Genomic DNA, 144,179 nt, shown 5'->3' on the forward strand with positions numbered 1-144,179 from the left:
GCCTAACACATAGTAAGGTACTCAACGATTTGAGTAAATTACAAGTGAGTTACGTGACAGTAAGTAGACTCTTGATCTTTAAATGCAAGTTTTCTGGAAGATATCAATGGAAAATATAGTTGAAAAAACCATGTGGGCAAGATTATAAAAGACATAAAGTAAGGGAATGACTGTAAACATTTTTCCTACAGACAGTGGAGAATTTATGACTCTTTGGAGAAATTATTTGAGGGTGCTTTTAAAAGAATAAGCATTATGCTGGGATAATTCAAAGGAGAGAATCTGGTGATGGATATTTAGGAGATTATCACAACATTCCATAAATGAGCACATGTTAATTCTGTCTTAAGAGAAAGGGGTCATTTTACACAGTACATGCCAGCTTATATTGGATTATAAATGAACAGATGCCACGGTGTTACCTGGTTAGGTCTTCATGTCACTTTTATGTTATATCCAGTTAAGCTAAAATGCATATTAAAAACACCTAATATTTCTGGATATAAAAATTATAAACTTAATTCTAATTTATTAGTTATTTACCATTTTGTTCTTATAACTGGACATGGGAAAAGAGTGAACACTTTTGCCAGGTTAAAGGGAATTACAAAATGTTTAATTAAATCTAAGCATTGCAGTTAATAATTTTGTGGCTAACTCGGGATGCAGTAGTTAATGTGATTTAATTTGTTGGCATTAAAGTCCTAATTAAGGAGAGGAGTATGCCTTTTATAATATACTAAATGAATTTTCTCTGGTGTGGTCCATGTGGTACATGGCTTCTGTAGAAAGTTTTATAATACAGTCATGGGGAGAGGGAAAGCCTATACAGTTTTAACAACAATTATTAAAGCACACAGGTTTTTTGGCCAAAAAGCTATTGTAAATAGTTATAAATTTTCTTACTTAGGTTAGTTTAAAGTTAAGTGGAAATAAATAGATACTTTGAAGCAGTTTTGCAAACATATTAATAAGTTTGATTGGTAGTATTAAATGAAAACTTATAAAAATTACTGAATATATCTTTTATGCTGAATTCTCTGGACTAAGAAGATAACATTTTTACAGCAAATTGTGCTTTAAAACATATAAGGTGGGAAAAATGACCAATAATTTGAGTTATACTAAAAATATCTATCAAAGTCTACTTGGAATTATAATTATTAATGCACATGTCAAGTTCTTGAAAATAGGGATTTTTGTCTTATTTACCTTTTGTAGTTCCAATAGTAATTTTTATATTTTAATTTATTAATTATTTAATAATTTTAAATGAATTTATATTGGAAATTGTTTAGATCAAAGTTATAGTAGCTAAATAAACATGTATTGATCATTTTATTTTGGAGTAAAATTTATCAAAAAGACCTTAGAGTTCATGCTTTTTAGGCCCTGTATAAGAAATCCTTCCCAGTTCATAAAATCACCTGAGGTTTAGCTTCTTGGGCTTTAAAATTTTGCTTGTCGTATCTGGATATTTAATCTACCTGGGGCTTATTTTCATATATGATGTGAGTTAATGATAAGAAAATCTTATTTTTTTTGTATAGTGAGTCAAATTTCCCAAAATAATTTATTAAACATTGTATTATCCCAGCATAATGCTTATTCTTTTAAAAGCACCCTCAAATAATTTCTCCAAAGAGTCATAAATTCTCCACTGTCTGTAGGAAAAATGTTTACAGTCATTCCCTTACTTTATGTCTTTTATAATCTTGCCCACATGGTTTTTTCAACTATATTTTCCATTGATATCTTCCAGAAAACTTGCATTTAAAGATCAAGAGTCTACTTACTGTCACGTAACTCACTTGTAATTTACTCAAATCGTTGAGTACCTTACTATGTGTTAGGTACCACTTTAGCACCTTTGTCCATCTAGGATATATCATATGGCATCCTCCGGTGATTCTAGTTATTAAAAGTCTATGTGTCCTTCATGTCCCAGAACAGATCCCATCTTACCATGATACCTTTCTTGGCTTCTTAAATTTAGTCATCTCTACTTGTGCCAATAATCTATATTCTGTACCATTACTCTCCAGCTGTTACTTTGCCCTAATTTTCTTGGTAGCATTTATATAGCCCCAGAATGCAACTATAAACCAGGGACTGTGTCTGTTTGGTTTACTCCTTTATCCCCAGTGTTTAAAACAGTGACTGAAATAGGCACTCAATACTTATTTCTTTTTTCTTTTAAATTTCATATTTGTTTCAGGTGCACAGCATAGTGGTTATGTATAAATTATGTAATTTATGAAGTGACCCTCATGATAATTCTGGTACCCACTTGGCATCATATGTAGTTATTACAGTATTATCGACTGTATCCCCTAAGCTGTACTTTACATCCCCGTGACTATTCTGTAACTTCTTACTGCCTTTACTTTTGTCCCCCATCTTCCCACGCTCCTCCCATCTGGCAACTCTGTTCACTGGCAACTCACAGTTTGTTCACTGTATCTGTGAGTCTGTTTATTTCATTCTTTAGATTCCACAGGTAAGTGAAATTGTATGGTATTTATCTTATCTTCTAGGTCCATCCATGTTGAAAAGACATATGCAACCTTATGTTCATTGTAACTTTTTTGTTGTTGTTTTTTTTAAATAGTCAAGGTATGAAGCAACCCAAGTGCCCATCAATAAACAATTGGATAAAGAAGGTTTGGTATATATATATATACAATGGCATATTTATCAGCTATAAAAAGATTGAAATCTTATTATTTGTGACAACATCAATACTTATTTCTTATATGAATAATATATTTACAGCTAACTTTGAAGAGATATTAACCTAGGTACTACTAGCTGTTATATTAAGTGGTTTAAATATATGATATCTAATCATAGCAAGAATCCCTTGTTATAGAGAGAAGTGACCGGTTTGTTAGTGGCAGAGATAGGATTTGACCTTAGGCAGTTTGATTTCAGAGACTACACTATTAATCATCATATCAAATTACCAGACTCTGAGAAATGTCTTTCAGTATTAAAAGTAAAACATTACTTTCTTTTCTTTGGGATTTTGGTATTCTTCATTCTTTTAAATAAAGGACCAAATGCAATGACATTGATTTTTACCCTGGCTGAGAGCTCACAATTTTGTTTGTTTTCCAATCATTAATTTTATCAGTGCCTTGGAATACATGTCTTCTCTAACATGCTATCAGAAATAGAATTTTTCCCCCAGGAAAATAATGTGGCGAATTAAAAACGTATAATTTGCCTTTAGAATCTTGAATCTGCTCATCTTGTATTTGCCTTATTTGTGAACTGCATTACATTCGCTGTCCTCTGGGAAACTACAGGCTTTGATTTTTTCTGCTCAGTGTTTTTATAGTATGTTCATACTTACTGCACTTAATTTTGTGCTTTGTGAACACTTTTCCTATTTTACAAGGTAATTTTAATTACAATTATATATAACATTAGTGTTACTTTCAATTCTACATATAAACTCCAGTTTAGTTTTCAGAAAACAATGCAAAAGAATATATATTACTTGGGCTGTATTCAGAAACTGACAGTATAATATGGTCATAAAATTCTGTGCTAATGTTTTGCTGCTCTTTCACTGAGGGACTGAATATACAAATGGATCATAGCCAGACCATTCATAAAGTCGAATTCTGCCCCTCAACCTACAGCAAGCAGTCCAAGGAGGCTGAACCCAGCCTCAGAAGGCATTGGCCCAAACAGCCATGACTTGATCAATAATTGACAGCTTCACTAATTTTTGCCCCTGTTTTCAACTTAGGACCAACCAGAAAAAGCCAAATATGTACCCGTAACCAATCATATAGGATGCCCTGCTTCCAGTTAGACCATTTACAGCTTCTCCATGGCAACAGCCTCCAATCTGAAAACACTTAAAGTCTTTCCTCTTTTTTTTTCTTCCTGTATAAAGCTTTCCCATTCATCTGCCTGCCTTTGAGTCTGTGCCAAACAAAAGGGTTGATGTCTAACTCCCTTGCTATATAGCTAGCTCTAAATAAACAGCTTTTATTCATTCTCATTTGGATAGTCTTTGTGCATTTTCACAGTTCCTTTATTAGTACAGTGGTAATTGGAATGTATTTTAATTCCTAGATTATATATTCCTAATGTATTAAAATGTAGACTTTCACTTATTTATAAATGGTATGTATGAACACCCAGTTTTGTTCTGTTTTCAATCCTCACCTGAGGATATTTTTTTCTATTGCTTTTCAGAGAGAGTGGAAGGGAAGAGGAGAGAGAGAAAGAGAGAGAGACACACACAGCAATTGGCTGACTTGCACATGCACCCTGACCAGGCCTGGGAGCGAGCCTGCAACTGAGGTACACGCCCTTGACCAGAATCAAACCCGAGACCCTCCAGTCTGCAGGCTGACGCTCTAACCACTGCTCAGGTGGACACCCAGCGTGGAGAGTTCAGGTTGGAGGGCGTGGCGGTCAAGAACCCAGCCCACCCCTGGGCCAGCCTAGGCGTGCACATCAGCAGCCTCGCCCAGGTCTCCATCCAGGGGCCGCCGCCCCTGAAGCCTCCCGTCTGAGAAACCTTGCTCCACTCTGACTCCGCGCTTTCTCCCTCCTCCCACTCCCCCTCGCACTCCTCTGGCCACCTGGGTCTATAGAAGGCAGGCGTTTTGCTGCTGATTTGTTCTCCAGGACCCTCAGCCCTGAGACGGTTCCCCCCTGCCCTGCATATCCTAAGAGCGACCCTCTCCCAGGCCCGTTCCCTGGGGAAAGGGAGCATTGGCGAGCCCGCTTTCCTCTGTCTCTGCCTCCTGGCTGCACCAGGGCAGTGTTAGGAGCTCAACTGTGGCCCTGGACTATTCACATGTTGAAGCCCTAAACCCCAGTGCCTCTGAATATAACTCTTTGGGAATACGGACTTTAAAGAAGCAGTTAAGGTTCAGTGAAGTTGTGGAGTGGGTCCGAATCCATTATCACCGGTGTCCTTATAAAAGAGGTATTTAGAACAGAGACACACAGGGAGAAGGTGCTCACCTACAAGACTAAGAGTGAGGCCCAGAATACACATGTTTTCACCTCTACTTCAAAAAATTCTACTGTGGATATATAGATAAATTTTAGACACTCATCAGTATAACAATTAATTAATTAATTGTCATGACTCTAAGAGGAAAGTTCTTCATGTATAGTGATAAAACTATCAAATTAAATAACAATTTTTAAACTATCATTAATATGAATTTTTATTTTATTTCTCAGTGCTTAATGATAGCTTATCAATATTTGCAAAATATTCAGTGGCAAATAGTTATTCTAAAACTCTTAATTAGTAGATAAAAAAGAACACATTAAATTATATATAGCATAAGCTGAGCTCTTTTTGCATTGGAAAAGATGAATATATTAATTATGTACCTAGTGTAACATACTCTAATACTTAATTTAGGGCAGTGCCTCTCAAAATTTCTCAGCAATTTTTAAATTCTTAAAAGTTATTGAGAACCTTATGTAAGTTCTATCTATATTTATGATAGCAATTTAAATGGAGAATTTTTAGAATACTTATTTCTTAATTCATTTAAGGATTGATTATATATAATATGTAAAAAATAAATACAAATATATTTCATGAATTGTTCATAAAATATTTTATACATTTAAAGAACTATAAAAATAACTTATTATCCAAAGCAAAAAGTAAAAAGGAAGACAAGTGGCTTTGCTTTATCATTTTGAAAATCTCTGTTGTGTTTGGTTTAACAGAAGGGAACTTATTCAGTCTCTTGTAATATCATCCATAATGTGATCTGGAATACTCAAAAAGCAGGAAAAATACAAACTTGTATTATTATTGTTATTATTAAGAAAATAGTTTTCACCTCAGTGATCATTTCCTGGGCTGTAGAAAATCACGAAGCAGACTTTTAAAGTTACCTATTAGTTTGCTATAATAATTTATTGTACCATTTGATAGCTACAGAAGCATTCTCCAGTTTTTCCTCAGTGTCAGACCTTTGGGGATATAAAAATTTTGATTAGTATTACCTGCTGAGAATTTGCCAGCTCAAACAAATTGACAAAGACTGTCAGTACACTCAGAATACAGAATTCCTCCACAAGTTATATGCATAGTAATTGGGTCTTTATGTGCACAAATATATTTCTAGCTATGCTATAGAAAGATATAGGATGAAATATTGATGAGAACATATAAGTTCATCTGGAAATTCCTTTGTAATCATCTCCTTTCTCCACTAATTCTCTATTACAAGCTCTTTTTATAGTTCTATCATTAATTTATTTCCCAAACTTGGTATATTAATATTATGATAATGACTTTATTTTGACAGTTTCTGTGGACTTTACCCTTTTCACAGTCTAGCAAACACAAAGATTGTAAATGACTAGATATGTAACACCAGCCTATTACTTACCCTTCTGAAATTAGTGGTCCTATCTCAAATGAGGCAATAATTCTTCCCCATACCTTACATAGTTATTAAATATATTAGTATATACAAAAATATAATGTAAACTGTAAGGTTACAGATATAAACTATAAATATTTCAATAAAAGAGAACACAATGCTATTCCTTAGTTGTATGTAAATTCAAGTCACATACCTGGATCCATGAATAGATGATGCCTAGATCATTAATTATTAGTGTAAGAATGTGATTCTTGGTTGAGAGTTGAAACATAGCTTCTGGGTAGTTGTGTGGTTTCTCCAGTTACCAATGATATTAGAAAGCACAGTTTAACCATAGATCCTTATACATTTATTTAGTGGTTTCTAGAAAATACAATTAGTTATGAAAACATTTGGGAGATTTTAATTTTGTTATAGTAGCCTAACTTATGATAGCTGATAAGCAGGGGATGTGTGTGTGTGTGTATGTGTGTGTGTATGTAAAATGATGAATTACCTAACATCATGTTGAAACATGCTCTATTTCCACAACCCCTAGCCATTCTAAAAATATAGTAACCTTTCAAAATGTAATATAATTTTAATTTTTTTGCATCAAGCTTATGGATTTAGTGCATTTCTCCCTATTTATCATTAAAGAACACTTTGGACTGTGCCTACAATGGCAAGTAAAAGTTAATTGCTTTACAGGAGCAGCAAGGACCTGCATTCTGTCACTCAACTGATATCAGTGACCAAGTGAAATGAGATAGTTTCATGGTGAATTCAAAAGAAAAGCTCTTAAATGTTTTCCACAGGAATCTTAGTGTGCCCTTGTCAGTATAATATAGCTGATTTAGTGACAACCTAATTTCCCAGTAAGTATTTGCTTTAGCCATACCAGCTGCTAGGCTCTACCACTGGCTACAGCTTTGATATTAAATAGAGATAGTCATTTTTATAAAGAAGTAAATTGCTTTATTTATTACTGATGTTGCTTGTTTCATTTATTGAAACACTTTGTCACAGCTGGAGAATGCAGCTGCTTTCTTTTCCCCTATTTTACAATGAAAAAACCATAAGAGAAATACATTAGAGAGCAAAATAGTTTATTTAGTATTTAAAATAGGCTGCCAGCAAGTTAGAAATATATAATTTTCAGAAAATGAATATGTAATTTAAAACAAAACATATTGATAATGATAAATTATTCTAATTGTGTTGTATTATTATGAAACTTTTCTTAGTTAAGACAAACAAAATACCCATATTTTAAACTTTAAAGAAAAGTGAAGCTTGTGAAATTTGGAATCCTTTGTGTAATTATCTACAAAAGATGATCAGATGTAAAATTTTTATAAATATATTTAATTATATCAGAGTCTGGCACATGTTAGCAAAGGGAAACTTGAAAACACAAAGTGTAATTGTTCCTGAATATGATGAACCAGCTTAGAACATTAAAACATTATCTAAACTGCACTTCTGATGTTGATAAAAAACTAAACTTATATACTCTTAGTTGTTTTCTAAAGTCAAGTATGTTTGGACTGATGGTTCAAGCTCAGAGGGAATTCATGTGCACAAAAGGGAATGTATATAAAACCCTCTTGATCATGACTGAATGATAAAACCCTGCGTATAAAATACCTGCACTGGAAAATCTCATTAAATATCTTAATATAGCAGTTGATTAGGACCTGGTAGAAAATTTTCATCTAAAATTACCAAATGGTATACTATAAAATAATTAAAAAATAAGCAGAGTAAAAATAAAAGAGTAACTTCCCTTTCTATCCACGACAAAGTAATGAGCTGGATTAGCTCCCTCTCCTTATGCAAAAACAAAATCCAAAGGCAATCAAAAATACATGAAATAATTGTTTTCTGACATTGGACAAAATGCAGTATAAATCTGTGATACTTTAAGAAAAACAAACAAGGTGAGTCCTGTGAATTTTCCCAAATTATTACCTGGAAACCCTTTTCTCACTGCAGGGCGAGAAGAGTTTCTGAGGGTAGGTGAGATTTTTCACCTTCTCATGTTTTTATACAGTATAGAATATAGAACATCTATCTGCATAAGACTCAATAGCGAAGTATTTCTGGCCTTCAGAGAAACATTAAGGCATTGTTCTAAATTATGAGGTTGAATGTATTTGATATGATTGAAAACTATCCATGAATTATATGCCTTAATTCATTAGTTTTAGGGGAAAAATTGACAGAGCGGTGAATTCAACTTAAGCCTGTCAACACATTGTACAGCAAAGTAACTTATTTAGAATAGATAATTGTAAACCAGGCTTTAAACTGAGCAATCTATGACCTTGGGTCAGTCTATTAACTTTTCTAGATCTCAGTTTTCTCATCTGTTAAATGAAATTGCTAAGCAAGATCAGTAGTTGGTAATAATTAAAAATAATAAGAAAAATTATTGAGCATATCTCAATAATTCTTCACATCTGTCTGAAATAAGAATTTTTAGTACTGCATTTTACAGTGAGAATAAGTAACCTGTCCAAGGTAAAATAGCTAGTACATGGCAGAGAATGAATATACAGGCAGGTATATTTGTTTCCCAGCTCTGTGTTATGATTCACCAGATTATATGCTTAGATATGAATTAACCAAAACCCATGTATTTGGACATGAACCTCATAATAGGAGGAATACGCAGTAGTAGATGGTTAATGTAAATAATAAAAAAGGAAGATTGATGTAATTATACCAAATATTTACAAAACCAAATTCTAAAAACATAAAGATGCAGTCTGATATCTTGGGCCAAAATATTTTGCAGTCTGATAAACTTTAGTTATGCTAATACTTCTTTGAACATTAGGAACAAGCTCTGGTTTTAGTATAATTGATTTAGGCAACTGGATTAACTTAAACTCCTATTGTAAAGAATTTATATGTATATATGCATAACCCATGGACACAGACAATAGTGCAGTGAAGACCTGGGGGAGGGGTAGGAGCAGAGCGGAGGGATCAATGGGGGAAGAATGGGGGGGCATCTAATACTTTCAACAATAAAGATAAATTATAAAAAAGAAAACCATGTTTTAATTTTTTCTATTTAAGATTAAAGCACAATGCACATCCTTATTCAAAATCCATCTAATTCATGTGTTATAATTTGTACAAATCATCCACTGAAAGTATATAATTCTATGAATTCTGAGCAATAATATATCTGTGGATTCACTACCATAATTAAGAAAAAGACTACATCCAACATGCCAAGAAAGATTCCTTATGCACCTTTGTAACCCATCCCTTCATCTGTCCCTGGCTGCAGACAATCAGTGATCTGCCCCTTATCACTATATGTGTTTCAATTTTCTTTTTTTTTTTTACTTTTTAAGTTTATCTTTATTGTTGAGATAAATTTATTACAGGTATCCCATTTCCCCCACCAATTGATCCCCTCCATTTCCCTCCCACCCCCTTCCCAGGCCTTCACCCTGTTATTAACTGTGTCCATGGGTTATGCATATAACTTCTTTGGTTAATCTCTTCCCACCCTCCACCCCTCTTCCCTCTGAAATATGATCATCTGTTGCATGCGTCAATGTCTCTGGATCTATTTAGTTCATCAGATTCTTTTGTTCATTAGCTTCTTCTTAAAGAAGACCTTTCAACTTTTCCTGTAGTGCTGGTCTGGTGGTGACGAACTCCTTTAGCTTTTCCCTGTCTGAGAAGCTCTTTATCTGACCTTCAATTCTAAATGATAGCTTTGCTGGGTAGAGCAATCTTAGTTGTAGTTCCATGTTTTTCATCACTTTGAATATTTCTTGCCACTCCCTTCTGGCCTGCAAAGTTTCTGTTGAGAAATCAGCTGACAGTCCTATGGGTGCTCCCTTGTAGGTAACTAATTGCTTTTCTCTTGCTGCTTTTAAGATTCTCTCTTTGTCTTTAACCTTTGGCGTTTTAATTTTGATGTGTCTTGCTGTGGGCCTCTTTGGGTTCCTGTTCTTTGGGACCCTTTGTGCTTCCTGGACTTGTAAGTCTATTTCTTTCCCCCGGGTAGGGGAAGTTTTCTGTCTTTTTTTTCCAAATAGGTTTTCAATTCCTTGGTCTCTTTCTTCCCCTTCTGGCATCCCAATAATACGAATATTGGGCCTCTTGAAGTTGTCCCAGAGGCTCCTTACACTATTTTCATATTTCTGGATTCTTTTTTTCTTTTTGTTCTTCTGGTTGGGTGTTTTATGTTTCCTCATGTTCCAAATTGCTGATTTGATTCTCAGTGTCCTCTACTCTACTGTTGATTCCCTGTAAATTATTCTTCATTTCAGTTCCTGTAGCCTTCATTCCAAATTGGTACTTTATTATGTTATCGATTATTTCCCTAACAGTCTGCTTAAACATCCTTATAACTATTATTCTGAACTCTGTATCTGTTAGCTTGCTTGGATCTATTTCATTTAGTTCCTCTTCTAGAGATTTCTTCTGTTCTTTGTGACATGTTTCTTTGCCTCCACATTTTGGCTGTTTCCAGGTGTTTGTTTCTATGTATTAAATAGAGCTGCTCTGTCTCCTGGAATTTGTAGAGTGGCTTTGTGTAGTAGGTGTCCTGTAGGGTCCAGTGGCTCAGCCTCCCCAGTCACCAGAGCTGGGCCTTCTAGGTGCTCCCCTGTGTGGGCTATGTGCACTGTCCTGTTGTAGTTGAGCCTTGGTTGCTGTTGGCAGCCCTGGGAGGAACTGACCCCCAGGCCAATCAGCTGTGAGGACCAGCTGCAACTACAGCCAAAGAGCTGCTGTGCTGGAGACACCCCTATGGAGCAGGATTTACTTCAGTGGGGCTTTTGTGTTCACCAAGTGCTCCCCTTGAGTGTCACTCGTGGATGTGGTAGGGTTGTAATCCAGCGTGGTCGAGTCTGGGCACCAGGTGCACTGTCTCTGGGGCCTCCCAGGAGGTGCAAAGTCAGCCTCTGCCAGTGCCTTGCCCAGGGCCACCCAGCATGAGCTACACAGAAAACCACAGTTGGCTGCTACTTATGCTGGGCTTGGCAGTGCCCAGGAGAGGCCAAGCTATGAGCCAATGCAGCTGCCGCTAGTGCCAGGCCTGGGGCTGCTTACAAGCCCTATGGGGCCCGCTGCTGCTTGTTTGAGAGATTTTAGGAAAGTCCTAAGCATGAGGCTCGAGAGGCCACTTGCACAGAAAAGCCCCTGGAAATGGCCTGGATGAGCCTGCAGGTGGGGAGGGCGGGGCCTCCGGGAATCACGGGGCGGGGCCAAAGGTGTGAGTCAGGTGCTGGTGATTCAAACATGGCGCCTGCCCGCCGGCTGTGTGTGGGGAGGACTCGCCAAAGGAGCCATGGCCTCTGCCAGCCCTTCTGCCCGGGAGGAAGCCGCCCTCCAGCTCTCGCCCGGATCTCAGGCAGGTTAGTTCCCTCCCGAGTGTCCCAGGTCCCTTCAAGCTGCTGCCCGGCGCTGGGCTCAGAGGGAGCGTCCGAGTGAGTCCGTGCCGGGCCCTTTAGAGGAGCTGCTGGGGCTCCCGCAGCCTCCGCGACCCTCAGCGACAGTCCCCGCTGGTTTCACAGCCCGGAGTTGTGGGGACGTCTCTTCCCAGCCTGGAGCCCTGGGCTGGGGGCCTGCTGTGGGGCCGGGACCCCTCCCTCTCTGCCGCTGAGATTCCCTCCCGGGTTTAACCCGCGGCACCGGGTGTGGGCCCGCGGCCGCGTCTCCGGGATCCAGCCCCGACCCGCCCGCGTCTCCGCCCCGCCTCCCGGTCTCGGTGCTTCCTCAGCTCCCTGGCTGTGGGGCTTCTGTGCAGCCGGATCTCAGGAGGCTCTGAATGACGGTGGTTCTGTGTTTTAGTTGTGATTTTGATGTGGTTGCGAGAGGCGGCAGGTGCAGCTGTTACCTACGCCGCTATCTTGTTTCTCCCCTCAATTTTCTGGAATTTTATATAAGTGGAATCATGTAATATATAGTTTTTTATGTCTGTTTCATTTCAGAGAGGATTATTATTTTTAGATTCATGTATGTTGTTACATGTATCAGCAGTTAACTTTCTTTTAGTTGTAGAGTTGTATGCCATTGTGTATGTATACCATCGTTTTTAATCTGTTTACTTGCTGAGTGTCTTATCATGTGCTTATTGACCATCCATGATTTTTTTTTTGCATAGTGTTAAAATATTTTGCCTACTTCTAATGAACTATTTTCATATAATACATGACAAAGAATTTATCTATTTTCTTCCAGAACTTTTATAGTTTTAACTTTTACGTTTAGATCTATGATCCATTTAGAGTAAATTTTTGTGTATTACGAGAGGTAAGAATTGATGTTCATTCTTTTTTTTTTACCACGTGGATATGCGTAGGGAATAAATTTAAGTATAAATTTTGTGATACTAATTCATCCCCCCCCCCCATTGTCCCAACATTGTCAGCTGGCTTCATCCAGTATCTTACTACTATTAAACCACGGTGGTGGAAAATGTAGCTCCAAATAAAGAAGTTCCCATTTTTTCATTTTTTTTTTTTATGTCCTTTATCCCTGAATGATGCTACAGTGGCTGGTCCCCACCTACAGGAAGATATTCTCCCAAAACGCATTTCATCTTGTATTTGAATTATTTTTTCTTCGTTTTTGTTCTGTATGTTTATAAAACTACGTGGTGAGTGGTAGAAGGTGGTTCTTTCTCACTCACAGGCCGTTTCATCTCTAATCAAGTTAGTCAGTGAAGTTTCTCAGCACTACTTTTTTTAAAAAAAATATATCTTTATTGATTTCAGAGAGAGGAAAGGAGAGGAGAGAGAGACATAGAAACATCAGTCACTGATCGAGCGCACAACCCGGGCCTGTGCCCCCATCGCCTGGATCCTAGGTCGAGGCTCAACGGCTGAGCCACGCCCCGCCGGGCCTCAGCACTACTTTAAGCACTATGACAAAGCTGTTTCAGAAATGGAAATTTCTAGTTGACCATCATTTAATTCATTGCTTGTATTCATTTATGGTTATTTTAGGAGATTGTCACTATTGCTTAGTTTCAGCATATGTTTAGGTTTTCTTTAAGTAAAATTTCATTGAATATTTTGATATTTTCATGGGAGAAGGCAAGCACAGTGTTTATCTGTTTCATGCTGACCAAAGTCCTCCTGAAAATAGTTTTGCACTGGACTGCCAGTCATTTCTCATCACTGTCATTTTTGAAAAACTTTGCACCTATGGGTTACATGATTTTGTATGATCTTTGAGATTAAATAATTTATGAGATTATTATGAATTGACTAAATTACTAATTGAATAACTTCATTATCATTGCAATGTAAACATTCTACTATATAATCACATCTTTTTTCTCTGGAGCTTCCTGTCATAACCTCACTGACTAATTTTGTTAAAGGAAATGCAATATGGTAAAGCAAAATTTTCTCAGATGCTTCAGCTTTTAGCACAGGCTACTATCAAGACAATTTTAGATAAAAAAGAAGATACTACATTCCTTAAAATTCATGAGTCAGCACTGGGGCTGATAGTGATGATGACTGACACTCTTTTCTGTTTGGTTCACCTTTTTGGATTTTTTAAACAAGATCCTTAGATTCCAGGGGCAAACATGCTGCAATTGGATCTATATCTCAAAGTAACCTGTTAACTGATTTTGAAAAATTTCTTTTATCACTGTACTAGCTATCCATCTTGTTAAATTTTCCTCTTTACTTTTTATTGTTATCTATTTTCATGTTAAAATATTTACATAAAGGTTTTAATAACTTTACAGGCCAATGATTTATTTAGTGATGGTATTTTATCCACAAAGGTATTGTGTCTGAAAAGGGTTTTTCAGTCACAAGGGTCATTTTATGCATATCTAATATTTTATACAAAGTAATTATTTACTTCTATATGGTGCTTTATCCATATTTGGGTCTTGTTGTTTGGGAGATATAAGATGATGAAATTTTATCTTCCTGTGGGAAAAACTGATTTCTTATATATGGTATAAATACCTTATTTAAATATCCAAATATACATTTAACAGTGAACCAATCATTTTTATAGCTGTGTCATAGAATCCAGCTTCAGTTTCATCTCAGTTTGCTAAAAATTTTGGTAAAAATACCTCTAAAAACTTAACATAAAAATTCGAGTTAATTTTCTGGTTGTAATGGAGGGCTGGCTGGTGTACTAGTTACACTTTTTGTGTCTTTACCCTCATGGCACATGGGTAATACTAGCACTCAACATCTTCTCATATCAAAATGCTTATCAAAAACATTTACCAAACCCTTGTCTTACCCAGGCCTCTATTTTACTTTCTTTTGCTCTTAATTTTTCCTCAGTATTATATAAATCATAACACACTATGTTATGCTTTAAAAATCTTTTTATTTTCTAAGGGAAGTAAGCATAAAAGTTTTAGGTATAAAAGTTTCACCGTTCTTCCTGGTGAGGTGGTAACGAAGATTTGGTAGTACTGCTGTTACTTCGAGAAAACACCTTTGACAGAGCTGAAGTTACCTTTGCCAGCATTTTAGATCCTTGTTTGGAAGTACTGCCCCTGGGAGTTTCTGTGAATAAAGCAAAAAAGGAATATGGATATTAGACATTTTAATACTATAGTCATACTACAGCATTGATTATTTAGAATTTAGAAACTGACATTTATAAGATGCTTTATGGGCTTAAAAAGCATTCACAAAGATTTTTTATTTTTCTGTGAAGGAAACAAGAAGAATGATATCTCTATTTTTACACACTAAATATTGATGAGGTCAAATACCTGCCTAAGGTCACATGAGTAGAAAATGGCCAAGGTGGGATTAGGGTCCAGCTTTCTCACTCTCATGGCCTCATTATACCTACTGAACTCTGGTGCTTCTTTAGTCAGTGTGCAAAGAATGCCTTTCTTTTTCTAGCAGAAAACACTCTGAAAAAGCCTGATGAGCTAAACTCACATGGGAAACTAGCTTTTAGTTGTATGCAGTGAGGGTGTCTATTTCAGAGTGGTCAAGTGAAAGCAGAAGTGCATTAAAACTGCTGTAATTTCTCACCTGTTTGGAGGAAATTTTTAGTTGGATAACCTAGTGAATTTTTTTTGTCATGTGAGATAGAGACTGTACAGATAATGAAAACATATGCATTTGAATTCTTTTTTCTGCACCATTTATTTAGCACATGAGCTCTTTGACAATATATTTTAACAAAAGGATATGATAGAACATGAAAACACGCATATAGCAAGAGTCTAGTCGAAGTTTTAAAAAGTATGAATTCCTGCCCAGCCAGGAGTGGCTCAGTGGTTGAGCGTCGACCTAGGATCCAGGCGATCGGGGTTCGACTCCCGGTCAGGGCCCATGCCCGGGTTGCGGGCTCGATCCCCAGGCAGGGGCGTGCAGGAGGCAGCCCATCAATGACTCTCATCATTGATGTTTCTATCTTTCTCTCTCCCTCTCCCTTCCTCTCTCTGAAATCAATAAAGATATATATATTTTAAAAAGTATGAATTCTTGGATCACACACCATCAATAAGATGGAAACCTCTAAGGGTGGGGGCAGACATTGATATTTAAAAATAAATTCCCACATAGCTCTAATGTGCGAGAATTAGAGTTGAGAATCTCTAATCTAAAAGCGGGGCCGATGCTACCACATGTCTGAGATGAATAAATATACTTAAATTCTACTGAGAACATCTATCTTTCCATTTGTTTCTAGCATATCTACTGTTACTTCATGGAAATTTTTGTAATCACAGCTTTAAAATTTTTGTTTGAAAATTTCAAAATCTTGGCTACATTGGAGGTTGAGATCTCTTGTCCTTTCCCTTAAAAGTTGTAGACATTATCTTAGCTATTTAATGAAGAGATATGAAAAAATTCTTGATAGTTGAGGATCTCAGATATTCAGATTTAAATTATTTGAGATTTTATTGTATATATTATATAAAACTAAGAATGTATATGTTCAGCCTTGACCTGTCCATTGAACTCCAGACTTAAATATCTTATTGCTTATGTGACACCTCAACTTGAATATCTAATGGGTACCTCAATCTCAATATAACCAAAACAGTATTTTTGTGCCCCTCCCCTTAGTCACTCTCATAGTCTCCCCTATTTTACTAACTGCCTCCTCCTCCTATAAGCCTGTTTTAGGCTCTTGGAAACACAGCTATGATCTTCATGAAGCTTACATTCTAGAGGGAAGTAGTGAAAAAAAATCAATTGACAGATAATAATAAGTTCCAGGGAGAAAAACAAGCAGATAAGTGGAGAGGGTAGTGCCATGGTGGAAATGGGGTGACAATTTCAAAAAATTTAGTCAAATGCCTCACTGAGGTGACGTTTGAGTAGAGATCTGAAGGTGAGGACTGAGCAATGCAGATACAGGAGGAAGAGCACTGCACGAGGATCAGCAAGTGCAAAGGCCCTGAGTACTTGGGATGTTTAAGGAGCAGCGAGGTCAGTGAGGCTGGAGCAGAGTGTGCCAGAAAGAGAATCAGAGGGAGTGATTCAAGAAGTAATAGGGGACTTAGGGTAATGTCCAAATGATGTAGGGTTTTGCAGGCCATTGCAATTTCTTTGGTTTTTGTCCCAGATGAGATGTGAAGTACTTATTATCTGAAATTATCTTGTTTATGTTCTTACCCTTTGATGCCCTGCTCCAAGTTACAATATAAATTCTATGACAGCAAGAACTTTGTCAGGTTGTTCATACATGGGGTGTAACACAAAGGAGGTGCTCAGTAAATCTTTAAATGAATGAATAAGTAAATGATTGAATTGGACTTCTGCAATGCTACTGAAAGATATAAGAATTAAGCATGATCACTGCAACAAAGGAGGAAAAAACAAAACAAACTGAATTTATGGGTCTGCACTGCATCTACCTTTGACTGAAAGTGACCTTGGGCAAGTCATTTCCTCACCCTGCACTTGAGTTTCCTCATATGAACAAAGAAGGACATTGTATTAAGTGTTTCTGACTGACTCTAACAGCCTATGATTTCATAATAAACGTATCATATTAGGGATTATTGGGATACCTCCTGGTTATGGTGTGTTCATAGTATTCTGGCATACTTACTGCCATACTATGAACCACCTTAATGAAAGTGATTTTCACTTCCACTTTCTATGAGAGAATATACTTTCCATGAGAGAATATACTTCTCAACTAACTCCTTGAGTGGGTTGTATGTTTGAAATAGCCATGGTAAACCTGTGGTTTGAGTTTCAAGGCCACTTAACAGTAAACACAGCACTCTGTCTCTTGTACATGCTGTCACTGTTAGAAATATATATATACATGCATACACACACATATACACATATATATATTTGTTAATTCTCACTCAAGGATATTTTTTCCATTGATTTTCAGAGAGAGTGGAAGGGTTGTGTGTGGCGGGGAGAGAGAGAGAGAAACACCGATGTGACAGAGACACATTGATTGGTTGCCTCCCTCGTGTGCCCCAACCGGGGCTGGAGATCGAACCTGCAACCCAGGTACGTGCCCTTGACTGGAAATCGAATCCGAGACCCTTTGGTGTGTGGGCTGATGCCATGCCAGCCAGGGCTGTTAGAACTATATTGATCCCCTGAGGATTCAGCAAACGGAGGGCCAAATCATCCTCACACACGTTCTGAGGAGTTGGTACTAAGAGATTAAAAAAAAAGTGAGGTCCATGCTGGCCAGATTTTAATGTCAGCAGACACATGTAGCTCTGAAAGCCCCCACCCCCCTTTTTCTGGTACATTTTTTAAGGGCTAAGCCAAAGGAAGCATAACCTCTCAAAAAATTGTTAAATCCTAGTATCATGGTTTCTGGCTCAGATGGAAACTATGGTATAATATACCCTTATTTTGTGGATATGTTTCCAAGGGGTATAGTAAATATAAATTCATGATATGCCATATTCTTCATCAAAATCATTAATAAAATTTAATAGCAATTCAGACAAGATAAATTAATTGGCTTATTTTAACACCCGAGTGATGTATTACTGTATCATATTTCCAAAAGTAGTTAAAGCTCACAGAAAAAACCAAAACAAAACAGTATCAACTTTAGATTTGATAACGAAAATATTTATCAAAGCAGTAAACAAAGTCCTATTTGTAATACTTTCTAATTTAAGTTAAATAAAATAAATCTAACCTTCTAATACTTTAGCATGTGTGCCTGGGGTACAATCTTGGGTCTCACTAAAAGAAAAAGCATTTCATGAATGAAGGAATTACTAGTTAAGCAAAAGAGCAATATGTCAGTCATTCTTCATATTGAAGTAAACTTGAAATACTATATCACTGAGTTTGATAAATATGATTTCTAAATTGACATTTTTTTCCACTTTAAAAATTTTGGTTAAATACACATAACATAAAATTTAACATTTTAACCTATTTTAGGTGTACAGTTTCGTGCTTGAATGCATTCACGTTGTTATACAAGCACCACCATCATCTATCTCCAGGACTTTCTCAGGTCCCCCAACTGATACTCTGTACCCACTAATTACTGACACACCATTTCCCTCTCTTCATCCCCTGGAACCACTATTCTACTTTCTGACTACTCTAAGTATCTCATATAAATGAAATCATGTAATATTTGCCTTTTTGTGACTTATTTCACTTAGCATGTCTTCAAAGTTCATACATATGGTAGCATGTCTCAGAATTTCCTTCCTTTCCAAAGGCTAAATAATATTCTATTGAATGTGGATACCACATTTTATTTACCCGTTCACCCACCAATAGAGTGGCTTCTGTGATTTGTATTGTGTATAATGCTGCTGAGTACAAATATCTCTGAGTCCCTGTTTTCAGTTCTTTTGGGTGTATATCCAGAAGTGGACTTGCTGGATCATATGGTGACTCTACATTTAATTTTTTGAGAAAGTGTCATACTGTTTTTCACAGAGATTGCACCATTTTAAATTCCCAACTACAATGTACAAGAGTTTCAATTTCTACACATTCTTGATGACACTTGTTATTTTCTGATGTTTAAAAATAATAGCTATTCTACTAGATGTGAATAATGTCTCACTGTGGTCTTGATTTGCATTTCCCTAACGATTAGTGATATTGAGCATCTTTTCATGTGCTTATTTCCACTTATATATCTTCCCTGAAGAAATAGCTATTTAAGTCCTTTGTCCAATTTTTAATCATGTTGTTCTTGTTTTTGGTAGTCATGAGTTGTAGGAGTGCTTTATATATTCTGGATATATCAGATATATGATTTGCAAATATTTTCTTTCATTCTATGGTTTGACTTTTCACCCTGTCCTTTGAAGTACAAAATCTTTTAATTTTGGTGAAGTCCAATTCATTTAATTTCTTTTGTTGCTTGTACTTTTAGTGTTATATCCAATAAATTATTGCCAAATCCGGTTGTGCACGATTATCTAGTTTCCCAGCACCATTTGTTAAAAAGACTGTTCTTCCCCCATTAAATGGTCTTGACATGCTTATAAAATATCATTTGACCACATATGAAGGGTTTGTTTTTGGACTTTCTATTCCATTCCACTGAAGAGAAACATAGTTGTAGGTTTTCTATATATGGCTTTTATTATTTTGAGGTAATTTCCTTCTATTCCTTATATCTAAAGGGAGTCTATTATAGACAATATATAATTGGATCCTCCTTCAAAAAGATTTGTCAATCTCCTTTAATTGCAGTGTTTAACCCATTTACAAATAAAATAATTACTGGTAGGAAAGCAATTACTTTTGACATTTTTAAATTTTTTCTGTGTGTCTTACAGCTTTTTGATCCCTCCTTTTTTTCTACTGCTGTCTTCCTTTGTGTTAGCTGATGTTTTGTAGACACATTTTGATCCACTTTTCATTTCCTCTTATTCATATTTTATATTTTCTTTGTTTTTACCACATAGATTACATATAATCTCCTAAAGTTCTGACAATGTATCTTAAAGTGACACCAATTTAACTTCAATACAAAAATCATTCCTTTATAGATTAACCTCCATCTCCTTTATATTATTGATGTCCCAAATTATGTCTTTATGTATTTTATACCCATCTGAATAGATTTAGAATTATTTTTATGTGTTTGTCTTTTATATCCTATAGAAAATAAAAAGTAGAGCTGTGAACCAAAATTATGATAATACTGGTTTTTTGTATTTGTTCACGTATTTACCTTTACTAGGGAACTTTGCGTTTTCATATGATTTGAGTTACTGTTTAGCATTTTTTAGCTTCAACTTGAAAGACTTCCGTCATTTCTTGTAGGCCATGTCTAGTGCTAATGAATTTCATCAGCCCCCTCCTTTTTTACTAGAATGTCTTGATTTCTCTTTTCTTTTTTGATTTTTTTCATGCACTGTGGCACCCATCAACTGCCTTCTGTGGTTTCCAGGCTCAGATGCAAACTATGCCACGACTCCCAATCTGAGCTTCTATTCAGGCGAGACAGAAAACATTCCCTCAGAAAGTCTACAGATAGTCCAGAATATTGCAGACAAGTTAAAATGGACTCTTTCCATCCCAAGGGAAGGAACTGGGAATTGATCTATTTCTACCTAACTGTGCCACGTCATGTTACAGGGGGGGTTGAGAAAGGGCAAGTGAAAATCTGTGGAATTTCCTACCATTTTGGATATGGCTTTTACTTGATTTCTGCTTACATTTGACTGCTTTCCAGACCTCCTATGAAGTTGCTGTATCAGTCTCCAGTTGTTTATTTTTTGTTTGCCTGAGCAAACAAAGGCCTGCAGGTTCCTGGTCTTTCATCTTTTTCTAAATTGACTTTTACTTGGTATTTTCCATGCCCTTGTCTTCATCATTGATATAAACAGTAGAGAGGTGCTTGTATGACTAATTATGTGTTTAAATAACCATTATTCAGGAATAAAAGGCAATAATGGTCCAGGAAGCAATGTCCCCAAATAGTGTTAGTGTCAGTGTCAAAAAGAAACAATTCCCACATGCTGTGTGGGAAAAAATTGTAACCAGGTATACTTCCCTCCTTATACCCATTGCTTTTCCCCCAGTGCTAGGTCTTCCAGCTTACGCGTATTCTTATAAGCTTAAGAGCAGTTTTAGATAAATTTTAACCGTTTAAATATAGTTATTAATTAGTTGTCAAGTCTACAGTGCTGTCTGTCCTCTATCAATGCCACACAGCACAGGCTCCGCTCCTGCAGTCACCCAAGTGGAAAGGGGAGCCTTTGGGAGCATCCGCAGTAGAGAGCCACAGGAGGCAAGGATAAGGAATGAGGGGAGGTCTAGGACTGAATAATTGCCCAGTCATAGTTTTACCAGGGAACCCACTCTTCCGACACACATGACACACATTTCTTTCGCCTCAGATTTCCATGCGTTTGTACTGCTTTAATTTCATGTACCTGCCAGATGGAATCAGATCTTCTTGGTTGTATGAAGATGCGCTCATAATCCTGTGTATGAGGTGATGTGTCGGTTCAGTAATATTTCTTTCTTCTTTCTGAAAAAGTGAAAACCAGGTATTACTGCACTCTTATGTACAATATGAGAAAGAGTTTTAGAGATTGTTTAAAAAATGGATGAACCCTATAATCCTAATTAAAATATATATTTCCAATATAATTCTTTGGAATTGGCTCAGTGAAAATGACCTATATGATAATACAGGAGCTTGAATGGATTTTAAAGACAAACCTAGCACAATGTTTGAAGACCATAGTTTTCCATTTCTGTACTTTACTAATATTTTTAATCATACTTTACTGAGTTCAAAAATAAAAGGAATAGGTATAACTCTGGTCAATTCAGAAGCTTACCAGGTCAGTCATTATAAGCAGTGCTCTTATGTATTTGTTGAGAAGTCATATGTAATTTCATGGCCCTACCTTTTATGAAAACACCTTTATTTTGATGTTTGGACTACTATATAATTTAGGGCTGGTGTTCCCTTATTGATTTTCTGTCTCAGTGATCTATCCATTGCTGTAAGCGGTGCTACAATTCCCTACTATTATTGTACTGCTCTCAGTTTCTTCCTTTAGTTCCATTAATATTTTGGCACTCCTACTATATTAAGTGCATATGTATTTATACATGTTGTAGTCTCTTGTTCAGTTGCTCCCTTTAGCATTATGTAGTGCTATGCTTTGTCTTTTATTACAGTCTTTGTTTTAATGTCTACTTTGTCTGACATGATTATATCTATACACTTTTTTGTTTTCATTTGCACAGAATGCTTTTTCCATCCTTTTACATTCAGTCTTTGTGTGTCCTTACTTCTCTAGTGAATCCCTTGTAAGCAGCATATAGATGAGTCTTGCTTTTTTTTTTTAATCCATTCAACCACTCTGTCTTTTGATTGGTATATTTAGTCCATTTACATTTAAAGAAGTTATTGATAAGTATTATTTATTGTCATTTTGTTACTTGTTTTCCAGCTGCTTTTGCAGTTACTTTGTTTCTTTCTCTCTTCCTTTGTGGGTTGATGACTTTGTTTAGTGCTCTATTTAAATTCCTTTCTCATTTTCTTTTGTGTTTACTATAGTTTTTTTTTGTGTGTGTGTGTGGTTACTCTGAGGTTCACATATAACATCATAAATATATAACAGTCTAGTTTAAGTTGTTAGCAACTTAAATTTAAACACATCCCAAAGCTATACATTATTACTCCTCTCGTTTTATTTTTTCACGACAACTTTTACTTTTTTTTTTTACTTTATACTTCCTTATTGGATTTCCCTTGTATGTAATAAGTTATTTTTCCCTTTCTGCTTTTAAGATTCTCTCTTTATCTTTATTTTTTACCATTATAATTATATTGTGTCTTGATGTGGCTCTCCTTGTGTTCATCTTATTTAGAGCTCTCTGTGCTTCCTGGACCTGGATGTCTATTTCCTTTCCCAAATTAGGGAAATTTTTAGCCTTTATTTCCTCAAATAATTTTCAATTCAAACCTAGACAATCTAAATTTGTATGGATATTTTTACTTCCTCCTACCATGGCCCACCTTCTGGTCACATCCTACCTGCATAAGGCTTCTGTACACAGAATATTGAATGGGTATTTACTAGCTAAGATACAAAAGGTCTGGGATCTGTTAAGTAATAGATATAAATAATTAGCTTTCATTTCTCTTACATGGTTTCCATTTTATGTTCTCCTCAGGCTTCTAACTAATCTAGGTCTCTCTGCTGTCTGTGTTCCCTCCATTGAGTTTTATGGCTTAACCTGTTAATTATTTCTCTCATCATATAAATATTACCAGGCTTAGGAAAAGACTGGAACCATTTTAGTATTCTTCTCTGACCAATTAAGGTATATTTTGGACAGAATTTCTGAAGATCTCTACTTTTTCAATACATATCTGGTCACTGACCGTCATGTTTCTCACTCACCGTATCCTGTGGCTCATTTTCTCCAAAGGAGTCTATTACAGCCAGGACTGTCGAGTAGGTGGATATGCCAAGCTCAGCAACAGGATGTTTAACTTCTCTCTCCTTAGGTTCTAGTATATGATTTGAAGTTGCTTTAGTGCTTTCAATATTTGCCTTTGTGGCTTCTTTCGCTTGATCTTCAAGTTGTTCTTCTAAGTAGTCCTCTTGTATGTCCTCTCTTAGGACAATTTCGTAATCGCCAGATGTTTGTTCTTCTTCCCTGTTATTTTCTAAATTATTTTCAATATCATGAGCTACTAATCGGATGAGAAGATCTTGTTTGTTCTGGACATCTTTTAAAAGCTCCACCTTGGTGATATCAGGCTTTCTTAGATTTTGAAATGAATTTCTGCAAACAGCCTGAAAGTAAAGTTACAATGAATGTTAAAAACAAATGTCTCAATCACTTTTCCTATGGTTCTATTGTAATATAGCTATGTTAATATGATTTATAGCTTCAATTTAAATAATATTGTTTTCAGATGCCACTTACTTGTATGTTAGCAATATTTTAAGAAGAAGAAACAAATGGAAATTATAAGAAATATTTGGTGCCTGGCCGGGTCTGGCTCAGAGGTTGAGCATCCATCTAAGGATCCAGAAGATCATGGTTCGATTCTTGATCAGGGCACATGCCTGGGTTGTGGGCTCAATCCCCAGTCAGGGGCGTGCAGGAGGCAGCCGATCAATGACTCTCTCTCATCATTGATGTTTCTCTCTCTCTCCCTCCCCGCTCTTTCTCTCTCTGAAATCAATAAAGATATATTTTTAAAAAAGAGAAATATTTGGTGTCTATCATTTCCTTTACACTCAGAGACCATATTAATCTAACATAACTTACTTCAAAGTATAGAAGGTCTGTAACCAGTCCTTTTTTCTTAAACTTTATATTTTGCTGCATCATAATTTACTTTTTACCCATTTACTTCTAAAGTTTTGTGACAGAAGTAGATGTCATAATCTGTTTTCTGAAAATTCTAGATAAGGAATCATAGAGTAACCTAATTTTTTTCAATAAAAATCTGGTTATTATCTAATTTTGATTTTTTAGAGATGAATACCAAAACTGGGAACATTTTGGACTTTTGTCCCTATCTTTCCACTCCTGGTCCTTTGGACATATTTGTCAAAAGAATCTTTAAAACATATATCTTCTTTTTTTTCTCACCTCCCTCATCAAATTTTACTTTCCATTTTCAATGTCTAAAGATAGTTCAAAGACATCTATAATTAAATAATAGAGTTTCCCTAGTGTTGAAGCCTTCGACAATGCCCTAAATTGACTTGAGTTAATAATTGTAGACCCCAGCGTATCTTTGTAACACGGTAAGCCCGTTTCCAGAAAATGGTGCCCTAAAAGTACATCTCCTGTGGAAACAAAATAGAGACACTGCCTCCTTAAGAAATTAAAACAATCAATTTTGATTTTGTGTGTTAGTGGAGGGAACCAGTGTTTTAGAAAATCCAAAATCATTCTATATGGCTTTGGAATTTGTTTTGTTACTGTATACGGTTTTAATAATATATATGCCTAGCATGCTGGGAATTTATGGTACCTCGAAATAGAAAATAAAGCCCTGAGGTGGAGACAACAATTGTCTGGGTTCTCTGATCTAATTTACTGTTCTTTTGTCTCTACTCTTCCTCTGTGCTGGAGATAGACAGTCTTGGTACCCAAACTGATACAAGTCACATGTCTTAACAGAGTTCACTATGTCTGCTTCTTTATTTGTTATTTTTATTTTTAGGATGGCTTTTCTTTGCCTTAAGAGGATAGGAGTAACTGTTTGGTTTAAGTATTCTCTTCCTGCTTTCTGTGGTCTATAAACGACTTAGGCAAAGAGAGCTGGTAACTAAGAGTAAGATTTGTGAAAGAAAATTCTACAGATAATCCAAAACTGATTTTGAGTAATGTTACTCCACAGTTTTTTCACACAAATTTTACTCCCAAGAGATTACTTGTATATAAATGAAGACTATCAAGTAACATACTAATACAATGATGAGAACCCATATGGAATAGGAAAGTTTTGAGCCAGAAAGGACAGTCATCTGGTCCAAAAAGTTTAGGACGAAAGAGATGAAATTAGTATCTCAGTCCATGATAAATTCAGTATTTGGGTTAAAAAAAAAAAAAAAGGCACTTATTAGCATATTTACCAACCCTGAGACTGAGTTCAATGGGCTACAGGGCAGTGGAGAAAATTCACTTCCAGTTTATACTCCAGGGAGTATGGTTCTATACATTTTTTGTCATTTTCTAGGCCATGGATTATATACCTAAACATTAGTTAGTCCTTTTATGAATGAGCGCCAGGGGCTTTGATAAAAATAAAAATGTGTCATGGATCAGTGTAATTCCACTGTCCAGACAATCCCTTTGTCCTCAGTGGTATAGTTTTCTTGTAACAAGGACATCATTTTGGCAATTTAAAGTCCCAATTAGTTTAACATATCTGGGGCCTGAATATGGAGCTGCAAGGCAGAGCTAGGTCTATAGTAAGGGTTCATAAAAGCAGCGGCATTAGGGCTGCTGGATCTAGAGAAAGGATAGAAGAAGGCAGAACTGGTACTTCTTTGGAGTATAGGAGAAATTGAAAAAGGCTACTCTAATTAAAGTGGAATCATAAGAAACAAGAATACTCCAAGAGTTCATGGTCTAATGTTTGTTGATAAATGTTGCTAAAAGTAAAAAGATTACTACTGCTGTAAAGCTTTAAGTTTGAGAAATTAAAACTATTTTTGAGTTTTTTTGAAACTTCATATATATCCTAATATTCTATCTGGCCCTTTTGAACACCTTTTGATATCCACAACAAGAACTACAGGAACTATATGAGATTGTGTTTCTCCTGAACCTTCAAATGAAGATTATAATTGTATCCAGCTTGATTTTACTGTTAAGGGTATGTCCCTCTATTCCCATTCTATTTTTTTTTGAAGTCAGTTTAAACTGATTGTTTTAGGAACACGAGCCTTTAGAGGGAGTCACAGATATGGCAAGTCCCAATAAGTCATATGACTTATATGGATGAACCAGTACAACCAATTCTCCTGCTGGGCCAGACGACAGTAGCAGCAGTAGCAGAAAGCATTCTAATCTATCTACCTGAGGAAGAGAGTCAGAGAACAAGCTCGTCTCACGCTTCACCTGCTTTTTCAGGGCTGCTTTTCCACTTACCTCTAAGGGTTTTATATCCAGCCGTCCTGTCCTATTCAATGAGGTACGTCTTTCTTTCTTTACGTTTTCCGCATTGGATGCTTCTGGCGATGAGCCACTTCTCCCGATTATTGATGCTCTTCTCAGTTCTGCGATGCTGTGCCCGGTGTTTTTCAAACACTCCATCTGAAGTTTCTCAAGAGGTTCAGTTTTTACAGAAATTACTGCTAAGTGTTCTGCAACAATGCCTGGATCTATTTTGATTGGTTTATTCCCGATATGTGGGACTATTTTAATAGCCATTTCCTCTTTACTTGAATCTTGACCTGACTCTCCTTTCTGTCTGTCAGGGATCCTTTTAAAAGCGTGTTCTTGTGCCTTTTGAACAATCCTATTAACGTCTAGATCTCCAAAGAGATCGGCATTTGGATCCTTTGACTTCTCTGTATCTATTGGAATGTTTGAAACTCCATTAATGATTAAACTAGCCACTTTTTTGGGGAAGACTCTGTTTTTACCTTTTATATCATGGTAAAGGTCTTTGTGGGTTCCAGATTGTAGCAGCACATTACTATAAATAGAGTCAATAACTTGGGAAATAATTTCTATACTTTCTGGATTTAAAAGCTCTTTTTCAGGTTCAGCAGCAACAAGACTAATGTTACTTTTGGAAATTTCGGCTGTCACAGATTTTGTCAGTTGAGATGCAATTTTATGTAACTCGGGCTTTGATATGTTTTTGGCATCCTTGCTTGAGGCACTTGGCAACCTTACTATTTTGGCCAAGAACAAGGCCAATGCTTCCTCTAAAAATTTGGCTTCTAACATAGAATCTTTTCTGGATGAAGACTTTTCCTGGGACTTAAATTCATCAACAATTTTGACCACTTTTTCCATAATTTTGACAGCTTCCAGAGCTAATTCTGAGCTTGATACGTCTTCCTTTACTTGAGGTTGGAATTCAGAATTGGAAATTTCCTTTACCATTAAAAATCCTATTATATCAGAGAGGACATTGCTCTTTCCCATTAAATCTTTGAATATAGAGGTATGTGAGCCAGAGTGGTTTAAAACCCTGGTATAAACGGAATTGACTACTTTTTCAATAGTTTTCTTGTCAGCTAAAGGTACAGTAGATACTTCCTTGGCTGGTGGTATAAGCTTAATCTTACTTTTTGAGATAAATTCTTGTATTGAATTTAATATTTTTGAGATGATGTTTTTCATTTCATTTTCTAGAGATTTGTTCCTTTCCTTATCTACTTTTGGAAACACAGATAAGAGCTTTGATAAAAATTTGACAGCAACTTCTTCTATTATGTTATAATGCAGCCTGTGAGCATGTGATGGCTGAGGCTGGGGAGCATCGGTCGTGTGGATAACATCTTTAAGAATATTTTCAATGATGCTGTCAACTTCTGCACACTGACTTGGAGTTAGCTCTCCAGAAAAATAGTTCTGCAGCTGATTACCAGCCACTTCCCGCAGAACTAAATCAACTATGGTTTCTGAGAGGATTCTGCACCCACTGGCTACACAGTTTTGTACAATCTCTTGTGATCCAAACTGTGACAAGAGATTGTTATAAATAGAATGGACCACTAATTGAATAATTTCATCATCATTGGGATGTAAGGATTCCACATACTGAATCATCATGTCTTTGTCTTTGGAAATCTCTGTTGTGACTGTACTTAATAACTTCATTTGGAGGAGGTCTAGTTCTGTGAGCCAGTTGCCCTCCGATGTTTCTGCTTTGGTTTTGGATACTATTGAGAAAATTTTAGATAGAAGAGCAGAAATCACATTGTCTAAAAATTCATGAGGCAGCATGATGGTATATGGCGATGATGTCTGGCATTCTTTGCTGGCTGTTTGAGCCACCTTTTGGATCTTTTTAACAACATCCTTAGATTCCAGAGGCAAACATGCTGAAGCTGGAACCGCATCAGAAAGGGCCAAGTTAAGGTGATGTTGAAAAGTTTCATTTATCACTGCACTCGTCAGTCTTCTTGCTAAATCTTCCCCATTGCTCTTTATATTCTTACAGATGGAGTCTTGAGATCTATAATCCTTCAAAATATTGCACACGGAGGAATGAACAACTTTGCTAACCAATGTTGTATTGATTGCTGGTAGTCTCTCCAAGAGAGACATCTTATTTAGAGGGAAGTTTTTAGTCACTTTGTGCATATGTGGCATTTTATCCACTGTTATTTTCTTAATGTCAAATGATGCCTCACCTGTAGTTGATTCTTTATGCTCAAGAGGTCCTTTAGGAACTGATGACACTTTATCTACAGGTGGAAAAAACTGATTTTCTTTATCTGGCCTAAATACCTTAATTTGAGCCTCGGAAAACTCCTTTAACAGCGAATCAATCAGCTTCATAGCTGTGTCATAGAGTTCAGCTTGATTTTGACCGTCGCTTGCATTTTGACATTTATCATGTCTTTGTGTTTCTGGTGAGGTAGAAAAGATCAATATCTTAACCATTTCGATGATAACATCTTCCAAAAATTTAGCTGGAAAAATTCCAGGTTTATGTTCTGGTGTGAACTGAGGACTGTCTGGTTCACTGGGTTCCTTTTTAATCTCCTTCACTTCCACTTTCTCTTTTTCTCTCTCTTGTTTTTTCTCTTTTTCTCTCGCGCTCTCTTTTTTTCCTTCCTTCTCTTTGTCAGGGAGATTTTCATTAATTGAGCGGGATAAATCCTTTACTGAACCAGACGGTGCAAAATCCTTGCTAACCTCTTGAGTTACATGAACCGTATCACTTGGGGGATGTTGGATATTTGAATTATCTCCTGATACCGGAGAAGCACTTGTTGGTAAGATATTTTCATAAATATTTTCAATGATATTTTGAACATACTCATAATTTGAGTATTGTTTCTCATTTATATCTACGAGAGGTGGAATGTCTTTTCTTTCCTCGGTGCTTGGCTTTAGTGTCACTGTTTTCTCCACTGTGGTCCCTGCATTTCTCGCTTTGGGTGTCAAAGATAACTGAAAGGGCTCGCCTTCTTTTTTAAATAACTTTCCTCCTGTTTTGCCAGTCTTCTTTTCATCATTTATTTCAGAATCTGGTTCGACTGTTTCCTCCTTACACTCTGTATCATCAGCAGCTACTGGGATTTGTGCTTGTGCCCCACTGCCTCGCCTCTCTTTATCTTGTGAAGCTGATTTGTGCTTCATCTCAGCTTCGTCATTTTTAAGTGTTACCTTCACATCTGACGTCTGAGTGTCTGTACTTTTCACACCAGTGGCCGGAGAGGTAACTTTTGGCACATTCTCAGTACATTCTTTAGTTGAAATTGCCATTTTATTTTCATTCTCTCTCTTTTTATTTGCCACACCTGCAGCGGACCCTGCTAGCAGGTTAACCATGCCGTATTTCATGGTCCTCATTATAGAGGTAACTTTCTGATCTTGCGTATCGCCTTTTTTAATTAATGTCGTCTCACTTTGGAAACTTTTCTTTCTACTCGCTTCACCTCTGTCTATTTCCAAAGTGTCCAGCACATTTTTCTGGTCTGAGGTTGGAGAAGTGTGTTTATACGATTGTTCTGGAAAAGTAGGTTGGTGTCCTTTTAAGCACGTGTTAATCTGTGCAGGGGTTTTCTGTGGTAGGTGCTGAACCCTTTGGGCGACGTTGTCTGGATTTAGAAATGAAAAGAAGGCAGAAGACCAGTCTCCTGAAAAAAGGGGTTGAATCCTGAAAGCAGAGATTGCCTTCTGTGCTAAAGCAGCGATTGTTTCTATTAGACTGCTACTTTTCTCATCCTTCTGAATTTCAGTGGAGTCATACTTTCCTATGAACTGATCGTACACAAAGTTGGATATCTTATCAACTGTCTCTTTATCAATTGGTGGAAAAGCAAACACTTCTTCAGCATTTGGTAGAACTTTAATGTCACTTTTCCTAAATTCTCCCATCAGAGAGTTGGCAAATTTTAGAGCCAACCTCACAACGTCTGTCTCTGGCATTTCTTTTTTCTTAGAATCTTCAGCAATACTTAGGAGAGAATAAAATTTGCGGACAAGGTCAACAATTACATCTTCTAAAAATCTAGCGGAATACAGAGAAGTCTGAGTCTTTTCTTTAACGGGTTTAGTAAGTACAGAGACATGGTCGGAATGACCAGAAGAGGGTCCTTGGCGATGTAAAAATGGCTTCAGGTGATGATCCATGATTTCCTTCATGATGAAACCAGCTACTTTGTTGAGGAACGAGCCTCCTTTTTTGCCTGCCTCTTTTTTCACTTCCGCTTGAAATTCAGATTTTTTCAAGATATTATTACATATAGAGTCAACCAAATTCTCGATCGCTTCTAACTGTGCACTCTCTGCGTTCTCTTCTGCCGTGGCAAGACGGATCTCGTGTTCAGAAATCTCTGTGAGAATTTCATCAGTCAGCTTTGAGGCCGCAGCCCCGAACTGCTCATCTGGCGAAACGCCCTCCGCTTTTCGCTCCCTTTCAGGGGAGGCCGAAGGGGACATATGCGCTATGAGCTTGGAAATGATGTCTTGTAAGAGGGAGCAGGGCAGCACAGTGACACAGGGTGGGGGGCCGTGGCGCCCCTTCCCGATGACGCTCAGCACGCTCCTGATGATGCTGTCAGCCTGAAGGGAAGCGTAGGAGGAGGCTGCCAGTCCTCCTGACACTAGCGACTGCACCTGATGATCGTAAATTTCCTCCAAGAGCAAATGATATATTTTCCTTCCAAAATGAATAGGGTCGCTTTGTATAGCCATATATACTTGAATCAGAGATTTATATTCACCCAATATTTTTTCATAAACTAGGTTCACTGTTGTTTGAACCATTTCTTTATATTTTTCTGAAGAACACATGTCATTATTGAAGGAATCTGCAACTAAAATCTCTGATGCGGCGAACTCCAGAACAATTGACCTGACTAACGCTGTCACAATGCCAGTAATTTTGACTTTTACTCTATCTGGCTTTTCAGCAGCCAAGACATTATGGGAGAATGCGTAAAGGAGTTTACATAAAAGCTCAGCAATTACTTCCTCCAAAAAGACAGCTGAGTTCACAATGAAAGACAACTCTCTTTGTTTAGGATCTTCTGCTTTCTCTTTATCATTTTGATCTACTGCAGCTGAAAGGGAAGTTTTATCTCCAGATAAAAATGACTGCAGATGATGGTTAAATATTTCTTTTATTATAAAACTTGCTATTTTTGAAGCAGGTATATTACTTATCCCTTTTTTATCTTTTGTAAGAGACTGGTATAGATCTGAATATGAAAGATTGGCACAAATGGAATCAACCATAGACTTGATATTTTTTTCTGAAATCATACTTTGTTTTTCATTGCCATGTTTAGTAATACATATTGCATGCTTTGAAATTATTGACATAATTTCATTTATAAGCTTTATGATGGTATTACTTAAGTTCGATTGGGAAGAATCCGTGCATTCTGTACCGAAGGCCAATGGACTCACCTGAGAGAGAAGCTGAGTGACTATTTTTTCCAAGTGAGTGTGTGATAACATGGTAGTATACATTGTTGATGCCTGTCTTTGGAATCTTGATTTAGTAATGTAACATTGAACTCTCTCTATCAAAACATTAACATTTAGTTTGCCTTGTGGCTTAAAAGAAAGCTTTCCTATAATATTTGGATGAATTTGGAAATCGTAAATTTCGGCCAGGATGATTTCAGTTATCCTCACTGCCAATGTCTTTGTATCATTTAGAAAATCATTGTTAGGCGTTATGTCCATTTCACATTCTTGCAAAACATTGCTGAACACCATGTCAATAATGTTTTTGACTGCATCTCTCCCCACTGGAGGCAAACACAGTCGTTCCTCGGCATTCTCTAGAATACTAACTTGGGCTTTTGCGAATTCCTCTGCTATCAAGCGTATGAGGTTTTCAGCTTTATCCAAAAGTTTACCTTCTGAATCTCTTACTGATTTTGTTTGTACAATGCCTAACGCCCTGTGGAATATTTTGCTTAAAACTCCAGAGATCACATCTTCCAAAAAAGTTGAAGAATAAACACTGGTATGAAACCACTGCCTTCTCTCATTGTCAAGATGTGTGTCTGATGATGAAGGCAATGCCTTTCGATTCAAAAATGGCAGAAGATGTTGTTGACAAATATGTTTAATGATAAAACCTGCTATTCGATCAATAAGAGCATCATCGCTGCTTGTGATATTTTGCTCAACTGATTCTTGAGACTCAGAGTTTTGTAAAATATTCTTGAATACTGAGTCGACAAGATGCTGAGCATCATCTTCTGAATAAACAAACTTGGTTTCTTCTTCATCTTTTGAAAATTGAATTTCATGTTGAGAAATTTTCATTCTAATATCACTGATTATATTTGAAGCAATTTCATTGAAATTCACTCTTGACCTATCTTTTAGAGTTTCTGTGTTTGGAACAGTGTTGGATGCAGAAGAAAAGATCCTAGATAAAAGTACTCTGATCATGTCTTCTAAAAATGTGTATGGCAGCAAGGTGTTGTATGGAGATAAACTCTGACTTGGCTTGGTAGATTTACCGATGTTACTCATAATGTCCTGAACGATATTCTCAGCCGTGGAAATAGAACTGGAAGATGACAAATCCCCAGAAAACAGTGGATGAAGAAGGTAATCTGAAATAGCTGCTACAATTAAATTGGTAATATTTTCCACAAAAATCTCACTGTCTTCAGACTCTTTACCAACCTCAGGGTCTAGCCCATGCTGTTTTAAAACACTGCTATAAACCGAGGTGACCAGTTCATCCACAATGTCCGTATCGACAGAGGGGCGAGACTCCTCTTTGCTGTCACATAGCATGTGAATTTTAGCTTTGTCAAAATGGTTACTTATTGACTTTACTATTTTTTGTGTCATGTTTTCCAGCTCAATTTCAGTGTTATGCTTTGAACTGAAAATCTTTGATAAAAGTCTGGCAACAATTTCCCCTATGAATATATCAGGGTAAATACCTAAGGGTAATGGCATCTTGGGTCTATGGGAGTCTGTGACTTCATTGAGCACCTGTTTAACCATGATTGATATTGCATCCAGGGGAGTGCTTGGACGAGGCAGACCTGCTTCACACAAAAATGGTTGAAGATGATTTTCAATAATCTCTTGGATAATAAAACTGGCTATTCGGTCAACCATAATTGGGCTTCGGCTCACTATACCTTTCTGTATGGAAACAAGAGAGTCAGATGTTTGCATAATATTACTGTAAACAGAGTCCACCATCTTCTGGAGGTTTTTTCCTGCACATAGATGTTGATTATCACATATAGTGAACCAAATTTTATGTTTTGAAATGGCTGATATGACCTTATTTGTTATACAGTTAGACATTTCATTAAAATCTGCACTCACGACATAGTTTTTTCCCAAAGAGGAAGACTTACTAGGTGGAGCAATGAGTTGAGATAAAACTCTTCTGATGATATCTTCTAAAAATGAGTGTGGCAGCCTGGTGCTATAGCCTGTCAAAGACCTGGATTTGGAAGTAAACTTTCTCAGGTTATTTTGTAGTTTCTGCAGAATAAGTTCAGCTTTGAGAGGGCAATATGAATTAGGCATGAGCCTCTCCCTGAAGCAAGATGGGAGTCGGTAGTCTAAAATCTCTAATAAAATGCCGTTAGTTATTTGTGCTGCTATTGAGGTATTGTCACATGCCAGATTACCACCACAGGTCACTTTCAATTTGTATTTCTGTAAAACATCAAAATAAACTGAGTCAACAATCCTACTAACAGTTTCTTTTTGGACTGGTGGAAAACACAGACTTTCTTCAGCATTCCGTAAAACAGTGACATGTGCTTTTTTAAACTCATTCACTACATTGTTGACTAATAATGTATTCATCTTAGTAAGCCAGGCCTCAGTAATGTTTTCATTTTCACCCCACAGTGAAATAGAGAGATTAAAAAACAGTTCTGAAATTATTTCCTCCAAGAATGTGGCCGAATAAACCCCTGTATTCCTGTTTCCCAGATAGAGCTTATTATGGATGGCTACTGTACCCATAGCCTTCGTTTCCTGTCGTTTAAGAGGTGACACAGAAGAGGGATTTACTGAATACTTCTTGCCAAATTTTGCTTGTATTTTGGAGCTAACCACACTGGGATTATTCAGGGATCCTGTCAAAGCATGGCCATCATAGCTCGTGAATCCCACAGAACCTTTAGCATGTCCTAATTCTGCTAATTCTTGCCTTTTTGCTTTTATAAAACTAGGCTGTATTTCTCTTGTTTTATGCTTGCTTGTAGTAGGTGGACTTTGGAGGAGTTGCGTACTCTGACATAGTTTGTCCATCAATGATTTAACCAAGCTGTGGGAAATAATAGTAAGCATAGAGTCTGAAGACAAGAAATCTTGATCCATTTCTGCTAGATTTTCCAAAAGGTCTGACATATAATCTCCTTGAAATTGTTCACAGTCCGTCACTCCCTTACAATAACCAAATTCTTTATCTTCTACACTTTGAAGTATTTTTAAAAGTTGACATTCTTCTGCTGATATTTCATCAGAAAGAGGGCCGTTATCGAGAAAGACATTGCTTGTGCATTTTTCCAGAAGTGTCCTAATAAGCTTTTCACACACGATATTGAGAAGAAGAACTGATTTGGGGGTGAGCCCCAAGTTATTTACAAGTAGGCTATTACTTTGCTGATCATTCGAGGATGATAAAGGTTTTCTTGCTTTTTTATCAGAATCCATAACCTCACCTAGGTGTTCATCGGGTAAAAATAAATCTAAAACAATATTGAAGACTTTATCAACTACTTCTTTGGATTCACGAGTTTTTAGACTGCTAACTAGACTCTTTAACTCAGATGCCAGATAATTTAATTTATTTTTTTGAATGAGATGTTCATTTTGGTGAGTAGATGATTCCCAGTTTCTGCGGCCTGTCTGTCTTTTCATGGTATTTGTTTTGTTGCAAATGGGCACACTATTGGCTCTAATCATGGAAAATGACTTATTTCTTCCACTGCTTTCAATGTGATGAGTTATTCCTATTTCTTTGGACAGTACATGAATCACTCCTATTAAGAGATCCTGAAAGAGATCATTAAAGTCAGCAGCAGCTACTTCTGGGCAGTAAATGTACTTTGTTTTTAAAGAAAACATCTGCTGTAGAGTGGCAGCCTCTATAATGTTACTGTTAAAAAGGATTTTAATAATGATTTCAGAAATACTTAAAGCAAGTTCTCCAATAGAAAGTGACCTGTTTTCAAACACTTGAGATTCAATTGAAATAATCTTGTTAAAGCCTGAATTCTGGCTTTCCTGTGCTTTCTCTCTTTCTCTACCGTCTTGGGTGCTGTCAGAAATGCTTAAAATTAAATGACATATGACACACTCAGTGAGATGTTCACAAAGTTGATAAAGTGAAGAATCGTTGTAGATGCTTCTTAGGCGCTGTTCTGATTCATAGGTTTTCTTTGACAGGGTCGAAACAATAGACATCTTCTCACTGAACACTTAGAAAAGAAAGCACAAGTTTTAGCATGCATTAAGAGAAATATAGAAAATTCAATACATGAGTAATTATTTACATGTGATTTTCACCTTTGGAACACCCCAGTAAAGAGAAAGAAAAATTTAGTCAAGAAAGAAATGTGTCCCCCCACCGATATTTATTTCCCACCTTGTGGAATCTTAATTTTAGCCAGAACATTGAGAAAACAACCCTGAAGAATTCATGTTCTAAGTCAAGTGCCGATATCTCTCTTGCTTAGATGGTTATGGGCTCTAAGAAGTCAGAAATTCTGGGGCAGAAAAATGATTTTCAAATTGCGTTTTACATCTGAGCATGTCTGCAGTGATCTATAGGGACCTCATATAATTATTGAAGAAATATTTTTAGTCAAAACCTTTAATGCTATGCTATGTATTACTTAGGAAACTAAGGAGTTATGTTCCCATAAGAACTTGACTGGAATAAAATTGTGCTAACTCCAGAAATGTAAGGAATACATGACTATGTCAGTAGCACTCTAACCCCTACATTGCAGTTTGCCACAAAAATGGAAGGGCCAAGCCAGCCAGGCTTAGGACTCTAATCTTTCCTCCATTCTACAACATATTTACTGCAAATCATACATCTGGCTGAGATGGCCAGCTTCCTGGAGTGGTGGCCAGAGCAACACTCTTGTTTTTCAGAACTTCCTCGGAACTCATCATCTGCTATTCCCCTGCATGTGGAATCAGACCAGCCTTTTCTTTGGCTGATTGACAAGATTTGCCCATATTTAGGTGAAAGGAGTGAGGAAGGAATATTCCACCTGAAAGAAGGGACATGAGTGAGATCACTGGAAGGCCCTTGGAGATGTCTGAGGATAGAGAATTGATGTGATAGAAGAGCCAGATACCAATGGGATGAGATCATGAATCCCCTTTTTTTAGTTTTGTTTTTCTCTGTTAAGTTCAATTAGGCTATGCTTGGAGAAAGCTTGTTTATGAGCTTGCAGCTGCAGTTATACAGTTGTTCGCTTTGAAAAAAAAGTGCCAGATTTAAGAAAGAAAATGACCTTTTCTTGCAGGTGTCAGGACTGGTAGTATGTGCTCTTGTATTTGAATGTTGGGCAAGTGATATCTCTGGACTGGTAATGTAGCTTACTGGTAACTGGAATTATTGATCCAGTTCAGGGCTATTGCAGTATTATTAGATTTGATTTTATGAAATTGCCAATAGCAAACAGGTTTGGACATACAAAAATGGCTATTACATGTGGCTCAACCTAATATATACTGATAAGCATTCTTAGAAAGAGAGTGAGAATATCATTGTAAGAGTATGTTTAGAGTATTACCCTAAAAGGAATTTAAGGATACTGCAGTGCAAACAAAACCAGATGTTTAACACCACTGCTCTTACAGACTGTGACTAATAACGGCAGCGACGCCAACTACACCTTGAAAAGATGAATCACTAACCTCCAATCAATTACCTGTGGCTTTGGTATAAAGAAGTCATGCACAAGAACTTTAAAAGCTCTTTGGAACTCATACCTCATTCTTAACCCTGCTTTAATATAGTCCCATTTTCTCTCATCTGCAGATACGGGAAACTGAACAACAGGCCCTTTCAGGTTCAAACCATGTGAATGTTTCACTTTTCTTTTTTAGTGTCCTGATACATTAAGAAGTACTAAATACCCCACCTCCAAAGCTATTTTTCCCCCCTAAATTATGCCAACTCTTAAAGTAAGTTATCTCTTGCTTACCTCTAGCTTTGAAGTTCTGGAAATACGTGACCACACATGTGGTTACATGTCTTGCTACCAAATTAATTTCATTTGGACCCAGTTCGTGATCGGCAAAAGTAATGACTTCAAATTCCTTCAGAGCCTTTATCTTTGGGTACCTCTTATTTTCCCATTTTTGCAATAAAGAAAAATCTCCCCTGCTGGCTTCAGAGTTTGTGTTTCCGTCTCCAGGTAGATAGCTGATTCTTTCATCCCACATTCCAAGCAAAGTTTTCTTCTCCTTCTGTCCTCTAGGGTTTTGCTTTGATATGAAAAATGGCTTCATTGTTTCCATGCTTTCATTAATCAGAGGTTGACTGGGAAAACCATAGCTGGACAACACAGTATTGACAATATTTTCTGCCGCTAAACATATTTTGAGTGGAGAAGCAGTTGTCTGAGTTTGGTTAGGCCCACCAGCTGCTTTGAGGGTCCCATAATGAAACACTTTTGGATTTTTACCTTTTCCCATTTCTATGAATGACAGACTTTGCTTTAATGATTCTTCTGTGGATTCATTCACCCTTTTAAACATTTTTTGTAAGACACTGCCTTCAGGAAGGACGCTCTTCCCTTGTATGGCTTGATCAAATAGCCCTTCCCTTGTACCGTAGTCTGGTAACTTGTTTCCAGAGGATGTTGGCATATTTACTGAATCAGGCCTTTCCACTGGCTCTGAGCTTTTAATTGGGTCTTCCACAGAGGCTCTGGTATATGCAGAAACATTTGATGAAGCCTTGTACTTATTTTCCATATCTTCTTCAGGATAAAACACGGAACCAGGAACACTAATCTCTGGAGTATTCCCAAAACGAACTCCCTTTAACTTTGGCTTGGGAATTTTTATATTTGTTGCCAATTCAACCTGATTAACAATGTAGGTATTTTCCACTTCTGGGAACAAACTTTCCATTGGAAGGGTTTGGATCAGAGACTCATTGAAATGAGTGCATTGGTCTATCAGTGTGCCAATGATCTCGCTTGCTACCATGTTCTCATTCAATATGCTGTTTGATGGCTCTACTTGGCTTATTTCTTTGTCTAGCTTGTTCTTAATGATTCCAAGCATGTCACTGATGATATTAACAGCATATGTAAGTAATTCTGAATGGAATGAGTGAACCTGCAGAAAAATATTCTGGACATTTTCCTTGGAAATAACAGCACTTGACTTGGATTCATCGGCCAACTTTTTCAGGGATTGTAATTCTGGTAACATCTTTTTGCTTAATAGTCTCTGCTGCAGAGGAAAAAAGTTTTCTATAGGCATTTTCACTATTTCAGAAAATTCATGTTTAGAGACACGTTTAAACTGTAAGTCTACAAATGACTCTAACATGTTTAAAACCCTTTCTACAATTTCTAGAACAATTTGCTTGGTAGAACCCAAAGAAAGTTGGTCTTTTGTGTTCATGTAATAGATTGGTACAGTGCTGAGGATGTCCTTGGTTGGAAAACTGTATTTACTTTTAGTAGTGTATTCTATTCTACTTGCTAGAGTTTCTTTACTATCTGGGGTGGGCATCTGGGACAAAAAACACAGCTGTAATTTTTCAAATAGCATTTCAACGATTTCCCTTCCAAACATATTGATTTGTGCTTTGGTATCTTCAGCTCTAGTAGAAGCTTCTCTAAAACCTTTATGGAACCTACTTTCACAATCCTCAAGATGTGGCAAATTTAAAAGTGAAAGAGAATATCCTAATTCCTTTGATTTTATTGAAATTACAGTCAAAACATTTTCAGCTATCATCAATAAGTTACATTTTTCACTTTCCATGTCATTTGACTCTGCCTGCCATTTGTCAAACATTTTTTTAAATATGCTGTCTTTAGGGAAAATCTGTTCTAGCTGTGAGGAAACATTTTCCAAGTAAAAACAGGCTTGTGTTTTGGCAAGACACTCTGTACCTATATTCCCCTGTGAATGTTTGAGATTATCCAGGTGTGAGAATTCGATCGGATGAGCCAAATCGTAGTTATTTATAGCATATAATCCTTGTAAAACTGTATTAACTATTTTATTCGCTGCCATGATTTGATCAAATGGTAAAGTGTTCCCATTGACCGTTGCTCTCATCTGCTTCACCTTTTCAAATTCTTTCACAGTTGCTTCCAGGATATTACTTATTATATGCTTGGCGTACATTTTCAGGTCTGAAGTAGGCAGTTTCGTTCCTGGTAAACTTTTGGCATCTCCTGTTGTCAGGATGTGCGGCAGCCCAATGGCAGTCTTGGACTGGCTGTCTTTTGGAGTCTTCTCTCCAGGACTTAACTTGGTCTTGCTTCTGGACTTAGCACCACTAGGTCCGAGGTGCGGTTTTGTTTTAAATTTGGGCAAAGAAGTAGCTTTTGGTTTTGTTTTTAAACTTGTTTTAAAACCTGACTGAAGGCTGCCCTTAGGGTTCACGTTAAAGCTGTGTAGCCTCAGAGGTTGCAACTCATCAGAACATCCTTCAGGAGATGAAGCCTCTTCTAGGTGAAATGAAGCAAAATTTGTGATCTTGTTGAGAACCATTTGGACTAAATCCTTCCCCACTTGTAGTGGTGAATATTGCAGAAAGCTGTTTTCTAATAGAGAGAGGTTTTGATTGCCTGGGTAAGGATAAACCTGAGGTATCACACATCTAGTGGAATTAATTCCTTTTCCAGCTTTAGTTTCTCTGGCCCATGATGGTTTCTTGGGTAAGGTATCACTGTTGTCACAAGCTTCTTTTTTGTTACTTTCGTATAACAGTGTCACAACCACAGCGTACATCTCCCCCAAAACAATTTCCACTATGTCATTTGCTACACTGTCAATATGTGATTGAAAAAAGTTTTCTTGTGTTATGTCTGATGTTTTAATTTTAGAATTAGATACAAAGTAGGAAATTTCATTAAATGGAGGCAAATGGCCTTTGATTTTTATTATTTGTTGATACACTTTATTTAAAACTTCTTTCACTGGACCGAGCAAGGCAGTTTTTTCTTTTTCTTTTGATTTTCCGTTTCTCATAAATATTTCTTCCAAAACAATTCTCTGGCTTTCCTTTTCCAATGGCGTCTGGTTTTGTTCTAATGGATACTGTGAAAACAGAGATAACTCGGTGGTTTTTTCCTGCTCTCTTTGTCCTAACAGTATTTCATTTGGTATAGCTAATTGTGAAAATATGTTGGGATTATCTTTTGAGTAAAAACTAATTTCCTTTACAGATCTTTTGTCATTTAAAATCTTTAAGGTATTGTTGACAATTTCACTCACAATGATGTTTTCTTGGAATGAAATATTATTTGAATATAGGCATGCCTTTTGGATTTCTAGGTCTAAGTCACTTTTAATAAGCTTCAAAATGACACTGGCAATGTCGTCAGCATATTCCTTAAGACTAGCCTGTGATAAATGAATTGTGGATCCCAGGTTTTGTCTGTAACTGGCAAAAGTGGAATCTGTGAGTTCCTGGCTGACAATAGTTTCAGTTGATAATTTCAGGACATTGACATTTGATTCTGTTTGGCTTGATTCATGAAGAATGCTGTCCTCCTGTTTGCAGTTTTCCAGATCCGGGTCAACAAGTGAGTTTTCTTTAGGCTGGAAAGCAAGAGTAATTAACGAATCTATTCTTTTTGTGGCAAAAGATTCTAGCTGATTAAAAATAGTTTTGGTGATGAAGTGAGCATTTTCCTCACATGGGTCTGGAGAAGACTTCTTGGTGTCTTCTTTCTCTACTACAGTTATCTGCCTATCAACAGCATAAGCTGATTTAATATTTCTTGAGGAAGAAAACCACTCTGTTTTTCTTTCACTTTTTGACCCCATGAGAGGAGGCAGTTGGCACTCTGCTTGTGGAAACATATCACAAAAGGTAAGGGGCAATCTTGCAGAAGTAGGATCCTCTGCTTTTATGCCAAGCATGACAGTGGAACTGAGATTATGAAGGACAATATCCACTATATCATTGGATATCAAAATGACATCTGATTTAGGAACTGAAAGTTTTGGAATAACCCTATTTGCACCCTCAATGTACATTTCAGCATTTGCTCCAAAATGTTTACCAGCTCTGCTATATTTCAGAGTGGGCATGGTACATGAGAGATTATTTTGATGCAGTGTTTTTTCATAAATATCACATAAGATGCCTTCAATGATATCGTGTATTTGAAACTGAAGTTCTTTTCGATATTCAGTCTTATTAAACATCTTTTCAATAATGCCTTCTTGCTCACCTGAATTAAACTCTTTGTCAGAATCATTTTTGTCACATTTGCTTTTAGATGATACAATATCTAACACTGTATTAACAACTTGACTTGCAATAGCTTCAGAAACCACAATGTTTTGAGTTAAGAAAGGACTTTCCCTTTCTTTTTCTAACTCATATTTGATTCCTTGTAAAATTTTTCTGGCTACTTCTGTTGCATGTGTATTTAATTTATTTAAAGAGAGTTGGCATGAGTTGGTCTTTTCTGACATAATATGATTCACTGAGAAGCTAGAAAATTGATCATCAGAATATAAACCTTTGGCTGATAATGCTTTGCTTAATATACTCTTATCCTGCTGAACAGGTAAAGGCACTGGAACTGTGAACTTGATTTGGGGACAAAAGAGAGATTTTACTTTGTAAGTAGCAAAAGTTTCTAGATTTGTTAATATTTCCTGTACAATATCTTCAGCTACATTTATTTTGGCCTGTTTGTCAGCACTGAATCTGGACTGAACAGTACATGGATTCTTGTCCAGCACAGTAACAGAGGACTTTTCTCCATAGGCTGGTACATGAAAAGAAACATTTGCTGAAAGGGTGATGGTTTTATACCTATTTTGACTTGCACTTCTCTGTGTCATGGCAGCTGAATAGAGTTTGTGAAATACGGTTGTAACAACATTATCTACCACTATGGTTACATCTGCTTCAGACACTAAAGGACCCGTCATCTTATCTACAAATGGAACAGATGTTGGAGCAATCGGCTCATCAACATTTTGAGGGATGCCACTTAACTGAGAGTGGGAGAGAGAAAGCACATTTAATTGATTGACCAAAGCACTTTGAAAAATTTCTTTCAAAATATGTCTTATAATGGGAACGACTGGAGATTTCTGTGGTTCCTTCAGTTTCACTTGAATTTTGTTTAAGGTCCTTTCTAGAACCCATGGTTTAAGAGAATCTGCCTCTCTGCCTCCTCCCGGTGATGTTCTCTCTCCACTGACTTCTTTCTCTGCAGGTGCAGCGTCGTCTAGAAATGAATCTGATTCTGCTCCTCCAGGAAGAAAGTTTCCATAGGTTGGCCTGTACCGGTAAGTTTCCATGCCTCTTTCTTCAGGTTCAGTTTCATTAAACACATCTGAGGATGCTGCATCTAAAATTAAATTGACTACGTCCGTAAGAATTTGTTTCTCAGGCGATGGGGTCTTTACACTTGTCCTTAAATCTAATGAGTTCTTATTTAACTCTGTCTGAATAGCTTTCAAAATAGTACTCGATACCTTCTTTGCCTGTGGGTACAGAGCAGACTGCAGCAACTCTTCACACGTGTCTCTGGAAACACTGGGACTATCGCACTTCAAGTCCATCTGATTGCCTTTTTTATTTCTGTCACTAGTAGAATCCAGAGTTTCTAAATTTCCATTGGCAAATCCTTCCAGTTTAGCGAAAACCATATTAAGAATATCAGAAGCCATAGCTTTCAGTTTATTTGGATGTGTTTCTTTCGTGCTCCCTGTTCTGGGAGACCCAGGAGCAGTCGTTTTTGCCTCCCTGTTAGCCACGTCTTTATTCCTCTCCTGGACCATGCTGGAAACTATGCTGGAGATGATGTCAGTGCATTTGGCCACTTCCTCAATAATTGACTTAAATGATAGGCTATCAATATCAAGAGACTCTGAGACAGCTTTAATTCCAGAACTTGCAAAACTGGCGTCCGTGTCAACACTGCATAATTTGGCGAGGATATATTCCAAGATTGTTTTGGAAATGAGCTGAATATTAGACTTCAGTTTAGTAGCCATTGGCCGATTCTCACCCATCTTCTCTCCCTTCTGCTTATGACAAGACGGCTGGCCCTCAGGAGGAGCGCCCATGAGCTTATATAACATTTCATACAGCGTTTCCCCGATACTATCTAACACTTGCAATTTGGCGTTCTCTTTGAGATCTTGTCCACTGAAGTCACTATGGAGAGCACGTGGAGCAGCTAGATATTGTTGAAAAGACGTTTTATCCTGCCTGCTTGGCAAAGTGCTTTGTTTTTCAGCACTGTCAGATCCCTGTGAAGCTGAAGGCCCCGGCTTATCGGCAGGGGCTGGATTACTGCTTCTACCTGAATGTCCGCTTGATAACATTTCGCAAATACAGGTCAGTAATGGAGATGCCATCATGTCATCGTTGAGACCTGAGACGAGAGATTCTAATTTACCGGTGTCAGCAAACAGTTCTTTACCTCTAAGGGACCTGGTGTGGCCTGTTTCCTGCAGGTTTGGGTTTTTCTTACCGAGTTCCAGTTCATTCTGGATAGCCTGCAAAACAATGTTCACCACCTTGGTTGCGTAAGCACAAATTTGAGAGTGTAGTGAAGATTGCTCTGCACATGAAGGTCTGAAGCCCATTTGCAATTTTGGATAAATGAGCGACTTCAGCCTTTTAAAAACTGTGTTAATGATGGTATCAGTAATATCATCTACCGGTTTAGGTTCGCTTTCCTCAAACTTTAACAGGGAAGGGTTTTCAGGATCTAAGTTGAGTGACGATAAATATTTCATTTTCTTTTCACTGTCAAACCATATTTTTAATGGTTTTTTATTTGGCGCCTCTCTGACCATAGCGGGGGTATCAGAACTACCTAGAGAAGTTTGATGACCCGATGATGAAATGAAACTTCTGGTGGTATTGGGGATGCAGCCTGCTGCCCTATGAAGTATATTTAATACAGCATCTGTTATCTCTTGAGCCACTGTATTAACTTCGGACACAGAGAACATCTGGTCTATCCATTCTTGAAGCGACAGTCCTTGAGGTTTTCCTGAAACAGGAACTGGAGCTTTCTTGCTAGTTTTGCTGCCTGAGTGACCAGGAGGAACAGAAGATATGTCCTTGAGAACTTCTGTTAAAATACTTTTGATTTCTTTTGATGAAGCCTTTTGTATCTGATGCTTTTGATCTTGGCTGAAAGTCAACACATCTTTACTGAAACAGGTTTTTTTCTTTAGCATTTCTTTATTATTAATACATGGTAACTTGGTCTTTAATCCATCAGAAAATGCAACTTTGCCTCTTAGGGAAGCAGGCCTCGGGGGTGGTGTGCTACTACTTTTGTATTCAAAACTAGTGTATCCTTTTGTAAACCAATGTTCAGGGTCCTGCCCTTGTGATTTTGCCCTTTCATCTTTCAAAGACGAATTGAGCACATTTTCAACAATTTTGTCTATTTCTTCATTTTCATCTTCAGTGTAAAGAACCATGCCAGGAACATTAATAGGTGGTAATGGTTTTCTAGACCCAGGACCACTAGATAATGTAGTGCCAGTTAGTCTGTACTTTTCTTCAGTGTCAGAAGGATTTCTCAGTCTACAGCGTCTACTTTTTTGAGCAACCGCTTTTACTGGCTCCTGATGTAGTTGAGTGAAAATATCATCAAGTAGCTGGAGGAATACTACTGTTTCTTCAGATGCAATGAGTCTCTCATTTTTAAGTTCATTTTGTACGTAGCCTAATATAGTGCTGATTGCTTCTTCTATGTAGCCAACCAAAGGAGACTGGGAAACAATATTTGACATTAAATTTTTTATTTCTTCTTTAACAATTAAATTAGCATCATGTTCAGGAGCACATTTCTTTTTTTCAGTTTTTTTAAGGATCATAGATGTTGGGTCTGTCATATCTTCCTGATAGGAAAGTTTAGTTGCATATTCGAGGTAAGGAAGTTCATCTTGCTTATAAGATGCAAGGGTGATCAGCTTTTCTAAAATGGCATGCACCATATCCTCTGCAATATCACACATGGGTTCCATTGTACAAGGCAGTGAAACTTTTAAAGGTTTTCCACTCAGTGGAGTGAGATATTCTCTAGTGGGTATTAAGCATGGTTTCACTTCAACTGGCCAATCTTCTTGTGAAAACATCTCAACACATGTTTTCTCAACGGCAGACTGTAGCTTCTCAAACATATTTTCCACAATCTCTGAAGCTACTGAGCTGATATCAACATTGGAGAGCAAGTCTCTTTTTTCAGGCTCACTTTGGTCAACAAAAACTTCAGCAGTAACAGAAGAAATGGAGGGAATGGCCTGTGTTAAGTCAGACATTATTTCTTGAAAAATGCTTTCTAAAATCAATTCAGTTTCCCCTTTTAAATGACATTTAAAGTTAACAAAAATTTTCTCTAAATTCTTTATTTCAGCTTTTGCCTTTTGATCAGAAGACTGTAGCTTCTCTAAGGCCTCTGTCTCAGTGGTAGCATCCTTAGATTTTTTTGTGCCTCTTTCAAACGATACTAACAGATGACTATCAGATTTACAACTTCTGAGCTCAGGGTATGCATATATCCTGCAGGTTTTATTATATCTGCATTCAGATGTTATAGGTTGTCCTTTCATGTGATACGTTTTTTCAACAACTGTTCTTTCCACATGGGCAGAAGGTGGTCCTTGCATGTGATACGTTTTTTCGACAACTGTTCTTTCCACATGGGCAGAAGGTGGTCCTTGCATGTGATATGTCTTTCCAACAACTGTTCTTTCCACGTGGGCAGAAGGTGGTCCTTGCATGTGATATGTCTTTCCAACAACTGTTCTTTCCACGTGGGCAGAAGGTGGTCCTTGCATGTGATATGTCTTTCCAACAACTGTTCTTTCCACATGGGCAGAGGGTGGCCCTTGCATGTGATACGTTTTTCCAACAACTGTTCTTTCCACATGGGCAGAGGGTGGTTTTAAAGGTGTAGAAGGTGTAGGTGGTCGCCTTACTGAAACGTCAACTGCAAAAGCACAGGGCTCTCTCTGAAATGTTTTAGTTGTTGCAGATGTGTAGCTTCCATATGTAAACTCTTCGCTGCATGTGCTGCAGAAACTTGAACTCTCTGAAGAGAGGACAGAATCATCAGACACTAGGTATGCATTATTTTGCAACCTTTCTTCATACTTTGTAATGGCTGGGTATAGTATACTGGTCACTGTAGCCACAACCCAGGCCATTATATTTTGAATTATACTATGTAGTTCTTCAGAAGTTACCTGGAAAGGAGGCAAGCAGGAATGAAAAGAAAATCATGTAGCAACTTACTCTATTCTGAGATAGAGGGTAACATTTCTTTTTTTATATCAAGCAATGCATAACTGGATACCATCATGGTTATAAAGAGAATGTGTAAAGAATCTATTTAGAATTTCAGATTAATATCAAGTTGGTTTAGTCTGTACTACCATAAAATATTTTTATATAAGTTTCCACTTGATTCAACATTGGAGAGCAAGTCTCTTTTCTCAGACTCACTTTTCGGGGAGTTCCCTCAGAACTCTCCCCTCCCAAACATTTAATGCTGAGATATATGGCGTTTTTATTAAAAAAAGAAAAAAAGTCACCAAATTGCTGTCTAGAATCATAATATGCAAGTATCTTAGCAAGAAGAAACATAGTGTCTATGACCTGGACTATTTCTAAAAATATACCAGATTATTAATAACAAAGTATTTATCAAAACAGATGTAATTAAAACATTTAGTCACTGTAGAAGCATCTGCCTGGCTAAAATGTAAGGGTGGAAAATATTTCATCTCTCTTCCCCATTCCCTGATGCAGGGATGAGCCTATGATCTGTAAATTACTACAGCTAATTGTTAAGAATTATTTGGTAGAAACCCAAAAGTTAATGCCTTATGGAGATTGAATGTCTTTGTATCAGTGCAAACTGTCTTGGATAGGAAGGCTGAAAAAAGATGATGCAGTGAAGGAACCATTAGCTTAGCTAGAAAATAAGCGCCAAACTAGAACTGAGTCTTTAAGCATCAGGGGGGCTATGAGCAAGGGAGAATTTCTCATTTTGAGCTGGAAATATAAACCAAGGACATTCTTTGGATAACCATTTCCTTAGAGGTCAATGATACTGTTACAGATTAAACTGGACCAAGAGTAGAAACAGAATGCATTTGCACAATTCTATATACCTCTACTTACTGAAAATCTACTTTGGGCTTGCAAAAATCCTATTGCCTGTAATAAACGAGTAGATTGTTTTTTGATTGTTATTACTTTTAAGACATAAAGGCTGTAAATAGGAATTGGCAGCAAAGCTGATATATAGGTGCCATTTTTTTCTGCTCTAATCATTTAATCTTCTAAAGGTATTTTTTCACTTTTTGTACAATTGTACCACATATTTTGGATGACAGCATATGTTGTATAATACTTATCTCATGTAATCACGTCCTAAATAGAATACACTGAGAATAAAATCTAAATTTTAACAGATGAAGTAATTGTTCTTATCCATTACAACACATATAAACTAATACATTCAATATATATCATTTTTCATATAATCAGAGGTAATAAACAACAGACCTACATTGTTATTCTTAGGCAAGGCGAGAGGAAGTATTTCTGACCTTGATATATGAAAAAGAGATATTCCTAAAGTTTTCTATGTAGTGAAAGTTTTTAGTTGCATTCCATTATAATATTATCCTGAGAAATACTCTCTTGAATCAAAGCGTTTGTGTTTGCTATACATTCTTTGAATTGAGCAGGGGTCCACGTGAAAAAGTATGTCAGAATATGTGTTGTCCTCCAACCCCTTTCTCTTTCCTAGCTGGTCTGACTAGACCCAGAGTTGTGACTTACAAACATACACTCCTATCTGTCTGTTCCAAGTCTCAGCTCACTGGTGACCAGGTACCTTCTTATGTGACCTTCTTGAGTGACCAGCTCTCTTCCTATGAAAAAGACTAGGGACAGACCCAAGCATCCAAGCTTACCAGCCAAGTCTGCAAAGCCATATCACTTAGTGGCTTCCCATGACAGAATGGGTTTGTGATATCCGATGCTGTTCTTATAATGGCTAGGTCCCTGAAAACCCCTGCCCCTTCTATCACCATGAGACCCCTTCCTGAAAGGCCAACATTATATTTTGATAAGAACTTTAGACCACTACAAAATCCAAGAATTAACCAAAAGTAAACATCAAAGAAGAAAAAAGAGCAGAGAGAGACTAATAGCAATAGATTACTCATTATTTGATTCACATTTTTTTCTATTATGATGCATTAGAAAGCATTTTGTACATGCTGCTTTATCAATGGATTTTATGATACATACTTTTTTTTCCAAGTAGTTTTGTAGGTTATTCTGTTGTCTGTAAAGTCAAGAAAGGTCATCACTTAGTTATTACTTAAGGTCAAAAGTTTATGGAACTTTTCCCAAAATTTCTAATCATTGGATCAGTTTCTTCTCTTTCTACCTGAGAGTTTTTCTACAGAAATTCAAAAGGAAGAATAAACTTTATTTTTGTCACCCCCCCCCCATTACCTGCCCATTTCCCCTCCTCCTTCTGTGCTGACCCACATGCTTTATTACTCAAGAGCAGTAATAAAATATATATCTTACATAATGCATAAATAGACATCTATCTGAAAACTCTACTGCTGACCAACCTTATCCGTGCCTGGGTCTCTGAGGAAGGGCATAGAATTGGAGGGAGAGGATGGGCTAGTCCTTCCTGTCTTCTAAAAGACATGAGGTGGCAAGGCATCTGACCAGAACTTTCTGATAATTCTTTCCTTACCTCAAATCCCATAGTCCCACCCACATTCTTGTCAGATAGTAGAAAGGGAATACGTGGATGGTCATTTGATAACTATGGTTAAAACCATAGGTTCCTAGCCATAGTCAATGCAATGATATGTAGCCCTTTCTGCGTATGACAACATTCTATCGTGTGTTCTAATTAGAATATCACCACGCACGGATATAAAAACATAGTTTTCTGAATTGTAACAAATAAAATGAACTACTCAATAAAGAAAATTTTAGAGTAACAAAGCAAATAGTTAATAAGATAATATCTAAGACTGTAGTCCTGGTTTACTTTCATGGATTTCAGATGTACATGATATTGATTTTCATGTGGTTCAACATGGGCCCTTCGCTTATCCTCTTGCTTCTTTCTTAAAAGAAAATTGACACTCCTTTTTCACTTTTTCTGTGACTACTTTACATTATGAAATTGTATTTTCTCAAAGCCTAAAATTCAATTCTGATAGACGTTAAGACTGAGAATTATATCCTAAATCTTGGCAGAAAAAGAAAACCTCAGTGGTTTCAGCTCAGAAACTGGGGTTGACAGAAGAGTCCATGCTTAGACTAGTACCTTTTTGCAGCCTGCAACCTGGGGCATCAAAGCTGATGTCAGGGACATAGTCACTATCTTTTCGCCACTTTTATTTTTTTAGAATATGGTTTCTTAGGTTAACCTAAGCACAGTTTTCTTCTTTTAGATATTCTGCAGCCTAACTCTTCCCATATTCATTTTTCTATTCTCTTCACATTTTACTGTAGGCACCAGGTAGAACTCAAAGAGTCCAATGTATTGATCGACACCTGTCCTCAAATCAGCTTTCTGCCCCAAAGGCACACATATAGATCTAAACAGACCAAAGACCTCAGAATAAAATTAACCAAATAACAGAAAACTTCAACAAAGACCACTGAAAGCAACTGTAATAGCCAAATAAAGGGTATCAGTAAAAATGGCAGAGGAAGGAGCTCTGAAAATTTATTACTCCATTAGGGTAAATTGGGAAAATTTTTTTTAAATAATTTCATAGTCAATGTTTTTCATGGTAAATTTTTTCATAGTTTTCAGAACTCTTAAAGTTAACTAAAGGCTTTCAACATCCCAGAATGTGTTTATTTAAAAGAAATGGCTCATCTAGGTAAGAAGAGTGAGCTTTGTGGTATTTCAACTTGGTCTACATCCAACCCCTTTCTCCAGCTCCACAGTGTCCTTGGAAAATTACACCTCACCCCACAGGCACATACTTGTTCCTTGTGGTATCTGCCTAACATCCAGCATTGTGCATTGAACCTAGTAGGTTCTCATTCAATGTTTAATAAATAAATTCCCACTTAAAGTCTTTTGGGTTTGGGCCTACTCTCTACACCATAATGTAGTCTTTGTTCAGGCCACTAACGATTTTAGAACTGGTTCCTAGCTTTCTGCCTTCAATTTTTCTTATATTTGCTGCCAGAGTTATCTGTCATGTAAGCTAATTTGACCACAATATCCCCCCTCCAAACCATGTCAATAAATGACAATTTATTAATGCCACCCAATAAGTACACTTCGAATTTCTGACCATTGTTGGCAGAGCAGCAGATTTGTTGCCTTCTTTACTCGGTCACTCCTTACATCTTCCACCCCACTGATATGAACTTACTCAATATTTAAATGAAATGCTTCATTTTTACAACTCTGGTTACCTCCACTGCTCATATTGGCTTTGTCTTCATTCCCTTGGCTCTAAATTTCCATATAAAGCTTTCTGAATATATATTAACATTAGAAATATTAGAACTAAGCAAAAGCGGAGAGGGAGGTGGATAGTGGAACAGAAGCCGATGATTCCACAGTAAAGACATGAAATCTGAAGTTAAATCAGGGGAAGAAGAATGTGACGTGTGCATGTGTGATGGACAGAATCAGACTAGAAAATACTGGCGGCTGTGCTTTGTTTGTACTCTGACGTGATGTTAGTCTGGGTGAGTGCTGCTAAAATTATTTTATTCCTGTCAATTGGGCAGGGAGTGATGAAGCTTCTCCAGGTCATGCACAGAGTTATTCATCTTAGCTGACCTACAATGTTAATAAAAGAGTATCCAAAGTATTTGTTACGAAATATTCAAGTAACCCTGTAGTTCTATAATCTTAGATGGGGGGGAAATGAAGAGGCAGTAATTAAACTTTATTACAAGCTTCCTCTGAAAATTTTTATAAAGATCCAGGTATTTACATTGTCACTAAATAAAAATTTTTATATTAAAAAACTGGTCATTTTGTACAGACGCTCATCATTCTCCCACCTTGTTCTTTTTTTTTTTCAAAAACTGGACCAGTCAGTTTCCTTCCTTCTGCATCTATTACAGTGCTGTGTATCCTATGAACCCTTAGTAAGTCAGTCAACCTGATGTCCATCAGTCCTAAAGTCAAATCCTTCCTCCAAGGAGTCTTGGTATGAGTAAGTCACTTTTCACCACTTTACACCATTTAACTTTACCCAACCACTTTCATAGACATTTGGAGTTTGTAAAGTATATATCCTAGACTTTATGTGGCATATTGACTTTTTTTTAAAGGTGATAATGTTAGGTCTAACATAATAGTCTCTTTCTTCTAAGGTTGAGAAAACCATATGTAAACACCAGCAGAATAGCTGACCACCAAGCTTGAGGAGTGAAAAATCCCTCATGTCCCTAAAATTCCTTTTCCAAAGGCTTGGAATTTCCATTGTTAGAGGTTATTATTCTGGGTTATACAGCAACTATAATAAATTTAAGAGAGGAATAACTGATTAAGTCATTAATATTTATAGTAACCTCACTTACCATCCTTAGGAAGCCAATAATCTGAAAAGGCCTAAGGAATGGTATGTTTGAAAGGGGAGAGCGGCAAAAGGACAAGTCCATATCCTGAAAAGCCAGCTGAAGAGGTGAGGACATGGTAGGACATGCTTGAAAGTGGCATGAAGGCTCTGAATATAGGGAAAGTGTAGAACCACAATGAGGATGGGGAAATTGAGAAGGAAGAGCATTCACTTTGTTGACTATTTAAGATTAGTGCTGAGAGTTAACAAAAGACAAAATTTTCACTAAATCCAAGAAGAACTACAAGAATGTAGGATCCCACATAATCATTCACTGTTGAATAGAACTTGTGTAATTATTAAAATATTAACTTATAATTACACATTATTTTCCTTAACTACTTACGTATTTAAGAAAGCATCCTGGGCTGCAGCTGGAGCCTGAGGTCCTGTTTATCAGAAAAAGAAAATTATAGTTTGTATCCTTACCCAGCAACTTGTAAAGTTGTAATTAATATTCCCTAGTAGGTGTTTATTCTCTCTTGTCACTGCCTTGTTTGAGTCTGCAGAAACTCTCTGTCATGAAGTGCAAATTCTCTAGCAAGGCATAAAATATACCCTACACTCGGATACTCTTACCTACCTGTCCAGTGTCTTCTCTGGCTAGTCTTTCAGATGTATTCTATGGTTCAAACACATAGAATAACATAATTTCCCAAATGTACCCTATTTTCCATGTTTTCGGAGCCCTTGTTTTGCTCTTTCCTTGGTCAGGAGAACCCTATGTCCTCTTTCAACTTCTCATCTTTTCCGCCTCATTCCACTTGTGGTAAGTCTTCTGGAAAGCCTTCCTCCAAACTTGCCTAAGTAAGTGAACACCCTTCTCTATTTCTCCTAATGTATTCTATATGTTTCTATTATAAAACTCATAATGTTTACTCTTCTGTCTCCCTGGCTATGACATAAATTTACCAGTATATCCTCAGAACTTAACATATATTAAGTATTTGATGATGTTTATTTGTTGAGTACATAATTTTTTTGTTTTTAATCATCACCCAAGGATACTTTTTCCATTGCTTTTTCAAAGAGAGTGGAAGAGAGAGAGAGAGAGAGAGAGAGAGAGAGAGAGAGAGAGAAACATCTGTGTGAGAGAGACACGTTGATTGGTTACCTGCCGCATGCATCCCAACCAGGGCCAGGATAGAGCTTGCAACTGAGGTATGTGCCCTTGGCCGGAACTGAACCGGGGACCCTTCAGTCCACGGAGCCAAACTGGCCAGGGCTTGTTGCATACATAATTCAACTAATATGTTTCCTTAACATTTATTCATTGATTTCTGTCCATCTTTTCACACTCCAGTATTGTCTCACTTTCTTTGTATGTAATCTGGCAAAATTCCATTACTGGGTTTTAACAAATACTCTGGATGCAGATGACATAGGAAGTTTTTGTGTAGAATATCTCTAGGACGCACTAGATTGATGTATGTCAATTATGCAAATACTCAAATGAATAAAAGTTTTAGACAAAAAGAATGTCTTGGTTACAGAAAGTAGTATTAGTAATTAGAGCCAGTTCAAAGTCAAATTTAAATGGTAACACTTGTTTTTTTTCTTCCCATTAAATGAGTGACTAGCAGGTATCCATGATTTGTATAAGAAGTCATACTTAAATCCTGTGAAACTTTTTGAGTTGTTTTGTGTAAATATGTTTTTGTGTGTTCCATTTTGGAAAAGAAGTAACTGGAATAAGAGTACAGAGACCTGTGAAATTAAGTATGAAGACAATACTATCTTAAAAGCAAAATAAATAAAAAACTCCTCTGCAGTTTCTAATTAATATACTGGAGTAAATATTCTAAAACAATTTATAACTACAATTCTGTTTAAAATATTATAATCATCCTTTTAAAAACAGCTAAGCTTTCAAGGAAGTAAGATAAATCCTTGAGAGTAAAAAATTGGGGAGGACACAAATCTGGAGTGGTAAGCAGATGCTGAAGCCAATGCCTGCCCTATAGGCACTGGCCATGCCTGCAAACTTACTAGTGGGTCAGAAGATTTAAAATAAGACATCAGGGTAAATAAGATGGGGAATTAAAACTATGAGTCCCAGTCCCCCAGTAGACTATGAAAACATGTTCAATGTCACTAATTATGAAAGAAATGCAAATCAAAGCAGCAATGAAATATCACCTCACACCTGTTAGAATGGTCATTATCAAAAAGCCAAGAAATAGCCCAGCTGGTGTGGCTCAGCACAATTTATTTCTGAACTGGGAAGATAGTATGTCTCAATTATGTCTATCGTATAAAAGCTTTCCCTGACTACCCTAGGTAGACCAAGGCATCGTCTTCCCTCTACTTGCTGATTTGTATACATTCCTGTTGTCTTTATTGCACTCATCATATTGTGTTGTGGTTACAGGCATGACTATCTCCTCGCTTCACTGTAATAGCCTCAGGTAAGAACCACTAGTTTTCTTCATTCAATATTCAGCACCATACCTGGCATGAATCAGGAGCTCAATAAATGTTAGCTGAAAGAATGAATTGAAAGATTGCCTAATTTGCTCAGTTGCTGTGGTTGATGTTTACCTGATTCACAGATGTAGCTTGACCTCTTGGTTTGTCCTCTGCTCCAAGCAGCATTTGTCTCCTTCTGTATAATCCAAACAACAAAACAAACATTATCAAAGGATTTTCCCCCCCAGGATTTGAACATCGTGTGTGTGTGTGTGTGTGTATGTGTGTGTGTGTGTGTGTGTGATTTAAGATTTTGAGAACTTCCTTTAAATGTCAATTTTTAACATGCATGCAAATTTTGTGCTGGTTGTATTACATCTATAATTTGCAGAATTTAGAATTTCATAGTTGTATCACAGGAGGTCCACAAGACCACTCACACATTTGGTGATTTGTTAAGACTCATGGGACTCAGAATATATTTGTACTCATATCTAAGATTTATTACAAAAAAAGGATACCCTATAGGATAAGTAAGGGGAAAAGACATAGGCTGAGTCTGGAAAAATCCATACATAGTCTTCCTTATGCTCTCTCTCTCCTGTGGGGGGACATGCTTGAGCATGTTCTTTTCTCCAGCAATAAAAAATGCAGAAGTGAGTGCAATGTTTCTGCCCAGGGCAATTCATTAGTAAGTTAGCAGTCAAGATTTTTTATTGAAGGTTGATTATGAAGACACCTCTGTCTTAGTGCATACCAAAATTCCAACCTCCCAAATGGTAATCCAATGTTCAGCAAAAATTACATTCTTTGCAGAGTCTAGGCACAGTGCCCCTCCTATTCAATTAGGAAAAGTTCTAAGTCAGGTAGGGAATGTTAGAGAAGCCAAGTTCCCAAACACTAGCCAAAGGCCAACCCTGCAAGCAGGCCCTTCTAAAAACAATAGTCTCAAGTCTGCTATGTTAACTCTTTTCTGCATAATAGTATTCACTGGTATTCTAAAATTGACTGTCTCTGAAGTGCATTGATTAGTAACTAAAGTAATCACCTCAATGAGACAAAAAGTTTGACTTTTTAAAAAGCTAACAATATAGAAAAGTTTAAGTAGAACCAGAAGACAGACCAGGTTCTGCATAGGGATATAGCTCTCTAGATTTGTCCAAAAATTCAGCGTGCTCAAGAAGGTAAATCCAGAGCAATAGACTTTTTTTTTTCTTTCCAATTCTAAAAGATAAACATAGGCCACCAGAAGTAGATTTTCTGACAGTTGTAGCTTGTATATAACATGGAAACAGGATGAATAATTATATTGATAAAATGCTATTTCTCATAAATTAGGTGTTTGTGGACATTTGACACTCAAATCAATGTGAATGGAAAATTTAATAATACACACATTACCCAACAAAGGTCAATTATAAAATGTAAAAACACTCTTTTTTAAAGGAGTTTTTTGTTTTGTTTTTAGTAAAGGATATAGCCTTAGAAGTTTATTGGACAATATGAGAACTTTAAATGTCAAAGTTGTTAAGAAATATTTTTATGGCTCTTAGCATACTTAATGAAGATATTGACATAGAACATTGAACTTTAAAATGTTTATTTATAATAAAACTACATTACAGAGAAGCATGCCATAATATGCATAACAATAAACATACTACATTTTAGAAGTGATGCATAATGTAGTCTGCCATATACTAGGCATTAGAGGACACAAAAAAGGATGCCACTTCTCACCGTAATCAGATAGAATTCATTTGGAAATAATCTAATAAATTTCCAGTTTATTGAAATTTCTTTCAAACCATGTTACCTCTTTAGCGAAGCTAGACCAGTGTGCTACTAATGGAATGAAGATGTGATTTTCACTCTTATTATAACAAGTTGGCAAGCCATAGAGAAGAAATTGTGTTATATCCGGAAGCTGTACCCTGAATCTTTGCTGGTAACTTTCCAACAGCAGGTAACTGATCACTGGTCAAAAGGGAATTGGGAGAGAGAATATGGCTGTCTCTGAACAATCCATCAGTACTAGTCAAAGCTAACCAAGGAAACCCAATTTGATACCTTCTCTTAAGGCTACAGGTACATTTTGTGAACTACCATGTTGTACTCTAGGAAGACTATCCTAGGGCTATTAAAATGTTATGGCATGATTAATTGCAGGGAATAAAGTTCTGTCACTTTATGAGTCACTTTATGAGTGATTTTTTTAATACCAATGATCATCTTAAAATGGTACCTCATTAATTCTGTTTGAATTTGAGGCAAAAGAAATACTATATTCTTCAACTTTTGTAGATCCCAAATTAGGCTGTGAAGGTCTGGGAAAATTTCTTGTGGGTGATGTTTGAGCAGAAAGAGTATAATCTTGAGCTGAGGGATACACAGCTCCTAGAAAGAAAAAAGAGAAACTTTTAAATAGGACAAGATAATATTGTTGGAACAAGGGTGAATATTAATGAATAGAATTAAACCAGTGTTCTCAGTGCTGAGCTACCACAATCACTGGATTACCACATAGGGGATTGATTTGAGTTAAGGAAGTGTCTAAAAGAATAGCATGACATTTTTTGATGATTACTGACTACACATTTTCAGTGGTTCCCCATCCGTTCCAAGGACAAGTCTCAAATCCTTAACCTCTGATTCGAATTTATTTATGTATTTTTAAATATATCTTTATTGGTTTCAGAGAGAGGAAAGGAGAGGGAGAGACAGATAGAAACATCAGTGATAAGAGAGTCATCATTGATCGGCTGCCTCCTGCACGACCCCTACTGGGGATCCAGCCTGCAACCCGGGACATGTGCCCTGACTGGGAATTAAACCGTGATCTCCTGGATCCTAGGCCAATGCTCAACCGCTGAGCCTTGACCGGGTGGGCTGCATTTATTTAATTTTATGACCACCTTAATCCCTGTTTACTAACTACAAGACCATGGTCAGAAAAACTGTTTCCATTTCATTCAGTCTGCAATGAAAAACCACAAACAACTTGAATAACCAAAGCTGTTTTTTCGGAAGAATGCTTTCACAGCAAATGTATGGTGGATTTAAAAGAGGAGGAAGAGATTGGAGGAAGGGTACTAAAATTGTAAAGGGCGGAGGGAACAAGGGCAGAAGCTGTGGGAATGGAAAAGAGGAGAGGGCAAGGTAAATCGAGAAGATAGATTAGACAGAAAGTGGCAACTTTGGGATGCAGAATACAGTAAAGAGGAGAGTCAAAGATGACTCAGGTTTTGTTCCTGGATGATAATAGAAGGATCAGGAAGATGATTAATTTGATTTTGTATTGAATCTGAGGTGGTCATTGGCCCCTGCATGGAGATGTGGGATATTCTCTGTGTGTATATTTAGGATATGCGTGAGGAAGGAGCTTTTTAGAGGCTTTCAGAAATCTAAAAAGGCACATAAATACTTAGTCAGTGTACATGCTGTTCAAGGGGATGTGGGGAACGATGGCATTGGCCCCCATATGAACATTCCTGGGGACAGATTTCTGTACTGTAACCTACTGAACCATACACAATATGTCAGTAACTTATTCTCCCTGTCACTGTAAACAGTCGCATCAGGAACCCTAACTTCCACACTTTGCAAATTTCAAAAGTCGTACTCATCAAGCAATCACTCAAATATTTGAGCTAATTATAACATCTGTAATTATAAACAATTTTATACCCTGCTTTATTTTCTAAGATAGCCATGATTTTTATAATCAGGTAAAACAAATAGCATGAAAACTATGGTGAAACTATAAATATATATATTTTTAATCCTCACCTGAGGATATTTTTTCCATTGCTTTTTCAGAGAGGATGGAATTGAGAGAAGGAGAGAGAGATACATTGATGTGAGAGACACACATCAACTGGCTGCCTCCCGCACGTACCCTGACTGGGGCCAGGGATGGAGCCTGCAACCGAGGTACATGTCCTTGGCCAGAATCAAACTGGGACCGCTGAGCCAAAAATGGCTAGGGCCATAATTATATTCTTAATAAACAACAAAACAAGTATATTTTTCATTTTCTTACCTTTTTCATTGCAAATGCTTGATTTTTTAGTTATTCCATCTTTCTATGTGGTATAACATTAAAGAGAAAAAACATTTATTAGTACTTGTGAAAAAGATTTTGCCTTCTATCAACCAAATACGGATTTTTTTCCCTCTCCTTTATCTCCTAACTCTCTCATGAAAATTGTTTCAGGGATAATACATCTTACCAACCTCCTAGGATACCTTTCACAAGGATCTCAGATCTAACTCTTTTGAAATTGAGTATGTAGCAATGTACAAGTCTGTTCTTCTTCTAATAGTCCATATTTTGTTTAAAGCATGGAATCCATTCAAAGGTTGGTTTTAAAAGTTTAGAGTCATTCAGTTTGTTTCAGGGAAAGACAATCCAATCCATTCTAATCTAATCTAATGAGAAATTGTTTAGAATAAGAATAAAGTTTATCACCCCAGAATCTCATTTTATTATAAAAAATATTTTACTGTGTGTCTCTGGCCTACTAGACAATGAGTTCTCAAGTGATTGCCTTGTTTATTTTTGTATCCTATGTGACCCTACTTTCTCATTTTCTCTTCCCTTCAGCTTAGCACAGAGCTTGGCCAACAGTAGATGAGCAATAAATATTAGCTGTTATTATCAAATATTTGTTTAGTTTCTGCAAAATTATATAATGAGTTCAGCACAAAGGTGACTCAGCACTTTCAGGGAAAGGGATCAGATCTCATGAATAGAACCCTAATAGTCCTAAACAATCAGTACCATGCTAACAGTGAAAGAGATGGTTCACAGAAGTGAAAGTTTAGGTAAATTAATGATCACCATATAAAAGTTTGAGACATAATTTTATACCTTTTGTTCAGTACCATTTGAGTGACAAACTGGAGTTGCTTCTGAACTTTTGACAACATTCTTTGAACTACTTGGAGATTGATGATTGACATTTGTTGTGCGGTCTAAAAGTAAATGAAAGAAACACTGTCGTTTTTTGAAAACAACTTATTGAAGTATAATTGAAATACAATAAACTGTGCTTATTTAAATGGAATGGTTTTATCCATTTTAAAATGTCTACCACTGTGAAACCATCACTGCAGTCAAAATAACATTTCCAAAACCCTCAAAAGATTTCTCATCCACCTTTGTAATCCGTCTTTCTCCTACCATCCCTCGACACGCCGCTCTGGACCTCTCACACAAGATTAACTTGACTTTTCTAGAATTTTATATGAATGGAATCATATAGTATGTACTCCTATTTTTTGCCTGTTTTTTTTCACTCAACATAATGTCACATGTATTAATAATTTGTTCCTTTTTTTATGAGAAGATTTCCAGTGTATAGATATGTTGAAATTTTTTATCCATTCTCTGTTGTTTGGGTTGTTTACAGTTTGGCCTCTTGCAACTAAACCTTTATGAACATCCATGCATAAGTCTTTGTGTGGACGTATTTTTTTCATTTCTATTGGTTAAATACCTAGTAGCGGGAGTCATGTGGTAGGTGTGTGTTTAACTTTTAAGAAATGCCAAACTGTTTTCCAAAGTGTTTTTACCACTTTACATACCATTTGCCAGGGCATCAGCATTTCACTTCCTCCACAACTTGTCAATACTTAGCATGAAAAAGAAAGGAAATAGTACAGATCAAAGTAAAGATCAAAGAAATAGAAAAACAAGAGAGAAAATGAAACCCACAGATGACTCAGAGAAGTTCACAAAGGGATAAGCCAGACTGATCAGAAAACAGAGAAGACAAAAATTTCTAGTATCAGAAAAATTAGAGATAACACAACAGAGTTTACAGATAATACTAAAAATAATAATAAAGGAATACTATGAAAAATGTATGGCAATAATTTAAAAAATTTATATGCAAGTGACAAATTCCTAGAACACAAACTGCCAAATTTTATTCATGAATAAATAGATAATATGAAGAACCTTATATCTATTAAATTAAATACATAGTTAAAAATATTTCCACAAAAAAAGCTCCAGACTCACATGACTTCACTTCTGAATTATACCAAACATCTAAGCAGAAATTATACTAATTCTACACAAATTCTTCTGAAAAATTGAAGAGTGAATGCCTTACCCAAATCATATTTTGAGACCAGAATCACTGATAGCAAAATCATTGCAAGATATTACAAGGAAAAAAACCCACCTCAGTCAATATTCCCTATGAGCAAAGATATAAAAATTATAAAAATAAAACTGAAAAATTATATATAATAAAGATAAGACGTAATGAATAAATAAGGTTTATCCTAAGAGTGCTGAATGCAAATACTGCAAACCTTTCTATTCATAATCACCAAAACTTGGAAATAACTCAGATTTTCTTCAACTGGTGACTATATAAACAAACTCTTGTGCATAAAGACAATGGAATACTACTCAGCCATAAAAAGGAGTAAACTATTGACACATGCAGTAACTTGAATAAATTTCAAAGGCATTATGCTGAGTGAAGGAAGCCATTATTGAAAGGTCAAATACCTTATGATTCTGTTTATAAGACATTCTCCAAAGGGAAAAAGCCAACTATACTGATGGAGAACACATCAGTGGTAACCTGGGGTTATTAGTGGGAGGGAGGGAGGTGGGACCACAAAAGGAGATTTTTAGAATGCTGGAACTACACTTATGTGATTGTGGTAAAGGTCACACAAATCTATACGTATATTAACATTCATGAAATTGTACAAAAAATTTCCATTTTTCTTTAGGGTAATTTAGAAGCAAAATAAATACCTCATGGTCTTTGTGTGAGAATGAAAAATGCAGAGACAAGACCAGAAGGAGGGACTATGGGGAATTCAGGGCTCTGAACTCAGCTGATGAGTTGCTAGCTGTAAACTGTGGAACACACTGCTCATAAGAGTGTAAAGGTGGTGACAATGTACAGAGTCTGTACTCAGGGTTCAATGATAAAATTGAAACTAAGAAGTTTTCATTATGGTGAATGGGAAAGAGGGGTACTTCTAATAATATGTAGCTTGTGGTGTCACTACTGTATATATCTAAAATTCACAAAAAAGAATGACTCACATGCCACTCTTAGAGTGGAGAGTAGATGGATAAATCCCCGCCTTCCCCATATGTATCAATATTGTGTCAGAATTCAACTTTTAATAGAAAATGTCTCTGAACTATGCTTAAATTTACAGGTCTGATCCCCGGACGGTTGTCACAAATAGACTGGTAACCTGGTGAGGCTGAAAACAATGTTTTCCATCTAGCATCCTTTCCTTCAATGCCACTATGATTTTTTAATATCAGTAAGACCAGTCTGGGCTGCATTAAACACTAGAGTTTTAGAAGTTCATCCTGTGTGAGGTAACTGCTTTAGATACTGAGAATTTAGTTTTGTCTACATTTTAGTAGATGTGGGGCTGTTGTTGTTATCATTGTATGTGTTGTAAGAACTCTTAGGTGTTTTATACAAAAATCTTTGAAATTTAAAAATGGAATCCATACAGTTTAGAGATAAATTACCTCAACCTCAGTGCTTCTGAGAGTGAAATACAGTGTCAGCTAAGGCAACTCTGTCTCTTCCTAGGTTTCTGAATCTTGATGAGACTAATCAAATTATAGACTCAGAGAGGGAAGATTTTGGACTTTAGATTTTAACTGATAAGAACAAAGGGATTTAACTTTCATACTTATTTTCCCCTGAAAATTTAATAGTGGGAAGAGATCAATATTGTTCAATTTTGAACAGCCTTACACTTTTGATAGTGTAATATTGGGAGGATTTTTATGCTGTCATTTGGAGACCAGTGAGCTATAATAGACAACATGAAGTCACACAGTATGAGATAAATAATAAAGTGATATTTCAATAGGTGACTTTGCAGTTAATGTACTTAATTTATGACTTGCTTCAGAGTTTCCTAAAATTATTTTGAACATTATAAAATTATTTGCAACGAACAGTAAATGAAACAGTAAATAAAATGTTAGGTTTCATTTACTGTTCATTTAATAGCAATAGACCTTTGATTTAATTTTTCTAAAATGATATCATGTTAAGTTCAAAACACTAAGTCAGTAACTAGAGATCAAATTCTGGTAAGAATCACTCTAAATCAGTCATTTGACAACAAAGAACAGAGGATTTATCTGCATTTAAGCTAAAGAAGCCATCTACACACAGTCTTTTCCCAAATTACTATTTAGTACTTCTTAACACACTATTCAATTACCAAAAACTCCTTTACTTGATTTCTGGTCACCAACAGTGTAAATTATCTTTATATCATCGGTAATCTTCTTTTTCTTCTTTAGAGAATAAGCTTAAAGAAATGTAATAAAACATTTATTTTTAATAATGGTGATGAAAGAATTACCCAAGATAGACTATGTTTTTATGCCCCAGAGGAATTAATTCATATGCTAATTTTCATGTGGAATGTGGGGAGATATTGGAGAAGATGGAGAGATGTGAAATAGGAAGAAAGACAGTAACTCTTGAAATATTACCCCTTCTGGTTAAATGAGGGACAGAATTTTCTTCTGGAAGACAGGAAAAGCTACACCCAGCTCAACTGTAAAATGTAATTTCCACTTTGTGGGGATGCACACTGACATAGCTACTGGCTGAGACCCACCTGCTCACAGTGACTATTGCCGTTCTTAGATGTGCTCCACAGCCTGGCATAAGCAACCATATCCATGTCCCTTGTTTGTGATAGAGATGATTTTAGTTCCTGTTCCCAACCATTTAGGAGGGCAAAGGATCCTCACAGCATGTGCACCCAATGGGTTTTTATCAGAGATATAAAATGTGAGCTTGATCTGTCTCCCACTGGAGCAGATTCACACGACAGTCCCTTCCTCTTTCATTCTGTGTGTCCCTCTGGAAGCTGTCTACTTTGTGGAGGATGACAACTTTACTATAGAGATACAATTTCATTTCATTTGTGAAACAAATATTCTTATCCTCTGTCACCTTGATAATATAAATTAAATTAATTTATATTCTACTTCTTCAGAAAAGGGGGGTTTGGGGTAACAAATGTTTAAAATAGCTACTTGAAACTCTTTTTCCTACTAAATGAGAAAATTAACAGTTGACGAGTAAGGAATGTATATACTGAGGTGATTTCTTCTCTGAAGCATGACATTGCTGTCATTATCTCAATGAGCTGAATAGACTGAATTATCTCATTCAGCAAACATATTTAGTCTATACTTACATACAGTACTAGGTGCCCTGTGAAACACAAAGGTTACAATACTATGGGTGATTAAGACAGTTGAAAGTATGTAATAAGTATATCAAAAATAACACAAAGTAGCCCTGGCCATGTGGCTCAGTTGGTTGGAGCATGTCCCATATACCAAAAGGTGGTGGGTTCGATTCTGGGTCGAAGCATGTATGGGAGGCAACCTATCAATGTTTCTCTCTCACATTGATTTTCTCTTTGTCTCTCTCCCTCGCTTCCTCTCTCTGGGATAAATAAATAAATAAATACATGAACAGTGAGGTTTAAATACATTAAAAAAAAATGAATGACACAAAGTACTATAGAGATTCAAAGGAGAGGGATGTTCCAATTAGGTTTATTTAGAAAGACTTTATGGAGTTTAATTTACAGTGGAGCTTAAAGAATTGTAGGATTTGGATAGATGGTCAGTGAGCATGTCAGTCCTGGCTGAGAAAGTTGGAAAAGAGAGGCACAGAAGTATGAAAGGTAATTTGTATTTTAGGAATGGTCAATAGTCTTTATTTGATTGGACAGTGCAATGAACTGAGTGCTCACTATGGGCTAGAACTTTTAAACACTTTATAGGAATTATTTAGGAGTATTACCTTTGCTTTCAAATGATGAAACTGTGGCTTAGAGAAGTTAAATTATTTGTCCAAGCTATTTACATGTTTAGAAAATGATAAAGCAGGACTTGGGACTTCAGCAGTTTGGCTCAAGAGTCTATATATATGTTAACATTTAGATCATAGCTACCTTCTTTAAGGAAATATGTGATATGAAGTAAATATGTTAGATTTGGTGTGGACTCTAGATGGTGATCAATGTGATGAATGATTGCCCAAAAAATCTAAGCTTCATTTGAGAGGTAATGGGGATCTTTAAGTTTGGGGGCCAGGAAAAGAAACAATCAGAAGAGAGTTTAAATATCACTAGGTAGCAGTTTAAAAAATGGATTTGAAGTAGGTTAAATTAAGAGCCAATGGAGACTAGTTAGTAATTTCGTAGATTGACACAGGTAAGCACTCACCTAGAAACAGGATTAATGGGACAGAGATAGGATTGATGGGATGCTACAATGATAACTTCATAGAAGATGATCATGTTTTTTTTCTAATACTACATAGTCACAGGTAATTAAAACAAGTCTACATTTTTTTGCATTCTGGCCATGAAATTTTAATTAATATTATTAATTAAATTGATTTGATAAAGTCCCCAATATTTTTATAATATTATAAATAAATGGAATCTGGTAGAGATCAGGGATAGCAAAGTCATGACCTGATGTTCCTTCTTTTTTAGATTTTTAAATTTTTTTATTTTACTGATTTCAGAGAGAGGAAGGGGAAAGGAGAGAGAGACAGAAACATCAATGATGAGATTCATTGATCAGCTGCCTCCTGCATGCCCCCGACGGGGCATCAAGCCCACAACCCAGGCATGTGCCCTGACCCAGAATCGAACCATGACCTCCTGGCTCGTAGGTCGATGCTCAACCCCTGAACAACGGCGGCCGGGTGTTCCTTCTTTAAATTTTCTTTGTTTCCTTCTTTTTTCCTTTCCAGTCTTCTTTGCTCTCCTTCCTTCTCTAACTTCTTCATTCCCTCCCTTCTTCCTTTTGTTTTTCTCTGGTACTATTATTCTCTCTGGCTGGCAATACAGCAGAAAACTATGTTGGTATATAATAGCCATCATCTTACACACAACTTTTTCAAGTTTCAGTAGCAAAGAATACATTATTTTAAGTACAGAGAAATTGGTTGGAATGGCAGTATAGGCAAGCTTGTCCACTGAACCACTTGGTAAGGTTATTTTGTGTGCGTGTGTTTTTACATATATGTCTACTTTCACCATGAACTGTAGTAGGGGAATGCCTAGAACCATGCCTGATGGAGCAAGTAGAGCAAGTGTAAGCAGACAAAGTTTTACAAAATCATTTTCATATAAGTACATAGAAAAGTGCCTTCTACAGAACCACATCAACTATTAATATTCTTACGGTCACAATATGTCCCATCTTGTCCTCTGTAATCAGGTAAATTTTTTCCCATGTCTTCTCTTTTAAGGCCATTTTGTTGCATTTTTTGTAAATGATAAGCCATTTTTCTCTCTAAAAGGGCTTGTTTCTAAAACATTAAAGAAAATGTATTAGTTAACATCAACTTGCTATTTAGAAATGCAAAACAAATATTTATAAGATGGTAGTATATTGGAAATGAACAGTCATTCCTGTTTCGTGACTTGTAAGGTTACTCTGAGTACAAATTCGGAAGAGTAATAAGGGGTAAATTCCCATTTGACCAAACATGAATAATACACATATTTAACACACACATGCAATTTACTTCACTGTACATATTCAGGGAACTAGTCCAGCTTCAGATCAGAAAGGGTCTATTAATCCATAACTGTCCTGGGAAGTTGAGAGAATTTCTAAATCATCTTCATTCGGAGGATTTCTGAGTGACTAAACCACAAGTCCTCAGGTCCACCATAGGTAAACGTAAAATAATACATGAAATGTGATTCCCTTTGTTAATCTATGGATTAACATTGATCTTGGGGGTCTCAGAAAGAATATAATTGCACAGAACAAGAACACCAGAACTCCTCAGATGGTTCCCTAACACATTCAGCAAGAGAATGGATCAGTACATGAATTTGACAAAAACTACCCAAGGCCACAGAAAAGACCACCCTAAAGGATGAGAGAGAATAGCATCCCTCACCTACCTCTCATGTCTATTCTCAACAGCCACTCTGGAAAAATTTTATTCACAGTGCATGGGGTAGAGTATTAAAATGGGAAATAACTAGTCCCAGATTAAACACGGTTCTAGCTCCGTCTAACAAATTTTAAAAACCAAGACCTGTAACAATCAACTCTTTCTAAATAAATTATCTATAGCCAAGGAAAAAGCTAAAAATATAAGAATATAAAAATATTCAGCACCCAAAAAGTAAAATTTATGACATCTGGCATCCAATCAAAGACTACTAAGCATACAAAGACGCAGGAAAATGATCCAGAAGACAAGTAAATCAATCAATCAAAATTGACCCAGAAATGACACAAATGAAAGAATTAAAGAAAAGAACATTAACATAGATAACATAATTGCATTCCATACATTCACAAGGCAAAGAAGAGACATGAAAGTTATAAAAAGAACCAAAATCAATTTTTGAAATGTGTGAGATAGTAATACAATGGATGCATTAAGGACATAGTAGACAATTCAAAAGAAGAGATTAATTAATATCTGTTGAGAAACAGAAACCATCCAAAAGGAAAAGACTAAGAGAAATAAAATTACAAAATAAAAAAAGTACCAGCGAGATGTGGGACAACATCAAGCAGCTTAATATGTCCATAGAGAGGAGGGGCAAAAAAATTATTTGATAATAATGTTTCTTATCACTGCTTCTATTCTACATTATACTGGAGGTTCTAGTCCATGCAATCAGGCAGGAAAAGAAATATAAAGAGAAGAGAATTTGAAGAGGAGAAATAAAACTACCTTTATTTAAAGACAATATAATCATTTGTGTAGAATATCAGTTGGCATCTGGAAAAAAGCTACTAAAATTAATAAGTGATATTTAATAATGCATAATACAAGATGAATATAAAATTGCTCTTCTATATACTAACATCTAATTTGAAAAAAATACAAATTATAATAGTAAAAATTATGAAATATCTAGGGATGACTCTATCAAAAAGATGTGTAAGACTTGTACACAGCAAACTCATAACATAAATAAGAAGAGTTAAGGATACCTAAATAAATGGAGACACATATTTGGTTCATGAATTGGAAAATTCAGTGTTATCAAGAGATCAATTGATCCCAAACTAATCTATCGAGTCAAGACAATGCCAGTCAAAATCTCAGCAAGATTTCTTGGTAGAAATTGACAAGCTTATTCTAAAATTTATATGGATTTGTTAAGGGCTTAGATTTGCCAAAACAACTTTTAAAATGAAGGACAAACTTGAAAGACTAGTACCACTTATTTAAAGAATTATTAAAAATACAATAATCAAGACAGTAAATTATACCAATAAGTCAAAGAGCCAAAAAGAGTTAAAAAATAGACTGGTATGACTTATTTTTGACAAAGATGCAAAGGCAAAAATCTTTTAAAGATTTATGTAATTAATTTAAGCCCATAATTTGGAGTAAAAATATCTACAATGTCAAATCTGAAAGAAAAAGATATAAAAATATTGATAAACACAAATGAATTGAAAGCCTCTTGTATTAAAACATAATTTTAAAAAGAAAATTTAGAATAACTCCATTGGGACTATTAATACTTCAAATAGCTATCATTAACATACCTTAAGCAGCCTGTGGTGTTCCCATGCCTCCCTCCAGGGGTCATGTCTAATGGGCACTCTCAGGGCCAGAATTTATCTATTGTACTGGTTGCTACTAAAATTGGCTAGGACTCAATTGAATGGAAATTGGCATCAGGCAAAAATTATGGGGAAACCTGGGATATTCTGTTGCTCTCCAAAAACAAAGATAATTTCAGGGATATCTGGAAGCAAAAAAAGAAAAAAAAAAAAAAACAGGAAAAAAAAAAGAAAAAAAAGACCAACTTGGAGAGAACTCCCACTGTCAAAAAGTGGTAAAAACAATAAGCTGAGCTTTCCATTCGAGCAGTGAGTTCCTGATAATACTAAAAGGTGCATGTGACAAAAGGAGTTTAAAAGATTATCATACATATTTGAATTTCCAATATTTAAATATTTGTGACATAGCAGTATATATCAATATAACTAAATTATGTAAATCTTACACTTAGTGTAGGCTTGTAAAAAAATAAGCTACCTAAGATGATTATTTATAATTTTAGACTGATATTTATTGACATGGCAAGTTGTCAGTGTTATTTTAAAAAGCAATCTACAAAAGAGCTATGAGGTATAATAACATGAATTTATTTATTGGAATACATCCATAGAAATATTTTGCAAGTGTATGCGTGCCTCTGTGTGTGTGTGTGTGTGTGTGTGTGTGTGTACCAGTAAGTTAATGGGGTGGTGCTGGGATTACAAATCATTTCTCTTTCTCTGAATAGATTTAGACTCTAAGTCATAAAATATTATACATTTTTTAAAATTCAAAGCACTTACTCTAAAAATTAACTGGTAGGTAAAAATTGAGAACCTTTTTCCAAGAAATTTTAAGAAAAAAATCAGTTATATCATTTTTTTTCTATAGGAATTGTAAGTATAGTTTATGGTGTGAGATAAAGTCAAAAGCAGTTATATCAAATAATAGGGCAGCACTCTTTATACTATAGTCAGAATACAATATGGTCAAAATATAGCAAAAATTTTAATAACTTTCAGTTTTATACACCGTGTATCATTTGGGGGAACTGATCCACCGCCGTCTTGTATAATGTACTTTCAAAAATCAGAAAAGCACAAGCTTCTCCTCTAACAGCCCGAATTAGAGGTGAAAGTTAAATCTACCTTCTTGTCACTCTCTTCCCGGGTTCTACGCCGCTGTTCCTCTATCCTAGCTTCTCTTTTAACATCTTCTACAATTTTTGTGAGAAGTAACATCTCTTTTGTCTTCCATTCCTGGAGAGCACAATGTTACTGTAATTAGTATTTACAATAAACCTTGTATTTTGGCCGCCACCACCACCAAGCAAAGTAGAACAAGTCAGGAGCCTAACAGAAATCAGGTCAAGTGTAATGCAAGTCACACCCTGGCTTTCGAATGGGCCTCTTTCCTACTGCACTCCTATTAGCAATGCAGGCATGGTTGTTTTTGGCATTTTTTTTCCCTAAAGCTAAATTTTAAAAATACCCTCCTCACACTGAGGGTTGTAGGGGAGTCAAATGGTATCTAGTAACTTTCACTGTCATTTCTGTAAGAGCAGATATTGGCTCATATATATAGTTTATGGTGTCAGACTCATTATTTTAGGTAACAACTTGTAAATTATAGCTGCGAAGAAAGATTAATGTGGGTAAATTATTTAGACTTGAAATGACTTCAAGAAGTATGATAGCTAAAATTACTTATGAATAGAACACTCTACGCAATTTTTCTTTTCATAATTTAAATAGATCTCTCACCTCTTCAATTTTTCTACGAAGACTAAGTTTTCTTTTTGCTTGTTCCCACTGCCATCTTTCTTCTCTGTCCATCCAGAGTCGACGCTGCTCTTCTGCTCTGCGCTCACGTAGTTCTAATTCCCTACTTATCATATCCAAATATCTAAATAAAAGTTCAAATGCAAGTGAAAGTGAATTGGGTGTTTCCCTTGTAGTGTCATCAGCTGCTTTGATATGCTCAAACCACCTCCTTGCTCACTTCTTACTTCTTGAACTACAGGAATTTTACAGTTTTTCTATCAGTTCTGTTCATGGATTTGTAAGCCAGCTCTCACCATATTTTGTTATGTAGATCTCCCTAGTGTATAAGAATCTGTTCTTTTGGCCAAGACAATGGTAAAATGTGGAACAGACTCATTAAAAACATTTCACATCATAATTATTCATAACTCAGTGGGTTTAAGGATATGAGTTTGCAAAGAAAGCTGAAATAACTGAAAAATTGACTTTAAATCTAGAAAAAACAAACCAGATTTGAATTTCCTAAGAAAAAGATGTATCCCGGGTCTCCTGTGACTTACAAAGCCTTGAACAAATCTTCCATCTATAGTTCAGGTCTCTGGCATGTTAATATGTATTATGAAACTACCATAAAATGAACTCATGGAATATAAAAGTCAGGCTGTGCAGCCCAATCCCTCACCTTAATAAAGGAGGAAAGAGGAGGGAAAAAGCACACTGTAATCTCCTTTCACTAAGATACGGGCTTGACCACAGAGTGGCAATGATTGCCCATGATCAGATAACATCTGAAGAGCTTACACATTTTCTTTTAGGGACAATGCATATTTATATTGGCATTAAATATAGTTTAATCAACCTCCATTTTTGACTTTGCACTAACTTTCTCAAATTTAATGCCATCAGCCCTTAAAGATGAATCATAAAAAGCTACTGCTAGAGGCATGTGCTGGAAGATTCTTTTCCTCCATTTCCAACTACAAGAATGATTTTGGATCTGATTCATTCTTCTGTTACCAGTTTGGAATACTTCTTGGACTCCCAGAAACCCTGTTGTCTCTGGTGGGAATTGCTCTTCCTTTCCTTGGCATCAAAGTTCCCAATTTTTGTATTTCTTGGTTTCCCTCTGTATACTGAGGGCAATAGTGGAGTTAAACAGTGTCTAGTACTTGAAAAAAATTCCTAACTCCAATTCTTTCTAGTATTTTTCCAACTTATTTGAGTCCACAATGCATACATAAAATATACATTAACTTTACTCTTACCTGTGCCTCAATAATTGCTCATGGTCCTTAAAAGGTGGGATGTGCTCCCATAACAACCAGTTGTGGAAATGGGCAACATCACAATGTCCATGTCGTTGATTGTTTTCTTGTAGTCTATTTACTTGATTTGCAAGCATTTTCTATGAAAAAAAAAAAGGTGTATATCATATGCTTATATCTGTGTATGTGTATATAAAATGTTTTTAAAATTTACCAGAAATAAAACTTCCCTTTGATATGCCTTTTTATATTTAGTGTTTAGTAAAATTCCTGTATTTTCTAAATAGCTAATTCTGTTTGACTCCATTTAAATCTATTTTGAATCCATTACAGACATGAGTAACTGAACCAAAGTAAAATTTTCTCTCTCTGAAAATGAAAATAAATATCTCATCATATATTTCCACCCATTCTGAAAAAATTAAATGAAAATATGAAAGAAGGGCAGGAAAAACTCTAGACACAGAGAGGGAAATGGGGGAAAATATAGAACACTTACACGTATAAGTAAGTCATTCTCATTTTCTACACTGCTCTCTCAACCTTAGAACATAAATTTGTAGGGGTAAACATATACACACCTTTCTAATTTTTATTCAACCCTCTTGAATCTAAAACCCAGATTCACTCATGAACGTGTGCATGCACATACATTCACTAACTTCAAGTCAAAGATTGAAAGGGAGTCACTATTTCTACCCACTTACTCTACACCCAACCATTCCACTTTACCTTTATAATATAATTTTTTACTGGATGAACACAGCTGCATGTGCGTGGACACAAACACACAGTGTACATGTTCTTGAGTCACCCATAAGACATTACAACTATTCACACAATCCCTCTCCTGTTACTCAAGCTGTTTTGGGTTCCAGCTTAAGAATTTTGCTGCCACGATAAACTCTTTCTATTGGCCCCAACTCAGATAGAAGGAACACATTGGAGTAGCAATTAAATTACTAAATTATGCCAACTACTACTGACACATTAATAGATGATCTGGTCCCTTTCCCTTTTTTGGCCCAATAAAACAATCTCAAATTATTATTTATTTCTGCTTAAATTTTCATTTGGACAAAATATTTAATTAGTCTGTCAAAATTAAAGGTAAAAATATTATAAGAAAATACTTTTCATACAAGTAAACCTTCCTTCCAAACCCTATGTAAGAAACAACGTTTAAGTATTTAACTTACTTGTTCTCAGACATAGTTTCTCTTAAATTCTAATTTTAAACTGGTAAGATATTACCTGTACTATTCAATTCCATCAAGTTACATGCAATGTAAAAAACAAAACAAAAACTATAAATACAAACATTTAAAAATCATAGGAATCACTTTCAGGAGTAAAAAGAGTAATAATATACAATTTGATAACATTTTGGTATCAAGAGTTATAAGTTGCTAATAATTTTGAAATTGTTAAACAACAGAAAATTTTTATCCCAATCTCATTGCTTTTTTATTTTTATTTATTTTTTAAAATATATCTTTATTGATTTCAGAGAGAGGAAAGGAGAGGGAGAGAGAGAGATAGAAACATCAATGATGAGAGAGTCATTGATCAAGCCCGCAACCTGGGCATGTGCCCTGACCGGGAATCGAACTCTGATCGCCTGGATCCCAGGTCGATGCTCAACCGCTGAGCCATGCCCGGCCGGGCTCATTGCTTTTTTAATATGACATGAATTTAGTACATACAATTGGAGTTATTAGAATAAAATACCAATATAATAGTAATGTTCAATACAAATTAGAATATAGACTATTCTGTCCTATGTTCTATCAAGATTCTATCAGGCTAATTTTGTCTCAAGTTTTTAAAAATTTCTTTGGACATAATCCTTGACAAGCATGCAGAAACACTGGAGACAGAGAAAGAGAACTATATTAGAGTTGGGAGATTATCTTTATATCCTCAAATTATTTGGTAATCATTTTTTGATATTACAAATTTAAAAAGGTGGAAGTAGTATTATTAGACAACTGTTGTATGATTTCCCTTGACCCACAATACTAAGTAATTTATAGAATTTCCCATTAAGTATCTCTCATGACCAAGTTAAAGGTGAAGCTCCACCCCCACCCCAGTGAGGTATAGAAGCAAGTTTATGTCAAGTCTTGAAAGTCTTCAATGATTAAAGAGAAGTCACCTTCAACCCGCTTCATTATTGCTGGTGAAGTAGCCACCTTTCTTTTATCTCCTCAAGGTATCATTGCATGAATGGCGTGCTCTTAAATGTGGATTATGGAGATTTTTATATTGGTTTCCCAAAAGGCCACAATAAGGATCAGTCAGATTAAAAGCATAAGGAGGTCAAAAAGTGGCAAACGCAGATTTTAAAAGACGACAAATGTAAAAATAAATTTCACTTTTTTGTATCAACCTCTTAAGATGACTAGAATGTTCACTGAAAATAAAGCATACAAGAATTTGAAGTGGGGAAAACCAGGAACAGAGAGATCTGGATTGAGTAATGCTAGCTACTTATTCCTACTTTTCCTCCCACTGACCTGAATTATTCTAAAAACCTACCCTCACTTGATTCCTCCATTGATCTCCATAAGGTCTTGGCCCTGAGCCAGAGAAGAAAGGAAGAGAGGAAAAGAAAGAGAACAGGATAAACTTTGTTTTAATGTATAGAGCTAATGGTTCGTTTCTCCATTTCCCTCTTCCCTCTTCCAGGTCAAGGTGCTGCATTCAAAGGATAAAGAGGTAATACTAATTATGATGATTATATCTCAATAATCTGAAAATGAAGGAAATGGGAAATCTTTTTCCAAGGTGCATGGAAATAAATTTATCAAAAAATAGTAGAAATAAAACTCAGATGTTAAAGATGATGGATGAATGAGGTATTGTATCTTGGAGTCTTATCTAATATGAGAAACCCAACATTCTCTGAGTGCTACAGACAGGAGAGAATTCAAGATCTGAATTATAAAGTCCAATATATTGAATAACCAGTTATAAAGAATATTAATAGAAATTGAGATTTCTCCATATGTGTGAAGACCAAATACAACCTTGTGCAATGGCTATGGACATATAAAAGGAGGAAAATATCAGCAAATAGCCATGTTTCTATACCTGTTACTTTAGAAGAAACAACTTATTTGTAAATTAAAACATTACCAAAGTGGATGGGGTTTTTTGTTTTGTTTTGATTTTGTGTGTGAGTTCTTAGTCCATTTTTCAATAGCAGGATGGTGTTAATGTGTTAAGGAAGAACCTGTGAAAGGAAAAAGACTGGAGGCTAGAAGTAGGTGTGGATGTTGTCCTAATGTCTTTACATTATTTTTGTTTCCCTTGGCGTTTTGTTTGTTCGTTTGCTTTGTTTGGCCCAGAAAACGGAAGGTTTAGTCTAAAGTAATGTCAAAGCAGAACCTGGCTCAAGTCAAAGGCAACTGGGGTGTGTGGGAGATGTGGCAAACCTGAGAGCACCTGCCCTGTTGCAGGCCTCCAATTCAATTTACAAGACTCCACGGTCCTGACCTGTCTGCAGGTACCAAATTGTGACCTCTATGTTGTTCTGTTCGGCAGTAGTCACATCAGTCAAATTCTGAACACTAAGGAGCCTGGCTGGGTGGGATCCTAAAAAGAACTCCCTTAAGGTAGGCAGGAGGACACTTCATATGGCAGCAAAGGGGCAGATTGGTGGAACCTGATAGGATGCTAGCTTTCCTTTTCTATTTAAAGCTTCCTTGGAAAGTTTCTGTTCTCTTGCTTAAATACCAGACTTTAAAACCTTTCAAGGGGCCTAAATCATAAAGCATAATTCCCTAATTGCCAGTGCTTCTCTGAAAAGACAAAGAAAGGAATTCTGTAGGGCACTGTTATGAATTCAGTGGAACCAGATATGGAGCAACCAACAGTCATGAGCCAAGGATTGGTCTCATTGTTTCTTTCAGATGTTGACATTTAGCTGTGGACTTCTTTTAGATATTGACTTTTAGCTGTGATGAGATGTTTCTCAAGATCAAACCCGGGCTACTGACCTGTAAACAAAGAGCACTTTTTAAACAAATCCATTCATTGGAGCCAGGGTAACCCTATTGTTGTTCAATTGAAATAATTGGTTTGCTTTCCTTTTAAAAAAGTGTAAATATGAAGCATTACTTCATTGAGGAGCTTTTACTGAAAGAAAAAGAAAATTCTCACAAACTCAGTTTTCAAGGAAATAGTTTGGTGCCCAATTATAATTCAATAAAGACAGTTTTGGGGGAATGAATGTAATATAGAATAGAGAGAACATCTTTTCAAAAGTAGTTGACAAGTTAATTAATCTTTGACAGAAAATGGTAATACAGCAAACAATATATTTGAGGAAGGAGACAAAAGAATGACAGTGCTAACTTTAGATACAAAAGGGGAGTGGTATAGGTTTCAAGCATGCTTTAGGAAAGCTATGCAAATATGACCCAGTTAAATTGTGTGAGGCAAGCATGCTTTTAGTTAGCTTGCTCTGTCCTAGGAAAACAGATTTGTTTTTAAAAACAAACATTTTCCAGAAGCAAAACTTGCCTTAAGAAATCATGTCTACTAGGCAAGTATCAAATACCAAGGGGCCCTACTCATTTCTGACATCATAGAGAGTAGAAGGGTAAGGGGGGGTTGTCACTCGGAATTCTTCCTTGTAAATTTTTTTGTGATATTAATCAAAGAAACCATTCAAGAAGAATACACTGAACCTCCTTGGTGTTAGTGATTGAGATGAGGGCTGGGGAGATTTGGGGGTGGGAGTAGCATTGAGAACTAAGAACAAGAAAGGGTTTGAGGGATGTATGCACCATAACCCAGTATGATGTAAGTTATGAAACTGTAATTATAGAACTGTAATGTTGATTAAAATTCTACAAATGAAAGGCAATGCAAATTCTGAGGAAATGTAAGCTCATTGGGGCCATGATAGTTCAGAAAATAAATCTTGAAAGATGGCTGAAATTCATAGGTTGAGGAGAAGAGGAAAGGGTATGCCAGGCTTGGGGGCAAGGTGGATAAAGGCACAGAAGCATTATCATGCCATGTGTGAGTACATATAAAGGACCCTAATGGGAGGAAGCTGAGGTTCTGGGTTGGAGTAAAGACTGCATAGGAAAGTTGGGGGAAATCGTGGTGTCTCTTCAGGGAGGCAGAGCCTTCTTCCACAAAGTGAGGTTAAAGTACCTAAACATGTTAACTCATCTTAATTCCACTTTCCTCACTGTTGTGTATGAAATAGAATTTCTCTCAGAACAAAATCATAGAGAAGTTTCTATAATGAGAGTTTTGTCCAAGTTATTATTGGTTAAAATAATAACATAATTAAATGTCAGCCAGCATCAATAATTTTCCACCTTTGACCCAAACATATTTATTTCTAAGTAAATAAAATCTCACTAAATACATATATCTTGTGTTATAAAGGAAAGTTAATGTGCTTCCAAAACTTAAGAGCTAAGAATCAAACCTTTCTAGCCCATGATTCTGTGCAAGCAGTACTAGATGAAGTTGCTTGGCATGAATCCTAAACAATACCTTGGTTTAGATGTGGGTTTGATTTTTTTTTTTGCTGTGAATGTTAATGAGAGTTCCCATAATGGACTTTGTATAATGTAGCACCTCACTTTAACAACAAGTAGAAATGGGCAAAGACAACCAACATCAAGACAAAAATTACATTTTCACTTAACTTCATAGTATAGTAGAAAGTATTGCTCCCTGGAATCACAGGCAGCTTGACCCCAAGAGGCAGAACCAATAGTTCAGCCTCTCTGATGCTTAGAAAGTGGGTTTTGGGCCCACCCTGTCAGGTCCAATTGGAGAGTTTTGTCTTTCCTTTTAGGCTTTATTTACTTAGGTTAGGCCTATCTACCCTTACTTTAACCAAAGGAAGCGAAGAGTCATCTTCTCAGGGTCGAAGGGGCCCATCCTGCCAGACACCCCTGAAGACCTCCAGGGCCTTCACCAGCTGGACGTGGATACCCAGTGAGTCACATGTGGACGTCCCAAGTGTGATGGTAGCAACGGCAGGACCTGTATGTGGCTCTCCATGCCCCGCCCCACCGGAAGACAAGTACACCCAGCCTCCTGCCACTCACCTCTTTGCACTGCTCTCGGTCATCAGCCAGGCTGCTGGTGGCCGTCCTGGTGGAGGCAACTCTGGCAGCCTTGGAGCAGGAGCTGAGGTACAGCTCCATAGTAGTCCTGGGCCCCTCCGTGCCTTGTCCCTTGTCCTGACAGAACCAAGAATGGCCAGTACCCCCTCGTCTCCAAGGCGCCACTGTCACAGGAGTTCCAAGTTGGAATGTGGGGACCCCAAAGGGCGGAGCCCCCAGAGGGCTGGCTCCTCTGGACTGAGCTCCCAGAGTTTGGAAAATGAGTCCTAGGGCATGGTCTAAGAGGCCCACAGTTGAAATATCATTTCTCTTTGAAACTAACACCAAACCAACAGTCAAACCTAACCCCAAATCACAACATATAAAGCAATGCTGGTGCATAGCTGGCTAATTTCTTCTGGCCTCCAAGGAGCTATGGTTCCAAAAAAAAGAAAAATCCAGGAGTGATTGTACCCCAGATTCTAGGGCCAGAGACCTGACTTTCGCCCCTGTCCCTTCATATTCACTATGACCACACCCTCTCCCAGACTCCCACAACGTCTTCCCACTCCCGATCTTACATACATACATGGGCTTCCTTATGGGCATATTGCCTTCCTTCTACCCTCCTCCCTATAGTCTCCCCCTTTTCTTTCTAGCTCTCTCTCACTTCTACTCCCTCCTCTCTGTGTCCTTCACTTTCTCCTATATATCTCTTTCTCCTCTCAGCCATTCAGCCAAAATTTATAAAGTGCCTGACTCCATTGGCCAATCATTGAGTTGGTCACTGGTAATTCAGTGGTGAGTAATATATGACCCTTTTCTTCAAGGACCTATGTAGACGGTGAGGACATTGAGGGCAGTGGCTCTACCTGATTCCAGGAATTTGGACTTAGCCTCTTAGATTCCTTGGCCCTATTGTTCTCTGTTATTTCTGGGCCATTTAGTAATAATGCCTACCATTTATTGAGAATTTACTAACTCCAGGCACTAAGCTAAATACTACATTTAATCTCGATAACAGCCTTGTGGATAATTGCCCTTTTATATTCAAAGATTAAAGAAGAATTATAATCATCATTAAATAGTGTCCTCAGAGGCAGTTTCTTAATCAATACATGCTACTTTACATGTGCTCTTTTTTTTTGCTTCTCATATGCTTAAGACTCCTAAATTTGAAATCTAACCTACGGATAAAGTCTGCACTCAGCTCTCCACGTGGATGTGTCACAATCATCTGAAATTCAGTACACTCCAGTCTCAATCCACACTCTCCGCCACAACAGGGTGAAACAAAGGAGGGCCTCTTCTTCCTGCATTTCCCACCTCAGTGACAATACCAGTATCTAACCAAGTCAGAAACTGAGAAGTGCTCCTAGACGCTGTCCTTTTTCCCTCTTCCCCACGTATAAAGCAATGCTTGTGCATAGCTGGCTAATGACAGCCAGCCTATCAGACTTCTTAAGTATTGTCACTTCTATGAAGGCTTTCTGACAAATTCTTTTCCCATGTTTCCCTCTATGTAGCACTTTTCACATTACGTCAAAAATATCTCTTTATCTGTCAGTCTCTTTTTTTAAAAAAAATATATCTTTATTGACTTCAGAGAGAGGAAAGGAGAGAGAGAGAGAGACAGAAACATCAATGATGAGAGAGTCATTGATCAGCTGCAGCCCACAACCCGGGCATGTGCCCTGACCAGGAATCGAACCTCGATCTCCTGGATCTTCCGTCGATGCTCAACCGCTGAGCCACGCCCAGGCGGGCTGTCAGTCTCATTTTAATAGAATGGAAACTCCTTGAAAGCAGGTATTGGCTTATTCAGCTTTGCATGCACAGCAGTTGGCATAGTGCCTAGCAGGCATTTAACGAGCCCTCAGTATATTTTTGTTGTCCCTAGCAGATCTAAATGAGAACCTACTGAAAGTTTTTAATTTTAGAAGATTAGTGACAATATGGAGGGTGTATTTGTAAGGGAGCGACTGGAAGCCTGGTAGACTTCATGATATGTAGTCACAGAGGCAAGAAACAAGCATGTACTGAAGTAATGAGTCAAAAGTGATCCGAATGAAGGGAAGAAACTGCATTTGGGAGACATCTGAGGCAGCACTGGCATAACTTGGAGCTCTTCCTCATCGCACCTACTTTAACAACAACAGAGTTGGTGGGAATGATTCCTGCATGAAGCTGATTAGGGTAGATGACAAACTGGATTCCAGAGGGAGCAGTTAAACCAGAAAAGTAAATAAATTCCCTAAAAAACCCCATATCAAATATGTGAGTTCTCTCTCTTTTTTTTTTTTATAAAGAAAGCAGTTGGAAGCTGAGAATAGAGAGACAGGAATCATATTTATGTGTAAAGAGGGATTTGTTGCATTCCTGGGGCCGTTAAAGGAGTATGTATCTGAAGTTTGATGTAGTTTGGGGTCTTTTCAGAGACTGTATTTATTGGCATTTGCTTCATAACAAACCATTCACAAAACTGAATGGCTTTAAACAGTGATTTACTATTTCTCATAACTCTGCGGTTGGCTGCGTTTCTTCTGGCTTGGGCTGGCTCCGCTCGTGCTGAATTATCTGGTATGGCTTCACTCACGTGTCCAGGGCCTCAGGTGGTACGGCTGGAATGGTTGGGATTGTGGGGCCCCTTTCCACAGATGTTCATCCATCCTTCAGGTGGTTAGACCATGCTTTTCATATAGAAGTCTCAGGGTTCCAAGCATCGAGAGAGAGTAAACATTAATGTGCTTTTGTACTTTTCAAGTCTTTTCTTGCATCACATTTTTTATCATCCAGTTGGCCAAAGTAAGGCATGTAGCCAAGTTCAGAGTCAGCATAGGAGGGAACTATGCAAGGGTTTGTATGCAGTAAGGTTTGCTTCTTTGGGGGGACAGGGAGGATCATGGCTACAAAAATCATTATAGTTCATTCTCTGACCCCTATGATTCATGTCCCTTCCATATTTAAGAACTACCACTTCTAAGACTACCAAAGTTTCATTCAATTATGTTATCAGTTCAGAATCTTGTGATCTACGATCATGTCTAGGGGAAGTTCCTTACATACTGCCTTGGTTAATTCTGAGATCTATGAACTTAATTCCGGCCAAGTAACAAATTTCCCAAAAACTTTAGTCTTAAAACAATAATAATGACTTATTATCTCTCGTGGTTTCTGTTGTTTAGGAGTTCTGATGAGGCACAGAAAATCAGCTTGTCTCTACTCTGTGGTGTTCATAACTTCAGCTAGAAGAGTGAAGGCTTAGAGCTGAAATCAGCCCTTTTAAAAGTTATTAGGAAACTGTTCCTTTGGGATTTTATATTTAAGATTTGTCAGGAAGGACAAGAATAGTCTAGGGTTAGTATTTGCTCAATCCCAAGGCAAGAAGCTTCTGTGTACTCTAAGATATTTTAAGCTCTGTTGTGAGTGTCCAGCACTAGTTCACATCCTCTTGAGTGGTTCTTTCCATGACACCTGGTAGTTCCCTCACACATATGCGCTGACCAGTAGGTAGGGAATACTCAAAGAGGACCTTCTGCATGTCTTGGGAGTTCTTGTTCCATGCATATCTTGTCTCCCTAGTTCTCTGTCCATACACTCTAGCCATGTTGGTCTCCCTGAATTTGGGAGATGCTGTGGTCTGGAAACTCTCTCAAGCTGATAAGCAGGGACAATAGTGTGTCTCGTCTCTTTTGTTTATCATCTCCCAAGGCATTTTCCTGCCTTGCCTAATGCTCAGTGGCATGAAAACTGTTTCTTCATACATTTTGTCTGACCCATAGAGATGCTCAATCAATGTTAGTTTTATTATTAGCATTACTTTGAGTGGCATTAATAGGAGCATGATTAATTTAAATAGAGGGCAGTCTGCCCAGCTCAGTATAGTACTGGCCAATGTACCATGTCTCTAGCTTAAAATCATAGGGACATTGAGGGACTGGACTTTCTGATTATTTTAGATTTATTTCTTTTCATTTTAATTGTTGGAATACATTGCCCCCACAATCCCGATCACCGTTATTAATGGCAGAATATTGTGTACATTTGGTGTGTTTGAGCAAAAGAAGTTTGGAAAAGAGTTGGAAAATATTATGCAGCAAAATGTATATTTTTGCTCTATTAATCAAGTAACTGTAGTTTGTTTTTAAAATATCAGCCCTGGCCAACTGCTTGATTGCAACCCTGTGAGAGACCTTGAGCCAGATGCACACGGCTAAGCTGTGCCCAGATTCGTGAAGCACGGGACCTGTGAAATACTAAATGTTTGTTGTTTTAAACTGATAAATTTGGGGATAATTTGTTACATAGCAATAGATAACTAATGTTTACTGTGTACCGTTCCTTATGTTAGGCAGCTACCAGGGTGTATATCATTAAATCCTTTCATTGACGTTGTGAGACAGTTTTTATAATCATTATACAAACAGGAAATTTGGACTTGGAGAAATTAATTTGCCTATCATTATGAAGCTTTAAAATTGGCTTAGTTCTAAGGGATTCTTAACCAGCAAACAATTATCTTTTCACCTCATCATTTTTAAAATTATTCATTACATCTTAAATAATTTTGCAGTTTTATTGAGATATAATTGATATACATTACTGTATAAATTTAAGGTGTACAGTATAATGGTATGACTTTTATATATTATAAAATGGTTACTGCAATAAATTTAGTTGGCATTCATTACCTCATATAGATACAATAAAAGGAGAAAGCCAGATAAGAAATTCCTTGTGGTGAGAACTGAAAGAATTTACCCTCTTAACAACTTTTATTTATTTTGTTTTAATTAAAGCTGTAGAATTTACATAATTTGCTTATGTAAATATATAAGATATGCAATGTGTGTATTATAAGTTAAAGGAAGGAAAATTTGAAAGTGACAGATGATAATGGATTATGAGCATTTACATTTCAATAAAAGTTTCTTAAAATTAAAGACTTCAAAATTTTAGAACAGAAAATATTATTGTACATCATTTCAAAGAATACACTTATTTTACAAATAAGGATACAAGGAATCAGTAAAATAAAATTATCTTCCAAAATTACAAATTAGATTAGTGGAAGATTTAAGGTTGTAACTTAAGTCTTCTGTCAATTTTCCATCAAATCATAGAGCTTCAGAGGATATAGTGCTTTATGTTGTCCAAGCCTATAACTTTGGACCTGCTCCTCTCATTAGACTGAACAAATGCATTTGTTACAGTACGCACCTCACCACAGAAACTTAGTTGTTTTTTTCAATTTTTTAAAAGAATGAACATTCATTTAAATGTTTATTAAATTTATCAATATACATTAAAGAAAGTACCTCTAATTGTAGTTATATAGTTTCTTTACCTTTTTCTCCTTCTAATACTGAGTTAAGAGAAATGTATTCTGGGTAACAGCATAATTGTCACCTTTTCATGTAGTTGGTATTATAACTATTCTAATGTAAGTGTTCAGAATAAGTGCCAATTAAAAATATTACTACATCCTTACTGTCTCCTGCCAGCTGGTCGTTTACATTAACATTGCAGGGGATCCCAGGATCATTTCGGGAAGCAGCTTATCTGTTATGGGACTTTCTTTGTTTTTGGTTGGTTGGTTAATTTTTTCACCTAATTAGTGAACAGTCTGAGAAACGTTTTCTCTTTAGTATGGTTTCAAAAGTAATGAAGGTGGGAATAAAAAATACCTAAATACCTTAGGCCCAGCCGGGCGTGGCTCAGCGGTTGAGCGTCGACCTAGGATCCAGGCGATCGGGGTTCGAGTCCCGGTCAGGGCACATGCCGGGGTTGCGGGCTCGATCAGTGACCTTCTCATCATTGATGTTTCTATCTCTCTCTCTCCCTCTCCTTTCCTCTCTCTGAAATCAATAAAGATATATTTAAAAAAAAAATACCTTAGAAGGCATTCTGTGTGTGAACACGCACACACACACGCACACACCTCGATGATTCTCTCCCGTATTAAAGGTTTTCTGTCTGAATTCTACCGTGTTTGATACCAGGAGCTCCTCCTCTTGTGCTAGCCTGTGCCTGTGTTTGTCATACCATTGCCTACCTCTTTATTTTAAATCCTTCTGAAGCACTTTGTGTTGGATGTATCTCCTATGTACCGAAAACAGTTGGGTGTAGTTTAGTGGAACAATTTGAAATCTCATTTATCAAACTTAATGGATTAACTAATTTTGCTTATAACATAAACAATATGTATATTCTACTGAGGATAATTATTTTACGCTATATTTACTAAGATTCTTCAGCTGGCTTTCTTGCTTAACCCTCTTAAAGGTCTTACCTGCCTTATAAATATTGCTTCTAAATTTCTTTGATACATCTACATAAAAAGGAATAATACAATTATTTTTCAATTATGGACTCACATAATGTACTCTTAGTGTATTTATTCTGGCCCAGGGAGTATATATGAAAAAGAAATAATCTTTCAAAATTGTAGCCAAATTACAAAAACCATTAGAGCCATTGTTTCTTGGTGAGATCTTGAAGATACAAAAAATAAAATGTTTTCTTTGAGGGAAAGAAGAAAATTCAGAGAAAGTTTTCATTTACATATTAATATTTCATGTGTCCTTATTTACATATGTAAGCTCTTCAAACATGATCTTATTAGTCTCTGATAGGTCTAATTATTGGAAACACATGTTTTAGACTTGTTCTCATTTGAAATTTATTGTGCTCTGCCTTGGGTAACCTTGGTAATCACTGAAATCATTATATTTGTAGGTACTTAATTATGTAAAAACAATAGTCTTGAAAAAACAATCCTTAGAATGGAAGATTTTAGGGTATTGGATAATAGCTTATTAAACTTATTTTCCAGGCTTTTTTCTTTTCTTGTTTAGCAGTGGGAAGAATAATACAATTGATTTGCATAAATTAGCTTTTAATGTTAAGATGCTTGCACCGTATTTTATCAAACGTATGCAATTAAAATAATTTTTAAATGTAATACCATCTCACAGTTTAGTTTTGTAATGAAATATATTTGCTTTGTTACAAAAGATACAGACTTGTAAATACATCTTTATATGATAATTATTGAGATATTTTCCACTCAGTAATCAGACCAAAAATGAATATAAGAGGAAATCAACAGCTTTTCATTTTGCAAAATTAAGTACATCTTTGATTTTTTTACATTACATGACAGTACATTAAAAAATAGTGACAATTATTTTTATAATTGCTCTAAGTTGGTAATATTAAACAGGGTAATTGAAATCTGAAGGAAATATGCTTTATGTCATTTATTTTGTTAAATACAAGTGAACTATTTAGTAGTGTACTTTTTCATATATATATATCTTTATTGATTTCAGAGAGAGGAAAGGAGAGGGAGAGAGAGATAGAAACATCAATGATGAGAGAGTCATTGATTGAGCCCACAACCGGGCATGTGCCCTGACCGGGAATCAAACCCCGATCTCCTGGATCCTAGGTCGACGCTCAACCGCTGAGCCACACCCGGCCAGGCATAGTAGTGTACTTTTGAATTAAACATTTAGAAGAAAGTTAGTGTAAAATTGCTGACAAAATCTTTTGTATTATTCCAACATAGCAATGTTAGCAGAAATTGAATTATTTAAACCTTTTACATTATTTTTTCATTTTTCATTCTCTCGTCTTTTATCTCTCCTCCTCTCAGTCTCTTTCCTTATTTCTTCCTTTTATTGTTGTTGAATATCTAGAAGATAATTTGTGGCTTGTAAGTTTTTTGTTAAAATATGGTTCCTAAGAAGATATTTTCCACTCAGTAATCAGACCAAAAATGAATATAAGAGGAAATCAACAGCTTTTCATTTTGCAAAATTAAGTACATCTTTGATTTTTTTACATTACATGACAGTAATATAAAAAATTATTTATTGACAATAAATAATATTAATTTCTATTGGCACAGTTAATGTTTTAAAAGTGCTTCATAGGGATTAGTTCATTAGATTCTAATAAAAGCAGATAATATGTGTTTTATTGATATGGATATATGACATCAATATGCATGATGTCCCGCCAAAATGTATACATACTGTAACAGTTGATAGTTCAGCTTTGAAAATGAAATGTGTTTTAATAAACACTGCCTTTATAATTATTCAAAGTGTGTATATACACTTTTTGGAACACCCTATATATCATATTGATAAGTTATATATATGATGTATATAGTATATGGTATATTTTATATATTTATGATATATTGTATATATTATGTATGTATCATGTATGTTGTATATTTTATAATGTATAATTTGAAAAGTAAGGACTAGTGTGAATACAGATAGGATCCCAGACCTTTCCCTGCTTTGCCTGTGCTTCTTAATTGATTGTATCCTTGGAATTATTAGGAAAGCTTTATACTGGACAGGATCTCTGCATCATGTAAGTCTGATTTGAAAATGGAATGCTTTGTGTCATTTCAGAGTTAATAACTTGTTCAAATTTACAGAATTAGAGAGTATTTCCTACCTCACTCCAGAGTTCTTATATATTAGTATGTTTGTAAAAATAATTTATCTTTTCATACTACTAAAAAAATTTCAACAGACTTTTCTACATGATAGTTCTAAACTCACCTTTACTCTATTAACTCTTAAATGAATGAGTTGTGAACTTCAGTTCCTTAATAGATAAAATAGCAATAATGATAATATTTATTTTAAATCATATGATTTTAAGAAGATGAAATATCATAGGTGAAGGAGCTGTACAATGGTTTATAGATAGCCCTAAATAAGTGTATTTTTCTCCTCTTTTATATACATATTTTTCCTTTTCTCTCTATGGAAATAAGAATTTTTGTTAGTTATAATGTCTCCTGTGACCAAAAGATTCAAATACATATTCAGTTTCCTTGGTGCCTTTCACTTTTTCATTAATTTTTTATTCAAATGATACAGTTAGTTTTCTGTGAGTTTTGCCAAATTTTATCAAAAATTACTTGAAAGATAGTATTTAATCACGTCTATGAGACTATTTTACTACTAAGTAGGAAGCTCTTACTACCAAAGAATATCTGTTTTTCCAAAGATGTTCATTTGGTTCATTTAAATTCCTACTTGCTTTCAAATAATCATACGTAAGAATACTATTTTTTTTTTACCTTTGCTAATTGACTTAATCTAACATTGCAAAATGCTAACTTTGCAAACTTTTAATATCTATAGCTATTAAGCTTCATAAAACATATTTCAGAATCAAAATTATTAAAAGTGACTATTCCTGTAATCTTCATAAAGTGCAAGAATTAAAAATAACTTATTTATTGTAAAAAATAATTCAATTTTTTTCACTATGTGGTGCAGTATACAAAAGCTTTTACAGTGATAAAGGAAGCAAACTCATCTTTAAAATTAAGTGTGTTGCATTATTAATTATATATCCATTAATGAAATCTAAAATTGGCATATAGAATATAGAGAATATTCTTTCTTGTCTAACATTCATGCATTTTGCGTATTATTATAAATTAGATTTCTTTAAATTACTTTGAAGTATTTAAATAATCTGTCTTCAGTCTTTAATTAAAAAGTCTGTAAGTGAGCCAGTAAGATTGGAAAACTTCGAGGTTGGAAATATCAAAGTGGCTTCTCAGTCAGTAAAACTGAGCCACTAAAATTTTAGAGGAGTGGAGGGTTTAATAAAAGGAATTAGAGTTTACACAAAAGCAGAAGAACTAGTATGAACATCTGGAATGCCACAGCTGGATGATCAGTGGAACAATAACAACTTCAGCCTAAAGCCCTGGAGTGGGAAGAAAAGCTGGTGTTCAAAGGGAAGTCCCCTAACGGAATGGGTTTATTTAAAAGGTGGGAATATGAAGAGGGAGCTAATAGGGAGCTCTGCAAAGTCTGCCACCGTGTGACAACCTGAGCTTGTGAAGCCATCTGCAGTGGCCCTGGTTAGGGCGCCAGGGCTAAGCTCTGAGAACGACAGCTTTCGCTTCACTTCTGCCTTCCACATCACACACAAATTACTTTTTTATTTCTTTTTTTCTTCTTTGCTTTTCTTTTTTAAAAAATTAAATTTATTGGGGTGTCATTGGTTAATAAGATTATATAGGTTTCAAGTGTACATTTCTGTGATACATGATCTGTATATTGTATTGTGGGCCCACCGCCTAAAGGCAAATCATCTTCTGTCACCATATATCTGGCCCCCTTTACTGCCTCCCACCTGCCTTCCCTCTGGTGACCACCCCACTGTTGCCTGTGTCTATCAGTGTCAGTTATATATCCCTCATTTTACACCTTAAACTTACACGGTGTGATACATCACTATGTCAGACCTGGGGGGAAAAGAAATTAATGAGTGAAGTCATTAATATTTTGTAGTTTCTTTTGTAGAAGTCTTGTACATCTTTTGTTAGAATAATTTCTAAATGTTGGAAGTCCTTTGATAGTATTGTAAATAGTGAATTAAAAAAATTCATATATTGCACAGAAAATGGTTAACTGGGCTGCTTGACCTTGTGCATTCCCAGGAAAAACGTATTTTCAAGATTACCCTTTGGCTGGCTCTTAGGAAATCGGCCCTTGGAATGTTTTTGCATGCCTCAGTCTTCGAGCCGTGCTGTACCAGTTTGTTGAGGTAGTTTATGCTAACAGTGTGATTTATGGTGATTATCATCTTTTCCTCTGGCAATTTGGAGCTTGAGTAGCTGAAGTCAGTTACACAGGTGCCGTATGTCTACAAAAATGACTCTCAGTAAAAGCCCTGGATACCTAAGCTCAGGTGATCTTCCTTGGTTAGCAACACTGTGTATATTGTTACATGTTGCTGGATGAATTAAGCGTGTTCTGTGACTCCACTGGGAGAGGACCGAAGAAAGTGTACGCCTGGTTTCCTCTAGATCTCCATCATCCTTTACCCTTTGCTGATTTTATCCTGTACTCTTTTACTGTAGTAAGTCATAACCATGAGTAGTAAAACCTTTTAAGTCTTAGGTGTTTTACTAGAAAATCATTGAGTCTGAGAATGGTCTTGGGGACCACTAGCATAGTTGGTGTTAGAAGTAGGATTTGCTAGAATGACCCTGACTTACTGAAAAATGTTGAAAGTATTTTGGGGGTGGCGGTGAAGGAAGGGTGAACAAATAAGTAGGGGATGACAATCTTTTGCTGTCTGATGGAAGAGGTAGCACTTTGTCATTACTGCAATATGCACTCAAGCTGGATAAGAATATGCTTTCCCTATATACTACGCTTATGCCAAAACTACCATCCATAAACTTACAGGACTCATTATCCACCGTCACGATACTCTGTACAGCATTGTTTCTGTCAAGAAAGTCACTTCAAAATGAACGATGTGGCAGTGATCTCATGCTCGTGCGATTCACAGATCTTTCATTTTCCCCATCATCCTGACATAGCTGGCTTGAGAGAATGGTGAAATGGCCTTTTGAAGACTCAGTTCTAGTGAGGGCTAGGGTACAGCACCTTACAGTAGGAGGGAACTATCCCCCAGAATGTAGTATATGTTCTAACTCAGCGTTTAATATACAGTGTCCTTTCTCCCACAGCAAGCTTCCGTAGGCTGAGTAACCATGGGTGGAAATGGGAGTGGTTCTACTTACTGTTACCACCTGTGATCAGTAGCAAATTGTTTCATCCCATCTGTGCAACCTTAGGCACTGCGGGCCTAGGTGCCTTAGTTCCAAAGAGAGGAATGCCTTCACTAGAAGACATAACAAAGGCTTCACTGAGCTGTAAGTTGAGGCGGCCACCTGTCCGTTGTGGCTCCTTATGCCTCTGAATCAATAGGCAAAGAAAAGGGTTATTGTAAGGACTGAGATAATTGATCTTAATTACCAAGAGGAAATTGGGTTACAACTATACAATAGAGGTAAGGAAGACTATGTCTGGATTTCAGAAGATTCCATAAACATTAAAGTCAATGGAAAACTACAACAACCAATTCAGGCAGGACTGCTAATTAACTTAGAATAAAGGTTTGGGTCTCTCCACCAGTCAAAGAACCAAAGCCCACAGGACAGGCAGTCAGGAAGGGTAGGTCATGGGCAGGATGAAGTATCATGAGCATGAGCTGACGCTTATAGTGCACAGACAGGGAGTCAGAAAGGAAGACCCAGGGAGAAGGGGAGCAATTGCAGATCCAGCTGCTGTTTGGAGTCTTTGGCCAGGGAAGTGCTAAGCTATCTTTTGAAGTGCTTTCAACACAGATGACTTTTAAGAAAGATAATAATATTAATTCTGATTTTTCAAAAGGCTATCTTTCTCATTTTAATACTTTCTATGAACTGATTTCTCTACTGTTTATGATTCTAATTATGCTGCTGCTTTGCATGCCTATTAATTTTTCCAATAGTATTTTTACAGCTTTATTGAGAAAATACACATAACATGCAGTTTACCCATTCTGAGTGAACAATTCAGCGATTTATTGTAGAGAAGACATGAGCATCATCAACACGGCCTATTACAACTCTGTTTAATTACCTCAAAAAGAAACCCATATACTTTAGGTCTCTTTCTGTTCTCCCACACTCCCAAAATCGAATTAACCACTAATTCTCGCTGTTTTACAGATTTTCCTTTTCAGGATATTTATGAGTGGTGTCCTATAATATTAGACCTTTTGTGTTTGTCTTCCTTCACTTAACATTTTCAAGCTGTCTTCACATGGTAGCATGTATTAGTACTTCATTCCTTTTTATGGTTGTATAATATTTCATTGTATTGATATATCTTATCTGTTTATCATTCATCAGTTAAGGGGCATTTTAGTTGTTTCCACTTATTGTATATTAAGAACAATGCTGCAGTGAACATTGGTGTACAAGTTATTGTGTGAAATATGTTTTCTATTCTCTTTGGTATATGCTTAGGAGTAAAATTGCTGGGTCACATGGTAATTTTACATTTACTTTGTGAGAAATTGCCAAAGTGTTTTCCACAAAGATTATACTATTTTATATTCCCACCAGTGCCAGTATAAGGGCTTCAATTTCTCCATATCATCTCCAGTACTTTTTTTTAACTAGTAGTTATCCTAGTGAGCGTGAATGGTTATCTCATTGTGGTTTTAAAGTGTCCCTAAGGACTAATGAGCATTTTTCATGTGCTTATTGGCATTTGGTTTATTTTCTTTTGGGAGAAATGTCTGTGTTTATTGGCATTTGGTTTATTTCCTTTTTAGAGAAATGTCTGTTCAGTTCTCTTGCCCATTTTAAAAAATTAATATATTTATTTTTAAAAGAAAATTTAGGTATGCAGAGCAGAAAAAAATTGAGTGGAAAGTACAGAGAGTTCCTGGATACATATTCACTTGCTCCATTGCCCATTTTACTAACATCTTACATTACTGTGGTACATTTGGTGAAATAGATGAGCCAATATTGACACATTATTATTAACTAAAGTCCATAATTCACATTGGGGCTCACTCTGTGTTATATTTTGTCAGTTTTGACAAATGTATGATGACATGTATCCATCATTACAGTCTCATACAGAGTAGATTCAATGCCCTAAAGATCCCCTGTGATCCACCTATTTCTCCCCTCCACTGTCCCTCTCCCTATGTCTCCCCTCCACCATCCCTCCCTCTCCCCTTGAAACACTGATACTGTTTGCTGAATCCATAGTTTTGCCTTTTCTAGAATGCCATATAATTGGAAATGTAGCCTTTTTAGAATGACTTGTTTCACTTAGTAAAATGCATTTAAGATTCCTCCATGTCCTTTTGTGGCTTGATCACTCACTTCTCTTTATCCTGAATAATATTCCACTTTCTAACGTACTGCAGTTTGGTTCTCTCTTCATTTATTGAAGTCCATCGTGGTTACTCCCCAGTTTGGAATCATGAATAAAGCTGCTATAAATATTTGTATTCAAGCTTCTGTGAGGATGTACATTTTAAGTTCATTGGAGTAAATACCAAGCAACACCATTACTAAATCATATAATTAAGAGTTTGTTTGGTTTTGTAAGAAACTGTCCAAGTGTCTTCCAAAGTAGCTGTGCAGTTTGCCTTCCCAACAGCAATGAATGAAAGTTCCTGTCGCTCCGCATCCTCATGGAGATTTGATGTTGTCAGTGTTTTGAAATTTAGCCACTCTAACATGTGTGTCGTGTATCTTATTGTTGTTTTAATTTTCCATTCCCTAATGATATATGTGGTTGAATATCTATTCATATGCTTATTTACCATACGTATATCTTTTTAGGTGACATGCCCAGATCTTTTGTCTATTTTTCAATTGGGTTGTTTGTTTTCTTATTGTTGAAGTGGGATTGTTTTTGGTACATTATTGAATGCTTTGCATATTTTGGAAACCAGTCCTATATCAGATATGAGTTTTGAAAATATTTTTTCCCAATCCCTGGCTTGTCTTTTCAGTTCCTTAACAGTGTCTTTCACAGTGGAGAAGTGTTTCATTTTTTTAATTTAACTTATTGATTTTTCTTTACTATATCATGCTAATGTTTTACCTAAGAGGTTATTATTACTAAATGTTAGCTAGATTTTCAGCTATGTTATCTCCTAGGAGTTTTATAGCTTTGTATTTTACATTTATGTCTGTGATCCATTTTGAGTTAATTTTGTGAAAGTAGTAAGGTTTGTGTTTAGATGCTTTTATTTTAAAACACTTTTCCTTTTTTTTTGCATATAGACGTCAAAGTGTCCAGCTTCATTTGTTGAAAAAAACTATCCTTTCTTAATTAAATTGCTTTTGTTTCTTTGTCAAAGGCAGTTGACCTCTGGAATTCTGTTTTTGTAATTCCCTTCTCTATAGTAATCCTTTCTGGGTAAATTTTTGTTGTGGTTGAACTAGAGAGTTACTTAATATTAACCTCCAGGGGGAAAAAAAGCTGATTCTTGCATATTTTTTTGTTAATAAGCCATGTCCTTAAGTTTATCTATTCTATTTGGTAAAAATATTTGGAGGAGAGGACATTGAAATTATAGAACTAAAATAGCATTTGAAAACTAAAATGTGCTATTCCTCATGGATCCTAACATGATAGGAATATCTTTAAAATAGATTTTCAAGTTCAGTTTGTTAAAATATTATAAAATGGATAGTCTTCCTAGAATGTACGAACACTGATAACACTGCAATAGTAATGTTAATTTCCAACATTATAATTTTACAAGTTACAGGAAGAAATAATTGGAAATCAATACAGCTCATCATTTAATAAGAAATGGGCTACATTAGGTCATGTTTTATTTCTGCAAATTTAAATAATTAAGAGTTATATCCTTATGCCAATAGATCATAAAAAGTTATAAGCAGTAATCTCTTAACTCTAGAGAGATATGCAAAATTAATACTTTTGTTCTTTTGTTATACATTGTGAGCAAGATTATCATGCATAACTCTCTAGAAAATATGTCCTATTTTTGTTTATGTCTGAATTATCCCTGAATGTAATATCACCATGAAGCTGATTCTGAAATATAGTAGAATTTAATGACAGTTTCCATTTATCATAACATATTTCAAAATAAATATTTACAAGTTCTTAAAGAACGAAATGAATTCTACTTGACGGTTTTGAAAATGTCTAGTAAATGCATACATGAGCACATGCACCACATATTAATGCTTGATTCTATCGCACAAAAATAGTTACTAGAATAAATGTCCTCATATCTAAAAGCTACAGTTGTACAGGAGTAAAAAGGACATATAATAAAATCTATGAATACAAGTATGATAAACCTACTTTATTGACAGTCTATATGGCTATATACTTAGGAAAATATTTTTATTTATGGTTAATATATTTTAATTATGGGTTAAAATAATTCAGAAGAAAAAATGTTTATAGTTTCAATGTGTGAAATTAGTTAAGGAGGAATAACATAAGAAACCTTTCAGAGGCTTAGAAAACAAGAAAAAACGATGGTATAATCTTAAACAAAAGTGATGTAAAAGAAAAAAGTGGGTGGATGTGAATGATACAGAGATCTCACTGATTGATTAATTAAGTGCTGAGAGTTAGGAAAAGGAAGGAGTCAAGAATAATTTCCATATTTCTGTCTACCACAAGTGATTAGTAGGTGGGATCATAAAAGATACGGAGGAAGAGCACTTTGGACAAAGTAGTATGTGCTATGAGTAGACAAAGGAAGGGAAAGTGCAAGAATATATGAGTCATGATGTACTTTGGCAACAGGTCAAGAGGAAATGAAGATTTAAATGTCTATGTAATTATTGACTGTAAATAGCAAATAAAAGAAGCTATTATTTTGATAAAGGGAATGCATAATGTAAACAATTTTACTGTTACTCATCAGCACTGAACTTCCCAGAGCACTTCATCTTACTCTAGGAAGCAGTTAGGGATTATTTGTGGGATTGGTCAATAGATTTTGTTTCACTTATGATATTGCTGATCAGCAGAAGTTAGCTCCAAGTAATAATAGTATTAAATATTAGATTAGATCTTAAATAATAGAAAATTTTTCCTTATGAATTTTGTAAAGTTTAAAAGACAACCTCCATTTTTCAAAAATGAAAACACATAGAGACACAAAAACAAAAGAACCTAAAAGCAGAACTAATGAAACAAAATAGCAGAGGTAAGTCTGAGTGTGGCACTTATTATCTTTATAATTGAGTGCAGGCCTTCTTTTTAGGGATGAAGTAGGGTGAGGGTAGGGAGAGGGGAACAAGGATTCTTCGATAGGTTTAAAAAAATAACTATGTATGGGGACAGGAGGCATATGGGAAGTCTCTGTGCCTTCCTCTCAATTTTGCTGTATTAAACTGTTCTAAAATATAGTCTTAATAAAAATACTAATTATAACATGCACTTTTTAGTGTGTCACACATAAACCAAATTAAACTAAACACTTTAAAAAAAAGTCTTTATTGATTTCAGAAAAGGAAGGGAGAGGGAGAGAGAGAGAGAAACATCAATGATGAGAGAGTCACTGATGGACTTCCTCCTGCACACTCCCTCCTGGGGATGGAGCCTGCAACCTGGCCATGTTGGAATGACAGGGAGTGGGACTGCGATCTCCTGGATCATAAGTTGATGCTCAACTGCTGAGCCACTCTGGGCAGGCTAAACAGTTACTTTTTAAAAAAGACTTGTCAAAAGGAAAAATTAATAAGATATCACAATATTGGACAAAGGAAATGTCATAGCATAAATACATTAGATGGAATATACTCTTTATATTTCCACAGAGAGTTTAACAGAATCTAAAATTCCCAAATCAGAATATAAGGCAAAATTCAGTATGGTCAATATAGTCACCCTTCCTTTGGATTTATTTGACCTATTATGGGAAAAACTGAGAGTAAGAAGATCAAACAAATCAACAAGATGGTAACAACCAGGCCAGGTCACAGGTGAAGCCAGGGAATGGGCACGATCATTTCCTTTCTCTGAAGTTTTCTTTCAGGAAGCAATGCCAAGACAGAGGACATACACATCTGAATGTTTTAATATTCAGTTTATTTACACTGATTATAACTCATGCCAGCTGGAAGAATTATAGGGTTGTGATGTCCCTTAAATGCTTTAATTGCATCATCATTAATTACTGTATAATCTACTTAAAACCCAAGTCCACACCGTCTGGTCTGGGTCTTATCCTTTATTATTTCACAGCACCCTCTAGAACTTTATCCCAATTCCTTCTCCAAGTGGAACTAGGCAGATCTTATGTCAATGCCCATAATTATTATTGTCTGTCTTTTTTCGCCCATTATGCTTTTCATCATCATATAAAAAGGAAAAATGGTAAAACTTTGAAATAATTAAAATTAATAATAGGAAACTACTGTGTATTATTAGAGAGGGCAAAGTATTCTTAATAAAAACTACAAAGACAGGAAAATGAGAAATGTAACAAAAGCTGTACATGTTCCTTTCATATACTACCAAAGCATCAAGTGATAACTGGAGTTTATGAAGCAGTAACATCTGAGAAAATACTCAAACAGCACGTGAACACAACATAATGGAAGTGATACTGGTGGCGGAGAGCATATCATGACGGTGGGACCCAGGCAGCGTGTGCTGGAGAGAGGGTGACGCCAGGAATGACGAGGCCTGGGCTGTAATGTCAGCCCTGCTTCAGAGTTGTGGTGTGGTTTAGCAAAGCATTTCCCCGCACAGGTGACAGCTTTTCTCCTCTATAAATTCAGTTTCCATCCTGTCTGAGTGTTTATCTTACTATCATACAAATCACGGCACTATTGGTATCACTTGCCGGTAGTGTATTTAAATGCACAAACTTTGCTTATACAGATATCTAAGAGAGTGAGTTTTAATTTTCGTCTTCTAAGAATATTTTAGGCCTTTATATTCTTTTGGCTTTATTGCTCACCTCTGCGCTCTCCCGTGCGGCACCGCAGTGCACAGCCCCGCCTCTCGCGGTGCACGGCCCCGCCTCTCACAGTGCACGGCCCCGCCTCTCACGGTGCACGGCCCCGCCTCTCACGGTGCACGGCCCCGCCTCTCACGGTGCACGGCCCCGCCTCTCACAGTGCACGGCCCCGCCTCTCACAGTGCACGGCCCCGCCTCTCACGGTGCACGGCCCCGCCTCTCACGGTGCACGGCCCCGCCTCTCACGGTGCACAGCCCCGCCTCGCACAGCCCCGCCTCTCACAGTGCACGGCCCCGCCTCTCACAGTGCACGGCCCCGCCTCTCACGGTGCACGGCCCCGCCTCGCACAGCCCCGCCTCTCACAGTGCACGGCCCCGCCTCTCACAGTGCACGGCCCCGCCTCTCACGGTGCACAGCCCCGCCTCTCACGGTGCACGGCCCCGCCTCTCACAGCCCCGCCTCTCACAGTGTACAGCCCCGCCTCTCACAGTGCACGGCCCCGCCTCTCGCGGTGCACGGCCCCGCCTCTCACAGTGCACGGCCCCGCCTCTCGCGGTGCACGGCCCCGCCTCTCACAGTGCACGGCCCCGCCTCTCGCGGTGCACGGCCCCGCCTCTCACAGTGCACGGCCCCGCCTCTCGCGGTGCACGGCCCCGCCTCTCACAGTGCACGGCCCCGCCTCTCGCGGTGCACGGCCCCGCCTCTCACGGTGCACGGCCCCGCCTCTCGCGGTGCACGGCCCCGCCTCTCACGGTGCACGGCCCCGCCTCTCACGGTGCACGGCCCCGCCTCGCACGGTGCACGGCCCCGCCTCTCGCGGTGCACGGCCCCGCCTCTCACGGTGCTTCCTGGCTGCTGCGCCGGCCCTTCTGCACCCGCAGCGCTCGCAGGGCGGCTGGGGGGAACGGGGAAGCGCCTGACGGTAGTGTTGGCTCACTCAGACCCGCAAGTTGCCCATATTCCTTTGTTTGCTTTACAAATCGTGTAGGACAAATTAAAGCAGCAAGCCAAACCTGCCTCAGCACTCCCCCGGAGCGCAGGCCCCATGTTCACCCCCGCACATGCCCCATTGCGACTCTTTGTAGTTTGTCTAATGACTCCTCATTTTACTTATCCTATATGCCAGATGTGCTCCAAGTGTTTATGACCAACGTTCAAATTCCCTTCAGGAGAGAAACTCATGTACTCCAAAATGATCCAACTTTCAATATTCAGCTTCTCTCTGAATACAGGTAAAGATAAGAGTGAATATTTAACCCCAAGTTGTGATTTAAACCAATTACCACTATCTCACGCTGGAAGGTAAATTCAACAAGGCATAGAGAGTGTCTATATTATTCAGTCACTTGTGTGCAGAGGCGTTTAATAAGTGTTTATTGTAAATTAACAAGCCATCAAAATATCTCAGAATCAGATTCCACATAATCATTTTGATTGATTCATCATTTAAGCAATTGATAATCAAACCTCCTTCCTACATAGTCCCTAGAAGAAAGGAAAGAGTTCACAAGAGCAATTAAAGCACTTTTTTTATTACTTTATTTTACTTTACTTTGTTCTTATTATTTTAAATCATTACCCAAGAATATGTTCTTATTGATTTTAGAGAGAGAGAAAGGGTGAAGGAGAGAGAAACATTGATGTGAGAGAGATTGATCGGTTGTTTCTCATATGCACCCGGACCAGGGTTCAAACCCACAACCTGGGTATGTGCCCTGACCGGGAATTCAACCAGCAACCTTTCTGTGTACAGGATGACGCTTGAACCAACTGAGCCACAGTGGCCAGGGCTAAACCACTTTTTAAATTGTCTATAGAAGTAAGATAAAAAACCTGCCTTTAACTATGAATTCTACTTATTTCAATACTAAATTTCTAGAAACTACATTGTTTTTAAAAGTGACACTGACTTATCTTCTCATGCCATTGAAATAAAAGCCAAAGTATGATCTACTGTCGTTAGCATCGATCTGTCTTTCTTTTACCTTACAAAATATTTTTGCCTTTTTAAAAAGTGGTGAATAATTTATAATACATAATTTTATATGTGTATGTTCTCTTTTTTTGGAAAAGATTACAGCAGTTTATCATTTGTCAGTTTGTGGTATCTAGTAAACTTTAGCATATATTCTCAAATATATGTCAATGTATCTAATTATCCCTGAAGCTCATTAGGTATTGACTTAGAAGAAATCAGCAATTAAAGCTTTCTAATATCAGTGATCTTAAATAATTTCCAACATTTTCCTATAACATAAAATAATTTTCTCCTGTATTTGGGTTGGTCTAAACTTTGTGTTTGACAAATAAAATGGATTAAAAAGGAAAATAAATATGGAAAATTTACAGAATGAACATATCTAGAGTTTTCATGCTGATATATAGTTGCTTGGAATAATAGGAAAAGGTAACTCTCATTTTCTTAACATCATCATATCTGGGACAGTTTAAAATTATTCCAAATCCATATTCTGATATTTGCATGCATACAAACCTAGTTCATGATGTGACTTTGTTTATAAAATAGTTTTAATTCAGACTACAGAATTGTTTGTTTTTAATTTAAGAAATGTTGTTTGGATCTGTTCAATCTATGAAAGTATCAACCAAGCAAAGGAATATGACAACTATATTATTTAACATAATTTCAGATAATATTGAAAATGACATAAGGAAGAGCGTAAGGAATAACAAACAGGATTTTTTTTCAAAAGTGGGCCATCATCATTCTTTGAACAGTCCATTTGTTTGCACAGCTGTGAATTAGCCATGTTGTGTGAATTTAATATTCACTGAGTAAATACATGTAAATGAACACAGAAAACGGATGCTTCTTTCTCAGGTAGCACTGTGTATTGATTAGAAAAAATGTAGTCTTTGGAGTGATGCTGAATGTATTGGATATCTAGAGACACTGCCATAGAATATAAAATGTTTAAATTGAGTCCATGTTGTACATTTTTTTAGTATTCCTACAAGTTTCCTTCAAAAGCTTTTACAATTTATTTATAAAATATTTGCTTAAATTAATAAAATTCACAGTGTAGATAGAAATAAATTAAATAATTGTAAAAGAGATAACTCTGTTTGCAAAACATACAAATGCCAGGGTTTATTTGTCTTTGTAATGTATGAGTATATCTTTTAATGAAATAAAGCCAGATTGATACGAGGAGTCATCCTTGGCATTAGATTAGATATTATGAGATAGAACACATGTCTGTGAGTTTGGCAATGAAGAGTACACTTTAAAAAATGAATTAGATCCTATAGTAAGGGAGAGGAGAGTAGGTGTTAGAGCAATAGTTATTTTCTATATAAAAATATTTTAATATGTGAAAAAAAGTCTAAGGTTGCCTTTATTCTGAAAACAGGCAAAATTAAGAGTGAGAAAGCCAGTCATTTATGATACTACAATGATAAACATTAATGGGGTAAAAAGTTTTAGTAGTCTAATATACATTGAAAATAGTACTTTTAATATAATTCATTTATTTCTGCCTTATATTTTATTTTTTATTAAATTTATTGGGGTGATATTGGTTAATAAGATTATATAGGGACCAAATCTATTCAATTTGTTTCATACAACATCTAATCAAAGGCCACTACCATCAGGACTAGAACCAACAGGAGGATTCAACCAGCATCATTGATCTTAACCTTGCCCCCAGAATCCTAGACTCGACTTATTGAACAAATCATGTAAACTATCAGGGTTTAATCTATAGAGCCATGTGATTATCTCTCTAAGTTTCCTTATTTGTCTTTTCACTCAGCAGTACTGTAATCTCTAACTACCTTACTTAGGGGATTGAAATTGACCTGAATACCTTCTGTGGCCAAGATGGTGCCATTGATCACTTCGGGTAAAATCAGGGACAAATTTTGTGCCCACTCTCTTAATCGATGACTCCTATTCCTGGGAAACCTGCCTGCAGCATGCACATGAAGAAGCATCGCCTCATTTTGCAGACATCTCAGGCAGTCATCCGAGAGCTACGTAATCTACTTGTAAATTATCATGAGCACCCCTGAGGTGAAAGTTTGGAGGCAGAACAGTTTATGGCTTGTTTCTAAATAAGATGTACAATTCTGGGAGCACATATGTACCCATGGAAAGAAAGTGGTGTTTACAATCATTGCCCTCCCCCCACCAGTGGGGCCTATACAGAGAGGGGGCATGATTGGAAAGTGCCCCTAAGGTGGCCTAGAAGTAGGTTGGTAAGCTCTAGGGTCCCCAGTTCAGGTTAAATAATTGAATATAAGTCTTGTTTGATTTGCTGCTGGAGGACAGTTAAACTCATGTGTCCTGTTTGTCCACTCCACTAGCGAGGTGGCCTACTTCCCACACCTGTGGAATAACTGAGCGTGAAGGTGTGGAAAGCATCTGGAAGTGTTTGCTCAAGAGGCACAGGCCCTGGAGATATCTCTTGCCTTTTTTGATAGCTTTTTTAGTAAGATTAAGAGGAACAGCAAGCAAGTCATGTCCAGAATTATCCAGAGGTGCATCGCAGACCTAGCATCCGTCAAATTTGCAAATTGGGAGAACCCTACCAGAATATTTCCCTTCCTGAAAAAGGCTGCAGGGACGGTTCTAAAATGCTTCTCCCTTCTCCATTTCTCCCAGGGCCTAAGGAGTTCCCTCCCCAATGTCAAGTTGTTTCTCTCCCTATACATCCACAGTATCATTGTGCCCCATTATAGTAGTTATAGCTTTACCTTTTGTCCATTTATTCCCTACTGACACACAGACGTTTCACTAAGAAGAGTCAGGAGCAGAAGGACAAGGGCATTTATCTAGAACTTAGCCACATGTTCTGGGATTAGGAAATAAATAAAACGTTCCGTTGACCTTTGGGAATGTAGAATGCGACAGCCACTCAGGTGAACAGTCTGGTGCTACTTAGTCTAATTAATTACATTGATATACTGTTTCCTAGCAACTGTGCTCCTAAATGTATATTCCACCCTCTACTCTTTTCTAATACCAAATTTCTCACAAAGTTCAATAATAAGAAATGCACTACAATGTTTATTAAAGTGCTATCTGTGGTGCCAATGGGGTGAAGAAAGTATCAGTGTCTATTACTGGGTGAGAGGATAGGTAAGTGTGGTTAATTACCACATGAAAATCATATGCTCCACATAGAAACAATAGGTTAGATGGACACTGAGGAACATGGATGAATATTTTTTAAAGTTTATATATAAAAAAGATTTATATACATGATATTTATAGTTATATGCAACTATTATGTATAGTTATGTGTATAATTATATATATTAATAGTTATTTCATGTATATAGTGATATAATAGTATATCTCAATACTGTTTCCATAAATCAAAATATATACACCCCAAACAGGGAAAATTGGAAACAGTGTTAGGAGTATCTAAATCTACAATGGATGCAAGATACAGTGGGGCAGAAGAGGCTAGTGTCAGTTAACAATGAAACTGAATTTTAAAGGGACGACATAGGTTTTGTCTACTTATTAATTCATATTCCACCTAATTCTCTTTCTTCTCAAGCCTCACCCAAAGGTATGTTTATTGATTCTAGAGAGATGAAGGATGGGGAAGAGAGAGAGAAACATTGATTAGTTGCCTCCCATACCCACCAAGACTGGGATGGAACCCACAACCTAGGCATGTGCCCTTACTGGGAATTGAACCTGCAGCATTCTGGTATATGGGATGACTCTCCAACAACTGAGCCACCCAGCCAGGGCTCCACCTAATTCTTAATACAAATTGGAGTGATATAAATGATTAAATTTTTAAATGCACTAAAAAGACTTGGCACAGTTTGGGTTCCCCTCCATTGTGGATCCTAAACTGACATTCCAAGATTTTCTATCTAATCTCTAAAGTATAAATTCTATTACATTTGTGGGTAATATAGACAATACAAGTAATTATAGTGGACAATTAGGGACAAAATTTGTCTGGGATTGTGTTTCATGTGCATTTAAAGTATTCAAACATAATTTTAAACCTCCCATACGTGGTAAACAAAACCTATCTATTGCCTGAATTGCTTGAATTCAGCTCTTGCCAAATGTTTGCAACCATTGACAATGAAAACAAAGAAAATATTTTATTGAAATGGAATATGGAAGTGATCATTTGAGCCAAGAAGGGAAATTGAAGTCTTTAAAATAATCTCCAACAGTCACAAAGCCAGACTTTAAACAGATTACCAAAAAAGGAGAAAAGAGAATTTACCTGCATATATATATATATATATATATATATATATTTTTATTCCAAGCAGCCATACATGCCAACCTAGAGGGAAGTCTTGGTAATTAGAATCTGAAGTAGCTAAGAGTTAATTAGGGATTTTAATTTTGAATGAGGAAATACACTGTTCAAATTAATCTATGAAACTAAATATGGGACTTGGCTCCTGACAAGGTGACACACTTATACAAAGAGTTGTTCTCTCAGATAATCAACATTGGAGATTCTATCAAAGAAATGGTTATGGAGGGGCACACAGGAGATTCTAAAGCTAATGTTATTGTTCTAGCTGGGTGGTGTGCTTTACTGTTAATATTATTGTCATGACATATATTGTATACACACATAGTATATATATATGGGTATTTAAAAGTAAATATACATAATATCAAATATATGATATTTAAGAGAAAAAACTATGCATGTTTCAGAAAGAATGAAAAAGTAAATAATATAGATTTTTCAGAAATAATGAGAAAGAATTGCCAAAAATTAAGGAAAGATCTTGTCTTTTGGGTTGAAAATCATTCTAGCTGTCAAACATGATTAAGTTAAAAATGAGAAAAAAAAAATTGAAAATATATCAAAAAAGATATAAAATTTTCAGAAAAATAATGGAAGAAGAATTACAGTGACATCAGACTGCTCCACAAAATCCCGTGTATTTGTTTTCTTTGCTGTATAAAAAATCACCACAAACCTACATGGTATTAAGTATCACAAACCAAGTAGCCTACACCAACATAATTTTTTGTCCTATTGTTCTGAAGGCTAGACATCTGAAACCAGGTGCCAGTAGGGCCATGATCTCTGAAACCCATAGGGCAGAATCTTTCTTGGCATCTTTCTAGCTTCTGGTGGTTGATTGCTGCATTTGCACCTTTCAGTTTTTCAATGTCTGCAACACTCAAGCCTCCAATTTCTGCATAGAATGATTAGGATGCTATTTTTGTATTTCAAGTAAAAGGTCTGGTGGCTGAAGAAGATGATTGTTGTGTAGGTGAGAAGTGGTAGGATTCTGGATATACGTTTGGTTAAAGTCAGTAGATATCCTGATTAATGTGATATAAGGTATGTAAGAGAGGAACAAAAGGAGTTAAGGATGACATCAAGGTTTCTGGCCAGACCTATGAAGAAAATGGAATTGCCGTTAACTTTGACTGCAAATGTGGAGGGAAGGGTTTGGACATACTGAGTTTGATATGTCTAATTGTTATCCAGCTGAGGATGTAGAGTATTCAGGTGACAATTGGAAATCAGGATTTGGGTAAGAGGTCTGGGATGACATTTCAAATCCATGAGGCGAGATGATCTCTTCTGCAATAGCAATATTACTAATCTGATAGTATCTGCACTGCCCCCAATATAGTTTCATGAACTTTATAGCAACTTTACCTTTTACCATGGCCTCTGAGTTTTGCATATTCTATCTTTTATTTTATGGAATGCATAGAGCTGGTAATGACTTATTAATATAGTCTTTCCCTAGAATTATTTCCATTTCACCCCACAATTCAAACATTGCAGTTTTCCTGCTCCTATCTATTTTAGCATCTTGTTCAAAATTGCCTTCTCTGATTTTAAAACTCCCCTTTGCTCTAGTTCCTTCTGTTTCTTAACCCCAAGTTTTCATTATTTTTCCATTTCTACATATAATTTATTAATATTTAAAACATCATGCCAGAGAAAAAAGGTTAGAAACACATACCAGGTTCAGAGTAAATTTTGATGGCCCACATGGAATACAGAGTTACATAAACATTCCAGATGCATATCTGAGTTTTATATCAGAAAATAAATGCAAATATGTGAATAATACTCTTGTGATTTTTAAAGAGAAAATAAACCAAAATAAAAAGGAATAAAAATACATTTTAACTTTCTATCATTTTGAGTTGTTAGAAAGAATGCAATAAAAAGATTGTTTCTGCTGAACAATTTCCCTTAGTCAGGTAATTTAAAAATACATTTAAATATAAACCAGTCTTAAGAAGTTACAATAAAATATGTCCTATCTGTTCACACTTAGAGAAAATAAATCATGTACAACTAAATCATGTTATAGTGCTGCAAAACTCTACTAAGGAATTGGAAATATTTAATATTTTGAATATTAAAAGAAAAACATGACATTGTATGTTATTAAAAAAGATGTTTGTTTTTCTATGCTTTTTGGGGAAGGAAAATAGATGTAAGATGAATACTAATAAAATTTGTTCCTGTTATAACTATTTATTATTGCGTTCACATTTCTACAGTTTCATAAACTTTATATATGCATATATAGAATGCATCTAACATGTATTTTTATGTATGTATATATAGCTAGATACATAGATATAGATATAAAACCATCATCTAATACTTTAGATTCATACCATTAACTTTTCCTCCTCTGCAGCAGCTTTTTAGACATTGAGAAGGCCAGAGGGTCTATTTTCACTATTCTTGAAACTGTGTAGAATTTAGTAACTTTTTCAACCAATAAAGAGAATGGAGCAAATACAATATGTGATTTCTCAGGCTAGTTCATAAATAGCAGTGCCATTTCCCAGTAGTACTTGTTTTTGAATCCTCCGGCCACCGAGAAGAAGTCTAGCTTCTCTGAGCCAGTCATGCTGTGAGGGAGTTCAATATAGCCCAATGTGGAGGAGTCCTACAGCTATATAAAGAAAGAGAGATGCTTGTCTTGTCCCCAGCTGGTCCATCTCCCACTGTTCCAGTTTTAGTCACCATCTATCTGCAGTGACATGAGAGTGCATGAGACAAAACAGTCCAGTAAAAACATTTCCAAATTGTTTACCTAAAAAAACTACGATCAATAATAAAATGATTATTTTAAGATACTAGCTTTCTGTGTGTCTGGTTACAAAGCAATAGATAACCAGAACAAACATCATGAAATCTCTTTCACCAAGGTCAATGCAGCTATTGCTAAATACTCAGCGTGCCTGCAGCAGAGCCTGACACTGAGTTCTTGGTACAGCACCATCTCTCAGCTAGCTAGCCATTTGGTGGCAGTTTGATTACATTTGATCTCTTTCCACTTCGGAGGGGGCTACAATTTGTTCTTATTGGAATTGACATCTACCTCAGACATAGTTTCGTTTTTCCTGCCGAGTGCTTCTGCCAGCACCATGGTTTTAAGGATTGCAGGTGGCATGATGAACCATAATGATATCCTTCAATGAGATGTCTGATTTCATTGCAAAGATGATGTGACATTAGGCACATGAACAAAAGATCTATTTTTTTGGCCTGTGTTGCATCACCTAGAAGCAGCTAACTCAAAAGGACAACAGTAGAGCCTTGGCTAAATTATCAACTCAGAATTACAGCCTCTGGGGTGATGTCTTCCAGAATTTGGTGTATGTATTAAATCTATGATTGGTATATATGGTGCTATGCATCCTACAGTTAGAATGCATAGGTTTTGTAGTCAAAGAATAGAAATAGAATTGGACCTCTAACTATCACTTCTAATCAGCAGTATGGGAAGTTTATGTTAGCTACCTCTGCAGTTTTACACTCTGCCAGATTGGAGGTCCTAGTTTCTAAGAGGAGCATGCTTCTGCTAAGGGAAACTCTAAAGACATGCTCACTTCCTAATAGTGTCAAATTAAAAATAGACTCCCACTTCCTTAATCTGTCCTAAGTGACCCAGCACAACAAGAAGACTATCATTTCCATGCTCAGGCATGCCCTCTTCCTGCAGCATACTCATAAATCGAACTGTGTTTGATCCCATATGTGTGCTTACTGGTCTTCAGCTATGGAGATCACCAATATATCTGAGACCTTCACTCAGAATAAGCTGGAAAGAAGAGGGAGATATTATCTAGATGGTTCTTTGGAAATATTTGGATTGCACCATTTGGGTGAATGGTTATTTTACCTGTAATAAAAAGTGTACGATTATATCTGGAGAGTTTAAATCGGAAAATTGCAACCTGTACTAATTGATATAAATGCTATTACTAGTACTATATCTAAATCTGCATTGTAGTGTAAGCCCTGACAGTTATTATTGTTTTTGTAATCAAGTGCCTAAATTACGCTTTGATTGCCGTGACAACCACTTCAAAGAGGCAACAACTTCAGAGATGGCTATCTACAACAAATACATTGCCAGTGACAGGACTACATAAATAGCTAGGCCATACCTGCCACCCTAAACCAGCTGCCCCCTTTCCCACAGTCTCCTTTGTTTTAAAGATCTTGATTCCATAGCTGACCATATGGGCTGCTTGGTTTTTCTCTTTCCGTGCTTTAAATTCCCACTTTTATGTTTTAAATTCACCAGGAAAGAGTGAGCCCACAAAACCATAGGTCCCCACCCTGGAACCCAATAAAAGCAGAACCCCAGGCTCAGGCCCTTGCCCATGCACTTCCCTCCTATCTCCCATCCGCCACCCCTTGACCTCCTGTGTGGTCCCAGGCGTACCAAGTGTTTTTCAGGACCCGGGAAGGGAGCTATAAACTTTTTCCCCCCCAAAGTTCCTGATGGTTATTGCTGAAGGGTATCTTGCAACCTTAATAAGAACACAGGGGCTGGTGCAGCCACAACACTGGTTAATGGTAGGCTGAGACTGGCTCACAAAATATACATGGTCTAGAAAAAATAATGTTTGTAAGTCAAGTAGTTTTAATTAATAGAATTTGTAGAATAACCAATGTACATTACATATAAATGGAAACATTATTGCCCTTTCAGTTTGTGAAAAGTTGACATAAGTGGAGCCATTTTTAAAAGGAGCCAGAGCAGCCATTGGCGAGGAGCTGCTTTGCACGTCTTCCTCCTTGAAACTTTGGAACTTTTGACTGGACAAAATAAGTTTGGGACTGGTCCAAACCAACATCGTCTTACAAACAACTGTTCGTAAAGCTAATAGGAAAGCAGACAAGGACTGATAATTATGGACATTCTTTACAATCAGTAACCAGCCAGGTATAGCTAAAGAGTAACTTAACTTGCTAGCACCAGTGGAAATTCCTTTCTTCTGTTCATACAGTTCTTTTCCTGCCCTTTTCTCACAAAACCCTTTGCCTTCACCCTTAATTCAGGATGCAGCTTGGGTTTCTGCCTGAATCTGTGCCCCTAGATTAAAATTCTTTGATCTCAAATAAACATTTGTTTCCTCTCACTTTGGCTTTTTATTTTTAGGGTAGCAAGTTTAAACTCATTTTTCTGCCATCTATCTTTTTTTGTGGTTGCAAGATTGAATGGTATCATATGAACAGTTCCTTCTACAGAAGTCAGAAAAGAGCAAAAACATTAATAGAGGCAGCAGATTTATCTTAGATTTTTTTCTTATGGCCTAAAACACCTGGAAATACCTGTTTTCAAAAGTGACTAAAGTACTTACAACCCTGCTGTGAATTTTAAATGGTTGAATAGACTGTATAATTCATCAACATCTATAATGTTACTATATAAAAGGCCCCTCTGATGAAAGAAAGATGATAAATTCACAATAAGCCAAAATTGAAGCATACTTTGGGGAGTGTCAAAATTTGTAATATAAGATTTCAGAAAAATGGAAAAGTCAAATGGTTTTGCAACAAATAATGGAGGACTCTGACTAAGAACCAGATAATGAAATCTTCACATTGCAATAACTTCATCTTGATTTGAAAGAAACTAAAAGTTCATGTTGATTGATAAACAGTTGATTCCAAAATGTAAATGTACATTTACCCATTTTACTGTTTTACTTTACCAATTAGGAAGCTCAATCAAACCAGCAGGGAGTAAAGTAAGCTTTAGGAAGATTAGTGCAATAATAAGCTGTGTAGATATTTGCAATGAATATGTGTTTGTTGTCTCTTTACTTATCTGCACTATAGGCATTTCAAATACTGTGATAGATGAAATTATAATGAAAATAGCAAAAAAGTAATTTAGAATTCCTCTTTTGTCTCTAAAACATCTGTCACAATCAAAATGAAATTCAGACATCATTATTGCAATCCCTCTTGTTAAAAAAAAATACTTTGATATCCTAATATAGCAGATAAAAATCCCTGTGGGGAATTTAATTTGGATCTTTTATAGTGACAGTAAAAGCAATATATTCTGAGAATGTTAAATTGTCTGTGACTATTGAGACAACACATTAAATTCATAGCAAGCGTCATCCCTCTAGGAGTCAAATGTCATGTTATGAAACTGACATATTACAATGAAGTAAATGGAGTGTATAATAATAAATGTTTACTTTAAAAAATGTATTTATATCCTTACTTTTTATAGTATTCTGATTTCTAGACATAAATCAAGCACTGAATTATTCTGTCAGACTATATTATAAATATGTAATCTATGTTGATTTATAGTCTGATTATAGAAACCATTTTTCTAAGGATTAGGACTTAAGTTTTTCACCCTTTGAGCAGTGATTATATGAGTTTCAAATAAAAAGAGGCAGTGGAACAAGAAATTAATTCCATCCCTCTTCAACTTTTAAAAGCTTATCATCAAATTTAGTGTTATTAAATTCTCCATAGAAATGATGTAATATTGTAGTTAATGAAAATATGAACTCCCTGAGTGTCTTTTTAACCAAAATATATTTCAATCTTTATTATAATCTATTAATTTATCAATAGGCAATGACTTGAAGTGCAGAGATAAAAACTTTATGGGAGTGCAGAGGAAAATACTCTAAGACTGTGTATATGCTATGGTGAAAATGCAGTTATTTTGTAAATAGATCAACTTTACAAATATTTACATGATACAAGTTTCACAAGCGAAAGGAAAAGATATGTTTAGGATTGAGGGTACTATGTTAAATGCTGTTAGATACTGAGTTTCTGAAATTTATATGTAAATATTTAATTAATAATGCTTTGGTTAACAGAGTGATATTATAAAATTACTATTTTTGTGTCACTTTCTCAATTTGACCGAAGACTTAACTTCATTTTTTTTTTTTTAACTCCATAGAATTTTCTATTGTATTCAGGTGATTAAAAATAGTATCTTATGTTTTAGTTCCTTAAAACAATATTTTTCTCTCACTTTCGATCGACTTCTTCTAGTATTCTACTTTTGTTCCCATTTGTAAATGAGTATTTCATGCTAAATGATCATTAACAAGATTAGCCAGTACTTTTCCTTTTCTGGAATTTTCTTGTTCAAATTTGTAATAAAACCATATGGTAAGTGCTCACCCATTTTCTGCCCTCTGGAAAAGTTGTCGTGACATTGGTACTCTTTAGCATTTAATTAAATGTTAGGAAGGCTTCACCTTTAACAATCTAGAACTGACATTTTCTTTGTGGGAAGGCTTTTATTTATAGATTCAATTTCATAAAAACTTTAAGATTTTACATTTCTTATGCTTATTTTTAAGTGATGTTTTTCTAAGAATTTGTTCATTCAAGTAATTTTCATATTCCCATAAAATTGCCCATCATATCCTTTTAGTGTTTTGAATACCTGTAGGACCTGTAGAATGTTACCTTTCCCCTAAATGGAGAAAGGCAACATTTCTCTCTGTAGAATCTTCAAGAATTAAACCGTCAGTTTTATTGTTCCATCTTTAAAAAGAACATCTTTCCTGTGGCTACATTATGATTCTCTATTAATCTTTTGATTAGCAGAAGCTTTATGTAAGATATGGCTAGTTGTGGTTTTCTATGTGCTTATCTTCCTTGGTTTTCATGAAATTGTACCTTGATTTTTTAAAATTAGATTTAGAAGGTTCTTATTCTTTGTCTCGTCACAGATTGCTTCTGTCCCATTCTCTTCCTTTTCTAAGACTCTACTTACATATATTTTAGGACTTTTATTCAAGTCCTATATGTTTATTATCCTTTTTTCCTGCATTTTCTTTTTTTCTTATCTTTGTATCTCAACTGATCTATTTAGTTCATTTAATCTGCCTTCTGCTCTATGCAGTCTGTTATTAAATGCAGCTCTTAAATGTTCAGTTTCACATATTATTTGTTTTAGTTACAGATTTCCATTCAATTCTTATTTATAGTTTCCAGTGCTCTAGTAAAATTCTATATATTACTTCCTATTTTCTTTATTGTTTTACTTGTGTGTTTTTTAAATGGATGATCATTTCAATGCCTGGGTAACATCTGGGTTTGTTTCTGTAGGCTAATTTCCCTTATTTCTGTGTCTGTTTGTTGTTATTTTAAGAGATAATTTTTAATAACATTCTTTGGTTTTGTCTGTGTCAAATCTTATTGGCCATGACTTATTTGATTTTCTATCAGAGAGCATTTATCCTACACTTCCGCAGAGATAGAATAAGGAAAATTGTTACAAACAAACTATAGACTAAGCTGACTCCAGGTGGGATTGCATTTTTGGAAAGCTCAATCTATCTCCTGTTAACAGTAATTCCTGTGGTACAGGTCTCCAAGCATACCAACTGCGAGCTTGGAGTGTTTACCAGTGCTCTTCTTTCTTGGTGAATCCTAAACTCAGTTTTTCTCCTCAGTATCATGAGAGTGACAAAAAGGAGGGAAGGAAAGAGGGAGGAATCAAGGGAGGGAGAGAGGAAGGGAGGGAGGAAGGGAGGGAGGGAGGAAGGAAGGAAGGAAGGAAGGAAGGAAGGAAGGAAGGAAGGAAGGAAGGAAGGAAGGAAAGAAGGAAGAAAGGAAGGAAGGAGGGAGGATTGTATAAATTATAATTTACTACTTGTCAAGTGATCTTCTTAGAGATATAATTTTTTTCCCTTTGAACTGGACTTTCAACTGAACCAGATTTAGTCAAAGACCTATATTCTAGATGAGCTTATTACCTTTTAGTCCCACACAAACTAGAGAAATTGCCTCAGATAGAGTATCTCTGACCTTGAAATGTAAGAATTACTTATTTTGAGTCTTGTCAAGATAGATGATTACTCTTCATTTGCAAGACCAAAATAATGAATATTTTGGCAAGTAGAGAATAATATAAAACAATTTTAATAATTCCAAGAGACAACGATGATAAAAAGTTTTCAAAATTTCTTTACTTCTACCCAAAATAATTTTGAGTAATAATAAAATATAACCTGCACTGATTTTGAAATCATTTTGAAAGGTTTCATTTTAAAAAAAGTGACAGCATGTAAAATCCAAGTAGAGAAGAATAATTACATACAAACACCCCAAGTGCACCCCCCCCAACTTAATACAGGATTCTTGGTTCTCTTGAACACCACCAACAAATGAAGAAATTGCAAATATCCTTAAGTTACTACATCTTTTAATTGTGTGAAAATACTTCCCTCAGTGTCCTCACTGTTTTTTGTTTCCTTGTTTAATAACAAAATTCTCAGAGCCCGTAGATGCCAAAGCGACTTTGAAAATGTTCAACTTTCAATATTATACAGAGAGACATTTTTTTTTTTTTCTTTTATAAGCAAATAGTGGATGGATTTTCACTGCAGCTGTTGTGTATAAACAACATTTGGTTTGGCATCATGAGACTTGCCTTCAAATGGCAACTGTCCATATTACTGCTAGTTGTGTGACCTTCAAAACACACCATTTCTGTATCCATGAGCTTAATTTACCTCTTTCAGAAAGTGAGTTAAACTTTCACGGAGTTAATGGGAAACATGAAGGTAATAAAGTAATTAGAGGCATACAATACATTTTCTGTCTCATTGCAGATATGCAATAATATGTTAAAATTTCATTACTATAATAGTTAAAATGAAATTTTTAGTTGCTTTTTGTCAACATTAAAAAAGCTAGTTTACACTCTGAAATTTCTCATCATTTTTGATTAAAGATTTCAGAGTAGTAAAGAAAGCTCTCTTCAACACAACCATCTTTAATGTCCTCAAAAATATTTCTCTTAACTTTATCCAAGGTCAACCCAACATATAAACTATTTTAACTTATTGTAATAAAATATGCCCAGACTTAAATAAGGTAAGATTTTATTTAAAAATTTTAAAAATACTATGGTAAAGGGAGAGTGCTCTGACCTTAAGATCTATAAGGGTCTCAGCGTGAAGAAAGGAGATTTTTATTCTAGATGAGTTTATTACCTTTTAGTCACACACAAACTAGAGAAATTGCCTCAGTGGGCTAGAGTATCTATGACCTTGAAATGTAAGAATACTTACTTTGAGTTTTTGTCAAGATAAATGATGACTTAGGGAGAAGCTAACAAAGGAGGTATAGAGGAGTGGTGTGAGCAGATGGCGTGATCAAAGAACTGAAGATGGTTTTCTTTGTAGTCAGCTCATTTTTAAAAGATGCCATTTATAGGACATTGTTCTGCATTTTACTGCTTAAGCTCAATGGTGGTGCAGAGTTCAGGGGTCTGGGAAACGAAGAGAAGTGTGACTAAAGTTTTGTCATCAAGTTAGCAGGTAGGTATTTACTGAGCATTGAGCAAACACAAAAATAACAAGCAAAACATTGAACTGTAGTGTTTTTTCATAATATTGATTGGCTCAGTTAGGGCTGTAAGGATAGCACTCCATAGACTGGATGTCTTAAACAACCGCCATTTATTCATCACAGTTCTGGAGGTTGGAAGTCTAAGATCAAACTGACAGCATGGCTGGATTCTTGGTGAAGGCCCCTTTCTGGGTACAGATGGCCATCTTCTCACATTCTCACCTGGTGGAGAGAGATTCTCTTTTACTCCTCCTGTAAGGGCACTACCCTCATCCAACTACTTCCAACCTTGTGGTCTAATTACAGTATTTCCCATAGTCTCTACCTCCTAAGTCATCACATTGGGGGTTAGAATTTCAACAGGTTGTGAGGGGCTGTCAACATATCAAACACTTTACTCTTTGAAATGATCAATGCTGTATAAAACATAAGAAGCATAGACAAATGATCAGTTATGTATAACTTAGTTTCAAAGTATTTTAATATTAAATACTGTCACGTTAGATATTCTAATAAAAGTTAGGTTTTAAAAGATGTTTGGGGATTCTAGAAACTGTCAACATAAGTGTGCCTTACCTTCAGCTGCTGTCCTAATCCTATTTCAATTACTTCCACTCTTGTCCAAGCAGCTGCTTATGTCAGTATACAGGTCAAATCTGGAGGGTTAAGAGGACCCTGCAGGATGCTTTCCCTCTGCTTCTGTGAAAGACTGGGGAACAGGGTAGGAGATGTAAAGGACTGGGATCAGAAAGTAGAAGATCTTCCTGCAGAGAGCCAGAGAGGTCTCAGACACCTTGGGGAAGGGTACAGTGGCTTCTCTGGATGTGCTCATTCTTCCTGACCCTCAAAGATTTCATACATAAATAAATATAAGTATATATGTCATATATTATATATAAATATGTGTTATGTATAAATATATAACTAGTTGTTTTATCAGAGGTTCTGATACACATCTCACTTATCCATAATTATGCTTAATTAAGAACAAGTATTATAATGAATTATTATATTATATGATATTATAATGAACAAGAATATTATGTTTCTATATTGTGAATGATATATTAGTTTGTCATTTGACTTCTATAAATGCTCCCTGTTTTCAGTTGTATTTATGATTAGAATTTTTACTACATTTCTACCTCCTTCAATTAGAGGTAAGACTTTTAAATCTAAAAACAATAACAATTGCAGTTGTATATACAGGAATGAGATTATTTTTTATATCGGATGAAGGGCAGATTGTGTGTACATTGTCTGGTGGGTAACTTGTAAAAATTATAGATCCACCTGGAGCTCTTTAAAAAGAATACACTAATCAAACTAAGATACTTTTATTTTAAAATATTTATCCAAACTCCTTTTTTTTTTTTTTTTTAAATTGAAGCTTTAAAGGAAAACCTCCCCATTGTGACCAGCGCTTATCTTTAGGCTGAATATTTATGTAAGATTGGGCCAGCACTGCATGTGATACTGAAACTCCTCTTGCTGAGGTCAGCGATAACTGCCACGTTGCCAGGGGCACTGACCCGCTTTCTCTCTTGCCTTGGCATTTGACACTTCGCTCGCTCTTCCTTCCAGAGGTTCTCCTCTCCTGGGGCTCTGTGACATCCTCCACACCGAAATCCACCATCCTGCTCAGTGTTTATAAGCTAATTCTTACCCTTTCTGCCTTCTGCGGATGATTTCTATACATTCTCTCTTGGTCCTCTGTTTTTAACATTCTCCCTGCATACCTTCAGGAGCTACCATCAAAGTTTCTGTGAGAAAGAGCTTCTTTTTAGGAAAATATGATTAATACTCAGGATAAAGGATGGATATGGGCGCACACACACACACACACACACACACACACACACACACTTGTTAGATTTCTAGTTGACAGAACAAACAGGGAACTAAGGGTGGTAGGAGAACAGAAGAAAGAAGAGAGTGAGAGAGGAGGGTGAGGTTCACTGACGGTAACACAGGGGAATGCTTAAAGAACGCTCCCGGGCAAAGGTATGTTATATATGATTAATGTTCATTTTGTTCTGAGTTAACTCCTCTCTCTCTCTCTTCTTTTTCCCCAGTTACAATGCTTCACATTCAAGATTGGACTGGCAGTTTTGCTTTAGCTTAGTTTTGTATGGAATAATATAAAGAAAAGAGCTGAGGTCCACATTTGTGCCACTGAAAAAATTAGCACTTGCAAGGTGCTGGTCAAAGAAATGAGTCCTGGCATTGGAGCCCGGGATCATAATTTAAATGTTTTTTCCCTTGGAAATTTGCACACACTTGCAAAAAGCATTGCATCCTTTCTCCACAGCCCTCCCTACATACCTTTACTTTAGCATCAATCACTCCAGAAATTCATCATCTATCTATTGTTCCACTGGATTCCAAGCTACTTTAACACAGATGCTAAAACAATAACCTGCTTCTAACAGGTGCTTTAAAATGAGTGACTATAACAATGACAGCCTTAATGTTGGCTGTCATAGGCCTACTGTGCTTAATGGAGAAGACAAGAAGTAGTGTGGACCTAAAGAATTGGACCCCATAAGGTGAGTCTTCAGTCCAAATGACAGTGTTCGAGAAATTGTGGAAAAGCCAGTTTTCTGCCAGTCAGTGTGATAAAGGGTTAAGAGCACTTCTTTTGGAGTTATTCAGATTTGGGTTGAGCGGCTGAGTTTGGTCATTTAACAGCTGTGTACTTTGTTGTTACTTCCTTAGCTTCTCTGAATTAAAACGCCCCTCATTTTAATTCACAGAGTTATGGGGAGGTTTAAATTATTTAGCACATGCAAAACGAGTTAATGTTCAACTAGGGTGAATTTCATGCCTGGAATGTTTTTGCAGAAGTGGAAAAATGTTACAGTAACTGCAAACAAGTTCTGCTTACTCCACAGTTTCACCTGGAGCCAGTTGTACCATGAGGCAGTCACTTTTTATTTATGTCTGAAAAGAGTATTGCTGGAGAACTGGATCAGGTTTCACTTTTGTTTAAAGAACCTAACTTTTGCTGCTGAAGGCGTAAAGTCAAATCAGGTGGGCAAGCGAGAGCGGTGCGGTGATGCTCCCGGCCTGCGTTCCCTGAGAGCAGTGGATTTTAGGAAGGATGCGACTTCAGATTCAGCAGAAATGCTCTACTGTGCCTGTCCCCCAAGACTTCATGAAATCAAATATTCATGAGGAGAAATAGAATGAGGAAAACAAGTTAATTCATTTCCCTAAGAACATTTTCTTTGTATTAACTCTATCCTCTAACTTATAAGTGATAGTGAAAGAAGCCTAAAATTTCTTGAACTGCAATGTTTGATTGTTGCTCATATAAGAGGAAATATATCTGTAATTCATTTTGTAAAGTCTATTTCCTGTTACTTGCTACAGAGCTGGCTGCCACATCTAATTGTGTTTGTGTAGTCCCTTAATTTGCATGAAAGAAGATAACATAAATGAAAAACTCAGGAGGAAGACTAATTCAGATGACTAGCCCAGGCAAGCTAATTTGTTATTCATTAAATGCTAATGAACCCAGCACAAATGTTTTATTTGTTTTACTCCATTTGAGATTTGAAAGGTCTTGTAACACAGCTAAAGTCTACAAAAAACAGATATGTAAAATTAATGCATTGCTTTCTTCTAGTTTCTGTTTGTTAGATATACGATTGTTTCTGGACTAGAAAAACCAAGTGAATCAGAATGGAAAAGTAAGTTTTCTATCTGTTTTAAAAAACACATTTAATCAAATTAAGATCGTCTCACATTTACTGTCTAAGTAATCTAAAGTCGTGGGAGCGATCATGTTTAATTCATGAATGCAGAAGTACTACAAGATGATACCAAATCCCAAGTATCATGAATTATATCATAGTTGGGGTCGCCAGGACAAATCCTGGAGGCAGAGGCCTCACAGCAAGACCTATTACTCAACTGGAGGCCTTTTCCTTAGTTTAGTCGGCAATTATCTCCAGATTATTGCTTTATTCTCTAAACCGCCTTTAACCGCTCATCTCCATTCCTCAAATGCTTCCCCTAAAACAATATGGTGTCAAAACTTTATTGATTGCACACTGTTGTGCAATTTACCTTACTGACAAAAATATATTAAACTTTCTGATACTTATATTTTTATTTTTATAAATTATATACTATACTACTCTATTACATATCGGTACAATAATACAAATTATAAACAGAATGAAAAAAATAGAATCTTCCTGTTTTTAATTGACATAATTTATATATTTTTATCTCCTAAGAATAAATACAGTAGTTTTCCCTTATCTGCTGTTTTGCCCTCTGTGGTCTCAATTACCTGTAGTCAACCACAGTCCAAAAATGTTAAATGGAAAATTCCAGAAATAAACAATTCATAAGTTTTAAATAGTGCCTCGTTCTGAGTAGCATGCTGGAGCCTCTCACTGCCTTATTTGTCCCACCTGAGATCTGAATCATTCCTTTGTACATACAGCACAATAATATATTTTGAGAGAGGGAGAGACAGCATTCACATGACTTGAGAACAATACATTTATAAGAAACAAATATATGGGCAGATCCCTCACATAAAGTTCTCTGTCCTGAAGGAAGTTGAGACTTTGTGAATTGAGAAATTAGGTTAATGCAAATAATTTATCTTGACAGGTTCATTCCATCTGTAATTCATTTTTTTTCATTACTGTAAGTGACCCATGTTTGTCTTTCTTTTTGATTCCAAGTACCTGGGCCAGACAGAATGAAGACACAAAGGAAGTGTGGGAGAAGAGACACTATTTGCTTACATTATTATTTTGCGTAGGTACAATGTGATTTCAAAAAGAAAATGAGGTGTAGCAAGGTCATGACATCAACTAAATGGAAGAAAATCATTCTTTACCTTTGTCTAACTGCTCTTAGTGATAATAGGTCAAATTCAATACAGCATTGTTTATATATAAACATAACTACTCTTAAAGTACCAGTGTCAAGTTAGCAGCAGGACATTGACTTAACCTAAACACTGATTTTATTTTTATTCTAAATAAGTAGCTTTATTCTATTGCCTTCAAAATCTAAATTATTCTCTGGTGTTTTATGGGGCATTAGAAGTATTTTACAAATTTTTTCTAAACAAGTAATTTTTCTCCTTTTTTTTTTTGCTTATTAAGAAAGGAAATTTTAATGACCAAAAAAAAAAAAAGATAACAGAGTTCCTTCTTTCACTGTTATTTGTGTGCCAGTTGAAATTCTTATACTTGCAGAGCTCAGGTGGAAGGAAAATGAGTTGTGGGTTGTGCTTTGGCATACCAGCCTTGTGTGAATATAACTAAATATTGAGTGGCTTTTAATTCCACCAGTGCATTTTGTATTATGATACATAATGATGTAGCTCCTACAAAGAAGTAAGAAAGGGTATTTTTTCCCTTAAAATTTTCCTTACATTACTATCACCTGCTGACATTTAGAAATAAAATAGGAGCCAGTTTCACTTAAAATGAACAAAACTTGACAGCATGCCCAGAGTATAAAACCTGGTAGGCAATCATTTCTGAACAGTGTAATTTTTACTACCTTTGTAGGTTCAGACACCATCTGACACTCCTAAATAAATGAACAAGAAATGAAAGCAAAGTATACTTCTTGGTAAGTGATCTTTTAATGTAGTAAGGGATACTAATATGTCAAAGAATAATTGTTCTATAGTTAAGCAGAGAGGAGAACATAAGAAAATTCAGATTTTCCATTAAATAGAACTTAAAATTGGTCACAATTTTTTATTTCTTGGAAATGTAGATAGGATATAGATGAATGTTTCATAACTTTATTTGAGTTTGTCTTGTTTTATTTTATTTGTTTTAACAGCTCTTAAAGATACAAAGTTCTCCTAGAGTCCCTTAGAGTCCTGCAGAGCTGTTTAAACTTCTTGGAGCCCCTTCGTGGCAATTGTGTTCCTTTTGCACTCAGCCACCACTTAGAGCCTAAGAAGGCTTCCTGGCATTTCACTGCCTGTTCTCAGATTGGCTTGCTGAGATTTTCACAAAGCACAGCGGTGTTCCTTTTGTGGGTAGTTGGTGATTTCTAGTTTCTTGACTTGTAAGATCCTTTGTCGTTAATACTAAACACCTGATGGTCCTGCACTGGTGTTGATGCTGTAGTGATATGTTAGCTACTCCCAATGTGCTCTGAAGATATAAATTGACCTTTCACCAAACTTTAATGAGATGGTGGTGGTAAGTTTTTCTTTTGCTATCCTAATGAACTCTGGTGCCCTCCCTCCATCTCTTTTGGGCAAATTTGAGGAATACATACATGTACCATGTTCTTGCTATTAGAAATGCTCCAGAATGCTTTTTATTTGCTTCTATAATTATCATTTTTAGTTTTCCACTGGATAGCTCTTTTGTCCCCTCTACTGATTTGAAATATAAATTTTTGTTTCCCGTCGTTTAGAGCTTGCTCTTAAAATTTTCTTATATATAATTTTAAGTTCTAAAGATAATCAGGAGATATCGTTCTCCCAAATGATGCCAGAACTTTAGAATGCTGATGGTTATCCTTAATTCTTAGATTTTCTTTCTGCTGTATATTTTCATTCTGCTTTATTTTTTCATTTTTATTTTTTCATTACTTTTTATTAGGCTTTACACGTCATGCTTTAGACAAGACATTTTTTTTTAGACATTTCTTGATTCTCTAATTCTTATCTCACATATACAGATATTTTTATTGGAAAGTTGTAAGTGATAGACACATTTTGATAGACAATACCTTTATTTTTTTCTTACTTTTTTTTTATTGTTCAAAATATTACAGATGTCCCTTTTCTCCCCATTGACCCCCTCCACCCTGCCCCACCCTCCTCCCCAGTCCCTCACCACACCGTTGTTTGTGTCCTTGGGTCATTCATATATACATATAAATTCTTTGGTTATTTTTAGTATTTTAAATATATTTAGTTGGCTTCATGTTGCTCATGGAAAGCTTGCTATAGATATAATTTTATCTCTTGTCTGTGATTGTTTTTAAGATCTCTTTATTTTTAGTGTTATTACATTTCACTGGTATATTCAGCTGTGGATTTTTATTTACTTATCCTACTTGGAATCTTTTATGCTTCTTTGCATTAAAAGAATCTTGTCTTCTATTCATTTCTGGTAAATTTTATCTTTATTTGAAAATTTGTCTTTCCTTCATTATAACTGCTTTTTAGGAAATCATATTGGAGGATATATATTATATATATATATATATTTCTAATCACTGTTTCTCTTAACCTTCTTTCATATCTTTCATTTCTTTCTTTATTGTAGTTTTATTCTGGAAAGTTATCTGAGATGTCTTCTAATTTAGTAATTATTTTTACATGTTTTTGCTCAACTCATTTTTGTCTTTTTATTTAAATTCTTTAAGTTTTTGTATCTATATTTGTTCACTTGCACTGATTTTTCCTAATTTTTCATTGATTATAAGCCTTTATTTTATGTGCCTTTTACTTATATTTTAAGTAAATATAATTTTATTGTTTCTAGAAAATTGTTCAATGATTAATATAAGAATAATAATACTTGGGAGATAAATTATGCTGTTGTTTCTGATGTCTCTTGCTCATATAGTCTTGTTATCACACATGTTTGTAATTTTTGCCTGTGAGGGTCTCCTCAGCGAGACATTATCTGGGAGAAGCCTGTGGTGGTCTGAGTTGAAAATTGGAGTGTATCTCCACAGGGGGTTTTGGTTTACTTTCATCAGACATATTAAGAGTTCAAAAGCTAGACTGACAAACAACATAGGACCACAGACATGGAAGCATGGAATGGACCGACAGATCTCAGAGGGAAGGCGGGAAGGGGGGGTGGGGGAAGATTTTACCCAAAGAATTTATAAGCATATATGCACAGCTCATGGGCACCGACATGAACAGGGGCTGGGGTGGGGTTGAGATGGGTGGGGAGCAAGGGTGGGGGGAATTGGAGGACATCTGTAATACTCTCAACAACAACAACAACAACAAAGAGTTCAAAAGCCAATGAGCAAATTTTATGTTAATTTTATGGCTTGAGGATGCCCACAGAGCATGTCTGGGATGAAATGAGAATCCTATTATTTTGTTTGTTTTTACCTACAGCTTATGTTGATACAGAAAAGCTTTTAATAGTTTCTGTGTTTCTCTGTCCACCTACTTTCCCAGCTCTACAGATAGCTGAAGTTCCTGGTTTATTTTCAGTGATCTTATTTTCTACCCTCTATCTGGGTAGAGACCCAATCGCCTGGGTTTATGTGGATGTAACTCTCTCTCTCTTGCAGCAGCAGCTCATCTGCTTTCCCCACTATGCTTTAATTTCCACCTTATTTCTGGAATTAGAAGCTGGAAATTTTTTCTTTTTTTCTTTTTTTTCTTTTTTTTCTTTTTTAAGGCAAGATCAGATTTGAAGTTAAAGATGTGTTAGTTTTACCTAGATTAAAAGATGTTTATGGCAGGAGAATATTTAGATTTCTTTAATCAACTGCCTTATAATAACCACAAAATATCTATATTTAAGCAGCTTAAAAAAGTTTTCTACTCAATTCAAATAGACATTTCATAGTTTAAATTCAAAGAACAAAAGGAAACAAAAATAATTACATTAAATCATTGTTTAAATACTCTATCTACATACTTTGAAAAGTATTTCATTATTTTAATCATTCCAAATAAATACCTAGTTTAGTTCTTGGCATTTGAGATACTAAGCATTTATTTATTTTGAAAACTATCTGTATTTTATTTACTTATGGCCCTATTTTGTATTACATTTTTCTAGCATTATTGAGGTATGATTGACAAGTAATAATTGTGTATATGTATGTTCTAAAATTTGATTTTTTAAAGGTACAAATGATGACAATGTACATATACATTGAGAAATTACTATTGCAGTCTAGTTAATTAACACATCCATCACTTCAGGAAATTTGCTAAGACAGTGGGCATTTCTTGAAAAAAGGGAGAAAGGACAACATACTGCATGACCCTAAATAGTTAAAAATGATTTTGCTGATTGTGTGGATGCTATAGTTGTGTATGTCATAATGACAATATTCAGTGTTACCTAACTTTGATTAATAATTTATTCTCCCTTTGTATTTTGTAAACGCCTAAGGGTAACGTGGTGTCATTTTTTGAATTTCTATGCCTAAGCAGCGCCACTGCGTCTCCAGGAAGACGCTTCCATGAAAGCTGCCTCTTAGCTAAGGACCATTTAGCAAACTCCTATCCTCTAAGGCATTCTTTCAAATATGAATCTATGCCTGCGAATACTTAATTCTGTCAAGTTGTAAACAATGTTAGGAAAATACAGAAAGGACTTCTCATAGGAGATGAGAATCACTATGAGAATAGAGAAGTGTTGTTTTACTATAAACCTAACATTTAATTGAGTGGAGAGATAACTGAGAGAATATAAATTTTAACACTACTTCCTCTTATAAAATATTTGTATTTCCAAAATGAGACATTTTGATTTTTTCTTAAATATAAACTTTACCTGACTGAGTTTAATCAGTGATATGTTTATAGATACTGCTTTATCTGTTTTCAAATCTATCATAAAATAAGTAATATTAGAAAAACAATTCTTCATACTTGGAATAGTTGAACATAACTTTTGATGTGATTGAAACATAGTTTCTCTTTAAGAAACTTAGAAAAACTACTTAAGAAATGTTAAAAAGCTAATGGAGCACATTAACTCACATTATTTACTCTGTAATTTGAGGGATTCAAATGGTTCATTACCTGTAATTTGACAATGCTATTCTGAGTGGAGGGAAAGAATCAGAAATGTTACTACAAAGCTCAATACTGTATTCCTTTTGAAAATGTATAGTTATCAGAATAATAAAAACCTTTAAAAGGCCTTTTCCTTTGACTGTGAAATGTAATTATATATGGCATTCTTCATAAAAAAACTTTTAGTGAAAGTTTTTAGGCAGTTGGCACTTTTAGTTCAGTACAATTCATCTACAACATCAATTTTCTATTATTGAAATTATATCTCTAATTGAAAGCTACAGATACTCAGTTTCAATTGCTTAAGGAAAGAAAATACTCATGATTTTAGTCTGCTTCTACCAGGCGTTGAACTCAAAATAGAGTTGTCAGTTTTAGCTGTAGTAAACTCTTTTATCAGAACTCATCCAAATAACTTAGATTATTTAGCAATTTACCCTTAAGAGAAATATCACATAGCTTTACAGAAAATAAACATTTTAAATTCAGATATTAAAAAATTATTTTAATGATATTCCAGCATAGGTTAAACTATATCTTCTAGATATAAATAATGATTGCTGCAGCTTTAGAGTAAGAGTAGATACCAGGTAGTTGGAGCCCTCAAACTGCTTTCCCTTTTCAAACTTTTCTTGTTTATTATAGGTTCTTTTGTTTTCATGCAAACTTTAAAGTCAACTTACCTGTGTCTATAGAAAAACTTGCTGGAGTGTGTATTGACATTGCTTTGAATGTGCAGATCAATTTGAAAATAACAGTCATCTTTATAATATTGAATCTTTCAAACCATAAACAAGCTATATCTTTAAATTCATTTAGGCTGTCTTTTATTTTTTTCCTAGCAGTATTTTGTAGTTTTCAGTACACAGGGTTGGAAATATTTTCTTAAACTTTTCTGAGTATTTTGTTTCTATGCTGCTTTTCAAAATTATTTATAATCTTGAATTTTATTTCTAATATTGTGCTTAGTATATAGAAACAAATATATATTTTTATATGTTTATGTTGAATCCTGAAACCATGCAAAATTGACCTTTTAGTACTTGTAAATTGTCAGACTTTTTTTAGTAATAATTTTTATATGTTGTTGTTATATGCATTTTATATCTCTTTTTACCTGGTATTAATTCTGATTAAGAAGTCAAATACAAAGTTGAGTAGTAGTGGTGAGATCATATATTCTTGCCTTCTGATTTTAGGGAGGAAAGCATTCAGTCATTCTCAATTAAGTATGCTTTAATAGCTATATTTTTCATAAATATGCCTTTTATCACATTAAGAAAAATCATTGTTTTCCCAATTTGCTGAGTTATGTTATCATGGATGACTTTAGAATTTGTCAAATGCTTTCTCTGTACACACTGAGATGATTATATTGTTTATTGTATTATGTTAACGTTAAATTACGTGGATTTCTTTCCCCCCTAATATTATATCAAACTCACATTTCTGGGATAAACTCCATTTGGTTAACATTTATTATCATTTTTGTATATTACTAAATTTCATTTATTAATATGTGCTTAAATACTTTAGGCCTGTGTTGAAGAGAGATATTGGTTTGTAGTACTCTTGTAATGTACGTGTATCTATAAATCAAAATTAGCTTGGTCTAATGACATTAGTCAGGAAGTATTGCTTCCTATTCTATTTTCTGAAACATTTTATGCAGGATTAATATTATACCAAACATTTAAAGAGGAATTAATGCCAATCTTTCTCAAACTCTTCAAAAAATTGAAACCAGCATTACCATGATACAAAACAAGAAAAAGAGACCACAAGAAAAGAAAACTAAAAGATAATATTTCTGATGAATGTAGATGCAAAAATTCTGAAAAAATTACAAACAAATTCAACAGTACATTTATAGGATTTTACAACATGACCTAGTGGGTTTTATCCATGGATGAAAGGATGGTTGCACATGCACAAATCAACATTAAGAGAACTAAGGTTAAAAATTACAATAACATCTTAATAGATACAGAAAAAGCATTTAACAAAATTCAGTATCATTTTATGATAAACATACTTAAAGAACTAGGAATAAAAGTAAATTACCTTAACATAATAAAGATCACATATGTCAAACCTCACAGTTAGTATCATGCTCAACAGTAAAAGACTAAAAGCTTTTCCTCTGAGATCAGGAAAAAGGCCAAGATATACACTCTTTACATTTCTATTCAACATAATACTATAAATTCCAGCCAGAGCAATTAGGCAAAAAGTAATATCCAGTAAACTCATCTTTACCAATGGTGTCAAGAATAGATAATGGGTAATAGTCTCTTCAACAAACGGCATTGGGAATACTGGATATTCACATGCAAAAAAATGAAGTTGGACCCTTATCACACACACATACACACACACACACAAACACACCATCAAAATGGATTAAAGACTTAAACATAAGATCTGAAACTGTAAAATTCCTAGAAGAAAACATTGGGGAACACTTCATGTCATTGATCTTGTCAGTGATTTTTTGGATATGAAATGAAACACACAGGTAACAGAAGCAAAAATGGATAGGCAGGACTTCATCACTTTAAAAAGCTTTTGCACAGTAAAGGAAAAAAATCAACAGAGTGAAAAGGCAGCCTCAGAATAGGAGAAAGTATTTGCAAACCACACATCTCATAGAAGGTTTATATCCAAAATATATAGAGAGGGAGGGAGAGAGAGAGAGAGAGAGAGAGAGAGAGAGAGAGAGAAACATCCTTTGGAGGCTCCAGTAGGAACCTGTACTGGGGATCGAACCTCCAGCCTAGGTATGTGCCCTGACCAGGAATCGAACCCTCAACCTTCTGGTGCATGGGATGACACTCCCACCAACTGAGCAACCCAGCCAGGGCTAGAAAACTAATATTTTATAGAAGTACCTGTAGTATATTTACAGCATGTCACTGAACAGACCATTTATCAAAAGAGCAAACTGTAGAAACAGGAAAGATTTCCATTAAAGTATATTAATTTGATTGAAATAATAAATCATAAAAAATATTTTTGCATGATAAACATGTTAAACACTCTTGTGATCTTTGTTTTTTGTCTGGTAAAAAGCCAAATATGTACCACATGAAAAACCTTTAATCACAAAGCCTATTTTTATTTATTTTGAGTATTTATTTTAATTTTTATTGAATTTATTGGGCTGACGTTAGTTAATAAAATCATATAAGTTTCAGGTGTACTTCTGTAATCCATCATCTGCATATAGTATTATGTGTTTACCCCCCAAAGTCACCATTTACCCCCCTTACGCTCTTCTACTTTCCCCCACCTCCCCTTCCCTCTGGTAATCACCATGCTCTTGTCTGTGTGATGAGTTGTTGTTTTTTCTTCTTAATCCCTTCATCTTCTTCACCCAGCCTTCCAACACCTCTCTCCTCTGACAGCTGTCAGTCTGTTCTCTGTGTCTATGAGTCTGTTTCTATTTTGTTTGTTTATTTTGTTCATCAGATTCTACAGATAAGTGAAATCACACAAAGACTGTTTTTAAATTCTTATGGGGATATAAAACTGCTGTTTGCCTTGTTTAAATTACCAACAGCTCTATATTTATATTTAGGAAATGTATAATTATTTTAGCATTATTATCAATTAAACACAGAAGTTATTTTCAGAATTATTTATATTATCCAAACATTTCTCTTGATCTCACAGAGTTTTCTTCATGAAATTACCTTTGGCTATATAGGAAACAGGAAGGAATGACATTTAAAGAATTAGAAGTATCCAAATATTTGATGAGATTAATATTTTATTAACTAGAAAGTTCTGAATTCTACATGATTTGTTCAAATATATTTTTTGCCAAGTGTACAATGTAGTTATTAAACTGATTTCCTTTCAGAGAACTGGCTAAAACCTGTAGTCAGAGGAAGTTATTAAGATTTATATGTGGGTATTAAGGAATTAAAAGGCTCTGTGGCTATAGTAAATGCTTTTGAAATTTGCTTCAAGCATAGAATTTATCAAGTCTCTTTTTATTAAAAAATAGATTTCCTGTTGGATGTAGACTCTCATCCAGATTCTTGGCAGCCTTTTACTTTTAATAAAGTAAGAAAAAATATCTTCAATCAGGGATTTTTATTGCACTTGATTAAACTTCTTTAATAAAAGTTAAAAGACACTAAAAATTGTGCATAAGTAATATTAAAACTCACTCAGGCACAAGCATACATGAGAAAAGAAATGAAATAATCTTGTTGAAACAAATTACAGATATGTGCTCTCAATGAGGATCTGGAGAATCTTTAAAAAGCTTATAAGTTTTAACATTAGTTTGCTATTGATAAGTTTATTCTTTTTATGAATTTAAAATGTAATTTTACATTGAATATTATTTAGAATGACTGTCTAGGGGTTAGCAAGGTAACTGCTTTTAGTCTGTCACTTAAAGTAGGTGAAAGGAAGAAGCCATCAGCTTATAATGAAGAGTATTTGTTTCTATAAGATGCAATCATTTTGTAAAAAAAAAAAAATGTTTTATGGAGCTTTATTTTAAAAGCTTAAGGTAGATTTTTCTCTTGTAAAATTTAAATATTTTTTGTAACAAATAGGTAAAAACAACTCTTGAATTTTTCGTATCAGGGTTTCAGGATTATGATGTAAACATTTAAAATGTACACAGATGCCAACCTGAAGTAGCTTCCAAAGGTCAAATCTGGAACAATTTGCATAAATAAATAAATAAATAAATAAATAAATAAATAAATAAGGATTAGAACTCATGGAATAATATAAATGTCCATGCAATGATCTAAATAAATAATACAAACAATTAAATAAAGAAATGAATGGGAAGATAGGCACACTCTTCCTAAAATTAGAATTCCAATTTATAAGTGTAAAAATGAAGCAAATGCATAATGAATGAAGGAAATAGAAAACCATCACGGCCTATACCAGAGTAATAGCACCAGGAAAAAATCAGCAATGAATGAGAAAAGTAGTGGGTGAAAGTATCATAAGGAATGGGATACTTATATTGTCCCAAAATATCTTTCTAAAAATACGTAACTATTACAAAGTGGAAAATATTAACTTCATACTGGAGAAACCTATATCCCCAGAGAATTTGGGTATAATTACTGAGTTATATCAAGACATTCATTGTTAAAACTGAATAAATCACACTGACAGGGCAAACTGGAATCCAGAAGCTGGACTCCTCACCTAGGAGTAGAATTACTTGAATGTAGAGCAGGGAAGGCAACCAATATTTCACCACCGCTTATGATAATAGATGTAGATTTTTATAGATGACCTCTATCAAACTGAGAAAGTTCCCTTCTATTCATAGTTTTCCAGAAGTTTTCATCATCAATGGTGTATAACTGTATCAATTACTTTTCTCTATTAACTGAGATGATCATATGTATTTTCTTATTTATTCTGGTAATGTAGTTAAATATATTCATTTATATCCGAATGTCAAATATCCTTGCATTCATGTATAAACTTGCTGTTCATGACATATACTATGCTTTAGATATTTTTATATTCACTTGCTAACCTTTGGTTAGGGAATTTTTCCATCATTGTTCATGAGGAATATTTAGTTTATAATATTCTTTGCCAGTAATATCTTTGATTAGATTTGTTATCAGAGTGATACTATCCTTATAAATAATTTGGGAATTATTCTTTCTTCTTCTATTTTCTAAAATAATTTGTATTGACTTAGTTTTTCATTAAATGTTATGTAGCATTCACAGGTGAATTCCTTAAGGCTTCAGTTCACTTGCTGGGAGATTTTAATTTACAAATTCAATTTCTTTATTAGATAATAGGCTAGTAAGATTTCCTATTTCTTCCTGTAGCATATTTGATAGCATTTGTTTTTCAAGTCATTTGTTCTTTTTATCTAAGCTGTTAACTATATTGTAATAAAGTTTATACACACACACACACACACACCTGTTTTTTCTTTTTAATATCTGTATAATCTGTAGTAGTAAGCATTTTTTCTTTTCTTATCTATATAATGTGTACTGGTGACCCCTTTTTCTTTTCTGATTTGGGTAATTATTCTATCTCTCTTTAGAATCAGTTTACCTACAGGGTTTTTAAAAATTTGATTTTATTGTGGCAATAACACTTAAAATGAGATCTATCTTCTTAGCAAATTTTAAGTGTACAATACAGTATTGTTAATTACAGGCAAAATTTGTACAGCAGATCTCTAGAACTTATTCATTTGCATAATTGAAACCTTATGTTCATTGATTAGCAGTTTCCTAGTTTCCCTTCCACATGCCCAGCCATTGGTAGCTACCGTTCTATTTTATATACCTTATGTAAGTGGAATCCTGCAGTGTTTATTTTTCTGTGACTTACATTTCATATTGCCTAATGTCTTCTAGCTTCATTCATGTTTTTGCATATTGAAGAATTCCCTTTATTTTTAAACATGGAATAATATTTCATTGTACGTATATAACACATTCTATTTATCTCTTTGTGTGTTGATGGACATTGTTTCCACATCTTGACTAATGTGAATAGTGATGTCATGAACTTTGAAGTATCAATATTTCTCAAGGTGCTGATTTCAATCCTCATGGATAATCAGAAGTGAGATTGCTGAATCATTGGGCAGTTTATTTTTCGTTTTTTTCATGAATCTCCATACTGTTTTCCATGGTGGCTACATTATTTTACATTCCCACTAATAGTGTGCGAGGCTCTCAATTTCTCCATGTCCTCTTTAACACTTATTTTCCTTTTTCTTGTTTGATTTTCTTTTTGTTTTTATTATTTTGCTAATGGCCTAACAGTTGTGAGATGATATCTCACTGTAGCTTTGACTGCATTTCCCTGGTGATTGGTAACATTTAGCATCTTTTTATATATCTATTGACTATTTTTATGTCTTCTTGAAGAAATGCCTTTTCATGTCTTTCGTCCATTTTCAGCTGGGTTTTAATCTTTTTGCTATTGAGTTGTAGGAGATCCTTGTATATTTTGAACATTAATCCCTTGTTAGATATGTGGTTTGCAAATATTTTCTGCTATTTCGTAGGTTGCCTTTTCACTCTGTTAATTGTTTCCTTTTCTGTGCAGAACTTTTTAGTTCGATCTAGTCGTACTGGTCTATTTTTGTTTTTGTTGGCTGTGTGTTTGCTTTCATATCCATGCAGATATCTAAGTCCAACATCATGAAGCTTTTCCCTCATATTTTCTCTTAGGAGTTTACACTTTCAGGTCTTATATTTAAGTCTTTAATGTATTTTCAGTTGATGTTTTTCTGTATGGTGTAAAATATGAGTCCAAATTCATTCTTGTGCATGCAGTTGTACAGTTTTCCCAGCAATATTTGTTGAAAAGACTGTCTTTTCCCCGCTGTGTGTTCTTGGCACCCTTGTCAAAGATCAATTGGCCTTATAGGTAAAGGTTTATTTCTGGATTTTCTTTTCTGTCCCACTGCGCTATATGTCTGACTTTATGCTGGTACCATAGTGTTTTAAATATTATTGTTTTATGATGTATTTCAGGCAAAAAGTATGAAGCCTCTAGCTTTGTTCTTTCTCAAGATTGTTTCGGTTATTTGGGTTATTTTGTTTCTATACGAATTTTAAAAATTTTGTACTTCATTAAAAAAAAATTGGGTTTTTGATAGAAATTGGATTGATTCTGATCACTTTGAGTAGTATGGACACTTTAGCAATGTCTTCTAATCCATGAGCATGGGGTATCTTTCCATTTGTGTATTCTTTCATTTCTTTAATTACCAGTTTGTTATTTTCCATCCATAAGCCTTTTACCTGCTTAGTAAATTTATTACAAAGTATTTTATTCTTTTTAATGCTATTGTAAGGGAATTTAAAAATATATTCTTGTCACCCTGTACACAGTGTATGTAAATACAACAAATTTTTTGGTGCCTTGATTTTGTATCCTATCATTTTTTAATTTTTTTTTGGTGATGATGTCATCTGCAAATGCATAACAGGAAAAATGACACAGGTTTTAAAAAATCTAGATCAAATCATAAATTGCTTCCTTTAACGGCATCACTTCCAATATTTGTTCCAATCATCATACCGATTTCTCAATTAACTGTAATGAATGTAGGCCCTCCTGTGGTACACAGTTGAGGAACACCAGGTGAATATTAACCATGATGTTGATTAAAAAGATATAAAAGCAGAAACAGGGTTTGTTAATTTGTCAGCACACTAGTATAATAATATACTTTCCTCTGTCAAATCAGATCAAATAATGAAATTTAGCAACAAATGCCGTACAGATCACCAAACTGTCAACCATTTGTACTGTGAACTAATGAAAAAAACACGTATGCTAATCTTGACATGCATAGATGAAGAAATGCCAAGAAAAGCCACTGCTGTAGTTAGTCTGCTGTTTATGACAAATCCGTTATTAGTGTGTGGACAAAAAAAGCAAACTGAAAAACCAAGGTAATGAGATACATGTACTGAGGAATTATTCTAGACTATCTGAAAGCACAACATTTTAAATGAGACCTTTTGTAAGCCAAAATGGCATAAAGCAAAGAAGCAGTTACTTTAGGATACATCTTGCTGACTAATGCAAAAAATAAATCGAGATAGAGCACAGATTCTCATAGACACAGTTCAAAACTATGGAGGCTTGATGCTGAGATGCCGAGTGCAGTTCCCAGGGAAGGAGCTTGGCGGTGCAACTAAAACGTTTCCTTGCCAAACAAAGAACAAATGCTATTTTCACTTTTCACCTCTTATAAAAAGCAAAAATCCTCTGAATTTCTTATGGTTAGTGAAAAAAAAGTGAACTTTTGAAAAGCAGGGGATACCTGCATAAATCTATGCCTTTCTGGAAGTGAAAAGCTATAGGTTATAAATATGAGAAGTATAAAAAATATTTAAAGACGTTTACGGGTACTTCAAGCTTCAGTTAGTATATTGATGGAGTGCTTTGTCAGGTAGATTTTGTTTGTTTTAATCAAAGGAAGTATGTAAATTGTGGGGTCTTTGACTATGCAGGCCAGAGGCATTTTGTCAGAGAGCAGAATATGCCGAAGAGACATTATGTTAACGGGTCAAGGAAGCCTTAACTGAAGCATGGTGCACAGATGTAATGCAAGCATAGCCATACTCTAGAGTTGCCAGGGCATTTACACAGTATTTTTTCTCACGCTAAAATGGAATAGGATAAGACCATCTATCACATCAGCTTTGTATTATAATATTTTAAGTCTGATAATTTGTATATATTAAAACGCCAATATACAGTTTTTATGTAATTATTACCAAATAGATTATTTTACACTGAATTTGCAATGATAGCACTTAATATATTGGCCCCTAAAAAAGGAAATTTTTAGTAAGACTTAAAAGGACTTTTCAGACTTATCAATTATTTTGAATCTATTATAAAGAATTTTGAAGTCTAAATAATTTTAACTATTCTACTAAATCATCATACTTCTTCAAGATTGCAGTCCTTTAATTCTCAAACATACAATTATGTGTATCTCATTTTGATGCTTTGTTGAACCTCTGGATCTCAATGTCATATCCCTCCTGGTTTAATCTCCCGTTTCCATATGCTCGTTTATTTTCCCTGTTTTCTGTAGCATATTGTAAAATAATTTCCTAGTAAAGGTTTAGTGGTATTAAGTTTCTGGATCCTAGAGACTTTATTCCATTGTCAAATTGATTGACAATTTATCTGAGAAAAGCATTCAAGGTGAAAATAATTTTTTAAATGTACATGCTCTTCAGAGTGTCCTCTCTACACAAATGTGTTTCCTCTGGCTGTAAGAAATTTGCTTATATTCTATTTAAAATAATACTTCACTCTTTTCTCTATTCTCTGTTTTTAGATAGCTCTTCTATCTTTTCATTACTTTTAATTGTATCTATTTTGTCTATTCTATGAGATAATTTTTGGATTGTAAATTGTTAAATTCTATTTTTTAAGTAAAAAATGACTAGTGATATTTAAATTTATTTGCTTTGTTTCTAGTTCATTTTTATAGAACTTTGCTTTTTAGGGTTGCAATATCTTCTTTAAAATGACAGATAATTTATTTCTAATTGCACTTCTGTTGCAAAAATACCTCTTTTCTTATGTTTTTTCTTTTTTTTTTTTAAATTGCATTTCTTACCTTTTATGTTGTAGGTTTTCTCAAATTTCTGGTGATCTTTTTCTATTTTCCTATACAAATAAAATAATACCATGAAAAGTCTGGAGACTGCTAAATGTAATAATGTGATCATGACACTGAATAAATGTGTCTTCTTTAAAAATGTGCTGTATAAAGTTAGTCTACTGAGAAGCCATCTTGGTAACTTACCCCAACAGTCCCTTTGGGTGATGCCAGGTTCCGTTTAAAATTATTCACAACCTGCTTGAGCACAGAAGCCATTGTCTTCAGAAACCTTGGTGAAGTTGAATTGACAGCTACTGTGTTGTGACCTGGAGTTCACTGTTAAAAGGGTCACCCAAGCAGAGACATGGAGTTTATTTAGTTATTAATGATTGTTGGCACATCCTATGCAATATATCTAAATTGCATTATTATACCAGATAAAATTATAGATGGGAATGAAGCTGTGTATCATCCATTATCCTGTGCAAGCAATAAAAGATTTCATATCTTCTTGAAAAAAAATGAGCTCTTTAAAATCAAGTAGGCAGACATGTGAAAGAAAAAATGTGATATGAGAGGATCTATTATGGTGGTAAAATATGATAGAATATAAGCAAAAGAAGATGATATTAAAAGCTGCCCATAGATGTTACTGAGCGATTTACACATAATGTGATATGTAGAGTGGACTTTGAACGTATTGCACATGTAAAGGAAAAATGAACGTATCCTAAGCAGAAACACACAGTTTAAATATGACTTCCAGTTTTGCCTATGATGAAATAGCTTGTATTGAGCTAACCCTCCTTCTGAAGCAATTTTAATTGTCAGACAGATATTTAACAAGATACTATTAAAAAGTTTGAAAAAGAATCAATTTAGGCAGGGCTTGAGAAATTATAATACTTGAAAAAGAAAATATGAGGAGAGACCACATTTATTTTGGATTTTTTGCTGAGGACAAATTTTTACAGTTCCAAGTTTACTAAAAAAAGTCCAAGGATTAGACCGCAATGTTTTTGGACTGGGGGTTTCCAGGTCAGATTTTGGGTTGAAAAGTGCTAGGAACTGAGAAAAGTGTCACACAATTTAAAAAATATTTCCCTCTTTTTGTTGGCTGACTCCTAAGTGATCCACGCACAGAGGTGAGCCCAAGAAACACAGCAGAAAATATATCTGAAAAAAACATTTGAAGGTTAGCTTTTCAAATTTTGTAAGAATTCCTGAACATGATAGATAATTGCCAAAAGGAAGCCCTTACAGGTTTTAAATGAGTAAATTATACTGCATAATTTCAAAAACAAAATTATGTTTATATTTATAGAAAACATTTAATTTAATTTGGGATTCATATGAATCTTCATTTTTAACATGAAACAAGGTAGAGTCTCTAAAAGAATGCCTTGACTCTTAAGAGTTAAGTCAGCTCTGACCTTTCTCTCCCTTTAAAAGATGTGTAAGGAACAGTACAGGCACTGATTCATGGGGTTGTAACAAAACTGGCCTCAAGGAGGATACTCTGTGCTCAGTGAAGGAAAGACCATCAGACAATATTATGAAGAGGTGGAGGCCTCATTTGTTTATACGAGAGAGAGTCTTCCAATGTTATTAAAAAGGTAGAAAGATATGATGATGAAAAATATGTGTATGATAATTAGAACAAAGAACATATTCCTTGATCTTTGCCTGTATTTAGAGCAAAAAAGAAAGGCACAAATGGAATGAATTGTTACTCTGTACATTCTGTGCTAGGATGGATGCCAAGCATTGGTAGAGCTAGTTTTCCACAGTTTATAATTACATAGGGATTTCCTTTATCAATTATTTGCTTCCTATTTTCCTATTCTGGTATTTTTCATTACATACGGTACAAGGTTCTATCAATAAAACAGTTGCAAATGATTATATATTGCTTTTACCTATAAATTAGGATGAGCATATATTTTTTATTTATAATTTGATTTAGTTTTGACTCTGATGACATTGCTTTCTTTATTTTGAATGTCAAACAGCCCCAAATCATTCAAATAAATATGTATAGCTGGGCTGTCAGGGAACAAATGATTGGCATGAACCATCAATGTTCATTAAGATGAAACTTTGGCATGCCTTATATGAGAAAAAGCCAAATTTAATAAATGTCATGTAGCCTGCCAGATGTTTCATTGTAAAATATGATAGATTTTTACAAGAATAATGTTTCATAAGCAAGGTCAGTTGTATTCAATTAAATTGTCTTCATATGCTGTTAATATTAATTTATGACAATGAGAAATTTTTTGATAATTTTGAAACTATCATTTTAGTCTTTTATTTGTAATTTTCAACTTCCAATTAGTCAAAGACAATTCTAGTAGTAAATTGGAAGTTTAATTTATCTAATCAACTTAAGAAATAAATGTACTTTGGTGCTAGTTATTATTTTAGGAGGTTACCATAGAATGTAGAAATCGTTATATTCTTTCAAATTACATTTTTCACTCTTACATTTCCTGCTGTACAAAAAAAAGAGAGAAAAAGAAAGAAAATAATTTTATCTGCTTTAAATAGCTTTGTTAATAGCTCTCAGACAAAATTGATCATAAATTTGATAGTCTTTTATTTTCTTTCAAAATCTAGTTAACTGTATAAGTAACCTCTATCAAATTAGGTCTTACAGCTATGTAGGCAGGAATGCAGAATATAGATGAAATAAGCATGCTATGGGTCATAGTTTTATATATACACATATGTTGTACACATATATACACATGGTCTATTTACTTAATATAAAGTATTTCATAAAGTAATGCTCAATTAACTGTTGACTGAAAGAATGAGTGAATGGGACAAGTAATTTTGGCTCTATTGATAATATATTAACTGAATATTTGGAAATGAAAACTAAAAATTACAAAGTTTAATGAAAATTACAAAGTTTACTGTGGGAAGCATGAAATTACTAAGAAATGGAAGACATTTTCTTAAAAAAGAGGAAAATCTTCAGTTTATTGATTTATGAAGCATGAGGTTCCATTAAAAAATCACTTGAACTTAAGTCCTTTGGCACTCAACTTCTTATCCTATGTTACTTCAAACTTAGTCTCTAAATACCCACCCTGACCTTGGACTCAATCCCTAATTAAGATGACTGTTATTAAATATATACATTTATATATGGCTATTATTGAATGTATATGTATATTCATATTATTTATAAACAAAATATTTATGTATTTATTAATAAATGAGTATTATAAAAATATATTTATATGTATTTCCCTTTTTACACTGTGAGTCTAACCCATAAAATAAAACAAAATGACCAGTAGGTTATATTAGAATTTTAAACTAAAAGCCAAGAAAAATAGGTCATTAAAGGTTAATAAGAATTTTACTTACTTTGTAGGAACATAATTCTCTATGGTTTTGTCATCTTAATTCTAATCTTGAGATCCAGCTGTTGAACCAATAGACTTGAGATTCTCACACAGAATACATTCATGTGTAAAAAGGAATTCCTATTAAATTTAAGATTTGTGCATTTTATTATATAGTATTGAAGAATACTTTAAATTAAATAAATGTAAATAATTTGTTTTGTGCACAGAATAATGATTTAATTTTTTTCCCTTTTTTGTAAAAGTTTGAAACATCAGAATTTAAAATTGTCATTATCCTTCAAATGTCATATATTCTTTTAGCATAAATCCTCATTTAAAATATATTATGTGATGATTATTTAATTCTCTTACGTATATAAAACGATTTGAAAGAAAACTAACTTTAAATGATGTCAAATACATATAGGAATCTGAAATAACTTGCTCCAAAATTCTTAAAGAGTATTTTTATGTCATTGACAAAATAATCACCAAATACTGGATTAGTTCTTCCAGGATTACAAAAAATACTAGTGCTGTAATATTACCTTTATTTTGATTATGCTCTTCACACTGTCATTTTATATCTACTCATTCATTCCCAGTAGAAATATAGTCTGTTAATGACTCCAAGTAAAAATACAAATCATCCATATTGGTAATTTAAAAGTATAATTTAAGCATCCCTGATGATTTTAAGCAACTTTTACATAAAGTAACTACAAGGTCATTCAAACTCTTAAATGGTCTTTTGAATCATTAGATTAATCATGTTCTTTAGCCAGTGGCCAAGTATGACAGGATGGAAACAGAAAACTCAGGGAATAGAATAATGCAGTACATTTCCATTTGTGATTTACCGAGCTTGTCATCCTACACATAGTTGAATTTCCTGGAAATACTCTCACAGTGGCAATATTAGTGGACATATCTGCATAACAGGATGTTAGATCTTGGCTTAATCCACACAAACTGGCACTAAATAAACTTTATACAAAACTTTACATAGAACCTTAAGGTTAGCTAACTTCAACAATTGTTTTACCTAGTGCCCTTCAAAACAGATCACGGAAGAATCTGCCCTCCCTTGAACTACCATCCCCATGCTTTGTTCTTCCTTTGCACTGACCCATTACCCTGAATAACACCTATCCCCTTCAAATGATTTTTATTGAATCCTCTGGCACAATAGAAAGTTATTTTGGAGCAGGTGATTTTTCAAACATTTTAAACCTGAACCCTCATTAGGAATTACACTTTGCATCATTACCAGTTTAAATACTAATGCAATTGACAACAATTCCTGAACAATACTTACGGACGTCCATTCTGTTCTTTTATTCTGCATATATATTGCCTATTATCAGGTAAATTGCTTATGATCCTGTCATGTGCTGTGGAAAAAGCAATTAGAAAGAGACTTCTCCAAAATGTGATACGAAGAAATAAATTTCCAAATATAGTCTTATTTTACGGAACGTTCTGTTCCTTACCTTAATTGAAAGTAGACTCACAGTTGGGAAGAAGTGGAAATGTGATATGTTTAGTCGCTTCCAAACTATAAACCTCCATATGTTCGCAACGTGTACCTCTTATTAATAATCTTGACCACCTCCACCCATCTGCCCGGCTTGCTGTCTCCAGCCCCGCTGAGCGTGTTTCGTCACCTTGTCCAAGTCCATGTGCTCGGCATCCCCTGGGCCTTATTGCACAATTCTCTGGCATCCACTGCAGAGATCTCTCCTCCCTGCTCACTGCTGGAGATGTTCACCTCGACGAGGAAAGCATTAAAATAGTAAGAGAAATTCCCACATATATTGCATAGAAATTCCCCAATTTTTAATACTTTGCCAAGTCAAATATAAATTTGAGAATTTTAGCCCTCTAAACTATTAGATGAAACTATTAAAGGAAACAATCGCAGGTTAGAATATGGACTTTTATGAGTTTATAAGCATAAATAATTAGGATCAAAGGTAAATGTGAATTGTATAACAACATCTATGTATAGGCAAAGAATGCAAATCATTAACAAAAATTAACATATGAATATTGACTATAAACAAAATTTAGGTTGGATAAAAAAAAAAAGAGCAAATGAAAATTCCAATGCAGTCACAATTCCATTGTTAGATTTTTTTTTTTTTTTTAAGGTTGATACAATTTTAAAAATGAGATTACTTATAATCTTTTTCTTGATGGTAAATAGTGGCTTGATAGTTGAGAAGACAGAACGACTGTGAGGGTATCTTGAAGTATTTATGTAAGACAAATTTTTGGAATAAATAAACCAGAGGGAATATTGAAAAGACATTAGAGCTTGTAAATAAAACCTTAGGAATTGCATTAGAGCTTGTAAAAAGACTCAAGTTTGTTGCATAGTGTTACATTTTTATTTGTCCTCCAGAGAATTTATTTATCTAAGAATCAAGGTGTCATACTTTTACTAACTGAAACAGTGCTAACTTTGGGAACTGGGAGATAAATATATTCAAAATGCTTAAAATTCTCTGTAGTGCAAGAGTTATTGCTGATTCAGTTTGCTAAGTATTATCCAAAAATCAATGCAAGTGGGAAAACAAATTGAACTTGTACTGAGATTTGAGGGATTCCAACACTGTTTCTCTTAAGCTGTAGCCCCGTAGGCATCACATAAAATGAAACACGTAATCAGCTTTCAGTATATATTTACCTTCATTAATCATAAACTGTAGGCAAATTCTTAGCCTGCAAACTTAGATTCCTTATTGTTGTTTCATGTTAACGATTATTGTGGTTTATTCCCCTTTTGGTTTAACATTTTCAGCAACTATAAAGTACAGATGGTGGAAAGCCCTTGCAAAAATGTAATCAGCAGATGTGAACATGTATTCAAAACACATGATAATGGAAAATACTGAATTTCTCTACCCTAGATAATAAATCAGAATGGTATAAGTATATATAGCAAAGCAGTCACAATGTTGCTTTATCACTGGAATCACAGAGTATGTATGTTCTTTAAAATTAAACATTAATTCTCATTAAGTGCTTATGTTAGACAAGATATACAATAATATCTATATTCCAGTTGATGCTAACATTAATGAAATAAGCTTACATCATTCATAAAAATATAATTAACAATAAAAACACTTTGAGAATTTGTTCAAAAAGCTGCAATACTTTAAACATTATCTTAACATGAGCATTCTACAAAACTATGTTAATTGATAAAACCGTTTTAATCCCATACAATTTAAAACCATAGTCAGAGCTTTAGTTGCATACAAACACCACCCAAATAAGAACACCAACAATTTTTATTAAAAGTATTAAAACTTTTTTTTAATATTGAAAATATATAAAATTTACTGGTATCTCCATTTTTTGTACAAAGAAAATAATACATAGCCTTGAAGCCCAACCCTTGGTCAGGTTTCTACCACCAGAAACGAATACCGACTTAGAAGTAGGCATAGCTGGATAATTACCAGGCTTCTTCAGGACTCTTTCATAGGAGCAATCAGTCCATTTCCAACCGCATTTCTCTCTTTCTATAAAAAAGTTATGGGATTTAGGAAGAGAAAATTAATGTCTTTCTGTGCCCAACTAGACTGAGATCCAAGGGAGATTTTTGAAATACTGGTGCTTCATTACGTTACTTTAACTAATAGTTTTAACAAGTTTGATTTATAACAAAAAAAAGTCTTTAAATTGAAACTAGCCTCATTTCTATCACTTTCTGCTGTTTTTGAAGTGCCAACTGCTTGTGTCTGAATTACTCATTCTGCTAGCTAAATAATAAGATTCGTACTTCCATCTCAGTTCTATTAAATGAGAATATCTGAGACTGTAAATATTTTTGGCTTTCAGCTTCACTTCTATAAAATTTTAAATTGGTTGTCATCCCATGAATCCACAAATATAGCCATTTTTCCAAATTTCCCATAGCTTGACCACAAGCTATAGACGTTACTTTAACACTTTCTGGAGTTAGGTGGAGTATAGATTGGCAAATTTCTTGTTCCTTTGACTAGATGCACCATATTGTTGATTCGTTTACATATATACACAACCAACAGCACTGCTGCTGAACGGAGCTTATCTAAATCACCCTTTTCTTCATTAGGCCTATCACAGTTTTCTTGCCCTTAGGAACTAACACTAGACAGCATATCAGCAATATGCTTGCGGGCATTTTAAATAGCAAAATCAACACAAAAATGCGAAAAGCACAAAATTGCATAAACCCTGGTGCTAAATACATTGTGAGGACAGGTTTACAGCCTGAGAGCTGCTACAAGAGAGCTGCCAGATCAGTCTTGTGTTTCATAACCGTTGATGTCTAACACGATCATGTTTTGTATTTCTCCCTTAAAACCGACCCGCTCTTTTTGCCTTTGTATTATCGAATACATTTTAATCATCTTGCCAGTTTCCTCCAAAAACATTTTGCTAGAAAATGGTAAATTTGAGAATAATTAATATCTATAAAAATTCTGTCTTCTGTTTCATAAATATGATACATCTTTTAATTTATTTAAATACAATCCAAAAACAACAACAACAACCTAAGGGAATAAAAGGTAAGTTGGACTTCAACAAAATTAAAACCTCCTACTCTTCTAAAACACCATTAAGAGAATGAAAAGGCAAGGAGGGGGCTTGGGGGGACTGGGTGAAAGAAGGTGAAGGGATTAACCAAAAAATATATACACATAACACGTGGACCAGACAGCAGCGAGGTGATAGCCAGAGGGAAAGGGGGAGGGGAGGGAAAGGGGGGAGGGGGGCAGAGGGGAAATGACAGAATGAGACTTTGTCTGGGGCAGTGGGCGCAGGATACAGTGTGCAGATGATGCTTCATTGAGCTGTACACTTGAAACCTACATGGTTTGGAGAACCAATGTCACCCCAATAAATAAATGGGGAAAAAGGACAACAAAAAGGTAAGTCACAGGACTAAGAGAAATATTTTAAATACATATGTCAGACTAAAGACTTGTAATCAGATTATGTAAATTCATATAACTCAATAATATGAAGAAAAATAACCAAAAGCCTATTATTTTATCAGGACTTTATTCAGCCGCAGTTTTGGACAAATGCCTCGCAGCAAAATTGTAAGATGATTGTGCTCATTTTCTCTGGTTCCCTTTAAAAACAACATATTAGCTCTTCAGTTCTGCTACCCTCGTAGTCTTATGTGTGATGTTTAAGCCATACATTGGAGAGAAAGCCAACATAACTTTTTTTTTGTCGTTTTGTCCTTTTGGACAGGGAATGAGACCAAATGAGACTGAAGCTGAATTTTGTACATTGGATAGTTGGGAAATAATAAAAAATAAACAGCCAATCTAGTAGAGGATTATTAAGATCAAAGTAAATGTACGTCCAGCCGTGTGTGGCTTGGCAGATAAGCATCGACCTAGGATCCAGGAGATCGGGGTTTGATTCCCAGTCAGGGCACATGACCGGGTTGCGGGCTCGATCCCCAGTGGGGGTTGTGCAGGAGGCAGCTGATCAATGACTCTCTCATCACTGATGTTTCTCTCTCTCTCTCTCCCTCTCCCTTCCTCTCTTTGAAATCAATAAAGATATGTTAAAAAAGAAAAAAAAGAAGCTGAAAGACCCCCAGTGTGCTTGGGTCCTGCAGAGAACCCTTAAATGTGTCCCAGGAGAGGACAGTCAGTTTTAAACATCAATCAGACCTAGATACCATGACCATGTGATCACAGTACAAATCAAAAATAAAAGTTGTATCTATTCTTTCCTCTCTCTTCTATCCTACCATACATGGATATTTCATAGTAAAAAATGCCAGCTTAAAATATCTGATAAGCCTGTCATAAAGCTAAGGACAGTAAAAAATTTAACTGTTCTTCTATATCCACTTTATGACCATGAATAAGCTAAAAAATCAGAGGACTGCTTAAGTTTTAGTGATACTACATTTTGTGTAGCTTGTTTAAATTCCTTTTAATAAAATGAAAGGTAATTTTGAGAGAATTCATTTCTATTATGTCCCAGTGAGAGAGTTCCTCTAGCTGTTTCCAAGTTAGAGATCAAGGTAATGCCTTTAAAATTTAGAAAGAATAAAACAAATGTAAGTGCATTTACAAAAACAATGTGAAATAGAGTGTTTTCAATCGATTGTTAAATTTATATGTTACATTTGAAGTTAATTAGTGAACATACTAGCTTTGATTTTCATTATCGTTATATTGGCGAAGCATGCTTGAAAAGTGTTGACCTCTATTCTGATTTTGTATTTCTTCCCCTACTTATTCAAGCTGTTTTGGACTGAACACAGTGCAGGGTGCTAACTCAAAGCAAGCAAAAGTGCTGATTTTGTGAGGGCACTTCAATGTACCCATCATCTGTTCCTCAAATTGGTATTCCTATCACACTCAGCCAGAACTCCTGTTCACAAACCAATAAACTTGATTTTACATATACAGGTAAATTATGAATTAAAGATGAAGATTAAATATGAATTGTTTAGTATGTGTCTTCTCAGCTAAATTAATAGAACAAAAGAAAAATTGAAAACACCCATAGACTATGGATATACCGACTATAAAACACTGGCTTTTGTTGGTTCTGCTTTTAATAATCTCTGGAAATGACAATTTAAAAGTGAGAAAGTTGTTTTCAATTAATAATTATATTCCTCCAACTTCTGCAATGTGAAGTTTCACAAAACTTGTTAACTTTTGCAACTTTAACATTTCTTATATTTTATATATGTCTGTATTTCCTAGGCTCCAAAAATAAGTGAAATCATTAGAAGATTGTTCTAAGTGTGTTTCTAGCCTGAAGGGAAGCAGCAATCACCAGCAATCTAATAATAAAGCTAGTACTTAACAGGTTAGGTTTCAACATTTTTGCAGACCTAAGATGTTTGAAGAGTTTTAATAAGTAGTCAAAGTTTTGGATACTTATAAAACTCTCACCATATTGAGAGATTTTCATAACTATCAATATCTCATAGCTGCCTTTGATTCTGAGTTAAAGGACATCTGTGGACTCAGAGCAAAATTTTTCAAACTATGCTCCACAGAACACTGGCTCTACAGTATATTTAAAGATTACTCTCTCTTACATATACACCATGAGAATGAGTGCTGTAGTGATATAATTGTGTGACCAGCTGGCTTTAAATTGTTTTGACCAGCTTTCACTCAGAATTTACTATATTGTAAATGATTATTCTCCAAATGAAGACTGTATGTGTAATTATGTGTAATATTTTCAAATTTTATTTGGGTACAGAACCATCTTTCTGAAACATCTGAAATATCTAACATTTAGTAGAATTTATTTTGGAAACATTCTTTGAAGAGTATGAAGTGACCATGGCCGAGGTGGTGGATTGCATTTCTGTATCAAACACATAATATCCTGATTCATAGAAGAAAGTAATGTTTCTTTCCCTTGGAATAATATAATGTATTTGGATGTGTGTAATCTAGAAAACCTTTATACTGCTTGAGGTAAATGCCACTAAATTTATAAGATTAAGGCCTAACATTCCATATATCTCTGGATGCTCTCCCTAATATTTTACTTGTGTCACTTTATTTAATTCCACAACAATATAATTGCTCCAATTTACAGAATGAAAAACTGAAGGACAATTAAGGTACTATTATTGAAATTATACAGTTACTACATTGCAAAGCTGGGAATTAATTAAAGCTCTATGACATCCCCACCAAAAACTCGTTTTGTTTTTCACTATTCTATACTGCCATTTGACATCTAGCATATTATATTATATTTGATAGTTTAGAGGTAAAATATACAAACACTGATGGCAAGAATAATAGTTGTACACAATCTCAACTTTCATGATTGAATTACTTAAGGAAAAAAAACCTAAGTAATAAAAAAAAATTAACTATAAATCTATGAAAGAAACCACTACGCCAGCTCATTAAAACTGATACCTTAGATTTGTTGCTTGGATACTACTTATGATAGTGTGATTACAATGTTACTTATTATTTATAAAATGGCTCACGTTGAGGTATTTGTGGTAAACTGATAAGCAGAATTGATGATGCCACCTGTTCATAATTGTCTAGTACTTCAACTTATGTAATTTTTATCTTTCCCAACAGATAGTAAGCTATTG

General features: G+C 35.5%; 1 protein-coding gene across 1 annotated transcript; it reads right to left on the reverse strand.

Annotated features, from left to right (window-relative positions):
- Nucleotides 1-14,768: 14,768 nt before the first annotated feature.
- On the reverse strand, nt 14,769-78,003 carry FSIP2 (fibrous sheath interacting protein 2; the record flags this gene model as incomplete). Its single annotated transcript, XM_081142872.1, is given in 17 exon segments — nt 14,769-14,905; nt 18,498-18,544; nt 21,721-21,818; nt 23,713-24,111; nt 26,933-36,405; nt 38,152-46,783; nt 47,069-47,386; nt 60,072-60,175; nt 63,437-63,526; nt 66,444-66,570; nt 69,939-70,049; nt 70,554-70,695; nt 71,819-71,958; nt 73,988-74,020; nt 74,024-74,140; nt 77,475-77,609; nt 77,905-78,003. Coding segments are annotated over 17 exon segments (20,202 nt in total).
- Nucleotides 78,004-144,179: the final 66,176 nt, after the last annotated feature.

The sequence above is a fragment of the Miniopterus schreibersii genome, assembly GCF_964146895.1.
Source record: "Miniopterus schreibersii genome assembly, chromosome: 7".
NCBI classification, from domain to species: domain Eukaryota; kingdom Metazoa; phylum Chordata; class Mammalia; order Chiroptera; family Miniopteridae; genus Miniopterus; species Miniopterus schreibersii.